Source organism: Phyllobates terribilis, unplaced genomic scaffold (assembly GCF_046119375.1).
Source record: "Phyllobates terribilis strain yellow unplaced genomic scaffold, ASM4611937v1 Scaffold_4__5_contigs__length_816908805, whole genome shotgun sequence".
Taxonomy (NCBI): Eukaryota; Metazoa; Chordata; class Amphibia; order Anura; family Dendrobatidae; genus Phyllobates; species Phyllobates terribilis.
The window spans coordinates 799,513,937-799,658,115 of record NW_027362764.1 but is presented as its reverse complement, the minus strand read 5'-3'; the positions used below and the strand labels follow the sequence as shown (position 1 = coordinate 799,658,115).

The 144,179-nt window shown below is 53.3% G+C and overlaps 1 protein-coding gene across 3 annotated transcripts; it reads left to right on the top strand.

The window, feature by feature from the left end:
* The first annotated feature begins 68,710 nt into the window (after positions 1 to 68,710).
* FAM83H (family with sequence similarity 83 member H) lies at positions 68,711 to 119,774 on the top strand. 3 transcript variants are annotated; one of them, XM_073680010.1, is made up of 5 exons: positions 68,711 to 68,866; positions 100,076 to 100,564; positions 102,831 to 102,995; positions 115,128 to 115,252; positions 115,367 to 119,774. In XM_073680010.1, the coding sequence occupies exons 2-5, from the start codon at positions 100,109 to 100,111 to the stop codon at positions 118,011 to 118,013; spliced, it is 3,393 nt and encodes a 1,130-aa protein (XP_073536111.1). In that variant the 5' UTR covers positions 68,711 to 68,866; positions 100,076 to 100,108; the 3' UTR covers positions 118,014 to 119,774. The 3 variants fall into 3 exon arrangements, with proteins under 3 accessions (XP_073536111.1, XP_073536112.1, XP_073536113.1); XM_073680011.1 differs by lacking the exon at positions 68,711 to 68,866 and adding an exon at positions 84,321 to 84,437; XM_073680012.1 differs by lacking the exon at positions 68,711 to 68,866 and adding an exon at positions 99,547 to 99,561.
* The last annotated feature ends 24,405 nt before the right edge of the window (positions 119,775 to 144,179 follow it).

Below are 144,179 nucleotides of genomic sequence, written 5' to 3'. Positions count from 1 at the left end.
AGACTCCCATCAGACCTCTACTATGGCCATACAGGTAGGTATAGAGTTACATTTCTATCACCTGTATGCCCATAGTAGAGGTCAGATATCTCCCAGGGGGGACAGATTCCCATCAGACCTCTACTATGGCCATACAGGTAGGTATAGAGTTACATTTCTATCACCTGTATGTCCATAGTAGAGGTCAGATATCTCCCAGGGGGGACAGACTCCCATCAGATCTCTACTATGGGCATACAGGTGGGTATAGAGTTACATTTCTATCACCTGTATGCCCATAGTAGAGGTCAGATATCTCCCAGGGAGGACAGACTCCCATCAGATCTCTACTATGGCCATACAGGTAGGTATAGAGTTACATTTCTATCACCTGTATGCCCATAGTAGAGGTCAGATATCTCCCAGGGGGGACAGACTCCCATCAGATCTCTACTATGGCCATACAGGTAGGTATAGAGTTACATTTCTATCACCTGTATGCCCATAGTAGAGGTCAGATATCTCCCAGGGAGGACAGACGCCCATCAGACCTCTACTATGGCCATACAGGTAGGTATAGAGTTACATTTCTATCACCTGTATGCCCATAGTAGAGGTCAGATATCTCCCAGGGGGGACAGACTCCCATCAGATCTCTACTATGGCCATACAGGTAGGTATAGAGTTACATTTCTATCACCTGTATGCCCATAGTAGAGGTCAGATATCTCCCAGGGGGGACAGACTCCCATCAGACCTCTACTATGAGCCATACAGGTAGGTATAGAGTTACATTTCTATCTCCTGTATGCCCATAGTAGAGGTCAGATATCTCCCAGGGGGGACAGACTCCCATCAGATCTCTACTATGGCCATACAGGTAGGTATAGAGTTACATTTCTATCACCTGTATGCCCATAGTAGAGGTCAGATATCTCCCAGGGGGGACAGACTCCCATCAGACCTCTACTATGAGCCATACAGGTAGGTATAGAGTTACATTTCTATCACCTGTATGCCCATAGTAGAGGTCAGATATCTCCCAGGGGGGACAGATTCCCATCAGACCTCTACTATGGCCATACAGGTAGGTATAGAGTTACATTTCTATCACCTGTATGCCCATAGTAGAGGTCAGATATCTCCCAGGGGGGACAGATTCCCATCAGACCTCTACTATGAGCCATACAGGTAGGTATAGAGTTACATTTCTATCTCCTGTATGCCCATAGTAGAGGTCAGATATCTCCCAGGGGGGACAGATTCCCATCAGACCTCTACTATGGCCATACAGGTAGGTATAGAGTTACATTTCTATCACCTGTATGTCCATAGTAGAGGTCAGATATCTCCCAGGGGGGACAGATTCCCATCAGACCTCTACTATGGCCATACAGGTAGGTATAGAGTTACATTTCTATCACCTGTATGGCCATAGTAGAGGTCAGATATCTCCCAGGGGGGACAGACTCCCATCAGACCTCTACTATGGCCATACAGGTAGGTATAGAGTTACATTTCTATCACCTGTATGGCCATAGTAGAGGTCAGATATCTCCCAGGGGGGACAGACTCCCATCAGACCTCTACTATGGGCCATACAGGTAGGTATAGAGTTACATTTCTATCACCTGTATGCCCATAGTAGAGGTCAGATATCTCCCAGGAGGGACAGATTCCCATCAGACCTCTACTATGGCCATACAGGTAGGTATAGGGTTACATTTCTATCACCTGTATGCCCATAGTAGAGGTCAGATATCTCCCAGGGGGGACAGATTCCCATCAGACCTCTACTATGGCCATACAGGTAGGTATAGAGTTACATTTCTATCACCTGTATGCCCATAGTAGAGGTCAGATATCTCCCAGGGGGGACAGATTCCCATCAGACCTCTACTATGGCCATACAGGTAGGTATAGAGTTACATTTCTATCACCTGTATGCCCATAGTAGAGGTCAGATATCTCCCAGGGGGGACAGATTCCCATCAGACCTCTACTATGGGCCATACAGGTTGGTATAGAGTTACATTTCTATCACCTGTATGCCCATAGTAGAGGTCAGATATCTCCCAGGGGGGACAGACTCCCATCAGACCTCTACTATGGCCATACAGGTAGGTATAGAGTTACATTTCTATCACCTGTATGCCCATAGTAGAGGTCAGATATCTCCCAGGGGGGACAGACTCCCATCAGACCTCTACTATGGCCATACAGGTAGGTATAGAGTTACATTTCTATCACCTGTATGCCCATAGTAGAGGTCAGATATCTCCCAGGGGGACAGATTCCCATCAGACCTCTACTATGGCCATACAGGTAGGTATAGAGTTACATTTCTATCACCTGTATGCCCATAGTAGAGGTCAGATATCTCCCAGGGGGGACAGATTCCCATCAGACCTCTACTATGGGCCATACAGGTTGGTATAGAGTTACATTTCTATCACCTGTATGTCCATAGTAGAGGTCAAATATCTCCCAGGGGGGACAGACTCCCATCAGACCTCTACTATGGCCATACAGGTAGGTATAGAGTTACATTTCTATCACCTGTATGTCCATAGTAGAGGTCAGATATCTCCCAGGGGGGACAGACTCCCATCAGACCTCTACTATGGGCCATACAGGTAGGTATAGAGTTACATTTCTATCACCTGTATGTCCATAGTAGAGGTCAGATATCCCCCAGGAGGTGACAGATTCCCATCAGACCTCTACTATGGCCATACAGGTAGGTATAGAGTTACATTTCTATCACCTGTATGCCCATAGTAGAGGTCAGATATCTCCCAGGGGGGACAGATTCCCATCAGACCTCTACTATGGCCATACAGGTAGGTATAGAGTTACATTTCTATCACCTGTATGCCCATAGTAGAGGTCTGATATCTCCCAGGGGGGACAGATTCCCATCAGACCTCTACTATGGGCCATACAGGTTGGTATAGAGTTACATTTCTATCACCTGTATGTCCATAATAGAGGTCAGATATCTCCCAGGGGGGACAGATTCCCATCAGACCTCTACTATGGCCATACAGGTAGGTATAGAGTTACATTTCTATCACCTGTATGTCCATAGTAGAGGTCAGATATCTCCCAGGGGGACAGATTCCCATCAGACCTCTACTATGGCCATACAGGTAGGTATAGAGTTACATTTCTATCACCTGTATGCCCATAGTAGAGGTCAGATATCTCCCAGGGGGGACAGACTCCCATCAGACCTCTACTATGGGCCATACAGGTAGGTATAGAGTTACATTTCTATCACCTGTATGCCCATAGTAGAGGTCAGATATCTCCCAGGAGGGACAGATTCCCATCAGACCTCTACTATGGCCATACAGGTAGGTATAGAGTTACATTTCTATCACCTGTATGTCCATAGTAGAGGTTAGATATCTCCCAGGGGGACAGATTCCCATCAGACCTCTACTATGGCCATACAGGTAGGTATAGAGTTACATTTCTATCACCTGTATGCCCATAGTAGAGGTCAGATATCTCCCAGGGGGACAGATTCCCATCAGACCTCTAATATGGCCATACAGGTAGGTATAGAGTTACATTTCTATCACCTGTATGCCCATAGTAGAGGTCAGATATCTCCCAGGGGGGACAGACTCCCATCAGACCTCTACTATGGCCATACAGCTAGGTATAGAGTTACATTTCTATAACCTGTATGTCCATAGTAGAGGTCAGATATCTCCCAGGAGGGACAGATTCCCATCAGACCTCTACTATGGCCATACAGGTAGGTATAGAGTTACATTTCTATCACCTGTATGTCCATAGTAGAGGTCAGATATCTCCCAGGGGGGACAGACTCCCAGCAGACCTCTACTATGGCCATACAGGTAGGTATAGAGTTACATTTCTATCACCTGTATGGCCATAGTAGAGGTCAGATATCTCCCAGGGGGGACAGACTCCCAGCAGACCTCTACTATGGCCATACAGGTAGGTATAGAGTTACATTTCTATCACCTGTATGCCCATAGTAGAGGTCAGATATCTCCCAGGGGGGACAGACTCCCATCAGACCTCTACTATGGCCATACAGGTAGGTATAGAGTTACATTTCTATCACCTGTATGCCCATAGTAGAGGTCAGATATCTCCCAGGAGGGACAGACTCCCATCAGACCTCTACTATGGGCCATACAGGTAGGTATAGAGTTACATTTCTATCACCTGTATGCCCATAGTAGAGGTCTGAGATCTCCCAGGGGGGACAGATTCCCATCAGACCTCTACTATGGCCATACAGGTAGGTATAGAGTTACATTTCTATCACCTGTATGCCCATAGTAGAGGTCTGAGATCTCCCAGGGGGGACAGATTCCCATCAGACCTCTACTATGGCCATACAGGTAGGTATAGAGTTACATTTCTATCACCTGTATGCCCATAGTAGAGATCAGATATCTCCCAGGGGGGACAGATTCCCATCAGACCTCTACTATGGCCATACAGGTAGGTATAGAGTTACATTTCTATCACCTGTATGCCCATAGTAGAGGTCAGATATCTCCCAGGGGGGACAGATTCCCATCAGACCTCTACTACGGCCATACAGGTAGGTATAGAGTTACATTTCTATCACCTGTATGCCCATAGTAGAGGTCAGATATCTCCCAGGGGGGACAGACTCCCATCAGACCTCTACTATGGCCATACAGGTAGGTATAGAGTTACATTTCTATCACCTGTATGCCCATAGTAGAGGTCAGATATCTCCCAGGGGGGACAGATTCCCATCAGACCTCTACTATGGCCATACAGGTAGGTATAGAGTTACATTTCTATCACCTGTATGCCCATAGTAGAGGTCAGATATCTCCCAGGGGGGACAGATTCCCATCAGACCTCTACTATGGCCATACAGGTAGGTATAGAGTTACATTTCTATCACTTGTATACCCATAGTAGAGGTCTGATATCTCCCAGGGGGGACAGATTCCCATCAGACCTCTACTATGGCCATACAGGTAGGTATAGAGTTACATTTCTATCACCTGTATGCCCATAGTAGAGGTCAGATATCTCCCAGGGGGGACAGACCCCCATCAGACCTCTACTACGGCCATACAGGTAGGTATAGAGTTACATTTCTATCACCTGTATGCCCATAGTAGAGGTCAGATATCTCCCAGGGGGGACAGACTGCCATCAGACCTCTACTATGGCCATACAGGTAGGTATAGAGTTACATTTCTATCACCTGTATGTCCATAGTAGAGGTCAGATATCTCCCAGGGGGGACAGATTCCCATCAGACCTCTACTATGGCCATACAGGTAGGTATAGAGTTACATTTCTATCACCTGTATGGCCATAGTAGAGGTCAGATATCTCCCAGGGGGGACAGATTCCCATCAGACCTCTACTATGGCCATACAGGTAGGTATAGAGTTACATTTCTATCACCTGTATGCCCATAGTAGAGGTCAGATATCTCCCAGGGGGGACAGATTCCCATCAGATCTCTACTATGGCCATACAGGTATTTATAGAGTTACATTTCTATCACCTGTATGTCCATAGTAGAGGTCAGATATCTCCCAGGGGGACAGACTCCCATCAGACCTCTACTATGGCCATACAGGTAGGTATAGAGTTACATTTCTATCACCTGTATGCCCATAGTAGAGGTCAGATATCTCCCAGGGGGGACAGATTCCCATCAGACCTCTACTATGGCCATACAGGTAGGTATAGAGTTACATTTCTATCACCTGTATGTCCATAGTAGAGGTCAGATATCTCCCAGGGGGACAGACTCCCATCAGACCTCTACTATGGCCATACAGGTAGGTATAGAGTTACATTTCTATCACCTGTATGTCCATAGTAGAGGTCAGATATCTCCCAGGGGGGACAGATTCCCATCAGACCTCTACTATGGCCATACAGGTAGGTATAGAGTTACATTTCTATCACCTGTATGTCCATAGTAGAGGTCAGATATCTCCAGGGGGGACAGACTCCCATCAGACCTCTACTATGGCCATACAGGTAGGTATAGAGTTACATTTCTATCACCTGTATGTCCATAGTAGAGGTCAGATATCTCCCAGGGGGGACAGACTCCCATCAGACCTCTACTATGGCCATACAGGTAGGTATAGAGTTACATTTCTATCACCTGTATGTCCATAGTAGAGGTCAGATATCTCCCAGGGGGGACAGATTCCCATCAGACCTCTACTATGGACATACAGGTAGGTATAGAGTTACATTTCTATCACCTGTATGCCCATAGTAGAGATCAGATATCTCCCAGGGGGGACAGATTCCCATCAGACCTCTACTATGGCCATACAGGTAGGTATAGAGTTACATTTCTATCACCTGTATGCCCATAGTAGAGGTCTGATATCTCCCAGGGGGGACAGATTCCCATCAGACCTCTACTATGGGCCATACAGGTTGGTATAGAGTTACATTTCTATCACCTGTGTGTCCATAGTAGAGGTCAGATATCTCCCAGGGGGGACAGATTCCCATCAGACCTCTACTATGGGCATACAGGTAGGTATAGAGTTACATTTCTATCACCTGTGTGTCCATAGTAGAGGTCAGATATCTCCCAGGGGGGACAGATTCCCATCAGACCTCTACTATGGCCATACAGGTAGGTATAGAGTTACATTTCTATCACCTGTATGCCCATAGTAGAGGTCTGATATCTCCCAGGGGGGACAGATTCCCATCAGACCTCTACTATGGGCCATACAGGTTGGTATAGAGTTACATTTCTATCACCTGTATGTCCATAATAGAGGTCAGATATCTCCCAGGGGGGACAGATTCCCATCAGACCTCTACTATGGCCATACAGGTAGGTATAGAGTTACATTTCTATCACCTGTATGTCCATAGTAGAGGTCAGATATCTCCCAGGGGGACAGATTCCCATCAGACCTCTACTATGGCCATACAGGTAGGTATAGAGTTACATTTCTATCACCTGTATGCCCATAGTAGAGGTCAGATATCTCCCAGGGGGGACAGACTCCCATCAGACCTCTACTATGGGCCATACAGGTAGGTATAGAGTTACATTTCTATCACCTGTATGCCCATAGTAGAGGTCAGATATCTCCCAGGAGGGACAGATTCCCATCAGACCTCTACTATGGCCATACAGGTAGGTATAGAGTTACATTTCTATCACCTGTATGTCCATAGTAGAGGTCAGATATCTCCCAGGGGGACAGATTCCCATCAGACCTCTACTATGGCCATACAGGTAGGTATAGAGTTACATTTCTATCACCTGTATGCCCATAGTAGAGGTCAGATATCTCCCAGGGGGACAGATTCCCATCAGACCTCTAATATGGCCATACAGGTAGGTATAGAGTTACATTTCTATCACCTGTATGCCCATAGTAGAGGTCAGATATCTCCCAGGGGGGACAGACTCCCATCAGACCTCTACTATGGCCATACAGCTAGGTATAGAGTTACATTTCTATAACCTGTATGTCCATAGTAGAGGTCAGATATCTCCCAGGAGGGACAGATTCCCATCAGACCTCTACTATGGCCATACAGGTAGGTATAGAGTTACATTTCTATCACCTGTATGTCCATAGTAGAGGTCAGATATCTCCCAGGGGGGACAGACTCCCAGCAGACCTCTACTATGGCCATACAGGTAGGTATAGAGTTACATTTCTATCACCTGTATGGCCATAGTAGAGGTCAGATATCTCCCAGGGGGGACAGACTCCCAGCAGACTCTACTATGGCCATACAGGTAGGTATAGAGTTACATTTCTATCACCTGTATGCCCATAGTAGAGGTCAGATATCTCCCAGGGGGGACAGACTCCCATCAGACCTCTACTATGGCCATACAGGTAGGTATAGAGTTACATTTCTATCACCTGTATGCCCATAGTAGAGGTCAGATATCTCCCAGGAGGGACAGACTCCCATCAGACCTCTACTATGGGCCATACAGGTAGGTATAGAGTTACATTTCTATCACCTGTATGTCCATAGTAGAGGTCAGATATCTCCCAGGGAGGACAGACTCCCATCAGACCTCTACTATGGGCCATACAGGTAGGTATAGAGTTACATTTCTATCACCTGTATGCCCATAGTAGAGGTCTGAGATCTCCCAGGGGGGACAGATTCCCATCAGACCTCTACTATGGCCATACAGGTAGGTATAGAGTTACATTTCTATCACCTGTATGCCCATAGTAGAGGTCTGAGATCTCCCAGGGGGGACAGATTCCCATCAGACCTCTACTATGGCCATACAGGTAGGTATAGAGTTACATTTCTATCACCTGTATGCCCATAGTAGAGATCAGATATCTCCCAGGGGGGACAGATTCCCATCAGACCTCTACTATGGCCATACAGGTAGGTATAGAGTTACATTTCTATCACCTGTATGCCCATAGTAGAGGTCAGATATCTCCCAGGGGGGACAGATTCCCATCAGACCTCTACTACGGCCATACAGGTAGGTATAGAGTTACATTTCTATCACCTGTATGCCCATAGTAGAGGTCAGATATCTCCCAGGGGGGACAGACTCCCATCAGACCTCTACTATGGCCATACAGGTAGGTATAGAGTTACATTTCTATCACCTGTATGCCCATAGTAGAGGTCAGATATCTCCCAGGGGGGACAGATTCCCATCAGACCTCTACTATGGCCATACAGGTAGGTATAGAGTTACATTTCTATCACCTGTATGCCCATAGTAGAGGTCAGATATCTCCCAGGGGGGACAGATTCCCATCAGACCTCTACTATGGCCATACAGGTAGGTATAGAGTTACATTTCTATCACTTGTATACCCATAGTAGAGGTCTGATATCTCCCAGGGGGGACAGATTCCCATCAGACCTCTACTACGGCCATACAGGTAGGTATAGAGTTACATTTCTATCACCTGTATGCCCATAGTAGAGGTCAGATATCTCCCAGGGGGGACAGATTCCCATCAGACCTCTACTATGGCCATACAGGTAGGTATAGAGTTACATTTCTATCACCTGTATGTCCATAGTAGAGGTCAGATATCTCCCAGGGGGGACAGATTCCCATCAGACCTCTACTATGGCCATACAGGTAGGTATAGAGTTACATTTCTATCACCTGTATGGCCATAGTAGAGGTCAGATATCTCCCAGGGGGGACAGATTCCCATCAGACCTCTACTATGGCCATACAGGTAGGTATAGAGTTACATTTCTATCACCTGTATGCCCATAGTAGAGGTCAGATATCTCCCAGGGGGGACAGATTCCCATCAGATCTCTACTATGGCCATACAGGTAGGTATAGAGTTACATTTCTATCACCTGTATGTCCATAGTAGAGGTCAGATATCTCCCAGGGGGACAGACTCCCATCAGACCTCTACTATGGCCATACAGGTAGGTATAGAGTTACATTTCTATCACCTGTATGTCCATAGTAGAGGTCAGATATCTCCCAGGGGGACAGACTCCCATCAGACCTCTACTATGGCCATACAGGTAGGTATAGAGTTACATTTCTATCACCTGTATGTCCATAGTAGAGGTCAGATATCTCCCAGGGGGGACAGATTCCCATCAGACCTCTACTATGGCCATACAGGTAGGTATAGAGTTACATTTCTATCACCTGTATGTCCATAGTAGAGGTCAGATATCTCCAGGGGGGACAGACTCCCATCAGACCTCTACTATGGCCATACAGGTAGGTATAGAGTTACATTTCTATCACCTGTATGCCCATAGTAGAGGTCAGATATCTCCCAGGGGGGACAGATTCCCATCAGACCTCTACTATGGCCATACAGGTAGGTATAGAGTTACATTTCTATCACCTGTATGCCCATAGTAGAGGTCAGATATCTCCCAGGAGGGACAGATTCCCATCAGACCTCTACTATGGGCCATACAGGTAGGTATAGAGTTACATTTCTATCACCTGTATGCCCATAGTAGAGGTCAGATATCTCCCAGGGGGGACAGACTCCCATCAGACCTCTACTATGGCCATACAGGTAGGTATAGAGTTACATTTCTATCACCTGTATGTCCATAGTAGAGGTCAGATATCTCCCAGGGGGGACAGACTCCCATCAGACCTCTACTATGGCCATACAGGTAGGTATAGAGTTACATTTCTATCACCTGTATGTCCATAGTAGAGGTCAGATATCTCCCAGGGGGGACAGATTCCCATCAGACCTCTACTATGGACATACAGGTAGGTATAGAGTTACATTTCTATCACCTGTATGTCCATAGTAGAGGTCAGATATCTCCCAGGGGGGACAGATTCCCATCAGACCTCTACTATGGCCATACAGGTAGGTATAGGGTTACATTTCTATCACCTGTATGCCCATAGTAGAGGTCAGATATCTCCCAGGGGGGACAGATTCCCATCAGACCTCTACTATGGCCATACAGGTAGGTATAGAGTTACATTTCTATCACCTGTATGCCCATAGTAGAGGTCAGATATCTCCCAGGGGGGACAGATTCCCATCAGACCTCTACTATGGCCATACAGGTAGGTATAGAGTTACATTTCTATCACCTGTATGTCCATAGTAGAGGTCAGATATCTCCCAGGGGGGACAGATTCCCATCAGACCTCTACTATGGCCATACAGGTAGGTATAGAGTTACATTTCTATCACCTGTATGGCCATAGTAGAGGTCAGATATCTCCCAGGAGGGACAGACTCCCATCAGACCTCTACTATGGCCATACAGGTAGGTATAGAGTTACATTTCTATAACCTGTATGCCCATAGTAGAGGTCAGATATCTCCAGGGGGGACAGACTCCCATCAGACCTCTACTATGGCCATACAGGTAGGTATAGAGTTACATTTCTATCACCTGTATGCCCATAGTAGAGGTCAGATATCTCCCAGGGAGGACAGATTCCCATCAGACCTCTACTAAGGCCATACAGGTAGGTATAGAGTTACATTTCTATCACCTGTATGCCCATAGTAGAGGTCAGATATCTCCAGGGGGGACAGATTCCCATCAGACCTCTACTATGGCCATACAGGTAGGTATAGAGTTACATTTCTATCACCTGTATGCCCATAGTAGAGGTCAGATATCTCCCAGGGGGGACAGATTCCCATCAGACCTCTACTATGGCCATACAGGTATGTATAGAGTTACATTTCTATCACTTGTATGCCCATAGTAGAGGTCAGATATCTCCCAGGGAGGACAGATTCCCATCAGACCTCTACTAAGGCCATACAGGTAGGTATAGAGTTACATTTCTATCACCTGTATGCCCATAGTAGAGGTCAGATATCTCCAGGGGGGACAGATTCCCATCAGACCTCTACTATGGCCATACAGGTATGTATAGAGTTACATTTCTATCACTTGTATGCCCATAGTAGAGGTCAGATATCTCCAGGGGGGACAGACTCCCATCAGACCTCTACTAAGGCCATACAGGTAGGTATAGAGTTACATTTCTATCACCTGTATGTCCATAGTAGAGGTCAGATATCTCCCAGGGGGGACAGATTCCCATCAGACCTCTACTATGGGCCATACAGGTAGGTATAGAGTTACATTTCTATCACCTGTATGTCCATAGTAGAGGTCAGATATCTCCCAGGAGGGACAGATTCCCATCAGACCTCTACTATGGCCATACAGGTAGGTATAGAGTTACATTTCTATCACCTGTATGTCCACAGTAGAGGTCAGATATCTCCCAGGAGGGACAGATTCCCATCAGACCTCTACTATGGCCATACAGGTAGGTATAGAGTTACATTTCTATCACCTGTATGTCCATAGTAGAGGTCAGATATCTCCCAGGGGGGACAGATTCCCATCAGACCTCTACTATGACCATACAGGTAGGTATAGAGTTACATTTCTATCACCTGTATGTCCATAGTAGAGGTCAGATATCTCCCAGGGGGGGACAGATTCCCATCACACCTCTACTATGACCATACAGGTAGGTATAGAGTTACATTTCTATCACCTGTATGTCCATAGTAGAGGTCAGATATCTCCCAGGGGGGGACAGATTCCCATCAGACCTCTACTATGGGCCATACAGGTAGGTATAGAGTTACATTTCTATCACCTGTATGTCCATAGTAGAGGTCAGATATCTCCCAGGGGGGACAGATTCCCATCAGACCTCTACTATGGGCCATACAGGTAGGTATAGAGTTACATTTCTATCACCTGTATGTCCATAGTAGAGGTCAGATATCTCCCAGGAGGGACAGATTCCCATCAGACCTCTACTATGGCCATACAGGTAGGTATAGAGTTACATTTCTATCACCTGTATGTCCATAGTAGAGGTCAGATATCTCCCAGGGGGGACAGATTCCCATCAGACCTCTACTATGACCATACAGGTAGGTATAGAGTTACATTTCTATCACCTGTATGTCCATAGTAGAGGTCAGATATCTCCCAGGGGGGGACAGATTCCCATCAGACCTCTACTATGGGCCATACAGGTAGGTATAGAGTTACATTTCTATCACCTGTATGTCCATAGTAGAGGTCTGATATCTCCCAGGGGGGACAGATTCCCATCAGACCTCTACTATGGCCATACAGGTAGGTATAGAGTTACATTTCTATCACCTGTATGCACATAGTAGAGGTCAGATATCTCCCAGGGGGGACAGACTCCCATCAGACCTCTACTATGGCCATACAGGTACGTATAGAGTTACATTTCTATCACCTGTATGTCCATAGTAGAGGTCAGATATCTCCCAGGGGGGACAGACTCCCATCAGACCTCTACTATGGCCATACAGGAAGGTATAGAGTTACATTTCTATCACCTGTATGTCCATAGTAGAGGTCAGATATCTCCCAGGGGGGACAGATTCCCATCAGACCTCTACTATGGCCATACAGGTAGGTATAGAGTTACATTTCTATCACCTGTATGGCCATAGTAGAGGTCAGATATCTCCCAGGGGGGACAGATTCCCATCAGACCTCTACTATGGCCATACAGGTAGGTATAGAGTTACATTTCTATCACCTGTATGTCCATAGTAGAGGTCAGATATCTCCCAGGGGGGACAGATTCCCATCAGACCTCTACTATGACCATACAGGTAGGTATAGAGTTACATTTCTATCACCTGTATGTCCATAGTAGAGGTCAGATATCTCCCAGGGGGGGACAGATTCCCATCAGACCTCTACTATGGGCCATACAGGTAGGTATAGAGTTACATTTCTATCACCTGTATGTCCATAGTAGAGGTCTGATATCTCCCAGGGGGGACAGATTCCCATCAGACCTCTACTATGGCCATACAGGTAGGTATAGAGTTACATTTCTATCACCTGTATGCACATAGTAGAGGTCAGATATCTCCCAGGGGGGACAGACTCCCATCAGACCTCTACTATGGCCATACAGGTACGTATAGAGTTACATTTCTATCACCTGTATGTCCATAGTAGAGGTCAGATATCTCCCAGGGGGGACAGATTCCCATCAGACCTCTACTATGGCCATACAGGTAGGTATAGAGTTACATTTCTAGCACCTGTATGCCCATAGTAGAGGTCAGATATCTCCCAGGGGGGACAGACTCCCATCAGACCTCTACTATGGCCATACAGGTAGGTATAGAGTTACATTTCTATCACTTGTATGCCCATAGTAGAGGTCAGATATCTCCCAGGGAGGACAGACTCCCATCAGACCTCTACTATGGCCATACAGGTAGGTATAGAGTTACATTTCTATCACCTGTATACCCATAGTAGAGGTCAGATATCTCCCAGGGGGGACAGACTGCCATCAGACCTCTACTATGGCCATACAGGTAGGTATAGAGTTACATTTCTATCACTTGTATGCCCATAGTAGAGGTCAGATATCTCCCAGGGAGGACAGACTCCCATCAGACCTCTACTATGGCCATACAGGTAGGTATAGAGTTACATTTCTATCACCTGTATGTCCATAGTAGAGGTCAGATATCTCCCAGGGGGGACAGATTCCCATCAGACCTCTACTATGGCCATACAGGTAGGTATAGAGTTACATTTCTATCACCTGTATGTCCATAGTAGAGGTCAGATATCTCCCAGGGGGACAGATTCCCATCAGACCTCTACTATGGGCATACAGGTAGGTATAGAGTTACATTTCTATCACCTGTATGCCCATAGTAGAGGTCAGATATCTCCCAGGGGGGACAGATTCCCATCAGACCTCTACTATGGCCATACAGGTAGGTATAGAGTTACATTTCTATCACCTGTATGCCCATAGTAGAGGTCAGATATCTCCCAGGGGGGACAGACTCCCATCAGACCTCTACTATGGCCATACAGGTAGGTATAGAGTTACATTTCTATCACCTGTATGTCCATAGTAGAGGTCAAATATCTCCCAGGGGGGACAGATTCCCATCAGACCTCTACTATGGCCATACAGGTAGGTATAGAGTTACATTTCTATCACCTGTATGTCCATAGTAGAGGTCAGATATCTCCCAGGGGGGACAGATTCCCATCACACCTCTACTATGGCCATACAGGTAGGTATAGAGTTACATTTCTATCACCTGTATGTCCATAGTAGAGGTCAGATATCTCCCAGGGGGGACAGACTCCCATCAGACCTCTACTATGGGCCATACAGGTAGGTATAGAGTTACATTTCTATCACCTGTATGCCCATAGTAGAGGTCAGATATCTCCCAGGGGGGACAGATTCCCATCACACCTCTACTATGGCCATACAGGTAGGTATAGAGTTACATTTCTATCACCTGTATGCCCATAGTAGAGGTCAGATATCTCCCAGGGGGGACAGACTCCCATCAGACCTCTACTATGGCCATACAGGTAGGTATAGAGTTACATTTCTATCACCTGTATGCCCATAGTAGAGGTCAGATATCTCCCAGGGGGGACAGACTCCCATCAGACCTCTACTATGGCCATACAGGTAGGTATAGAGTTACATTTCTATCACCTGTATGTCCATAGTAGAGGTCAGATATCTCCCAGGGGGGACAGACTCCCATCAGACCTCTACTATGGCCATACAGGTAGGTATAGAGTTACATTTCTATCACCTGTATGTCCATAGTAGAGGTCAGATATCTCCCAGGGGGGACAGACTCCCATCAGACCTCTACTATGGCCATACAGGTAGGTATAGAGTTACATTTCTATCACCTGTATGTCCATAGTAGAGGTCAGATATCTCCCAGGGGGGACAGACTCCCATCAGACCTCTACTATGGCCATACAGGTAGGTATAGAGTTACATTTCTATCACCTGTACGTCCATAGTAGAGGTCAGATATCTCCCAGGGGGGACAGATTCCCATCAGACCTCTACTATGGCCATACAGGAAGGTATAGAGTTACATTTCTATCACCTGTATGTCCATAGTAGAGGTCAGATATCTCCCAGGGGGGACAGATTCCCATCACACCTCTACTATGGCCATACAGGTAGGTATAGAGTTAAATTTTATCACCTGTATGGCCATAGTAGAGGTCAGATATCTCCCAGGGGGGACAGATTCCCATCAAACCTCTACTATGGCCATACAGGTAGGTATAGAGTTACATTTCTATCACCTGTATGCCCATAGTAGAGGTCAGATATCTCCCAGGGGGGACAGACTCCCATCAGACCTCTACTATGGCCATACAGGTAGGTATAGAGTTACATTTCTATCACCTGTATGGCCATAGTAGAGGTCAGATATCTCCCAGGGGGGACAGACTCCCATCAGACTTCTACTATGGCCATACAGGTAGGTATAGAGTTACATTTCTATCACCTGTATGCCCATAGTAGAGGTCAGATATCTCCCTGGGGGGACAGATTCCCATCAGACCTCTACTATGGACATACAGGTAGGTATAGAGTTACATTTCTATCACCTGTATGCCCATAGTAGAGGTCAGATATCTCCCAGGGGGGACAGACTCCCATCAGACCTCTACTTTGACCATACAGGTGGGTATAGAGTTACATTTCTATCACCTGTATGTCCATAGTAGAGGTCAGATATCTCCCAGGGGGGACAGACTCCCATCAGACCTCTACTATGGCCATACAGGTAGGTATAGAGTTACATTTCTATCACCTGTATGTCCATAGTAGAGGTCAGATATCTCCCAGGGGGGACAGACTCCCATCAGACCTCTACTATGGCCATACAGGTAGGTATAGAGTTACATTTCTATCACCTGTATGCCCATAGTAGAGGTCAGATATCTCCCAGGGGGGACAGATTCCCATCAGACCTCTACTATGACCATACAGGTGGGTATAGAGTTACATTTCTATCACCTGTATGTCCATAGTAGAGGTCAGATATCTCCCAGGGGGGACAGACTCCCATCAGATCTCTACTATGGCCATACAGGTAGGTATAGAGTTACATTTCTATCACCTGTATGCCCATAGTAGAGGTCAGATATCTTCCAGGGAGGACAGACTCCCATCAGACCTCTACTATGGCCATACAGGTAGGTATAGAGTTACATTTCTATCACCTGTATGTCCATAGTAGAGGTCAGATATCTCCCAGGGGGTACAGATTCCCATCAGACCTCTACTATGGCCATACAGGTAGGTATAGAGTTACATTTCTATCACCTGTATGTCCATAGTAGAGGTCAGATATCTCCCAGGAGGGACAGATTCCCATCAGACCTCTACTATGGCCATACAGGTAGGTATAGAGTTACATTTCTATCACCTGTATGTCCATAGTAGAGGTCAGATATCTCCCAGGAGGGACAGATTCCCATCAGACCTCTACTATGGCCATACAGGTAGGTATAGGGTTACATTTCTATCACCTGTATGCCCATAGTAGAGGTCAGATATCTCCCAGGGGGGACAGACTCCCATCAGACCTCTACTATGGCCATACAGGTAGGTATAGAGTTACATTTCTATCACCTGTATGCCCATAGTAGAGGTCAGATATCTTCCAGGGAGGACAGACTCCCATCAGACCTCTACTATGGCCATACAGGTAGGTATAGAGTTACATTTCTATCACCTGTATGTCCATAGTAGAGGTCAGATATCTCCCAGGAGGGACAGATTCCCATCAGACCTCTACTATGGCCATACAGGTAGGTATAGAGTTACATTTCTATCACCTGTATGCCCATAGTAGAGGTCAGATATCTCCCAGGGGGGACAGATTCCCATCAGACCTCTACTATGGCCATACAGGTAGGTATAGAGTTACATTTCTATCACCTGTATGTCCATAGTAGAGGTCAGATATCTCCCAGGGGGGACAGATTCCCATCACACCTCTACTATGGGCATACAGGTAGGTATAGAGTTACATTTCTATCACCTGTATGCCCATAGTAGAGGTCAGATATCTCCCAGGGGGGACAGACTCCCATCAGACCTCTACTATGGCCATACAGGTAGGTATAGAGTTACATTTCTATCACCTGTATGTCCATAGTAGAGGTCAGATATCTCCCAGGGGGTACAGATTCCCATCAGACCTCTACTATGGCCATACAGGTAGGTATAGAGTTACATTTCTATCACCTGTATGCCCATAGTAGAGGTCAGATATCTCCCAGGGAGGGACAGATTCCCATCAGACCTCTACTATGGCCATACAGGTAGGTATAGAGTTACATTTCTATCACCTGTATGTCCATAGTAGAGGTCAGATATCTCCCAGGGGGTACAGATTCCCATCAGACCTCTACTATGGCCATACAGGTAGGTATAGAGTTACATTTCTATCACCTGTATGCCCATAGTAGAGGTCAGATATCTCCCAGGGGGGACAGACTCCCATCAGACCTCTACTATGGCCATACAGGTAGGTATAGAGTTACATTTCTATCACCTGTATGCCCATAGTAGAGGTCAGATATCTCCCAGGGGGACAGACTCCCATCAGACCTCTACTATGGGCCATACAGGTAGGTATAGAGTTACATTTCTATCACCTGTATGGCCATAGTAGAGGTCAGATATCTCCCAGGGGGGACAGATTCCCATCAGACCTCTACTATGGCCATACAGGTAGGTATAGAGTTACATTTCTATCACCTGTATGCCCATAGTAGAGGTCAGATATCTCCCAGGGGGGACAGACTCCCATCAGACCTCTACTATGGCCATACAGGTAGGTATAGAGTTACATTTCTATCACCTGTATGGCCATAGTAGAGGTCAGATATCTCCCAGGGGGGACAGATTCCCATCAGACCTCTACTATGGGCCATACAGGTAGGTATAGAGTTACATTTCTATCTCCTGTATGCCCATAGTAGAGGTCAGATATCTCCCAGGGGGGACAGACTCCCATCAGACCTCTACTATGGCCATACAGGTAGGTATAGAGTTACATTTCTATCACCTTTATGCCCATAGTAGAGGTCAGATATCTCCCAGGGGGACAGACTCCCATCAGACCTCTACTATGGCCATACAGGTAGGTATAGAGTTACATTTCTATCACCTGTATGTCCATAGTAGAGGTCAGATATCTCCCAGGGGGGACAGACTCCCATCAGACCTCTACTATGGGCCATACAGGTAGGTATAGAGTTACATTTCTATCACCTGTATGGCCATAGTAGAGGTCAGATATCTCCCAGGGGGGACAGATTCCCATCAGACCTCTACTATGGGCATACAGGTAGGTATAGAGTTACATTTCTATCTCCTGTATGCCCATAGTAGAGGTCAGATATCTCCCAGGGGGGACAGACTCCCATCAGACCTCTACTATGGGCCATACAGGTAGGTATAGAGTTACATTTCTATCACCTGTATGTCCATAGTAGAGGTCAGATATCTCCCAGGGGGGACAGACTCCCATCAGACCTCTACTATGGCCATACAGGTAGGTATAGAGTTACATTTCTATCACCTTTATGCCCATAGTAGAGGTCAGATATCTCCCAGGGGGACAGACTCCCATCAGACCTCTACTATGGCCATACAGGTAGGTATAGAGTTACATTTCTATCACCTGTATGTCCATAGTAGAGGTCAGATATCTCCCAGGGGGGACAGACTCCCATCAGACCTCTACTATGGGCCATACAGGTAGGTATAGAGTTACATTTCTATCACCTGTATGGCCATAGTAGAGGTCAGATATCTCCCAGGGGGGACAGATTCCCATCAGACCTCTACTATGGGCATACAGGTAGGTATAGAGTTACATTTCTATCTCCTGTATGCCCATAGTAGAGGTCAGATATCTCCCAGGGGGGACAGACTCCCATCAGACCTCTACTATGGGCCATACAGGTAGGTATAGAGTTACATTTCTATCACCTGTATGGCCATAGTAGAGGTCAGATATCTCCCAGGGGGGACAGATTCCCATCAGACCTCTACTATGGCCATACAGGTAGGTATAGAGTTACATTTCTATCTCCTGTATGCCCATAGTAGAGGTCAGATATCTCCCAGGGGGGACAGACTCCCATCAGACCTCTACTATGGCCATACAGGTAGGTATAGAGTTACATTTCTATCACCTGTATGTCCATAGTAGAGGTCAGATATCTCCCAGGGGGGACAGACTCCCTTTAAAGTGCTATTGTAAAATGGAATCTGAGCTCTGATTGGTTGCTCAGCTCAGTTGAAAGCTGGACTCTAATTTGTTGCTATGGACCAGAAACACAATTTTACTATTACTGACTTTAGAGAAATGTGAACAGGAGAACAAAGTGAGAGGCAGAGACCTGACCCCGCCCTCTAATGATAATGAGTGGTGCTGACCCCGCCCTCTAATGATAATGAGTGGTGCTGACCCCGCCCTCTAATGGTAATGAGCGGTGCTGACCCCGCCCTATAATGCTAATGAGCGGTGCTGACCCCGCCCTCTAATGGTAATGAGTGGTGCTGACCCCGCCCTCTAATGGTAATGAGCGGTGCTGACCCCGCCCTATAATGCTAATGAGCGATGCTGACCCCGCCCTCTAATGATAATGAGCGGTGCTGACCCCACCCTCTAATGATAATGAGCGGTGCTGACCCCACCCTCTAATGATAATGAGCGGTGCTGACCCCTCCCTCTAATGATAATGAGCTGTGCTGACCCCGCCCTCTAATGATAATGAGCCGTGCTGACCCCGTCCTCTAATGATAATGAGCGGTGCTGACCCCGCCCTCTAATGATAATCAGTGGTGCTGATGACGCGCCCCTGGGCCTGCTGTGTCGCGCAGCGTCTCGCGCACGGGGGCTTACCCGGAACCGGATCAGATGAGGGTTGTAGTCTCCGAGTGGCGGGGACCCGGTCCGTGCCCAGGGAGTCAACTCAGTGTGTGGCAGTCTTGATAGATGTTATTTGAGTGTCGACTACGCCACCCGTTGATTTGCAGCTATGGAGCTGCCGCTGCAGGGCAGACCGCTGAGGCCGGTGTAGAATTGTGCAGCGTGATAGTATAACCCCCAACGGGAGGGGTATGGCCTCAGGGCAGCCGACGTGGAAGATGAGGGTAGCAGGAACCACTCAGAGACGGTGCGGTGTAATTCAGGGTCTTTACTGGTAACAACGATAGACCCTCCCGGAGTACTTGCTAGCGAACGGGGCCTGGTCAGTCCTTGAGCAGATGGGATCTCCCCTGGCCAGGCGGAGTTGTAGGCCTCCCAAACTGACTGTACTCTTCTGGCTACCTTGCTAGAAGCGGATATAAGTAGCCCACGTCCCTGAGTGTACCGTGTGGTGCTCACCCGTATGGCCGGTGACTCGGGGCCTTCTAATGGCTTCCGCTCCACGATGGCGGCGCTGGTCCCACGCGTGTGACCGTGCCTTCGGGTTTCTGGGCCTGAGGACCTGAAATCCCCTGCCGGTCGGCTTCTGCTGCTGGGTAAGAGTTAGTCCCCACAGCCTCGGACGCCGGGTCCGGTAAGAAAGCTTCTCAGTCAGGGCGAGCTCTGCAGCTGCCAGCCCCTGACTTGTAGTAGTATTGCTCCCACTGAGCTTCTGCTGTTTCTTCCTGTGACTGTTTCTTGTCTCTACTCTCCTTGACTGACTAACCCTGCTTCAGCCCCGGGTTTATATAGGGGAAGGTCTTCCCCTCCCAAGACTGGGCAGGAGGTGTGGCATGCACAGGATCCCTGACCAAAGGACCTCCCACCTGCTCTCAGACATAACATTACATTACTGTGGGAAACCAGACCCCTGGGGTGCCACATTCCCCCCTAGTGAAATTTAGTACTCCGGGACTAAACATATTTTAGAAAAACATAACAAGATATAACAACAATAATAGTACAATAAGAAGAAACACATAAAGGTGGTCACGGCATGTCCGTAACCGGGTGTAGTCTTTGAAGAAAAGCAAGGTGTCCATTTCACCAAAACAGGGAGACGTAACCAGGTAGGGGTTTGTCCTGCCCCGAGTCCTTAACAGTCTTTAGTCCGTCCTGGGTTACGCTCCAACTATGTACAAAGGATTCCCGGTAAATCCACCAAGGACTCCTACAAATAACTAGAAACACAAAATTATACACAAGCAACAATACACAGGTAAACATAAATAAAACAATTTATACACTTCAAATCCTCCAACATGCGGGTAACTGGCCTCTAGTGGCCTCTAGTGGCCCTAGTGGACCTACGGAGCTGACTGTCTAGCCCTGAACTACAGGGTGTAGGAGCTGTCAAGGGTAAACAGGGCAGCTGTCTACCGGCTCTTTGGCTCACTAGGGATATGGCAGGCTCACTGCAAGCAGAGGGTTGATCCTCCTCGTCTGCGGGTGTGGGGTCTTCTGCCTCCTGGACCGGCTGTTCTTCCAGCTCTACCTGTTGCTCCGTAGGTGCTTGGGATGCTGGTTGGAGGAAGGTGAGTACGGGTACCACAACTGCACCATTGACTTGAGTCCAAGACCGAGGGAAGTCCCCGAGCACAGTACTAACCATATCTTCCCTTTCCTCTACGGGTCGATGGTCTTCTTGTTCCTCTTCAGGGTTCCTCTGTTGTTCGGGACACTTCTTCAGGTGGTCCCGGGATACAATGGCTGTAGTTTCCCCTCCGTCTTTACTGATGGTACAAACCTTCGGGTTCTCGTGGCTTGAGGGCAGTACGGTGTACGGGTCCTTCTCCCACTGGTCGTCCAACTTGTGGAGCCGTCTCTTCCTCTTCAAGACCTGCTCTCCGGGTACCAGGGGAACAGCGGGAGCATACTGGTTGTAAGTTTTCTCTTGTCTTTCCCTAGCCTGACAGAGACTTCGCTCCACGCTCTCCTGTACTCTCCGGTACTGCTGCTGCCTCTCTGTGTCCCAGTCTGCTTCTGGTGAAGTGTCCTCGGGTGTCAGGACTCCCATTTCCAGGTCAACAGGTAACTTACCAGGTCTTGCCCTCATTAGGTAAGCCGGGGTACAGTTGGTGGAACCTACCGGGATGTGGTTGTATAGGTCCACCAGATCGGGCAGCTTCTCAGGCCACAGACTGCGTTCTTCCAGGGGCAACGTTTTCAGAAGATCCATTACCACCTGGTTCATTTTCTCACAAAGTCCATTAGTTTGCGGATGATAGGGTGTCGTCCTTATCTTCCGGCAGCCATACAGAGTGCAGAATTCTTGGAAGACCTCCGCTTCAAAGGCAGGTCCCTGGTCTGTCAACTTGGTCCGGGTACCCGTGTGGACGGCAGAAATGCTGCTGGAAGGCTCTCGCTGCTGTTCGAGCTGTTAAGTCCTTGACGGGGACGACAACCAAGAACCGGGAGTAGTGATCCACGATGGTTAGTGCGTAGACGTAGCCACTTCTGCTTGGGGTCAGTTTTACATGATCCAAGGCTACCAGTTCCAACGGCTGCTGGGTGACGATGGACTGCAGGGGAGTCTTCTGGCTGGCACGATCCTTCCTTCTTAGGTTGCACGGGCCACAGTCTCTGCACCACTTCTCAATGGTTCCCCTCATGCCTACCCAGTGGAATCGCTCGCGCAGCAGGAACTCCAGCTTCTTCCACCCGAAGTGTCCAGCTCCGTCGTGGTATGCCTCCATCACCATGGCTGCGTCTCTTCGTGGCACCACTACTTGCCAGAGTAGTTCATGCGTCCGGGAGTTAACCATTCTGCGGCACAACTTCCCCTTGTAAAGGAACAGTCGACTCCTCTCTGCCCATAGTTGTTTGGCTTCCTCCGGAGCGTCTGGTTCAAGGCAAGCCTCCGGGCGAGTCAGCATCTCCTTCACCAGTCGGACGGCAGGGTCGCTGTCTTGCGTTTCCGCCCAGTTGTAGTGAGGTAAGGGGTTCAACGTAGCAGCCTGCTTACTCCTTACCCGGTGGGAGTACTGGATAGTCCCATGACGGTGGAACGCAGGGAGTTCAACTTCTTCCAGTCCCTCCGGATCTTCTCCTTCGTCCGGCAGGTTGGGCATCCTGGACAGGGCGTCCGCGTTGGTATTGGAGCGTCCGGCCCGGTATTTGATTGTGAACTCGTAGTTGGACAGACGGGCCATCCACCTCTGCTCCAGGGCACCGAGTCTTGCCGTGTCCAGGTGTGTCAACGGGTTGTTATCCGTGTACACGGTGAACCGGGAAGAAGCGAGGTAATGCTTAAAGCGCTCGGTGACTGCCCATACTACGGCCAGGAACTCTAGCTTAAATGAGCTGTAATTCTCGGGATTCCTTTCGGTGGGTCGCAGCTTTCGGCTGGCGTAGGCGATTACTCGTTCCTTCCCCTGCTGGATCTGGGACAGTACGGCTACTAGCCCGATGTTACTGGCGTCGGTGTAGAGGATAAAGGGCTGGCTATAATCCGGGTACGCCAGGATTTCGTCCCCCGTGAGGGCCATCTTCAGCTGGCGGAAGGACTCTTCTTCCAGCTCCTCCCATTTGAAGGGCGGCTTCTGGTTCTTGGCCTTCCGGGACTGGCCTATCAGGAGGTCCTGCATAGGTGCTGCCTTTTTGGTGAAACCGGGAATAAACCTTCGGTAGTAGCCTACCAACCCGAGGAACTGCCGCACTTCTTTTACGCTGGAGGGGCTTGGCCATTCCTTAATTGCGGTGATCTTATCAGGGTCGGGAGCCACTCCGTCAGCGCTCACCACGTGTCCCAGGTACTGCACCTTTGGTTTCAGGAGGTGACACTTGGAGGGTTTCACCTTTAGGCCGTAACTCGCCAGAGCTTCGAACACTTCCGCCAGGTGTTTCAGGTGGTCCTCATACGTCTTGGAATATACGATGACATCGTCCAGGTACAACAGGACCGTCTCGAAGTTTCTGTGGCCCAGACAACACTCCATTAGTCGTTGGAAGGTTCCTGGTGCGTTGCAGAGTCCGAACGGCATGCAGGTGAACTCGCTAAGTCCCATCGGGGTGGTGAATGCGGTCTTCTCCCGGTCCGCCTCTGCTACAGGAACCTGCCAGTACCCGCTAGTGAGATCCAAGGTAGAGAAGAAGTTAGCAGATCTTAAAGCAGCCAATGACTCCTCTATCCTTGGTAAGGGGTACGCATCCTTGTGTGTGATACGGTTGATTTTCCGGTAATCTACACACATCCTCATGGTGTTGTCTTTTTTTCTGACTAAGACTAGTGGAGCTGCCCAGGGGCTACAGCTATCCCTGATCACCCCAGCCTCCTTCATGTCTCTAAGCATCCCCTTGGCGTGTTGGTAGTGTGCAGGGGGTACGGGTCGATATCTCTCTTTTATGGGAGGATGGTCTCCCGTGGGGATGTGGTGTTCTACCCCCTTGACTCGCCCGAAGTCTAACGGGTGTTTACTAAACACTCTCTCGTACTCTTGAACCACCCGATAGACTCCCTGTTTCTGATGTGAGGGAGTGGAGTCAGTACCCAAATGTAGTTGCTGACACCAGTCCTCCTTTGTTTTCTTAGAGCCGTTACCTTCCTCCGGGTGAGATGGAGGCAAGGGTTCCACAGATTGTATAGCATTTTGGTTAATGGTATATAATTTGGCTAGCGTGGCATACCGGGGCAGGTACACTTCCCTCTTCCCGATATTGATTATGCGAACGGGCACCCTCCCATGGCGTACATTAACCACCCCCCGTGCTGTCAAGATGGTGGGCCTACTGTCTGAGTAAACTGGTTCTACCATTGCCTGGTAATCTCTACCTCTCAGACCAATAGCTGCCCGGCACCAAATCATCATTTCACTTTTTGGGGGCATGGCAATAGGAAAAGGGTCACACATTCTTACGCTACCAATCTCACCACCGGAGAGTTCCACCTGTTGCCGTCGCATCAGTGCCCGGATCTCTTTCTGGAGCACCCGCTGCTCGCCGGAGCTGGCGTTCTTGGTAACCTGCTGTAAAAGGAAAATCACCTCTGCAAGACAATTTTCAATTACATTAGTTCCTAGAGTTATTTTTGGGTGACTCTCATGTTTGTCAATATCTACAATGATCAGTCCCTGTGCTGCCAGTTCGACTCTACCGATTTTAATGGTCACCTCTTTAAATCCGATCTGTGGCACAGGCTGGCCATTGCTGGCGATGATACTCAAGTCGTCGTCAGGGTAGCGGGTAATATCCGAGTCATTCCAGTACTGCTTAAAGAGCACGTATGGGATGGTGGTGACCTGTGACCCGGTGTCCAGTAGGGCACTCATGGGAATGCCATCCAGTACCACAGGCAAGACTGGACGTCCTCCCACATATCTGTCGCGCCAGTTCGATGGGCCTGGTGATCTTTTTCCTGGGGGTTGGCCCTCTACCCCAGGTTGTGCCCGTTTAAAGAACAGTACCTTGCCATATGTCCGGGTTGATTGCAGCGGCGGCAGATGGGTCGTCCGTCTTCGCTGTATCGGTCACTGGGTCTTCCTCTGGCCGGTGGGGTCCTCCTTGGTCGACGCCACGGGATGTCCTCCGGTCCGGATGCCAGCTGGATCTTCCCTGGGGTGGAAACCTGTAAAGACTGCACAGTTCGGGTTAGCGCAGCAACGCTCTTAGCTAGCTCTTGGACCTGATGGTGTAGGTCTGGAGCCGGGTCATTGTCCAAAGCCTGCGCATCAGCTCCCACAGGCCCTGCCGACAAGGGCGCCGCCTCCTGGTGGTAAGTGATAGCTGGGCGCCTGTGGGTCACAACGCCACCCGGTGCCGGTTCTCGGAGCACCCGGATGGCTCTGTCCTTGAACTGTGCAAAGCCCAGATGGGGATCCTGTAAGGCCATCGCCCGCAACTGGGTTCGGTGGGCATTACAATATAGTCCCTCTATAAATTGTTCGGTCAACAGCCTGTCCTCGTTTCCCACTCCATCAGGGTCGGTCTGCTTAATGGCCCTCAGGGCCTCTTGTAGGTTTAGTGCATAGTCCCTTATACTCTCATGCGCTCGCTGCTTGCACCCGTAGAATCTAAGCTTAATCTCGGCTGAGGTGCGGGTATCAAAGGTATCCTTCAGCCGGGTTAGTATCCCTGCGACAGTCTTCCTCCCAGGTGGCCAGGATTTTACTTCCCTTTTGGCTGCCCCGGTTAGTTGGGCCACCAGGATGCTCACTTTTTGCTCTTCTGTGAGGGGGTACACCTGGAAGAGGCTATCCAGCTTTTCTCTAAAGTCATGCAGGGTATGTGACTCCCCTGAGTACTGGGGTAGCCAAGCTGCTCCCGGGATATAGGGCATGGTGAAGGGCATAACTGCAGCAGCGGTGGCGCTGGCGGGGGTTGAGGCAATGAAGCTCTCCTCCGCATCCGACATCTTCCTCCCCCCTAGTGGACCGTGGCCTACCTTGCGATGATCCTGTTCCGTAGGCCGCGGCTCCGCAGTAGATCGTCAGGGTTGAGGACCTTCCGTCGCGCTCCGGTGACGTCGGCGTCTGCTGGGCTCCTTCCAGGACCTTACGCAACGTCCGGACGTGAGGCGGGGCTTCAGTTCTCGCGCGCTTTCGGAGTCCACGCCCCTCTTCTTCCCGCGCGGCGTCCTCAAGATGGCGTCCAACGGCGGGAAAACTCCACGGATGGCGGGAAAAAGGCTGAAGATGGCGCCGGATGGCGGGAATCTTCACAGATGGCGGGAAGAAGGCTGAAAATGGCGCCGGATGGCGGGAATCTTCACCGATGGCGGGAAAACTTCACGGATGGTAAGTTTTAAAAGTCTCTTTTTCAGGCACGCAGTACCCGGTGGTTGCGGGCACGAAATCCTGCCGACTACGCCAAAGTTGACGCGCCCCTGGGCCTGCTGTGTCGCGCAGCGTCTCGCGCACGGGGGCTTACCCGGAACCGGATCAGATGAGGGTTGTAGTCTCCGAGTGGCGGGGACCCGGTCCGTGCCCAGGGAGTCAACTCAGTGTGTGGCAGTCTTGATAGATGTTATTTGAGTGTCGACTACGCCACCCGTTGATTTGCAGCTATGGAGCTGCCGCTGCAGGGCAGACCGCTGAGGCCGGTGTAGAATTGTGCAGCGTGATAGTATAACCCCCAACGGGAGGGGTATGGCCTCAGGGCAGCCGACGTGGAAGATGAGGGTAGCAGGAACCACTCAGAGACGGTGCGGTGTAATTCAGGGTCTTTACTGGTAACAACGATAGACCCTCCCGGAGTACTTGCTAGCGAACGGGGCCTGGTCAGTCCTTGAGCAGATGGGATCTCCCCTGGCCAGGCGGAGTTGTAGGCCTCCCAAACTGACTGTACTCTTCTGGCTACCTTGCTAGAAGCGGATATAAGTAGCCCACGTCCCTGAGTGTACCGTGTGGTGCTCACCCGTATGGCCGGTGACTCGGGGCCTTCTAATGGCTTCCGCTCCACGATGGCGGCACTGGTCCCACGCGTGTGACCGTGCCTTCGGGTTTCTGGGCCTGAGGACCTGAAATCCCCTGCCGGTCGGCTTCTGCTGCTGGGTAAGAGTTAGTCCCCACAGCCTCGGACGCCGGGTCCGGTAAGAAAGCTTCTCAGTCAGGGCGAGCTCTGCAGCTGCCAGCCCCTGACTCGTAGTAGTATTGCTCCCACTGAGCTTCTGCTGTTTCTTCCTGTGACTGTTTCTTGTCTCTACTCTCCTTGACTGACTAACCCTGCTTCAGCCCCGGGTTTATATAGGGGAAGTTCTTCCCCTCCCAAGACTGGGCAGGAGGTGTGGCATGCACAGGATCCCTGACCAAAGGACCTCCCACCTGCTCTCAGACATAACATTACATTACTGTGGGAAACCAGATCCCTGGGGTGCCACATTGACCCCGCCCTCTAATGATAATGAGCGGTGCTGACCCCGCCCTCTAATGATAATGAGCCGTGCTGACCCCGTCCTCTAATGATAATGAGCGGTGCTGACCCCGTCCTCTAATGATAATGAGAGGTGCTGACCCCGCCCTCTAATGATAATGAGCCGTGCTGACCCCGCCCTCTAATGATAATGAGCGGTGCTGACCCCGCCCTCTAATGATAATGAGCCGTGCTGACCCCGTCCTCTAATGATAATGAGCGGTGCTGACCCCGTCCTCTAATGATAAAGAGCGGTGCTGACCCCGCCCTCTAATGATAATGAGCCGTGCTGACCCCGCCCTCTAATGATAATGAGCCGTGCTGACCCCGTCCTCTAATGATAATGAGCAGTGCTGACCCCGCCCTCTAATGATAAGGAACACTGCTGACCCAGCCTTCTAATGATAATGAGCTGTGCTCACCCCACCCTCTAATGATAATGAGCGGTCATGACTCCGCCCTCTAATGATAATGAGCGGTGCTGACCCCGTCCTCTAATGATAATGAACCGTGCTCACCCCGCCCTCTAATGATAATGAGCAGTGCTGACCCCGCCTTCTAATGATAATGAGCCATGCTCACCCCACCCTCTAATGATAATGAGCAGTGCTGACCCCGTCCTCTAATGATAATGAGCAGTGCTGAACCCACCCTCTAATGATAATGAGCAGTGCTGACCCCGTCCTCTAATGATAATGAGCAGTGCTGACCCCGCCCTCTAATGATAATGAGCAGTGCTGACCCCGCCCTCTAATGATAATGAGCGGTGCTGACCCCGTCCTCTAATGATAATGAACCGTGCTCACCCCGCCCTCTAATGATAATAAGCCATGCTGACCCCGCCTTCTAATGATAATGAGCCATGCTCACCCCACCCTCTAATGATAATGAGCAGTGCTGAACCCGCCCTCTAATGATAATGAGCAGTGCTGACCCCGCCCTCTGATGATAATGAGCAGTGCTGACCCCGCCCTCTAATGGTAATGAGCCGTGCTCACCCCAACCTCTAATGATAATTAGCCGTGCTGACCCCGCCCTCTAATGATAATGAAAAGTGCTGACCCCGCCCTCTGATGATAATGAGCCGTGCTCACCCCACCCTCTAATGATAATGAGCAGTGCTGACCCCGCCCTCTAATGGTAATGAGCCGTGCTCACCCCACCCTCTAATGATAATGAGCCGTGCTGACCCCGCCCTCTAATGGTAATGAGCCGTGCTCACCCCACCCTCTAATGATAATGAGCCGTGCTGACCCCCCCCTATAATGATAATGATCAGCGCTAACCCCGTCCTCTAATGATAATGAGCGGTCCTGACCCCGCCCTCTAATGGTAATGAGCAGTGCTGACCCCGCCCTCTAATGATAATGAGCAGTGCTGACCCCGCCCTCTAATGATAATGAAAAGTGCTGACCCCGCCCTCTGATGATAATGAGCCGTGCTCACCCCACCCTCTAATGATAATGAGCAGTGCTGACCCCCCCCTATAATGATAATGATCAGCGCTAACCCCGTCCTCTAATGATAATGAGCGGTCCTGACCCCGCCCTCTAATGGTAATGAGCAGTGCTGACCCCGCCCTCTAATGATAATGAGCAGTGCTGACCCCGCCCTCTAATGATAATGAGCCGTGCTCACCCCACCCTCTAATGATAATGAACAGTGCTAACCCCGCCTTCTAATGATAATGAGCCGTGCTCACCCCGCCCTCTAATGATAATGAGCAGTGCTGACCCCGCCCTCTAATGATAATAAGCCATGCTGACCCCGCTCTCTAATGATAATGAACAGTGCTGACCCCGCCTTCTAATGATAATGAGCCGTGCTGACCCCGCCCTCTAATGATAATAAGCCGTGCTGACCCCACCCTCTAATGATAATGAACAGTGCTGACCCCGCCCTCTGATGATAATGAGCCATGCTCACCCCACCCTCTAATGATAATAAGCCATGCTGACCCCGCCCTCTGATGATAATGAGCCGTGCTCACCCCACCCTCTAATGATAATGAGCAGTGCTGACCCCGCCCTCTAATGATAAGAAACAGTGCTGACCCCGCCTTCTAATGATAATGAGCCGTGCTCACTCCACCCTGTAATGATAATGAGTAGTGCTGACCCCGCCCTCTAATGATAAGGAACAGTGCTGACCCCACCCTCTAATGATAATGAGCGGTGCTGACCCCGTCCTCTAATGATAATGAGCTGACCCCGCCCTCTAATGATAAGGAACAGTGCTGACCCCACCCTCTAATGATAATGAGCAGTGCTGACCCCGCCCTCTAATGATAATGAACAGTGCTGACCCCGCCCTCTAATGACAATGAGCGGTGCTCACCCCGCCCTCTAATGATAATAAACAGTGCTGACCCCGCCTTCTAATGATAATGAGCCGTGCTCACCCCACCCTCTAATGATAATGAGTGGTCCTGACCCCGCCCTCTAATGATAATGAGCCATGCTCACCCCACCCTCTAATGATAATAAGACGTGCTGACCTCGCCCTCTAATGATAATGAACAGTGCTGACCCCGCCCTCTAATGATAATGAGTAGTGCTGACCCCGCCCTCTAATGATAATGAACAGTGCTGACCCCGCCCTCTAATGATAATGAGCCGTGATGACCCCGTCCTCTAATGATAATGAGCGGTGCTGACCCCGTCCTCTAATGATAATGAGCCGTGCTTACCCCGCCCTCTAATGATAAAGAGCAGTGCTGACCCCGCCTTCTAATGATAATGAGCCATGCTCACCCCGCCCTCTAATGATAATAAGCCAAGCTGACCCCGCTCTCTAATGATAATGAACAGTGCTGACCCCGCCTTCTAATGATAATGAGCCGTGCTGACCCTGTCCTCTAATGATAATAAGCCGTGCTGACCCCGCCCTCTAATGATAATGAGCAGTGCTGACCCTGTCCTCTAATGATAATAAGCCGTGCTGACCCCGCCCTCTAATGATAATGAACAGTGCTGACCCCGCCCTCTGATGATAATGAGCCATGCTCACCCCACCCTCTAATGATAATGAGCGGTCCTGACCCCGCCCTCTGATGATAATGAGCCGTGCTCACCCCACCCTCTAATGATAATGAGCAGTGCTGACCCCGCCCTCTAATGATAAGGAACAGTGCTGACCCCGCCTTCTAATGATAATGAGCCGTGCTCACCCCACCCTCTAATGAAAATGAGCCGTGCTCACCCCACCCTCTAATGATAATAAGCAGTGCTGACCCCGCCCTGTAATGATAAGGAACAGTGCTGACCCCACCCTCTAATGATAATGAGCGGTGCTGACCCCGTCCTCTAATCATAATGAGCTGACCCCGCCCTCTAATGATAATGAGCGGTGCTCACCCCGCCCTCTAATGATAATAAACAGTGCTGACCCCGCCTTCTAATGATAATGAGCCGTGCTCACCCCACCCTCTAATGATAATGAGTGGTCCTGACCCCGCCCTCTAATGATAATGAGCCATGCTCACCACACCCTCTAATGATAATAAGACATGCTGACCCCGCCCTCTAATGATAATGAGTGGTCCTGACGCCGTCCTCTAATGATAATGAGCCATGCTCACCCCACCCTCTAATGATAATAAGACATGCTGACCCCGCCCTCTAATGATAATAAGACATGCTGACCCCGCCCTCTAATGATAATGAGTAGTGCTGACCCCGCCCTCTAATGATAAAGAGCAGTGCTGACCCCGCCTTCTAATGATAATGAGCCGTGCTCACCCCACCCTCTAATGATAATGAGCGGTCCTGACCCCGCCCTCTAATGATAATGAGTAGTGCTGACCCCGCCCTCTAATGATAATGAGAGGTGCTGACCCCGCCCTCTAATGATAATGAGCCGTGCTGACCCCGCCCTCTAATGATAATGAGCGGTGCTGACCCCGCCCTCTAATGATAATGAGCCGTGCTGACCCCGTCCTCTAATGATAATGAGCGGTGCTGACCCCGTCCTCTAATGATAATGAGCGGTGCTGACCCCGCCCTCTAATGATAATGAGCCGTGCTGACCCCGCCCTCTAATGATAATGAGCCGTGCTGACCCCGTCCTCTAATGATAATGAGCAGTGCTGACCCCGCCCTCTAATGATAAGGAACACTGCTGACCCCGCCTTCTAATGATAATGAGCTGTGCTCACCCCACCCTCTAATGATAATGAGCGGTCATGACTCCGCCCTCTAATGATAATGAGCGGTGCTGACCCCGTCCTCTAATGATAATGAACCGTGCTCACCCCGCCCTCTAATGATAATGAGCAGTGCTGACCCCGCCTTCTAATGATAATGAGCCATGCTCACCCCACCCTCTAATGATAATGAGCAGTGCTGACCCCGTCCTCTAATGATAATGAGCAGTGCTGAACCCACCCTCTAATGATAATGAGCAGTGCTGACCCCGTCCTCTAATGATAATGAGCAGTGCTGACCCCGCCCTCTAATGATAATGAGCAGTGCTGACCCCGCCCTCTAATGATAATGAGCGGTGCTGACCCCGTCCTCTAATGATAATGAACCGTGCTCACCCTGCCCTCTAATGATAATAAGCCATGCTGACCCCGCCTTCTAATGATAATGAGTCATGCTCACCCCACCCTCTAATGATAATGAGCAGTGCTGACCCCGCCCTCTGATGATAATGAGCAGTGCTGACCCCGCCCTCTAATGGTAATGAGCCGTGCTCACCCCAACCTCTAATGATAATTAGCCGTGCTGACCCCGCCCTCTAATGATAATGAAAAGTGCTGACCCCGCCCTCTGATGATAATGAGCCGTGCTCACCCCACCCTCTAATGATAATGAGCCGTGCTGACCCCGCCCTCTAATGATAATGAGCCGTGCTGACCCCGTCCTCTAATGATAATGAGCAGTGCTGACCCCGCCCTCTAATGATAAGGAACACTGCTGACCCCGCCTTCTAATGATAATGAGCTGTGCTCACCCCACCCTCTAATGATAATGAGCGGTCATGACTCCGCCCTCTAATGATAATGAGCGGTGCTGACCCCGTCCTCTAATGATAATGAACCGTGCTCACCCCGCCCTCTAATGATAATGAGCAGTGCTGACCCCACCTTCTAATGATAATGAGCCATGCTCACCCCACCCTCTAATGATAATGAGCAGTGCTGACCCCGTCCTCTAATGATAATGAGCAGTGCTGAACCCACCCTCTAATGATAATGAGCAGTGCTGACCCCGTCCTCTAATGATAATGAGCAGTGCTGACCCCGCCCTCTAATGATAATGAGCAGTGCTGACCCCGCCCTCTAATGATAATGAGCGGTGCTGACCCCGTCCTCTAATGATAATGAACCGTGCTCACCCTGCCCTCTAATGATAATAAGCCATGCTGACCCCGCCTTCTAATGATAATGAGTCATGCTCACCCCACCCTCTAATGATAATGAGCAGTGCTGACCCCGCCCTCTGATGATAATGAGCAGTGCTGACCCCGCCCTCTAATGGTAATGAGCCGTGCTCACCCCAACCTCTAATGATAATTAGCCGTGCTGACCCCGCCCTCTAATGATAATGAAAAGTGCTGACCCCGCCCTCTGATGATAATGAGCCGTGCTCACCCCACCCTCTAATGATAATGAGCAGTGCTGACCCCGCCCTCTAATGGTAATGAGCCGTGCTCACCCCACCCTCTAATGATAATGAGCAGTGCTGACCCCGCCCTCTAATGGTAATGAGCCGTGCTCACCCCACCCTCTAATGATAATGAGCCGTGCTGACCCCCCCCTATAATGATAATGATCAGCGCTAACCCCGTCCTCTAATGATAATGAGCGGTCCTGACCCCGCCCTCTAATGGTAATGAGCAGTGCTGACCCCGCCCTCTAATGATAATGAGCAGTGCTGACCCCGCCCTCTAATGATAATGAAAAGTGCTGACCCCGCCCTCTGATGATAATGAGCCGTGCTCACCCCACCCTCTAATGATAATGAGCAGTGCTGACCCCCCCCTATAATGATAATGATCAGCGCTAACCCCGTCCTCTAATGATAATGAGCGGTCCTGACCCCGCCCTCTAATGGTAATGAGCAGTGCTGACCCCGCCCTCTAATGATAATGAGCAGTGCTGACCCCGCCCTCTAATGATAATGAGCCGTGCTCACCCCACCCTCTAATGATAATGAACAGTGCTAACCCCGCCTTCTAATGATAATGAGCCGTGCTCACCCCGCCCTCTAATGATAATGAAAAGTGCTGACCCCGCCCTCTGATGATAATGAGCCGTGCTCACCCCACCCTCTAATGATAATGAGCAGTGCTGACCCCCCCCTATAATGATAATGATCAGCGCTAACCCCGTCCTCTAATGATAATGAGCGGTCCTGACCCCGCCCTCTAATGGTAATGAGCAGTGCTGACCCCGCCCTCTAATGATAATGAGCAGTGCTGACCCCGCCCTCTAATGATAATGAGCCGTGCTCACCCCACCCTCTAATGATAATGAACAGTGCTAACCCCGCCTTCTAATGATAATGAGCCGTGCTCACCCCGCCCTCTAATGATAATGAGCAGTGCTGACCCCGCCCTCTAATGATAATAAGCCATGCTGACCCCGCTCTCTAATGATAATGAACAGTGCTGACCCCGCCTTCTAATGATAATGAGCCGTGCTGACCCCGCCCTCTAATGATAATAAGCAGTGCTGACCCCGCCTTCTAATGATAATGAACAGTGCTGACCCCGCCCTCTGATGATAATGAGCCATGCTCACCCCACCCTCTAATGATAATAAGCCATGCTGACCCCGCCCTCTGATGATAATGAGCCGTGCTCACCCCACCCTCTAATGATAATGAGCAGTGCTGACCCCGCCCTCTAATGATAAGGAACAGTGCTGACCCCGCCTTCTAATGATAATGAGCCGTGCTCACTCCACCCTGTAATGATAATGAGTAGTGCTGACCCCGCCCTCTAATCATAATGAGCTGACCCCGCCCTCTAATGATAATGAGCGGTGCTCACCCCGCCCTCTAATGATAATAAACAGTGCTGACCCCGCCTTCTAATGATAATAAGCCGTGCTCACCCCACCCTCTAATGATAATGAGTGGTCCTGACCCCGCCCTCTAATGATAATGAGCCATGCTCACCCCACCCTCTAATGATAATAAGACATGCTGACCCCGCCCTCTAATGATAATGAGTGGTCCTGACGCCGTCCTCTAATGATAATGAGCCATGCTCACCCCACCCTCTAATGATAATAAGACATGCTGACCCCGCCCTCTAATGATAATGAGTAGTGCTGACCCCGCCCTCTAATGATAATGAACAGTGCTGACCCCGCCCTCTAATGATAATGAGCAGTGCTGACCCCGTCCTCTAATGATAATGAGCCGTGCTTACCCCGCCCTCTAATGATAAAGAGCAGTGCTGACCCCGCCTTCTAATGATAATGAGCCGTGCTCACCCCACCCTCTAATGATAATGAGCGGTCCTGACCCCGCCCTCTAATGATAATGAGTAGTGCTGACCCCGCCCTCTAATGATAATGAGCAGTGCTGACCCCGCCCTCTAATGATAATGAGCAGTGCTGACCCCGCCCTCTAATGATAATAAGCCATGCTGACCCCGCTCTCTAATGATAATGAACAGTGCTGACCCTGTCCTCTAATGATAATAAGCCGTGCTGACCCCGCCCTCTAATGATAATGAACAGTGCTGACCCCGCCTTCTAATGATAATGAGCCGTGCTGACCCTGTCCTCTAATGATAATAAGCCGTGCTGACCCCGCCCTCTAATGATAATGAGCAGTGCTGACCCCGCCCTCTAATGATAAGGAACAGTGCTGACCCCGCCTTCTAATGATAATGAGCCGTGCTCACCCCACCCTCTAATGATAATGAGCCGTGCTCACCCCACCCTCTAATGATAATAAGCAGTGCTGACCCCGCCCTGTAATGATAAGGAACAGTGCTGACCCCACCCTCTAATGATAATGAGCGGTGCTGACCCCGTCCTCTAATCATAATGAGCTGACCCCGCCCTCTAATGATAATGAGCGGTGCTCACCCCGCCCTCTAATGATAATAAACAGTGCTGACCCCGCCTTCTAATGATAATGAGCCGTGCTCACCCCACCCTCTAATGATAATGAGTGGTCCTGACCCCGCCCTCTAATGATAATGAGTAGTGCTGACCCCGCCCTCTAATGATAATGAACAGTGCTGACCCCGCCCTCTAATGATAATGAGCCGTGCTGACCCCGTCCTCTAATGATAATGAGCCGTGCTTACCCCGCCCTCTAATGATAAAGAGCAGTGCTGACCCCGCCTTCTAATGATAATGAGCCGTGCTCACCCCACCCTCTAATGATAATGAGCGGTCCTGACCCCGCCCTCTAATGATAATGAGTAGTGCTGACCCCGCCCTCTAATGATAATGAGCAGTGCTGACCCCGCCCTCTAATGATAAGCCGTGCTGACCCCGCCCTCTAATGATAATGAACAGTGCTGACCCCGCCCTCTAATGATAATGAGCAGTGCTGACCCCACCCTCTAATGATAATGAACAGTGCTGACCCCACCCTCTAATGATAATGAGGCATGCTCACCCCACCCTCTAATGATAATGAGCGGTCCTGACCCCGCCCTCTGATGATAATGAGCCGTGCTCACCCCACCCTCTAATGATAATGAGCAGTGCTGACCCCGCCCTCTAATGGTAATGAGCCGTGCTGACCCCGCCCTCTAATGATAATGAGCGGTCCTGACCCCGCCCTCTAATGGTAATGAGCAGTGCTGACCCCGCCCTCTAATGGTATGAGCCGTGCTGACCCTGTCCTCTAACGATAATAAGCCATGCTGACCCCGCCCTCTAATGATAATGAACAGTGCTGACCCCGCCTTCTAATGATAATGAGCCGTGCTCACCCCGCCCTCTAATGATAATGAGCAGTGCTGACCCCGCCCTCTAATGATAATAAGCAGTGCTGACCCCGCCCTCTACTGATAATAAACAGTGCTGACCCCGCCTTCTAATGATAATGAGCCATGCTCACCCCACCCTCTAATGATAATGAACAGTGCTGACCCCGCCTTCTAATGATAAGGAGCGGTGCTGACCCCGCCCTCTAATGATAATAAGCCGTGCTGACCCCGCCCTCTAATGATAATAAGCCATGCTGACCCCGCTCTTTAATGATAATGAACAGAGCTGACCCCGCCTTCTAATGATAATGAGCAGTGCTGACCCTGCCCTCTGATGATAATGAGCCATGCTGACCCCGCCCTCTAATGATAATGAACAGTGCTGACCCCGCCTTCTAATGATAATGAGCAGTGCTGACAATGTCCTCTAATGATAATAAGCCGTGCTGACCCCGCCCTCTAATGATAATGAACAGTGCTGACCCCGCCCTCTGATGATAATGAGCAGTGCTGACCCCGTCCTCTAATGATAATAAACCGTGCTGACCCCGCCCTCTAATGATAATGAACTGTGCTGACCCCGCCCTCTAATGATAATGAACAGTGCTGACCCCGCCCTCTAATGATAATGAACAGTGCTCACCCCGCCCTCTAATGATAATGAGCAGTGCTGACTCCGTCCTCTAATGATAATGAACAGTGCTCACCCCGCCCTCTAATGATAATGAGCGGTCCTGACCCCGCCCTCTAATGGTAATGAGCAGTTCTGACCCCGCCCTCTAATGATAATGAGCGGTGCTGACCCCGTCCTCTAATGGTAATGAGCGGTCCTGACCCCGCCCTCTAATGGTAATGAGCAGTGCTGACCCCGCCCTCTAATGGTAATGAGCAGTGCTGACCCCGCCCTCTAATGATAATCAGCAGTGCTGACTCCGTCCTCTAATGATAATGAACAGTGCTCACCCCGCCCTCTAATGATAATGAGCGGTCCTGACCCCGCCCTCTAATGGTAATGAGCAGTGCTGACCCCGCCCGCTAATGATAATGAGCAGTGCTGACCCCGTCCTCTAATGATAATAAGCCGTGCTGACCCCGCCCTCTAATGATAATGAACAGTGCTGACCCCGCCCTCTAGTGATAATGAGCCGTGCTGACCCCGTCCTCTAATGATTATGAGCAGTGCTGACCCCGCCCTCTAGTGATAATGAGCCGTGCTGACCCCGCCCTCTAATGATAATGAACAGTGCTGACCCCGCCCTCTAGTGATAATGAGCCGTGCTGACCCTGCCCTCTGATGATAATGAGCAGTGCTGACCCCTCCCTCTAATGATAATGAGCAGTGCTGACCCCGCCCTCTGATGATAATGAGCAGTGCTGACCCTGCCCTCTAATGATAATGAGCGGTCCTGACCCCGCCCTCTGATGATAATGAACAGTGCTGACCCCGCCCTCTGATGATAATGAGCCATGCTCACCCCACCCTCTAATGATAATGAGCAGTGCTGACCCCGCCCTCTAATGATAATGAACAGTGCTGACCCCGCCCTCTGATGATAATGAGCCGTGCTCACCCCGCCCTCTAATGATAATGAGCCGTGCTGACCCCGCCTTCTAATGATAATGAGCCGTGCTCACCCCACCCTCTAATGATAATGAGCCGTGCTGACCCCGCCCTCTAATGATAAGGAACAGTGCTGACCCCGCCCTCTAATGATAAGGAACAGTGCTGACCCCGCCCTCTAATGATAATGAGCAGTGCTGACCCCGCCCTCTAATGATAATAAACAGTGCTCACCCCGCCCTCTAATGATAATAAACAGTGCTGACCCCGCCTTCTAATGATAATGAGCCATGCTCACCCCACCCTCTAATGATAATGAGCCGTGCTGACCCCGCCCTCTAATGATAATAAACAGTGCTCACCCCACCCTCTAATGATAATAAACAGTGCTGACCCCGCCTTCTAATGATAATGAGCCATGCTCACCCCACCCTCTAATGATAATGAGCCGTGCTGACCCCGCCTTCTAATGATAATGAACAGTGCTGACCCCGCCCTCTAAGGATAATGAGCCGTGCTTACCCCACCCTCTAATGATAATGAGCAGTGCTGACCCCGTCCTCTAATGATAATGAGCAGTGCTGACTCCGCCCTCTAATGATAATGAGCAGTGCTGACCCCGCCTTCTAATGATAATGAGCCGTGCTCACCCCACCCTCTAATGATAATGAGCAGTGCTGACCCCGCCCTCTAATGATAATGAACAGTGCTGACCCCGCCCTCTAATGATAATGAGCGGTGCTGACCCCGTCCTCTAATGATAATGAGCCGTGCTTACCCCGCCCTCTAATGATAATGAGCAGTGCTGACCCCGCCCTCTAAGGATAATGAGCCGTGCTTACCCCACCCTCTAATGATAATGAGCAGTGCTGACCCCGCCCTCTAATGATAATGAGCAGTGCTGACTCCGCCCTCTAATGATAATGAGCAGTGCTGACCCCGCCTTCTAATGATAATGAGCCGTGCTCACCCCACCCTCTAATGATAATGAGCAGTGCTGACCCCGCCCTCTAATGATAATGAGCGGTGCTGACCCCGCCCTCTAATGATAATGAGCCGTGCTCACCCCGCCCTCTTATGATAATGAGCGGTGCTAACCCCGCCCTCTACTGATAATAAGCCGTGCTGACCCCGTCCTCTAATGATAATAAGCCGTGCTGACCCCGCCCTCTAATGATAATGAGCGGTCCTGACCCTGCCCTCTAATGATAATGAGCCGTGCTGACCCCGCCCTCTAATGGTAATGAGCAGTGCTGACCCCGTTCTCTAATGATAATGAGCCGTGCTGACTCCGCCCTCTAATGATAATGAGCCGTGCTGACTCCGCCCTCTAATGATAATGAGCAGTGCTGACCCTGTCCTCTATTGGTAATGAACAGTGCTGACACCGTCCTCTATTGGTAATGAGCCGTGCTGACTCCGCCCTCTAATGGCAATGAGCCGTGCTGACCCCGCCCTCTAATGATAATGAGCAGTGTTGACCCCGCCCTCTAATGATAATAAGACGTGCTGATCCCGCCCTCTAATGATAATGAGCCGTGCTTACCCCGCCCTCTAATGATAATGAGCAGTGCTGACCCCGCCCTCTAAGGATAATGAGCCGTGCTTACCCCGCCCTCTAATGATAATGAGCAGTGCTGACCCCGCCCTCTAAGGATAATGAGCCGTGCTTACCCCGCCCTCTAATGATAATGAGCGGTCCTGACCCCGCCCTCTAATGGTAATGAGCAGTGCTGACCCCGCCCTCTAATGATAATGAGTAGTGCTGACCCCGCCCTCTAATGATAATGAACAGTGCTGACCCCGCCCTCTAATGATAATGAGCGGTGCTGACCCCGTCCTCTAATGATAATGAGCCGTGCTTACCCCACCCTCTAATGATAATGAACAGTGCTAACCCCGCCTTCTAATGATAATGAGCCGTGCTCACCCCACCCTCTAATGATAATGAGCCGTGCTGATCCCGCCCTCTAATGATAATGAGCGGTGCTGACCCCGCCCTCTAATGATAATGAACAGTGCTGAACCCGCCCTCTAATGATAATGAGCAGTGTTGACCCCGCCCTCTACTGATAATAAGCTGTGCTGATCCCGCCCTCTAATGATAATGAGCGGTCCTGACCCCGCCCTCTAATGGTAATGAGCAGTGCTGACCCCGCCCTCTAATGATAATGAGCGGTGCTGACCCCGCCCTCTAATGATAATGAACCGTGCTCACCCCACCCTCTAATGATAATGAGCAGTGCTGACCCCGTCCTCTAATGATAATAAGCCGTGCTCACCCCGCCCTCTAATGATAATAAACAGTGCTGACCCCGCCTTCTAATGATAATGAGCCATGCTCACCCCACCCTCTAATGATAATGAGACGTGCTGACCCCGCCGTCTAATGATAATGAACAGTGCTGACCCCGCCCTCAAATGATAATGAACAGTGCTGACCCCGCCCTCTAATGATAATGAGCGGTGCTGACCCCGTCCTCTAATGATAATGAGCCGTGCTTACCCCGCCCTCTAATGATAATGAGCAGTGCTGACCCCGCCCTCTAAGGATAATGAGCCGTGCTTACCCCGCCCTCTAATGATAATGAGCAGTGCTGACCCCGCCTTCTAATGATAATGAGCCGTGCTCACCCCACCCTCTAATGATAATGAGCAGTGCTGACCCCGCCCTCTAATGATAATGAGCGGTGCTGACCCCGCCCTCTAATGATAATGAGCCGTGCTCACCCCGCCCTCTTATGATAATGAGCGGTGCTGACCCCGCCCTCTACTGATAATAAGCCGCGCTGACCCCTTCCTCTAATGATAATAAGCCGTGCTGACCCCGCCCTCTAATGATAATGAGCGGTCCTGACCCTGCCCTCTAATGATAATGAGCCGTGCTGACCCCGCCCTCTAATGGTAATGAGCAGTGCTGACCCCGTTCTCTAATGATAATGAGCCGTGCTGACTCCGCCCTCTAATGATAATGAGCCGTGCTGACTCCGCCCTCTAATGATAATGAGCAGTGCTGACCCTGTCCTCTATTGGTAATGAACAGTGCTGACCCCGTCCTCTATTGGTAATGAGCCGTGCTGACCCCGCCCTCTAAAGATAATAAGACGTGCTGATCCCGCCGTCTAATGATAATGAGCAGTGTTGACCCCGCCCTCTAATGATAATAAGACGTGCTGATCCCGCCCTCTAATGATAATGAGCCGTGCTTACCCCGCCCTCTAATGATAATGAGCAGTGCTGACCCCGCCCTCTAAGGATAATGAGCCGTGCTTACCCCGCCCTCTAATGATAATGAACAGTGCTGACCCCGCCCTCTAATGATAATGAGCGGTGCTGACCCCGTCCTCTAATGATAATGAGCCGTGCTTACCCCGCCCTCTAATGATAATGAGCAGTGCTGACCCCGCCCTCTAAGGATAATGAGCCGTGCTTACCCCGCCCTCTAATGATAATGAGCGGTCCTGACCCCGCCCTCTAATGGTAATGAGCAGTGATGACCCCGCCCTCTAATGATAATGAGTAGTGCTGACCCCGCCCTCTAATGATAATGAACAGTGCTGACCCCGCCCTCTAATGATAATGAGCGGTGCTGACCCCGTCCTCTAATGATAATGAGCCGTGCTTACCCCACCCTCTAATGATAATGAACAGTGCTAACCCCGCCTTCTAATGATAATGAGCCGTGCTCACCCCACCCTCTAATGATAATGAGCCGTGCTGATCCCGCCCTCTAATGATAATGAGCGGTGCTGACCCCGCCCTCTAATGATAATGAACAGTGCTGAACCCGCCCTCTAATGATAATGAGCAGTGCTGACCCCGCCCTCTACTGATAATAAGCTGTGCTGATCCCGCCCTCTAATGATAATGAGCGGTCCTGACCCCGCCCTCTAATGGTAATGAGCAGTGCTGACCCCGCCCTCTAATGATAATGAGCGGTGCTGACCCCGCCCTCTAATGATAATGAACCGTGCTCACCCCACCCTCTACTGATAATAAGCCGTGCTGACCCTGTCCTCTAATGATAATAAGCCGTGCTGACCCCGCCTTCTAATGATAATGAGTGGTCCTGACCCTGCCCTCTAATGTTAATGAGCAGTGCTGACCCCGCCCTCTAATGGTAATGAGCAGTGCTGACCCCGTTCTCTAATGATAATGAGCCGTGCTGACCCCGCCCTCTAATGGTAATGAGCAGTGCTGACCCCGTTCTCTAATGATAATGAGCCGTGCTGACCCCGCCCTCTAATGATAATAAGCCGTGCTGACCCCGCCCTCTAATGATAATGAGCGGTCCTGACCCCGCCCTCTGATGATAATGAGCCATGCTCACCCCACCCTCTAATGACAATGAGCAGTGCTGACCCCGCCTTCTAATGGTAATGAGCCGTGCTCACCCCACCCTCTAATGATAATAAGCCGTGCTGACCCCGCCCTCTAATGATAATGATCAGTGCTGACCCCGTCCTCTAATGATAATGAGCGGTCCTGACCCCGCCCTCTAATGGTAATGAGCAGTGCTGACCCCGCCCTCTAATGGTATGAGCCGTGCTGACCCTGTCCTCTAATGATAATAAGCCGTGCTGACCCCGCTCTTTAATGATAATGAACAGTGCTGACCCCGCCTTCTAATGATAATGAGCAGTGCTGACCCCGCCCTCTGATGATAATGAGCCATGCTGACCCCGCCCTCTAATGATAATGAACAGTGCTGACCCCGCCTTCTAATGATAATGAGCAGTGCTGACCCTGTCCTCTAATGATAATAAGCCGTGCTCACTCCGCCCTCTAATGATAATGAACAGTGCTGACCCCGCCCTCTGATGATAATGAGCCGTGCTGACCCTGTCCTCTAATGATAATAAGCCGTGCTCACTCCGCCCTCTAATGATAATGAGCCGTGCTGACCCCGCCCTCTAATGATAATGAACAGTGCTGACCCCGCCCTCTAATGATAATGAGCAGTGCTGACCCTGTCCTCTAATGATAATAAGCCGTGCTCACTCCGCCCTCTAATGATAATGAGCCGTGCTGACCCCGCCCTCTAATGATAATAAGCCGTGCTGACTCCGCCCTCTAATGATAATGAACAGTGCTGACCCCGCCCTCTGATGATAATGAGCAGTGCTGACCCCGTCCTCTAATGATAATAAGCCGTGCTGTCCCCGCCCTCTAATGATAATGAACGGTGCTGACCCCGCCCTCTGATGATAATGAGCAGTGCTGACCCCGTCCTCTAATGATAATAAGCCATGCTGACCCCGCCCTCTAATGATAATGAACAGTGCTGACCCCGTCCTCTAATGATAATAAGCCGTGCTGACCCCGTCCTCTAATGATAATGAACGGTGCTGACCCCGCCCTCTAATGATAATGAACAGTGCTGACCCCGTCCTCTAATGATAATGAACAGTGCTCACCCCGCCCTCTAATGATAATGAGCAGTGCTGACCCCACCCTCTAATGATAATGAACGGTGCTGACCCCGCCCTCTAATGATAATGAACAGTGCTGACCCCGCCCTCTAATGATAATGAACAGTGCTGACCCCGCCCTCTAATGATAATGAGCAGTGCTCACCCCGCCCTCTAATGATAATGAGCAGTGCTGACCCCACCCTCTAATGATAATGAGCGGTCCTGACCCCGCCCTCTAATGGTAATGAGCAGTGCTGACCCCGCCCTCTAATGATAATGAACAGTGCTCACTCCGCCCTCTAATGATAATGAGCAGTGCTGACCCCGCCCTCTAATGATAATGAGCAGTGCTGACCCCGTCCTCTAATGATAATAAGCCGTGCTGACCCCGCCCTCTAATGATAATGAGCGGTCCTGACCCCGCCCTCTAATGGTAATGAGCAGTGCTGACCCCGCCCTCTAATGATAATGAGCAGTGCTGACCCCACCCTCTAATGATAATGAGCGGTCCTGACCCCGCCCTCTAATGGTAATGAGCAGTGCTGACCCCGCCCTCTAATGATAATGAACAGTGCTGACCCCGCCCTCTAATGATAATGAGCAGTGCTGACCCCGTCCTCTAATGATAATAAGCCGTGCTGACCCCGCCCTCTAATGATAATGAGCAGTGCTGACCCCGCCCTCTAATGATAATGAGCAGTGCTGACCCCGTCCTCTAATGATAATGAGCGGTGCTGACCCCGCCCTCTAATGATAATAAGCAGTGCTGACCCCGCCCTCTACTGATAATAAACAGTGCTGACCCCGCCTTCTAATGATAATGAGCCATGCTCACCCCACCCTCTAATGATAATGAACAGTGCTGACCCCGCCTTCTAATGATAATGAGCGGTCCTGACCCCGCCCTCTAATGATAATGAGCAGTGCTGACCCCGTCCTCTAATGATAATAAGCCGTGCTGACCCCGCCCTCTAATGATAATGAGCAGTGCTGACCCCGCCCTCTAATGATAATGAGCAGTGCTGACCCCGCCCTCTAATGATAATGAGCCGTGCTGACCCCGCCCTCTAATGATAATGAGCAGTGCTGACCCCGCCCTCTACTGATAATAAGCAGTGCTGACCCCGCCCTCTACTGATAATAAACAGTGCTGACCCCGCCTTCTAATGATAATGAGCCATGCTCACCCCACCCTCTAATGATAATGAACAGTGCTGACCCCGCCTTCTAATGATAATGAGCGGTCCTGACCCCGCCCTCTAATGATAATGAGCAGTGCTGACCCCGTCCTCTAATGATAATAAGCCGTGCTGACCCCGCCCTCTAATGATAATGAGCAGTGCTGACCCCGCCCTCTAATGATAATGAGCAGTGCTGACCCCGCCCTCTAATGATAATGAGCCGTGCTGACCCCGCCCTCTAATGATAATGAGCAGTGCTGACCCCGTCCCCTAATGATAATAAGCAGTGCTGACCCCGCCCTCTAATGATAATGAGCCGTGCTGACCCCGCCCTCTAATGATAATGAGCCATGCTCACCCCGCCCTCTAATGATAATAAGACGTGCTGATCCCGCCCTCTAATGATAATGAACAGTGCTTACCCCGCCCTCTAATGATAATGAGCAGTGCTGACCCCGCCCTCTAAGGATAATGAGCAGTGCTTACCCCGCCCTCTAATGATAATGAGCAGTTCTGACCCCGCCTTCTAATGATAATGAGCCATGCTCACCCCACCCTCTAATGATAATGAGCAGTGCTGACCCCGCCTTCTAATGATAATGAGCCGTGCTCACCCCATCCTCTAATGATAATGAGCAGTGCTGACCCCGTCCTCTAATGATAATAAGCCGTGCTGACCCCGCCCTCTAATGATAATGAACAGTGCTGATCCCGCCCTCTGATGATAATGAGCCGTGCTCACCCCACCCTCTAATGATAATGAGCCGTGCTGACCCCGCCCTCTAATGGTAATGAGCAGTGCTGACCCCGTTCTCTAATGATAATGAGCCATGCTGACCCCGCCATCTAATGGTAATGAGCAGTGCTGACCCCGTCCTCTAATGATAATGAGCAGTGCTGACCCCGCCCTCTAATGATAATGAGCGGTCCTGACCCCGTCCTCTGATGATAATGAGCCATGCTCACCCCGCCCTCTAATGATAATGAGCCATGCTCACCCCGCCCTCTAATGATAATAAGACGTGCTGATCCCGCCCTCTAATGATAATGAACAGTGCTGACCCCGCCCTCTAATGATAATGAGCCATGCTCACCCCGCCCTCTAATGATAATAAGACGTGCTGATCCCGCCCTCTAATGATAATGAACAGTGCTTACCCCGCCCTCTAATGATAATGAGCAGTGCTGACCCCGCCCTCTAAGGATAATGAGCAGTGCTTACCCCGCCCTCTAATGATAATGAGCAGTTCTGACCCCGCCTTCTAATGATAATGAGCCATGCTCACCCCACCCTCTAATGATAATGAGCAGTGCTGACCCCGCCTTCTAATGATAATGAGCCGTGCTCACCCCATCCTCTAATGATAATGAGCAGTGCTGACCCCGTCCTCTAATGATAATAAGCCGTGCTGACCCCGCCCTCTAATGATAATGAACAGTGCTGATCCCGCCCTCTGATGATAATGAGCCGTGCTCACCCCACCCTCTAATGATAATGAGCCGTGCTGACCCCGCCCTCTAATGGTAATGAGCAGTGCTGACCCCGTTCTCTAATGATAATGAGCCATGCTGACCCCGCCATCTAATGGTAATGAGCAGTGCTGACCCCGTCCTCTAATGATAATGAGCAGTGCTGACCCCGCCCTCTAATGATAATGAGCGGTCCTGACCCCGTCCTCTGATGATAATGAGCCATGCTCACCCCACCCTCTAATGATAATGAGCAGTGCTGACCCCGCCCTCTAATGATAAGGAACAGTGCTGACCCCACCCTCTAATGATAATGAGCCGTGCTGACCCCGCCCTCTAATGATAATGAGCCATGCTCACCCCGCCCTCTAATGATAATAAGACGTGCTGATCCCGCCCTCTAATGATAATGAACAGTGCTGACCCCGCCCTCTAATGGTAATGAGCAGTGCTGACCCCGTTCTCTAATGATAATGAGCCGTGCTGACCCCGTCCTCTAATGATAATGAGCCGTGCTGACTCCGCCCTCTAATGATAATGAGCAGTGCTGACCCCGTCCTCTATTGGTAATGAACAGTGCTGACTCCGCCCTCTAATGGCAATGAGCCGTGCTGACTCCGCCCTCTAATGGCAATGAGCCGTGCTGACCCCGCCCTCTAATGATAATGAGCAGACTGGTTGCGCACAGGTGAGGGGACGGTCATTCTGGTTGCGCACAGGTGAGGGGACGTTGATTCCTGTTGCGCACAGGTGAGGGGACTGTGATTCTTGTTGCACACAGGTGAGGGGATGGTGATTCTGATTGCACACAGATGAGGGTACGGTCATTCTGGTTGTGCAGAGGTGAGGGGATGTTGATTCTTGCTGCTCAAAGGTGAAGGGATGGTGATTCTGGGTGCACACACGTGAGGGGACGTTGATTCCGGGTGCGCACACGTGAGGGGACGTTGATTCTGGGTGCGCACACGTGAAGGGACGTCGATTCTGGGTGCGCACATGTGAGGGGATGTCGATTCTGGTTGCGCACAGGTGAGGGGACGTCGAATCTGGTTGCGCACAGGTGAGGGGACGTCGATTCTGGTTGCGCACAGGTGAGGGGATGTCGATTTTGGTTGCGCACAGGTAAAGGGACAGTGATTCTGGCTGCGCACAGGTGAGGGGATGGTGATTTTGGTTGCACACAGGTGAGGGGACCTCGATTCTGGTTGCGCACAGGTGAGGGGACATCGATTCTGGTTGCGCACAAGTGAGGGAATGTTGATTCTGGCTACGCACAGGTGAGGGGACGGTGATTCTGGTTGCGCACAGGTGAGGGGATCTCGATTCTGGTTGCGCACAGGTTGAGGCGACGTCGATTTTGTTTGCACACAGGTGAGGGGACAGTGATTGTGGTTGCACACAGGTGAGGGGACAGTGATTGTGGTTGCACACAGGTGAGGGGACAGTGATTGTGGTTGCACACAGGTGAGGGGACAGTGATTGTGGTTGCACACAAGTGAGGGGGCAGTGATTGTGGTTGCACACAGGTGAGGGGACAGTGATTGTGGTTGCACACAGGTGAGGGGACAGTCATTGTGGTTGCACACAAGTGAGGGGGCAGTGATTGTGGTTGCACACAGGTGAGGGGACAGTGATTCTGTTTGCGCACAGGTGAGGGGACGGTGATTCTGTTTGCGCACAGGTGAGGGGATGGTGATTCTGTTTGCGCACAGGTGAGGGGACGGCGATTCTGTTTGCGCACAGGTGAGGGGATGGTGATTGTGGTTGCACACAGGTGAGGGGACGGTGATTGTGGTTGCACACAGGTGAGGGGACGGTGATTCTGGTTGCGCACAGGTGAGGGAATGTTGATTCTGGTTGCACACAGGTGAGGGGACGTCGATTCTGGTTGCGCACAGGTGAGGGGACGTCGATTCTATTTGCGCACAGTTGAGGGGACGGTGATTCTGGTTGCACACAGGTGAGGGGACGGCGATTCTAGTTGCGCACAGGTGAGGGGACGTCGATTCTGGTTGCGCACAGGTGAGGGGACGTCGATTCTGGTTGAGCACAGGTGAGGGGACCGTGATTCTGTTTGCGCACAGGTGAAGGGATGTTGATTCTGTTTGCGCACAGGTGAGGGGACGGCCATTCTGGTTGCGCACAGGTGAGGGGACAGCGATTGTGGTTGCGCACAGGTGAGGGGACAGCGATTGTGGTTGCGCACAGGTGAGGGGACAGCGATTGTGGTTGCGCACAGGTGAGGGGACAGTGATTGTGGTTGCACACAGGTGAGGGGATAGTGATTCTGGCTACGCACAGGTGAGGGGACGACATTTTGGTTGCACACAGGTGAGGGGACGACGATTTTGGTTGCACACAGGTGAGGGAATGTTGATTCTGGTTGCACACAGGTGAGGGGACGTTAATTCTGTTTGCGCACAGGTGAGGGGACGTTGATTCTGGTTGCACACAGGTGAGGGGACGTCGATTCTGGTTGCGCAAAGGTGATGGGACGATGATTTTTGTTGTGCATGGGTGAGGTGATGGTGATTCTGGGTGCGCACAGGTGAGGGGACGTCGAATCTGGTTGCGCACAGGTGAGGGGACTTCGATTCTGGTTGTGCACAGGTGAGGGGACGTCGATTTTGGTTGCACACAGGTGAGAGGACCGTGATTCTGGCTACGCACAGGTGAGGGGGCAGTGATTGTGGTTGCACACAGGTGAGGGGACAGTGATTCTGGTTGCGCAAAGGTGATGGGACGATGATTTTTGTTGTGCATGGGTGAGGGGACTGTGATTCTGGGTGCACACATGTGAGGGGATGTCGATTCTGGTTGCGCACAGGTGAGGGGACGTCGATTCTGGTTGCGCACAGGTGAGGGGACGTCGAATCTGGTTGCGCACAGGTGAGTGGACGTCGATTCTGGTTGTGCACAGTTGAGGGGACGTCGATTTTGGTTGCGCACAGGTGAGGGGATGGTGATTCTGGCTGCGCACAGGTGAGGGGATGGTGATTTTGGTTGCACACAGGTGAGGGGACTTCGATTCTGGTTGCGCACAAGTGAGGGGATGGTGATTCTGGTTGCACACAGGTGAGGGGATGTCGATTCTGGTTGCGCACAGGTGAGGGGACGGCGATTCTGGTTGCACACAGGTGAGGGGACGGCGATTGTGGGTGCACACAGGTGAGGGGACGGTGATTGTGGTTGCACACAGGTGAGGGGACGGTGATTGTGGTTGCACACAGGTGAGGGGACGGTCATTGTGGTTGCACACAGGTGAGGGGACTGTGATTCTAGGTACGCACACATGAGGGGACGTCGATTCTGGCTACGCACAGGTGAGGGGACGGTGATTCTGGTTGCGCACAGGTGAGGGGACGGTGATTCTGGTTGCGCACAGGTGAGAGGACCTCGATTCTGGTTGCGCACAGGTGAGGGGACGGTGATTCTGGTCGCGCACAGGTGAGGGGACATCGATTCTGGTTGCGCACAGGTGAGGGGACAGCGATTGTGGTTGTGCACAGGTGAAGGGATGTTGATTGTGGTTGCACACAGGTGAGGGGACAGTGATTGTGGTTGCACACAGGTGAGGGGACGGTGATTCTGTTTGCGCACAGGTGAGGGGACGGTGATTCTGTTTGCGCACAGGTGAGGGGACGGCGATTCTGTTTGCGCACAGGTGAGGGGGCAGTGATTCTGGCTGCGCACAGGTGAGGGGACGGCGATTGTGGTTGCACACAGGTGAGGGGACGTCGATTCTGGTTGTGCACAGGTGAGGGGGCAGTGATTGTGGTTGCACACACTTGAGGGGACGTCGATTCTGGTTGTGCACAGGTGAGGGGGCAGTGATTGTGGTTGCACACAGGTGAGGGGACGGCGATTCTGGTTGCACACAGGTGAGGGGGCAGCGATTGTGGTTGCGCACAGGTGAGGGGACTGCGATTCTGGTTGCGCACAGGTGAGGGGACGGTGATTCTGGTTGCACACAGGTGAGGGGATAGTGATTCTGGCTGCGCACAGGTGAGGGGACGGCGATTCTGGTTGCACACAGGTGAGGGGACGGCGATTGTGGGTGCACACAGGTGAGGGGACGGTGATTGTGGTTGCACACAGGTGAGGGGACGGTGATTGTGGTTGCACACAGGTGAGGGGACGGTCATTGTGGTTGCACACAGGTGAGGGGACTGTGATTCTAGGTACGCACACATGAGGGGACGTCGATTCTGGCTACGCACAGGTGAGGGGACGGTGATTCTGGTTGCGCACAGGTGAGGGGACGGTGATTCTGGTTGCGCACAGGTGAGAGGACCTCGATTCTGGTTGCGCACAGGTGAGGGGACGGTGATTCTGGTCGCGCACAGGTGAGAGGACCTCGATTCTGGTTGCGCACAGGTGAGGGGACGGCGATTCTGGTTGCACACAGGTGAGGGGGCAGCGATTGTGGTTTTGCACAGGTGAGGGGACTGCGATTCTGGTTGCGCACAGGTGAGGGGACGGTGATTCTGTTTGCGCACAGGTGAGGGGACGGTGATTCTGTTTGCGCACAGGTGAGGGGACAGTGATTGTGGTTGCACACAGGTGAGGGGATAGTGATTCTGGCTGCGCACAGGTGAGGGGACGGCGATTCTGTTTGCACACAGGTGAGGGGACGTCGATTCTGGTTGCGCAAAGGTGATGGGACGATGATTTTTGTTGTGCATGGGTGAGGGGACTGATTCTGGGTGCGCACATGTGAGGGGATGTCGATTCTAGGTGCGCACATGTGAGGGGATGTCGATTTTGGTTGCGCACAGGTGAGGGGACAGTGATTGTGGTTGCGCACAGGTGAGGGGACGGCGATTTTGGTTGCGCACAGGTGAGGGGGCAGTGATTCTGGTTGCGCACAGGTGAGGGGGCAGTGATTCTGGTTGCGCACAGGTGAGGGGACTGCGATTGTGGTTGCACACAGGTGAGGGGACGGTGATTGTGGTTGCACACAGGTGAGGGGACTGCGATTGTGGTTGCACACAGGTGAGGGGACGGTGATTGTGGTTGCACACAGGTGAGGGGACGGTGATTGTGGTTGCACACAGGTGAGGGGACGGTGATTGTGGTTGTGCACACGTGAGGGGACGTCGATTCTGGCTACGCACAGGTGAGGGGACGGTGATTGTGGTTGCGCACAGGTGAGGGGACGGTGATTGTGGTTGCACACAGGTGAGGGGACGGCGATTGTGGGTGCACACAGGTGAGGGAATGTTGATTCTGGTTGCACACAGGTGAGGGGACTTCGATTCTGGTTGCACACAGGTGAGGGGACTTCGATTCTGTTTGCACACAGGTGAGGGGGCAGTGATTGTGGTTGCACACAGGTGAGGGAATGTTGATTCTGGTTGCGCACAGGTGAGGGGGCAGTGATTCTGCTTGTGCACAGGTGAGGGGGCAGTGATTGTGGTTGCACACAGGTGAGGGGACTTCGATTCTGTTTGTGCACAGGTGAGGGGATGGTGATTCTGGTTGTGCACAGGTGAGGGGGCAGTGATTGTGGTTGCACACAGGTGAGGGAATGTTGATTCTGGTTGCGCACAGGTGAGGGGGCAGTGATTGTGGTTGCACACAGGTGAGGGGACGGTGATTGTGGTTGCACACAGGTGAGGGGACGGTCATTGTGGTTGTGCACTGGTGAGGGGGCAGTGATTGTGGTTGCACACAGGTGAGGGAATGTTGATTGTGGTTGCGCACAGGTGAGGGGGCAGTGATTGTGGTTGCACACAGGTGAGGGGACTTCGATTCTGTTTGTGCACAGGTGAGGGGATGGTGATTCTGGTTGTGCACAGGTGAGGGGGCAGTGATTGTGGTTGCACACAGGTGAGGGGACGGTGATTGTGGTTGCACACAGGTGAGGGAATGTTGATTCTGGTTGCGCACAGGTGAGGGGGCAGTGATTGTGGTTGCACACAGGTGAGGGGACGGTGATTGTGGTTGCACACAGGTGAGGGGACGGTCATTGTGGTTGTGCACTGGTGAGGGGACTGTGATTCTAGGTACGCACACATGAGGGGACGTCGATTCTGGCTACGCACAGGTGAGGGGACGGTGATTCTGGTTGCGCACAGGTGAGAGGACCTCGATTCTGGTTGCGCACAGGTGAGGGGACGGTGATTCTGGTTGCGCACAGGTGAGGGGACATCGATTCTGGTTGCGCACAGGTGAGGGGACGGTCATTCTGGTTGCGCACAGGTGAGGGGACGTTGATTCCTGTTGCGCACAGGTGAGGGGACTGTGATTCTTGTTGCACACAGGTGAGGGGACGTCGATTCTGGTTGCGCACAGGTGAGGGGACGTCGATTTTGGTTGCGCACAGGTAAAGGGACAGTGATTCTGGCTGCGCACAGGTGAGGGGATGGTGATTTTGGTTGCACACAGGTGAGGGGACCTCGATTCTGGTTGCGCACAGGTGAGGGGACATCGATTCTGGTTGCGCACAAGTGAGGGGATCTCGATTCTGGTTGCGCACAGGTTGAGGCGACGTCGATTTTGTTTGCACACAGGTGAGGGGACAGTGATTGTGGTTGCACACAGGTGAGGGGACAGTGATTGTGGTTGCACACAGGTGAGGGGACAGTGATTGTGGTTGCACACAGGTGAGGGGACAGTGATTGTGGTTGCACACAAGTGAGGGGGCAGTGATTGTGGTTGCACACAGGTGAGGGGACAGTGATTCTGTTTGCGCACAGGTGAGGGGACGGTGATTCTGTTTGCGCACAGGTGAGGGGATGGTGATTCTGTTTGCGCACAGGTGAGGGGACGGCGATTCTGTTTGCGCACAGGTGAGGGGATGGTGATTGTGGTTGCACACAGGTGAGGGGACGGTGATTGTGGTTGCACACAGGTGAGGGGACGGTGATTCTGGTTGCGCACAGGTGAGGGAATGTTGATTCTGGTTGCACACAGGTGAGGGGACGTCGATTCTGGTTGCGCACAGGTGAGGGGACGTCGATTCTATTTGCGCACAGTTGAGGGGACGGTGATTCTGGTTGCACACAGGTGAGGGGACGTCGATTCTGGTTGCGCACAGGTGAGGGGACGTCAATTCTGGTTGAGCACAGGTGAGGGGACCGTGATTCTGTTTGCGCACAGGTGAAGGGATGTTGATTCTGTTTGCGCACAGGTGAGGGGACGGCCATTCTGGTTGCGCACAGGTGAGGGGACAGCGATTGTGGTTGCGCACAGGTGAGGGGACAGCGATTGTGGTTGCGCACAGGTGAGGGGACAGCGATTGTGGTTGCGCACAGGTGAGGGGACAGTGATTGTGGTTGCACACAGGTGAGGGGATAGTGATTCTGGCTACGCACAGGTGAGGGGACGACGATTTTGGTTGCACACAGGTGAGGGAATGTTGATTCTGGTTGCACACAGGTGAGGGGACGTTAATTCTGTTTGCACACAGGTGAGGGGACGTCGATTCTGGTTGCGCAAAGGTGATGGGACGATGATTTTTGTTGTGCATGGGTGAGGTGATGGTGATTCTGGGTGCGCACAGGTGAGGGGACGTCGAATCTGGTTGCGCACAGGTGAGGGGACTTCGATTCTGGTTGTGCACAGGTGAGGGGACGTCGATTTTGGTTGCACACAGGTGAGAGGACCGTGATTCTGGCTACGCACAGGTGAGGGGGCAGTGATTGTGGTTGCACACAGGTGAGGGGACAGTGATTCTGGTTGCGCAAAGGTGATGGGACGATGATTTTTGTTGTGCATGGGTGAGGGGACTGTGATTCTGGGTGCACACATGTGAGGGGATGTCGATTCTGGTTGCGCACAGGTGAGTGGACGTCGATTCTGGTTGTGCACAGTTGAGGGGACTTCGATTCTGGTTGCACACAGGTGAGGGGATGTCGATTCTGGTTGCGCACAGGTGAGGGGACGGCGATTCTGGTTGCACACAGGTGAGGGGACGGCGATTGTGGGTGCACACAGGTGAGGGGACGGTGATTGTGGTTGCACACAGGTGAGGGGACGGTGATTGTGGTTGCACACAGGTGAGGGGACTGTCATTGTGGTTGCACACAGGTGAGGGGACTGTGATTCTAGGTACGCACACATGAGGGGACGTCGATTCTGGCTACGCACAGGTGAGGGGACGTCGATTCTGGCTACGCACAGGTGAGGGGACGGTGATTCTGGTTGCGCACAGGTGAGGGGACGGTGATTCTGGTTGCGCACAGGTGAGAGGACCTCGATTCTGGTTGCGCACAGGTGAGGGGACGGTGATTCTGGTCGCGCACAGGTGAGGGGACATCGATTCTGGTTGCGCACAGGTGAGGGGACAGCGATTGTGGTTGTGCACAGGTGAAGGGATGTTGATTGTGGTTGCACACAGGTGAGGGGACAGTGATTGTGGTTGCACACAGGTGAGGGGACGGTGATTCTGTTTGCGCACAGGTGAGGGGGCAGTGATTCTGGCTGCGCACAGGTGAGGGGACGGCGATTCTGGTTGTGCACAGGTGAGGGGGCAGTGATTGTGGTTGCACACACTTGAGGGGACGTCGATTCTGGTTGTGCACAGGTGAGGGGGCAGCGATTGTGGTTGCGCACAGGTGAGGGGACTGCGATTCTGGTTGCGCACAGGTGAGGGGACGGTGATTCTGGTTGCACACAGGTGAGGGGATAGTGATTCTGGCTGCGCACAGGTGAGGGGACGACGATTTTGGTTGCACACAGGTGAGGGGACGGCGATTCTGGTTGCACACAGGTGAGGGGACGGCGATTGTGGGTGCACACAGGTGAGGGGACGGTGATTGTGGTTGCACACAGGTGAGGGGACGGTGATTGTGGTTGCACACAGGTGAGGGGACGGTCATTGTGGTTGCACACAGGTGAGGGGACTGTGATTCTAGGTACGCACACATGAGGGGACGTCGATTCTGGCTACGCACAGGTGAGGGGACGGTGATTCTGGTTGCGCACAGGTGAGGGGACGGTGATTCTGGTTGCGCACAGGTGAGAGGACCTCGATTCTGGTTGCGCACAGGTGAGGGGACGGTGATTCTGGTCGCGCACAGGTGAGAGGACCTCGATTCTGGTTGCGCACAGGTGAGGGGACGGTGATTCTGGTTGCGCACAGGTGAGAGGACCTCGATTCTGGTTGCGCACAGGTGAGGGGACGGTGATTCTGGTCGCGCACAGGTGAGGGGACATCGATTCTGGTTGCGCACAGGTGAGGGGACAGCGATTGTGGTTGTGCACAGGTGAAGGGATGTTGATTGTGGTTGCACACAGGTGAGGGGACGGTGATTCTGGTTGCGCACAGGTGAGGGGACGGTGATTCTGGTTGCGCACAGGTGAGAGGACCTCGATTCTGGTTGCGCACAGGTGAGGGGACGGTGATTCTGGTCGCGCACAGGTGAGAGGACCTCGATTCTGGTCGCGCACAGGTGAGGGGACGGCGATTCTGGTTGCACACAGGTGAGGGGGCAGCGATTGTGGTTTTGCACAGGTGAGGGGACTGCGATTCTGGTTGCGCACAGGTTAGGGGACGGTGATTCTGTTTGCGCACAGGTGAGGGGACGGTGATTCTGTTTGCGCACAGGTGAGGGGACAGTGATTGTGGTTGCACACAGGTGAGGGGATAGTGATTCTGGCTGCGCACAGGTGAGGGGACGGCGATTCTGTTTGCACACAGGTGAGGGGACGTCGATTCTGGTTGCGCAAAGGTGATGGGACGATGATTTTTGTTGTGCATGGGTGAGGGGACTGATTCTGGGTGCGCACATGTGAGGGGATGTCGATTCTAGGTGCGCACATGTGAGGGGATGTCGATTTTGGTTGCGCACAGGTGAGGGGACAGTGATTGTGGTTGCGCACAGGTGAGGGGACGGCGATTTTGGTTGCGCACAGGTGAGGGGGCAGTGATTCTGGCTGCGCACAGGTGAGGGGACGTCGATTCTATTTGCGCACAGTTGAGGGGACGGTGATTCTGGTTGCACACAGGTGAGGGGACGTCGATTCTGGTTGCGCACAGGTGAGGGGACGTCGATTCTGGTTGAGCACAGGTGAGGGGACCGTGATTCTGTTTGCGCACAGGTGAAGGGATGTTGATTCTGTTTGCGCACAGGTGAGGGGACGGCGATTGTGGTTGCGCACAGGTGAGGGGGCAGTGATTCTGGTTGCGCACAGGTGAGGGAATGTTGATTCTGGTTGCACACAGGTGAGGGGACGTCGATTCTGGTTGCACACAGGTGAGGGGACGTCGATTCTGGTTGCGCACAGGTGAGGGGACGTCAATTCTGGTTGAGCACAGGTGAGGGGACCGTGATTCTGTTTGCGCACAGGTGAGGGGACGGCCATTCTGGTTGCGCACAGGTGAGGGGACAGCGATTGTGGTTGCGCACAGGTGAGGGGACAGCGATTGTGGTTGCGCACAGGTGAGGGGACAGTGATTGTGGTTGCACACAGGTGAGGGGATAGTGATTCTGGCTACGCACAGGTGAGGGGACGACATTTTGGTTGCACACAGGTGAGGGGACGACGATTTTGGTTGCACACAGGTGAGGGAATGTTGATTCTGGTTGCACACAGGTGAGGGGACGTTAATTCTGTTTGCACACAGGTGAGGGGACAGTGATTCTGGCTGCGCACAGGTGAGGGGACGTTGATTCTGGTTGCACACAGGTGAGGGGACGTCGATTCTGGTTGCGCAAAGGTGATGGGACGATGATTTTTGTTGTGCATGGGTGAGGTGATGGTGATTCTGGGTGCGCACAGGTGAGGGGACGTCGAATCTGGTTGCGCACAGGTGAGGGGACGTCGATTTTGGTTGCACACAGGTGAGAGGACCGTGATTCTGGCTACGCACAGGTGAGGGGGCAGTGATTGTGGTTGCACACAGGTGAGGGGACAGTGATTCTGGTTGCGCAAAGGTGATGGGACGATGATTTTTGTTGTGCATGGGTGAGGGGACTGTGATTCTGGGTGCACACATGTGAGGGGATGTCGATTCTGGTTGCGCACAGGTGAGGGGACGTCGATTCTGGTTGCGCACAGGTGAGGGGACGTCGAATCTGGTTGCGCACAGGTGAGTGGACGTCGATTCTGGTTGTGCACAGTTGAGGGGACTTCGATTCTGGTTGCGCACAAGTGAGGGGATGTCGATTCTGGTTGCGCACAGGTGAGGGGACGGCGATTCTGGTTGCACACAGGTGAGGGGACGGCGATTGTGGGTGCACACAGGTGAGGGGACGGTGATTGTGGTTGCACACAGGTGAGGGGACGGTGATTGTGGTTGCACACAGGTGAGGGGACGGTCATTGTGGTTGCACACAGGTGAGGGGACTGTGATTCTAGGTACGCACACATGAGGGGACGTCGATTCTGGCTACGCACAGGTGAGGGGACGTCGATTCTGGCTACGCACAGGTGAGGGGACGGTGATTCTGGTTGCGCACAGGTGAGGGGACGGTGATTCTGGTTGCGCACAGGTGAGAGGACCTCGATTCTGGTTGCGCACAGGTGAGGGGACGGTGATTCTGGTCGCGCACAGGTGAGGGGACATCGATTCTGGTTGCGCACAGGTGAGGGGACAGCGATTGTGGTTGTGCACAGGTGAAGGGATGTTGATTGTGGTTGCACACAGGTGAGGGGACAGTGATTGTGGTTGCACACAGGTGAGGGGACGGTGATTCTGTTTGCGCACAGGTGAGGGGGCAGTGATTCTGGCTGCGCACAGGTGAGGGGACGGCGATTCTGGTTGTGCACAGGTGAGGGGGCAGTGATTGTGGTTGCACACACTTGAGGGGACGTCGATTCTGGTTGTGCACAGGTGAGGGGGCAGTGATTGTGGTTGCACACAGGTGAGGGGACGGCGATTCTGGTTGCACACAGGTGAGGGGGCAGCGATTGTGGTTGCGCACAGGTGAGGGGACGGTGATTCTGGTTGCACACAGGTGAGGGGATAGTGATTCTGGCTGCGCACAGGTGAGGGGACGACGATTTTGGTTGCACACAGGTGAGGGAATGTTGATTCTGGTTGCACACAGGTGAGGGGACGGCGATTCTGGTTGCACACAGGTGAGGGGACGGCGATTGTGGGTGCACACAGGTGAGGGGACGGTGATTGTGGTTGCACACAGGTGAGGGGACGGTGATTGTGGTTGCACACAGGTGAGGGGACGGTCATTGTGGTTGCACACAGGTGAGGGGACTGTGATTCTAGGTACGCACACATGAGGGGACGTCGATTCTGGCTACGCACAGGTGAGGGGACGGTGATTCTGGTTGCGCACAGGTGAGGGGACGGTGATTCTGGTTGCGCACAGGTGAGAGGACCTCGATTCTGGTTGCGCACAGGTGAGGGGACGGTGATTCTGGTCGCGCACAGGTGAGAGGACCTCGATTCTGGTTGCGCACAGGTGAGGGGACGGTGATTCTGGTTGCGCACAGGTGAGAGGACCTCGATTCTGGTTGCGCACAGGTGAGGGGACGGTGATTCTGGTTGCGCACAGGTGAGGGGACAGCGATTGTGGTTGTGCACAGGTGAAGGGATGTTGATTGTGGTTGCACACAGGTGAGGGGACAGTGATTGTGGTTGCACACAGGTGAGGGGACGGTGATTCTGGTTGCGCACAGGTGAGGGGACGGTGATTCTGGTTGCGCACAGGTGAGAGGACCTCGATTCTGGTTGCGCACAGGTGAGGGGACGGTGATTCTGGTCGCGCACAGGTGAGAGGACCTCGATTCTGGTTGCGCACAGGTGAGGGGACGGCGATTCTGGTTGCACACAGGTGAGGGGGCAGCGATTGTGGTTTTGCACAGGTGAGGGGACTGCGATTCTGGTTGCGCACAGGTGAGGGGACGGTGATTCTGTTTGCGCACAGGTGAGGGGATAGTGATTCTGGCTGCGCACAGGTGAGGGGACGGCGATTCTGTTTGCACACAGGTGAGGGGACGTCGATTCTGGTTGCGCAAAGGTGATGGGACGATGATTTTTGTTGTGCATGGGTGAGGGGACTGATTCTGGGTGCGCACATGTGAGGGGATGTCGATTCTAGGTGCGCACATGTGAGGGGATGTCGATTTTGGTTGCGCACAGGTGAGGGGACAGTGATTGTGGTTGCGCACAGGTGAGGGGACGGCGATTTTGGTTGCGCACAGGTGAGGGGGCAGTGATTCTGGTTGCGCACAGGTGAGGGGGCAGTGATTCTGGTTGCGCACAGGTGAGGGGACTGCGATTGTGGTTGCACACAGGTGAGGGGACGGCGATTGTGGTTGCACACAGGTGAGGGGACGGTGATTGTGGTTGCACACAGGTGAGGGGACGGTGATTGTGGTTGTGCACTTGTGAGGGGACTGTGATTCTAGGTACGCACACGTGAGGGGACGTCGATTCTGGCTACGCACAGGTGAGGGGACGGTGATTGTGGTTGCGCACAGGTGAGGGGACGGTGATTGTGGTTGCACACAGGTGAGGGGACGGCGATTGTGGGTGCACACAGGTGAGGGGACTTCGATTCTGGTTGCACACAGGTGAGGGGACTTCGATTCTGGTTGCACACAGGTGAGGGGACTTCGATTCTGTTTGCACACAGGTGAGGGGGCAGTGATTGTGGTTGCACACAGGTGAGGGAATGTTGATTCTGGTTGCGCACAGGTGAGGGGGCAGTGATTGTGGTTGCACACAGGTGAGGGGACTTCGATTCTGTTTGCACACAGGTGAGGGGATGGTGATTCTGCTTGTGCACAGGTGAGGGGGCAGTGATTGTGGTTGCACACAGGTGAGGGGACTTCGATTCTGTTTGCGCACAGGTGAGGGGATGGTGATTCTGGTTGTGCACAGGTGAGGGGGCAGTGATTGTGGTTGCACACAGGTGAGGGGACGGTGATTGTGGTTGCACACAGGTGAGGGAATGTTGATTCTGGTTGCGCACAGGTGAGGGGGCAGTGATTGTGGTTGCGCACAGGTGAGGGGGCAGTGATTGTGGTTGCACACAGGTGAGGGAATGTTGATTCTGGTTGCGCACAGGTGAGGGGGCAGTGATTGTGGTTGCACACAGGTGAGGGGACGGTGATTGTGGTTGCACACAGGTGAGGGGACGGTCATTGCGGTTGTGCACTGGTGAGGGGACTGTGATTCTAGGTACGCACACATGAGGGGACGTCGATTCTGGCTACGCACAGGTGAGGGGACGGTGATTCTGGTTGCGCACAGGTGAGAGGACCTCGATTCTGGTTGCGCACAGGTGAGGGGACGGTGATTCTGGTTGCGCACAGGTGAGGGGACATCGATTCTGGTTGCGCACAGGTGAGGGGACAGCGATTGTGGTTGCACACAGGTGAGGGGACGGTGATTCTGGTTGTGCACAGGTGAGGGGATGGTGATTGTGGTTGCGCACAGGTGAGGGAATGTTGATTCTGGTTGCACACAGGTGAGGGGACTTCGATTCTGGTTGCACACAGGTGAGGGGATGTTGATTGTGGTTGCACACAGGTGAGGGGACGGTGATTCTGGTTGTGCACAGGTGAGGGGACGGTGATTGTGGTTGCGCACAGGTGAGAGGACCTCGATTCTGGTTGCGCACAGGTGAGGGGACGGTGATTCTGGTTGCGCAAAGGTGAGGGGACGTCGATTCTGGTTGCGCAAAGGTGATGGGACGATGATTTTTGTTGTGCATGGGTGAGGGGACTGATTCTGGTTGTGCACAAGTGAGGGGATGTCGATTTTGGTTGCGCACAGGTGAGGGAATGTTGATTCTGGTTGTGCACAGGTGAGGGGACGGTGATTGTGGTTGCGCACAGGTGAGGGGACGGTGATTGTGGTTGCACACAGGTGAGGGGACTTCGATTCTGGTTGCACACAGGTGAGGGGACTTCGATTCTGTTTGCACACAGGTGAGGGGATGGTGATTCTGGTTGTGCACAGGTGAGGGGGCAGTGATTGTGGTTGCACACAGGTGAGGGGACTTCGATTCTGTTTGTGCACAGGTGAGGGGATGGTGATTCTGGTTGTGCACAGGTGAGGGGACGGTGATTGTGGTTGCACACAGGTGAGGGGATGGTGATTCTGGTTGCGCACAGGTGAGGGGACGGTGATTGTGGTTGCGCACAGGTGAGGGGGCAGTGATTGTGGTTGCGCACATGTGAGGGGGCAGTGATTCTGGTTGCACACAGGTGAGGGGACTTCGATTCTGGTTGCGCACAGGTGAGGGGACGTCGATTTTGGTTGCGCACAGGTAAAGGGACAGTGATTCTGACTGCGCACAGGTGAGGGGATGGTGATTTTGGTTGCACACAGGTGAGGGGACCTCGATTCTGGTTGCGCACAAGTGAGGGAATGTTGATTCTGGCTACGCACAGGTGAGGGGATCTCGATTCTGGTTGCGCACAGGTTGAGGCGACGTCGATTTTGTTTGCACACAGGTGAAGGGATGTTGATTGTGGTTGCACACAGGTGAGGGGACAGTGATTGTGGTTGCACACAAGTGAGGGGGCAGTCATTGTGGTTGCACACAGGTGAGGGGACAGTGATTCTGTTTGCGCACAGGTGAGGGAATGTTGATTCTGTTTGCGCACAGGTGAGGGGATGGTGATTGTGGTTGCACACAGGTGAGGGGACGGTGATTGTGGTTGCACACAGGTGAGGGGACGGTGATTCTGGTTGCGCACAGGTGAGGGGACGGTGATTGTGGTTGCACACAGGTGAGGGGACGTCGATTCTGTTTGCGCACAGTTGAGGGGACGGTGATTCTGGTTGCGCACAGGTGAGGGGACGTCGATTCTGGTTGAGCACAGGTGAGGGGACGTCGATTCTGGTTGAGCACAGGTGAGGGGACCGTGATTCTGTTTGCGCACAGGTGAGGGGACAGTGATTGTGGTTGCACACAGGTGAGGGGATAGTGATTCTGGCTACGCACAGGTGAGGGGACGACGATTTTGGTTGCACACAGGTGAGGGGACGTTAATTCTGTTTGCGCACAGGTGAGGGGACGACGATTTTGGTTGCACACAGGTGAAGGGATGTTGATTCTGGTTGCACACAGGTGAGGGGACGTTAATTCTGGTTGCGCAAAGGTGATGGGACGATGATTTTTGTTGTGCATGGGTGAGGTGATGGTGATTCTGGGTGCGCACAGGTGAGGGGACGTCGAATCTGGTTGCGCACAGGTGAGGGGACGTCGATTCTGGTTGCGCACAGGTGAGGGGACGTCGATTCTGGTTGCGCACAGGTGAGGGGACGTCGATTTTGGTTGCACACAGGTGAGGGGACGGCGATTCTGTTTGCACACAGGTGAGGGGGCAATGATTCTGGTTGCGCACAGGTGAGGGGACGTCGAATCTGGTTGCGCACAGGTGAGTGGACGTCGATTCTGGTTGTGCACAGTTGAGGGGACGTCGATTTTGGTTGCGCACAGGTGAGGGGATGGTGATTTTGGTTGCGCACAGGTGAGGGGACAGTGATTCTGGTTGCACACAGGTGAGGGGACGGCGATTGTGGTTGCACACAGGTGAGGGGACGGTGATTCTGGTTGCGCACAGGTGAGGGGACAGCGATTGTGGGTGCACACAGGTGAGGGGACGGTGATTGTGGTTGCACACAGGTGAGGGGATGTCGATTCTGGTTGCACACAGGTGAGGAGACGGCGATTCTGGTTGCACACAGGTGAGGGGGCAGCGATTGTGGTTGTGCACAGGTGAGGGGACTGCGATTCTGGTTGCGCACAGGTGAGGGGATAGTGATTCTGGCTGCGCACAGGTGAGGGGACGGCGATTCTGTTTGCACACAGGTGAGGGGGCAGTGATTGTGGTTGCGCAAAGGTGATGGGACGATGATTTTTGTTGTGCATGGGTGAGGGGACTGATTCTGGGTGCGCACATGTGAGGGGATGTCGATTCTAGGTGCGCACATGTGAGGGGATGTCGATTCTAGGTGCGCACATGTGAGGGGATGTCGATTCTGGTTGCGCACATGTGAGGGGACAGTGATTGTGGTTGCGCACAGGTGAGGGGACAGTGATTGTGGTTGCACACAGGTGAGGGGACTTCGATTCTGGTTGTGCACAGGTGAGGGAATGTTGATTCTGGTTGCGCACAGGTGAGGGGACTGCGATTCTGGTTGCACACAGGTGAGGGGACGTCGATTCTGGCTACGCACAGGTGAGGGGACGGTGATTCTGGTTGCGCACAGGTGAGGGGACGGCGATTGCGGTTGCACACAGGTGAGGGGACTTCGATTCTGTTTGTGCACAGGTGAGGGGATGGTGATTCTGGTTGTGCACAGGTGAGGGGACGTCGATTCTGGTTGCGCAAAGGTGATGGGACGATGATTTTTGTTGTGCATGGGTGAGGGGACTGATTCTGGTTGTGCACAGGTGAGGGGACAGTGATTGTGGTTGCACACAGGTGAGGGGACTTCGATTCTGGTTGCACACAGGTGAGGGGATGTTGATTCTGGTTGTGCACAGGTGAGGGGGCAGTGATTGTGGTTGCACACAGGTGAGGGAATGTTGATTCTGGTTGCACACAGGTGAGGGGACGTCGATTCTGGTTGTGCACAAGTGAGGGAATGTTGATTCTGGTTGCGCACAGGTGAGGGGACTGCGATTCTGGTTGCACACAGGTGAGGGGACGGCGATTGTAGTTGCACACAGGTGAGGGGACGGCGATTGTGGTTGCACACAGGTGAGGGGACGGTGATTCTGGTTGCGCACAGGTGAGGGGACGGTCATTGTGGTTGTGCACTGGTGAGGGGACTGTGATTCTAGGTACGCACACGTGAGGGGACGTCGATTCTGGCTACGCACAGGTGAGGGGACGGCGATTGCGGTTGCACACAGGTGAGGGGACGGTGATTCTGTTTGCGCACACGTGAAGGGATGTTGATTCTGGTTGTGCACAGGTGAGGGGACGGTGATTGTGGTTGCGCACAGGTGAGGGGGCAGTGATTGTGGTTGCGCACAGGTGAGGGGGCAGTGATTGTGGTTGCACACAGGTGAGGGAATGTTGATTCTGGTTGCACACAGGTGAGGGGACTTCAATTCTGGTTGCACACAGGTGAGGGGATGGTGATTCTGGTTGTGCACAGGTGAGGGGACGGTGATTGTGGTTGCGCACAGGTGAGGGGGCAGTGATTGTGGTTGCACACAGGTGAGGGGACTTCGATTCTGTTTGTGCACAGGTGAGGGGACGGTGATTCTGGTTGTGCACAGGTGAGGGGACGGTGATTGTTGTTGCGCACAGGTGAGGGGGCAGTGATTGTGGTTGCACACAGGTGAGGGGACTTCGATTCTGTTTGTGCACAGGTGAGGGGATGGTGATTCTGGTTGTGCACAGGTGAGGGGATGGTGATTCTGGTTGTGCACAGGTGAGGGGACGGTGATTCTGGTTGTGCACAGGTGAGGGGACGGTGATTGTGGTTGCGCACAGGTGAGGGGGCAGTGATTGTGGTTGCACACAGGTGAGGGGACTTCGATTCTGGTTGCACACAGGTGAGGGGATGTTGATTCTGGTTGTGCACAGGTGAGGGGGCAGTGATTGTGGTTGCACACAGGTGAGGGGACTTCGATTCTGTTTGCATACAGGTGAGGGGATGGTGATTGTGGTTGCGCACAGGTGAGGGGGCAGTGATTGTGGTTGCACACAGGTGAGGGGATGTTGATTCTGGTTGTACACAGGTGAGGGGGCAGTGATTGTGGTTGCACACAGGTGAGGGAATGTTGATTCTGGTTGCACACAGGTGAGGGGACTTCAATTCTGGTTGCACACAGGTGAGGGGATGGTGATTCTGGTTGTGCACAGGTGAGGGGGCAGTGATTGTGGTTGCACACAGGTGAGGGGACGGTGATTCTGGTTGCGCACAGGTGAGGGGACGGCGATTGCGGTTGCACACAGGTGAGGGGACGGTGATTCTGTTTGCGCACACGTGAAGGGATGTTGATTCTGGTTGTGCACAGGTGAGGGGACGGTGATTGTGGTTGCGCACAGGTGAGGGGGCTGTGATTGTGGTTGCACACAGGTGAGGGGACTTCGATTCTGTTTGTGCACAGGTGAGGGGACGGTGATTCTGGTTGTGCACAGGTGAGGGGACGGTGATTCTGGTTGTGCACAGGTGAGGGGACGGTGATTGTTGTTGCGCACAGGTGAGGGGGCAGTGATTGTGGTTGCACACAGGTGAGGGGACTTTGATTCTGTTTGTGCACAGGTGAGGGGACGGTGATTTTGGTTGTGCACAGGTGAGGGGATGGTGATTCTGGTTGTGCACAGGTGAGGGGACGGTGATTCTGGTTGTGCACAGGTGAGGGGACGGTGATTGTGGTTGCGCACAGGTGAGGGGGCAGTGATTCTGGTTGCACACAGGTGAGGGGACTTCGATTCTGGTTGCACACAGGTGAGGGGATGTTGATTCTGGTTGTGCACAGGTGAGGGGGCAGTGATTGTGGTTGCACACAGGTGAGGGGACTTCGATTCTGTTTGCACACAGGTGAGGGGACGGTGATTGTGGTTGCGCACAGGTGAGGGGGCAGTGATTGTGGTTGCACACAGGTGAGGGGACTTCGATTCTGTTTGCATACAGGTGAGGGGATGGTGATTCTGGTTGTGCACAGGTGAGGGGGCAGTGATTGTGGTTGCACACAGGTGAGGGGATGGTGATTCTGGTTGTGCACAGGTGAGGGGACTTCGATTCTGTTTGCATACAGGTGAGGGGATGGTGATTGTGGTTGCGCACAGGTGAGGGGACTTCGATTCTGGTTGCGCACAGGTGAGGGGACGGCGATTGCGGTTGCACACAGGTGAGGGGACGGTGATTCTGTTTGCGCACACGTGAAGGGATGTTGATTCTGGTTGTGCACAGGTGAGGGGACGGTGATTGTGGTTGCGCACAGGTGAGGGGGCAGTGATTGTGGTTGCGCACAGGTGAGGGGGCAGTGATTGTGGTTGCACACAGGTGAGGGAATGTTGATTCTGGTTGCACACAGGTGAGGGGACTTCAATTCTGGTTGCACACAGGTGAGGGGATGGTGATTCTGGTTGTGCACAGGTGAGGGGACGGTGATTGTGGTTGCGCACAGGTGAGGGGGCAGTGATTGTGGTTGCACACAGGTGAGGGGACTTCGATTCTGTTTGTGCACAGGTGAGGGGACGGTGATTCTGGTTGTGCACAGGTGAGGGGACGGTGATTGTTGTTGCGCACAGGTGAGGGGGCAGTGATTGTGGTTGCACACAGGTGAGGGGACTTCGATTCTGTTTGTGCACAGGTGAGGGGATGGTGATTCTGGTTGTGCACAGGTGAGGGGATGGTGATTCTGGTTGTGCACAGGTGAGGGGACGGTGATTCTGGTTGTGCACAGGTGAGGGGACGGTGATTGTGGTTGCGCACAGGTGAGGGGGCAGTGATTGTGGTTGCACACAGGTGAGGGAATGTTGATTCTGGTTGCACACAGGTGAGGGGACTTCGATTCTGGTTGCACACAGGTGAGGGGATGTTGATTCTGGTTGTGCACAGGTGAGGGGGCAGTGATTGTGGTTGCACACAGGTGAGGGGACTTCGATTCTGTTTGCATACAGGTGAGGGGATGGTGATTGTGGTTGCGCACAGGTGAGGGGGCAGTGATTGTGGTTGCACACAGGTGAGGGGGCAGTGATTGTGGTTGCACACAGGTGAGGGAATGTTGATTCTGGTTGCACACAGGTGAGGGGACTTCAATTCTGGTTGCACACAGGTGAGGGGATGGTGATTCTGGTTGTGCACAGGTGAGGGGGCAGTGATTGTGGTTGCACACAGGTGAGGGGACGGTGATTCTGGTTGCGCACAGGTGAGGGGACGGCGATTGCGGTTGCACACAGGTGAGGGGACGGTGATTCTGTTTGCGCACACGTGAAGGGATGTTGATTCTGGTTGTGCACAGGTGAGGGGACGGTGATTGTGGTTGCGCACAGGTGAGGGGGCTGTGATTGTGGTTGCACACAGGTGAGGGGACTTCGATTCTGTTTGTGCACAGGTGAGGGGACGGTGATTCTGGTTGTGCACAGGTGAGGGGACGGTGATTCTGGTTGTGCACAGGTGAGGGGACGGTGATTGTTGTTGCGCACAGGTGAGGGGGCAGTGATTGTGGTTGCACACAGGTGAGGGGACTTTGATTCTGTTTGTGCACAGGTGAGGGGACGGTGATTTTGGTTGTGCACAGGTGAGGGGATGGTGATTCTGGTTGTGCACAGGTGAGGGGACGGTGATTCTGGTTGTGCACAGGTGAGGGGACGGTGATTGTGGTTGCGCACAGGTGAGGGGGCAGTGATTCTGGTTGCACACAGGTGAGGGGACTTCGATTCTGGTTGCACACAGGTGAGGGGATGTTGATTCTGGTTGTGCACAGGTGAGGGGGCAGTGATTGTGGTTGCACACAGGTGAGGGGACTTCGATTCTGTTTGCACACAGGTGAGGGGACGGTGATTGTGGTTGCGCACAGGTGAGGGGGCAGTGATTGTGGTTGCACACAGGTGAGGGGACTTCGATTCTGTTTGCATACAGGTGAGGGGATGGTGATTCTGGTTGTGCACAGGTGAGGGGGCAGTGATTGTGGTTGCACACAGGTGAGGGGATGGTGATTCTGGTTGTGCACAGGTGAGGGGACTTCGATTCTGTTTGCATACAGGTGAGGGGATGGTGATTGTGGTTGCGCACAGGTGAGGGGACTTCGATTCTGGTTGCGCACAGGTGAGGGGACGGTGATTGTGGTTGCGCACAGGTGAGGGGACGGTGATTGTGGTTGCGCACAGGTGAGGGGGCAGTGATTGTGGTTGCACACAGGTGAGGGGACTTCGATTCTGGTTGCGCACAGGTGAGGGGACGGTGATTGTGGTTGCACACAGGTGAGGGGGCAGTGATTGTGGTTGCACACAGGTGAGGGGATGTTGATTCTGGTTGCGCACAGGTGAGGGGACGGTGATTGTGGTTGCACACAGGTGAGGGGGCAGTGATTGTGGTTGCACACAGGTGAGGGGACGGTGATTCTGGTTGTGCACAGGTGAGGGGGCAGTGATTGTGGTTGCACACAGACACTGCCGGCTGGGCAGAGGGTGCAGCGAGGAGGAGGAGGAGGAGGTGCAGCAGTGAGGAATGTCCCTCTGCCCCCGGGTGGAGCTTTCATGTTTTCTCTTCCTGAAGTTCAGAAACTTCACAGAAGGAAAAAGACGGAGAAGGATCCGCGGCCGAGATAGAAGGTAGGAGCCGGGGGGCCCGGGGACTGCGGGGGGCTCCGGAGAGTGCGGGGGGCTCAGGGGGTGATTCTGATCCGCAGCCGCTGCCGCTCTGGATGCCGGGAGTCGTGCAGTGTCGGGGGGCTCAGTGCCGGGCGGGGGCTCCTGATTGCGCCTCCTGACCCTTCCTCCAGGGCTGAAGGTTTGTTACATTGTATCAGATTTGTGCCGCAGTCACTCTGGGGGGTCCTGGTCACAGCGAAATCAGCACTGACCTGGCACACAGGGGGGGACCCCAGAGCGGAGCGGACCCGGCACACGAGGGGGGGACCCCAGAGCGGAGCGGGCCCGGCGCACGAGGGGACGACGACCCCAGAGCGGACCCGGCGCACGAGGGGACGACGACCCCAGAGCGGACCCGGCGCACGAGGGGACGACGACCCCAGAGCGGACCCGGCGCACGAGGGGACGACGACCCCAGAGCGGACCCGGCACACGAGGGGACGGGGACCCCAGAGCGGACCCGGCACACGGGGGGGGGGTTCCCTACCCCCAGAACGGACCCCGCACATAGGGAAAGCACATCTGGGATTAGTCCTACCCACTGCGCATGTACATATGGCGGCCGTGACTCTGATAAAAGTGCCGAAGTACAATTCCACATCGTGGGGCCCCCTTATATCTGGGGGGCCCCTTCTTATATCTGGGGCCCCCAATAACCCAAGAGCACACAATAATGGAGACTAAGGCTATGTGCCCACGATGCAAAAATGAAGCAGACATTTTCCTGAGCATTTCTGCATCTCCTTGGCAGAAAAACGCACAAGAATTGGTCATGTCTGTATTTTTTCTGCGAGTAAAATCCTGACCATGTGCACAGAACTTGCAGAATGTCATAGGACGTCATGGAATAAGGTATGCAATGCGTTTCTGGAGCATATAAGCACCAAAAACGCATTGTGGGCACACAGCCTTAATGGTGGAGATTCCTGATCCCGGCTGTCACACCCAGACAGGAATGGGTTACTGGTGCAACCAGACTGGGGTCACGTCATCCTCCATGACTGATGCTGATCCCTGGACTCTCATTGTATGCAGATATCAGGGCTGGGAGAGGCTGACTATGAGATGGGAGAAACCCAAGCTATTGCTCCCTGTTATCAGACATTTATGTCCTATATTTCCAGTGCAGTTGCTCCTTGTATAACACCTTTGGAATTTCAGTTTGCTGCCCCTTTAAAAGTGTCACCATGTTTTCCCAGTCAGAACAAGCAGGGTTTGAAGTGACGGCCCCCGAGGTGCCGACCATACCATGTGATGGGGGAGGAGCTGACCATACCATGTGATGGGGAGGAGCCAGGGTTGCAGAGATCCAAAACATGGGGATTCAGTTGGTGCAAGGGGGTAAAATGTCTGATGGGGATTGAAAAATCTTTAGATCTGATAGTCCTCAATGTTTGATGCCTTCTAATGGATAACTGAAAAGATGGTAAGAAATCTGAGCTTTGGAGCCTCCTCCGAGAGTGCGATATTTATACCCCGCAGGGCGCAGGAATACTGCAATAGATGAGAGCAGTGACGTGAAGCTGAACCATCATCATGGGAGAGGGACACATAGCTGTGGCCGTGAATATTGGAGCAGTTCACAGATCAGGAGTGTGACCGCTCTATTGTCCTGTGATTGAAGTCTGGTGCGGGGCTGCGGCGCCCCCTCAGGTTTGATGTAGAATGACATATTCCATGCGGCGCCTCCTTCCTGCACTCGGTGTCCGCCGTCCTCATTAGTTTGTATCCCGGACCCTCCTGTCTCTCCGGGATCTGAAGTTTCCTTCTAATTGAGATTCTGCTTTGTCTTTATCCTAAGTCCTATTGCATGACTCGTTAAAGGGACGACGGTGACTTGTAGGATGGCTGCTTCCCATAGGTGGCGCTGTGGAGTTGCCGTCCTCTTCCCCTGTGAAGAGTTAATTCTCACTGTTAATAGCTGGACTCTGGTGTCCGTGACGCTGGATCAGGAGGTGCTCGGCCACAGCTACATCTTTTACCGGGTGATGATGATGATTCACCCTTGGCCTAAGTTTTTGTCCCGTCTCCCCCACATACAGACCCCCAGCTGGATATTTGGTGCATATAACTAAGTCCACCCCATTAGATGTGATGCAGCTGAAGGTCCCTGGGATCTTGTGGTCCTGACGGTGATGGGGCGTCTGGGGGGATGGGTCGGGGGTCTTGCCGGGTTTATTAATGTTTTTTCCATGAATGGACCTGAGGGCCTAAAAATTCAGTCCTAAAGTAATATTTCACCCAGCTGCAGGTTTGTTACAATGTATCAATGTAGACTCATCAAGGCTGACCTCTCTCCTGTCCCCATAGATTGTATCAGTCTGAACACAATTGTAACAAACCCCCAGCTGTGTTGTTGGAAATTTCCACATCTGACAGCAAGCGGAGCTCTTGATCGTGTTGAGCAATAGACGATCCGTGCGCCTCCATGTTGTGACACCAACCCCACAGTCCGCAGTGCTGGGCAGCGTCACAGTGTGCCTGGTGTCACCCCCGGCCTCCGGAGGCTCCCCCCGGCCCGGCCTCCGGAGGCTCCCCCTGGCCCGGCCTCCGGAGGCTCCCCCCGACCCGGCCTCCGGAGGCTCCCCCATTGTTACTGTCCCTTTAACACTCGGGAAGGGTGTTATAGCCGCCCATGCGGACCTCACCTATCAGTGTCACATGTATTGTATGTATGGGGGGGCGTCCCCGTGGGGTTGGAGGGGCCTCATTGTCCATCTGCCCCCTCTGTACTATAGTTCGTCAAGTTGCCTTTATTTGGTGGGGGTGTACGGGATATACACAGTGGGGGCATACATGAAGGAGGGTGTGTACTGGGGGTGGACATGGTGGAAGTGTATGGGGATACGTACAGTGGGGGATACGTGGGGTGGGGGATACTTACGGCAGGGGTGGTGTATCCTGGCATTGAGCCTCTTGGTGTCACCCGGATGAGAATTATACCCCAGTCCTGGAGGAAGTAGTAGGATGTCGGCTCCTGGGGGTCTTCCTGTGTTCATCCTGAGCCTCCTGGTTCATGGACAGACTGTCAGAGATAGGGCCTGCGGCTGCTGGGCATGCTGGGAGTTGTGGTCCTTGTCGCTGTGAGGACGGCTGCCCTTCCCTGCGATTCTTTGTTTATTCCCGCGGTTATTTCTGGACGCCGCGGTCTGTGATCTGGGACGGATTTAGCTGGGGCTTTGTGGGGAGGTTTTGGCCGCTCGCCCGGAGGTAATATCTCTGCGAGCGCTCCGTGTTCTGCCCGCCACCGTCTGAGCGGGATGGGGGGACTGCTGCGCTCATCCTGAGCCTCCTGCTTCATGAACAGGCAGCAGAGCAGGTCTGGTCACCGCTGCGCCGATCCTCCCTGGTGATTTATGACGCTGTATGATGAGACTTCGCCTTTATTGACTTCTCTCCTCCATTTTATGATGTCGCCCCCCCTGTGACGTCCTCAGGTCACGTCATTAGCTGAGAACTTCCAGTAACACGATGAGAGTTATACTCCTGCTAGGAAGCTGGGTGACTACCACCTCCATCGTGCAGGATGTGATGAGATGATGATGGTATGTCTGTCATGTCAGTAATTAGATAATGAATCCACGTGGTAATGAAACGTGAGTGGAGGATTCCCAGGGCCTCTGTGGCCCCTGAGCCGTATACTGGGCTCCTGGGTCCGGATGCCATTATGACACCACAGGAGCTGACGCTCTGATTCCTGGGCCTCTGTGGCCCCTGAGCCGTATACTGGGCTCCTGGGTCCGGATGCCATTATGACACCACAGGAGCTGACGCTCTGATTCCTGGGCCTCTGTGGCCCCTGAGCCGTATATTGGGCTCCTGGGTCCGGCCGCCATTATGACACCACAGGAGCTGACGCTCTGATTCCTGGGCCTCTGTGGCCCCTGAGCCGTATACTGGGCTCCTGGGTCCGGATGCCATTATGACACCACAGGAGCTGACGCTCTGATTCCTGGGCCTCTGTGGCCCCTGAGCCGTATACTGGGCTCCTGGGTCCGGATGCCATTATGACACCACAGGAGCTGACGCTCTGATTCCTGGGCCTCTGTGGCCCCTGAGCCGTATATTGGGCTCCTGGGTCCGGCCGCCATTATGACACCACAGGAGCTGACGCTCTGATTCCTGGGCCTCTGTGGCCCCTGAGCCGTATACTGGGCTCCTGGGTCCGGATGCCATTATGACACCACAGGAGCTGACGCTCTGATTCCTGGGCCTCTGTGGCCCCTGAGCCGTATACTGGGCTCCTGGGTCCGGCCGCCATTATGACACCACAGGAGCTGACGCTCTGATTCCTGGGCCTCTGTGGCCCCTGAGCCGTATACTGGGCTCCTGAGTCCGGCTGCCATTATGACACCACAGGAGCTGACGCTCTGATTCTCGGGCCCCTGTGGCCCCTGAGCCGTATACTGGGCTCCTCGGTCCGGCTGCCATTACTTTGTATGACACCACAGGAGCTGACGCTCTGATTCCCGGGCCTCTGTGGCCCCTGAGCCGTATACTGGGCTCCTGAGTCCGGCTGCCATTATGACACCACAGGAGCTGACGCTCTGATTCTCGGGCCCCTGTGGCCCCTGAGCCGTATACTGGGCTCCTTGGTCCGGCTGCCATTACTTTGTATGACACCACAGGAGCTGACGCTCTGATTCCCGGGCCTCTGTGGCCCCTGAGCCGTATACTGGGCTCCTGGGTCCGGCCGCCATTATGACACCACAGGAGCTGACGCTCTGATTCCCGGGCCCCTGAGCCATATACTGGGCTCCTGGGTCCGGCCGACATTATGACACCACAGGAGCTGATGCTCTGATTCCCGGGCCTCTGTGGCCCTTGAGCCGTATACTGGGCTCCTGGGTCCGGCTGCCATTATGACACCACAGGAGCTGACGCTCTGATTCCCGGGCCTCTGTGGCCCCTGAGCCGTATACTGGGCTCCTGGGTCCGGCCGACATTATGACACCACAGGAGCTGATGCTCTGATTCCCGGGCCTCTGTGGCCCTTGAGCCGTATACTGGGCTCCTGGGTCCGGCCGACATTATGACACCACAGGAGCTGATGCTCTGATTCCCGGGCCTCTGTGGCCCTTGAGCCGTATACTGGGCTCCTGGGTCCGGCTGCCATTATGACACCACAGGAGCTGACGCTCTGATTCCCGGGCCCCTGAGCCATATACTGGGCTCCTGGGTCCGGCCGACATTATGACACCACAGGAGCTGATGCTCTGATTCCCGGGCCTCTGTGGCCCTTGAGCCGTATACTGGGCTCCTGGGTCCGGCTGCCATTATGACACCACAGGAGCTGATGCTCTGATTCCCGGGCCTCTGTGGCCCTTGAGCCGTATACTGGGCTCCTGGGTCCGGCTGCCATTATGACACCACAGGAGCTGACGCTCTGATTCCCGGGCCTCTGTGGCCCTTGAGCCGTATACTGGGCTCCTGGGTCCGGCCGACATTATGACACCACAGGAGCTGATGCTCTGATTCCCGGGCCTCTGTGGCCCTTGAGCCGTATACTGGGCTCCTGGGTCCGGCTGCCATTATGACACCACAGGAGCTGACGCTCTGATTCCCGGGCCTCTGTGGCCCCTGAGCCGTATACTGGGCTCCTGGGTCCGGCCGCCATTATGACACCACAGGAGCTGACGCTCAGGTTTCTGCTTCATCTCCGTTTCTTGACCTCGTTCTAATAGACTTTCCGCCATTTTCCACATCTCTGCTGCCAGTGACACAGCTTACCCACTAATCCTGTAGGCTGCTGTCCTGCTCTCAGCTGAGGGTTTGTTACACTTGTATCCAGTCTATACAATCCTCTGTGAGAGGAGGCCTGAACTGATACATTGTAACAAAGCAGCACAGCTGTGTTCAGCTCCCAGATCAACTGTAACAAAGCCTCAGCTGTGAGCAGCACTGGCCTGCGCAGGGTTCACCAGCCCTGAATACCAGTATCTTCTCATTCACTGACACCAAGCCGAGGTCCTGACGGCCGTGACCCCCGGGCGTGAGAGAGTTGTGGACGTTTTCTTCTCATCAGACTGGAGACCCCCTTTTAAGGTTCTGTCGGCTCCCTCTGCCGCCTCCGGGGGCTGTGCCCACACCGGGCCCAGATGCATCAGGATATGGATTGCTCCACTGTGCAGCATTTTTGGCAGACGACGGGCACCGCACCCACAATGCATTGCTGAGGCGTCCAGCAGGGGAGAGGTTAAGCGACATTTACTCTCTCCTGGAGCATCCGGGTACATGAGGGGCGCAGCGGCCGTGGGAAGAGATTTCGGGGCGCACAGTCCAGGCAAGCCCATCCCTGATGGAGACTTCACCATTGTTCACTTTGCTATTGGCAGAGGGTCGCCACGGCTACACGGGGGCAGCTGAGGGTCGCCACGGGCACACGGGGGCAGCTGAGGGTCGCCACGGGCACACGGGGGCAGCTGAGGGTCGCCACGGGCACACGGGGGCAGCTGAGGGTCGCCACGGGCACACGGGGGCAGCTGAGGGTCGCCACGGGCACACGGGGGCAGCTGAGGGTCGCCACGGGTACACGGGGGCAGCTGAGGGTTGTCAAAAGGGCTGCTGAGGGTCGCCATGGGTACACGAGGGCAGTGGAGGGTCTCCATGGGTACACGAGGGCAGTGGAGGGTCGCCATGGGTACACGAGGGCAGTGGAGGGTCTCCATGGGTACACGAGGGCAGTGGAGGGTCTCCATGGGTACACGAGGGCAGTGGAGGGTCTCCATGGGTACACGAGGGCAGTGGAGGGTCTCCATGGGTACACGAGGGCAGCGGTGCTCACACGGACACTGGTGGAGCAGTTTTTCTCACTAGATGTCTGTTTTCCTCTTTCTCTTCACCGTCCAGAGATGATGGGGGCTGTAGTGGTTTATGAATGGCGCCAGGTGTGCGGTTGTTTGTCTGTGGGACGAGGCGGTGAGTGAGATCGCTGTCAGCGGTTATCGTTAGGAGTGCAGATGTGCAGGCAGTGAGGGGTTAACCTCAGCGCAGACCTGTCAGTCATGTGAGACTCGCCGCCATCTTGATTGTCAACATCCGGCGCCCTCCCCTCTGTGTGTGATGGTCTGACCACAGCTGAAGGTTTGTTACAGTGTGTCAGGCCGTCCTCTGTGACCTAGCTCCTGCACTGACACACTGTGACGTCTCCGCTGCTGTGTCAGCAGGACCAGGTCAGAATGTTTCCACTCACTGACAACAAGCAGCACAGTAAGAGGCGTTTCATTCTGGTGTGACTCCGGTTTACTCTCTGGATGACTCCTCGCTCCCAGCATCCTCCGGGGCTGCGCTGCAACGTGTTGGGGCTGATAAACCGGTATCTGGAGTGTTATTAATGATGGCCGGGAATTCTAATCGTGACGCCATTACTGCTGCTGAGAGCACAACATGGCCGACCTGACGACCGTCACCAGGGACCTGAGGAGCAGCATTGGCCTGCAGGGGCAGCCATACTGGAGCAGGCGGCGACTCCTGGGATAATCCTCGGCCGTGACTCAGCCCAGAGACATCTTCATACTCTGTCTAATAATTGGGTGGGAGCAGAGCGGAGGCAGGAATGAGGCCGGCGGTAATGAGGAGGCAGGAATGAGGCCAGAGGCCTCTGCGCCTCCTACTTGGAGTGAGTCAGTCTCTGGGATCTTCACTGCTCAGAGCTGTGTCATCGCTCCTTCATCATCGCCTCGCCCCGCCATGGTGCCCGCCCTAGGAGGGGGTGTCTCGTATGCAGCACCCCGGGCGCAGACAACATGGCCGCCCTCATGTCCTATCAGTCATACAGTGCTATCCTCTTACTCCGGCAGGGTCCTGCCATTTTCTATTGTTATGTCCGGTGCGAGTCAGTGAGTGGTCTTCACTCGGGTCCGTGATATCGTGGGTCTCCATTAGGCCTCATAAGCAACCGAGAAGCTGCCCTTAGCAACCAATCACAGCGCAGATTTCATATTCCCAGAGCAGCCTGTGAAATGTAAGCTGTTCTCTGATTCGTTGCTATGGACAAGGACAGTATTTGAGTCGGCCATTTCTGATAATTGGGGCCCAGTGGATCCGCCGTCTGTTTCACTCCTGATGGATCTGTTAGGAAATCTCCAGTAAACGTGGGATTCTTCGTGGGATTATTTCTCTTTCTGTGGGTGAATGGAACAAGAATAGGGGTAGTAGTGCATCCGAGTCCTCACTCTCCATCTAGGTCACCTGGTCGCCATGTTTCTGGATGAGTCTCCAGTCGTCTAGATCTTGTTTTCCATTTACATAGAGCGATCTTCATAGTGAATCTTCTCCACACAGGTGGAGCAGGTTTTGTTTTTTCCAGTCAGTCAGACGTCTCCCCGCTCTGCGGCATGTATATATAATGTAATAGTGCTGCTCACCAGGGAGCGATTCGCGGTATCACCGGAACCGCCTGTGTTTAAAGTCCAGCTGGTTATTGCAGTACTTGTAAACCACATCACAGGAAACTCAAATACAGCCCTTGTCCGGCAAAAGCCCATACAATAGTGCTGGTCAGTCCGCCTGGCTTAGAGTCCAGCTTCCATGTCCTTTAGCAAACACATTCAATCCAGGAGATCTGCACACCTCCATACACAGACATGTGTGAGAAAAATAGGCTTCATTTTACCCAGTGAATCCCACCCAGGAGTTGAAATATGGTGAGCAGCTGCTCCTAATCAATCTGTCATGTCCGATTAACCCCTTTTAGTCCTATATATACTAAAGCATTACTCCAGGTTTATCTCTCATCCACTAGGTGTCCGACAGCCACCTTACATACCTCCCCCCTCTGCCTAAAGCCGTGTGCTTGGCACCTTCTACCACTAGTCACAGGATTCTCGAGAGCGCATCAGTTTTACCACGTAACTCCCGCCTCTATGTTCTACAGGACAGAAACCAGCGGGTAACACAAGCATTTTTCCCCCTTTCCTGCCTCATCCACTTGAGTGGGCCGTGGTCTGACATTAATTTAAATTTTCTCCCTAATTGATAATATTGCAATGTGTCCACCGCCCACTTTATGGTCAAGCATTTCTTTTCTACAACGGAATAATTTTTCTTACATGCTGACAGTTTCCTACTCGGGTAGAGAACAGGATGCTCCCCTTCATGTATCTCCTGAGAAGACCACTCCTAATCCGACTTCTGAGGTGTTCGTTTGGAGAACAAATTCCTTCTTAAAGTCGGGGGCTATCAGGACTGACTGCTTACACAGAGCCACTTTCAGTTCTTGAAAGGCCCTCTCCGCCTCTGAAGTCCATTTGGCCATGACTGATTTTGTCCTTTTAAGGAGGCAAAGCAGGGGTGCTGCCACCATGGCAAAGTTTGGGAGGAACCTCCTGTAGTTCCCAACAATTCCCAGAAAGGCCTGGATTGCATCCACTTTACTGATTTGGGGTTGATTTCGCCACTACTGACTACATAACCCAGGTATTTGGCCTCCTCTTTCCCCATGGCACATTTTTTTTTTATTTATAAAGAACCCTGCCTTCCTGAGTGCATCAAACACCACCTGGATCTGTCCCAGATGATTTCCCCAATCTGGGCTGAAGATTACGATATTGTCCAAGTATGCCGCAGTGTAATTCTTATGGGGTGCAGGGATCCGGTCCATGGTCCTCTGGAAGGTGGCCGCAGCTCCCTGCAGTCTGAACGGCATTCTGACATATTGGAAGCACCCATCGGTCGTAGAGAAAGCCGTCTTCTACTTTTGGCTTCTTGTGACATGATTTGCCAGTATCCCTATGTTAGATTCAAGATGGTTATGTGCCTTGCCAGGCAAAGTCTCTCTATCAACTCAGCGACACGTACTATCGGATGTGCAACTTGGAGACTTCGTTCGGCTTCCGATAATCATTACATTATCTCAATTTTTGTATCTGGTTTTGGAACAAGGACCATTGGCCTAGACCACCCTCTCTTAGATTCCTCAATGACTCCGAGATTCAGCATAAGCTTCGTCCCTTGGAGCTCAGTTCTCGTCAGTCCTTGGGAATTTGGTAGGGCTTCCGTCAGAACCTTGTATTCTATGACATCGGTACACCCCGGCAAATCTGAGAACAAGTCTCGGTTCTGCTGCAGCAATTCCCGACATTGCTGTTTTTGGGCCTTTGACAGAGTCTTGGCTATTGTGACGTCTTCAATGTCCCCTTCTGGCTTAACCCGCAAACATGGAGTTTTAACAAGGTCCCTGTCTTGCCATGTCTTGATGGGTAGCTGTACAAGGGGATTTCTCAGAACTGAGAGTTGGAAGCGGTTGACTGGCAGGTGGGACAGGACTTGCAATACCTTAGGATTTCTTGATGACATTCGGGCCAATAGAACCTTCACATGACCCGTTCTTGGACTTTGGATGCCCCACCCCCTTTTTAGCCTCAGCCCCCTGATGGGATCCCCAGTATGGAGTGGGATGCCTCCCTAAGGAACCGTCGACCCCCTGATACCTTTCGACCAGTCCAACCAAGTCTTTGGCGTTCCGAGGATATCCCTGGGCAACCCAAGTCTGCGTCGGGCTTGGAAGGGAATGCATGAACCGGTCCATTACATCTGCGCTGGTGTAGAGGACTCTGGCTGCAACTACTTTTGGGCGAGGTGCAGCAGATCAAACATTTGGTAGTGAGGGAGTTTGTCACAGTGATATGCCCAGCAGTGAACCCCCTGTGCCCTGAAAGACATTGTCACCCCCAAGCGCGCCAAAATTTCTGCTTTCATTGTTGCATACTTTCTTAGTCCTGTAACGCTAAATCATAGTAGGCCTTTTCTGGCTGCCCCAATAAGTATGGCGCCAGGACTTCCGCCCACTGCTCTGGCAGGAGCTTCTCCCTATCGGTGACCCTTTCAAAAACTGTTAAAAAGGCCTCTATGGTCACCCGGGATAATTTTCTGAAAGCCTCTCCTCACCGCCTTCCATATAGAAAAATCATCAGCTGACCTTGGAGTCGGAGCTATCTGCATGCCACAAACCACCTCTGTGAGTAATTCAATCCGCTACTACTGTTGTCGGTGCTGCTTTTGCTGCTGTTGGAGCTGTTGCATAACCAGCTTACTTGTCTCCGGTTGTGCCAGCTGTTGCTGGTCTTGCACCCAGTGTTTAATCAGGTCCTCCATGCTGTCTGACGTTGCTCCCTGGCCTATAGCCGCCTTCACCCATGACATGCAGCACTCCTGGAGCAGTCGCACGTGTTCCCTTGGAACGCTGCCTGAACTTCTAACACTAAATCTAACAATACTACTCACTTGGGAGAGATCCGAGGTATCACAGGAACCGTTTCTATTTAAAGTCTTGCAGGTTTAGTTGAGTCCTCCTAAACCACATCGCAGGAAACTCAAATACAGCCCTTGTCCAGCTTTAAATAAAACAAGTCCATACAATAGTGCTGGTTAGCCCGCCTGGCTTAGAGTCCAGCGTCTTAGTCCTTTAGCAAAGATATTCAATCCAGGAGATCTGCACACCTCCATACACACAGACATGTATGAGACAAACAGGCCTCATTTTACCAATTGCAGGGGTGGAGATATGGTGAACAGCCCTCTCTCCCAACTCTTCAGCTGCTCATAATCAACCTGTCATGGTCGATTAACCCCTTTTAGTCCTATATGTACTAAAGCATTACTCCAGGTTTATTTTCCATCCACTGTGTCTTAACAGCCACATTACAGGTAGGATTACTTCTCTTGGGTTCTCTTGTTCCACGGTGGGATGGGATTAATTCTCTTGGGCTCTTTTGCACTGCGGTGGGGGGGATTTACTTCTCTTTGAGTTCTTTTGTTCTGCTGTGGGGGGATTACTTCTCTTGGGCCCTTTTGCCCCACGGTGGGGTGGGATTTCTTCTTTTGATTCTTTTGACTCCCCACCCCCGGTGGGGTGGGATTACTTTTCTTGGGTTATTTTGTCCTGCAATGAGGTGGGATTACTTCTCTTGGGTTCTCTTGTTCCACGGTGGGATGGGATTAATTCTCTTGGGCTCTTTTGCACTGCGGTGGGGGGGATTACTTCTCTTGGGTTCTTTTACCCCATGTTGGGGTGAAATTGCTTCTCTTGGGCTCTTTTGCCCTTCGGTGGGGTGGGATTACTTCTCTTTGGGTTCTTTTGTTCTCCTGTGGGGGGATTACTTCTCTTGGGTTCTTTTGCCCCTCGGTGGGGTGGGATTACTTCTCATGAAGTTTCTCAAGCATCTTTTAGTTGTCTTCAGAAGCCGGAGGACTCAGCACAAACGATTGAAGTTTTTAATGAGAGTTTGGTCCCAGTGAAGGATTAAGTGACACATGCCGGCAGCGAGTCGACCGGTCCCTGAAGTGCGATCCCTCCCTGTGTGTCACACCATTATCCAGTCCTTGACCTAGCTCACACTCGCCTATGGGCCTCGCAGTCCGCACGCTGTGACCGAGGAAGGGAGCGAGGATGTCTTATCCCGTGTGCAAACATCACAGCCGGACAATGCAACCCCGGTGGCCGGCAACATGGAGTCTGTACCTGCCTCTGGTCCAGGAGGCAAAAGCCTGGGGGAGAGAGGTGTGGATGGCAGTGACGCCGCCGCCCCTCCTACTGCATGGCAACCTGCAGGAGTCGCTCTGCTCCTCGGATGGCTCCTGGCGGCAGTCTTCGGTAGGTGCCATCATTTCAAAGCCTTCTGTATGGGGCAGAGAAGGGAGGGGGGGTATATGCTCTATGGACCCTCCATATTACCGGCTGTATATATATAAATTCCAGTGGATGTATGGTGCTTGGACTGTGAACTCTCACTGTAATGATGGGGGTTTTACTACCGATGTGGTTAATTAGTGACTAATCGTCGAGCACCTCTGTAGAGAATCCGGGGAGCTGAGTTGATGGAGCGGGTGCTGCACCATATGGTCTGTACGCCACTGCCACGCAATGATGAGAGGTGTAGTGCGACGGCTACCCTGCCGCCATATACACCCATCATGTTTTCAGTAGGTGAGATTGATGTTGTGGAAGTCGGAAATATGGAGACAATAAGACATAAATATAAAAAAGTCAATTGGCTCCATAGATACAAAATAGGACAATCGCCTGAAGACCTCATCTGCCCCCTGATGACGACCACAGGAAACCCAAAGTATCCATGCCCAAAAGAAGTCTCCAAATAATGAGAAATAATGAGCAGATCTCTACTGTTCCCAAATAAACAGATAATTGCAGCAGAACACGACCAGGGGGCGATTGTCCTAGTTTCTATCTATGGAGCTCATTGGCTTTTTAATATTTGTCTTGATTTGTCTCTATATTTGCAGTAACGTTTCCATTGTGCGGTGACCGCAGTGTATCGCATACTTTTTTTCTCTTGTTTCTGGCGCATTACGTTTTTGTTTGGCTGATCCCAATGGATCTGGTAGTGTCCACCGTATTCTCGCTCTCACAAGGAAATATGGGGACACACAACGACCTAAGCGACTGACGAGGCAGGAATGTCTGGACGGCTAGGTCAGAGTATAGAGTGAGGGGTCTCATAGGGTGTCCACCAGTGTGCGGCGGTGGCTCTGGGGCAGTGTCTTCACCCCCCCCGGCTTGTGGCGGCTCTGGGGCAGTGTCTAGCCCCCCCCCTTCCTCTGGCGTCCAGCGACTCTGGGGCAGTGTCTTCCCCCTGGCGTGCGGCTGCTCTGGGGCGGTGTCTTCCCCCTGGCGTGCGGCTGCTCTGGGGCGGTGTCTTCCCCCTGGCGTGCGGCTGCTCTGGGGCGGTGTCTTCCCCCTGGCGTGCGGCTGCTCTGGGGCGGTGTCTTCCCCCTGGCGTGCGGCTGCTCTGGGGCGGTGTCTTCCCCCTGGCGTGCGGCTGCTCTGGGGCGGTGTCTTCCCCCTGGCGTGCGGCTGCTCTGGGGCGGTGTCTTCTCCCTGGCGTGCGGCTGCTCTGGGGCGGTGTCTTTCCCCCTGGCGTGCGGCTGCTCTGGGGCGGTGTCTTTCCCCCTGGCGTGCGGCTGCTCTGGGGCGGTGTCTTTCCCCCTGGCGTGCGGCTGCTCTGGGGCGGTGTCTTCCCCCCTGGCGTGCGGCTGCTCTGGGGCGGTGTCTTTCCCCCTGGCGTGTGGCTGCTCTGGGGCGGTGTCTTTCCCCCTGGCGTGCGGCTGCTCTGGGGCGGTGTCTTTCCCCCTGGCGTGCGGCTGCTCTGGGGCGGTGTCTTTCCCCCTGGCGTGCGGCTGCTCTGGGGCGGTGTCTTTCCCCCTGGCGTGCGGCGGCTCTGGGGCGGTGTCTGCCCCCCCTCCCCCCCCGGCGGCTCTGGGGCGGTGTCTGCCCCCCCTCCCCCCCGGCGTGCGGCGGCTCTGGGGCAGTGTCTTCCTCCCGGCGTGCGGCGGCGCTGGGGCCGTGTCTGCCCCCCCCCCCCCCCCCGGCGTGCGGCGGCTCTGGGGCAGTGTCTTCCTCCCGGCGTGCGGCGGCGCTGGGGCAGTGTCTGCCCCCCCTCCCCCCGGCGTGCGGCGGCTCTGGGGCAGTGTCTTCCTCCCGGCGTGCGGCGGCGCTGGGGCCGTGTCTGCCCCCCCCCCCCGGCGTGCGGCGGCTCTGGGGCAGTGTCTTCCTCCCGGCGTGCGGCGGCGCTGGGCCGTGTCTGCCCTCCCCCCCGGCGTGCGGCGGCGCTGGGGCAGTGTCTTCCTCCCGTCGTGCGGCGGCGCTGGGGCAGTGTCTGCCCCCCCTGGCGTGCATCATATGGATGTAACTTGTCATCGGTCTCGCGTTGTACAGCGCCCCTCCATGGCAGTGTCTCCATCGGCAGATGATGGTCGGAGGATTCAGGTGATGACTCCAGATCTGTCCTCCTCGGAGGCCGCGCTGAGTTGTGCACAAATCTTCTTTCCGACACCCCAGGACCCCTGCAGAGGGGGATGCCTGCGATCGGACAAGTGGGTATCGGGCCGCGTTCACACGATGAGGTTTTGGGGAGTTTTTGATGCTGCAGATTTTCGGCAGTATTTCTGCACCTATTGGGTAAAGTAAGTTATTTGCGGTTTTTTTTTGCACATTCTTTATTAAATAAACCTTTAAAATGTGTCTTAAAATGAACAAAAAACATAATTTACTCCTAAGAAAAATCCCCAAATTCCGTTATTACCAAATATTATTAATCGGATTGTTTCTGGCGCCTCCTGGTATTGTGCAGATTACGTGCGGCTTTTACCTGCGGATTTCTAGGAGGAGAATCCGCAGCAGAGACAAGAGGCTGATCGGGATCTGGCACCGCAGGGCAGATTATGCTGCGGATCCCTATAAATCCACTTTGCTGCAAGTGACACAGCGAAAATCTGCACCAAAAACTCCTGGTGGGCACAGCCCCAATGCTCTGGCTGCATGTACGCAGCACCACCTGCTCTCCAATACGCCTCCGTCGTCAAGTGTCAGCAGTGAAGGGGTTACCGGCCGGGGGTAATTACACATGACTGTCCCCGCTGGGAGACGCGCTCAGGTAGAGACAGGTTGTCAGAGAGGTATGCGGGAGGACAGGCAGAGACAGGTAGGCAGAGACAGGTACGCAGCACATGGGGAGGAGGAGGAGGAGGCTGCTAGACACACATATGGTGGGGACCCCGGCACTGACGACGTCTGGTGAGTACAGGACCCCCGGAAACCGTCCAATCACCTGCAGCCTCCAGCTGAGATCATCCGCGGGGGGTGATGTGTGGTGGGAGAAACAGGACGGCTCCGTGCCTTGTATTGTCCAAGGACAGGGAGCCGAGAGGCAGCGGACAGCCCCGGGATGGGGGAGTGGGATGTGGTAGCTGCAGTCCCATGTAACACCACAGTGATAACTCTCCGAGTACAGATAATGTAGTAGATGTCACCTGCAGTCCTATGTAGCACCACAGATAACACAGTGATAACTCTCTGAGTACAGATAATGTAGTAGATGTCACCTGCAGTCCTATGTAACACCACAGATAACACAGTGATAACTCTCCGAGTACAGATAATGTAGTAGATGTCACCTGCAGTCCCATGTAACATCACAGATAACACAGTGATAACTCTCTGAGTACAGATAATGTAGTAGATGTCACCTGCAGTCCTATGTAACACCACAGATAACACAGTGATAACTCTGAGTACAGATAATGTAGTAGATGTCACCTGCAGTCCCATGTAACATCACAGATAACACAGTGATAACTCTCTGAGTACAGATAATGTAGTAGATGTCACCTGCAGTCCTATGTAACACCACAGATAACACAGTGATAACTCTGAGTACAGATAATGTAGTAGATGTCACCTGCAGTCCCATGTAACATCACAGATAACACAGTGATAACTCTCTGAGTACAGATAATGTAGTAGATGTCACCTGCAGTCCTATGTAACATCACAGATAGCACAGTGATAACTCTCTGAGTACAGATAATGTAGTAGATGTCACCTGCAGTCCTATTAACACCACAGATAACACAGTGATAACTGAGTACAGATAATGTAGTAGATGTCACCTGCAGTCCTATGTAACATCACAGATAACACAGTGATAACTCTCTGAGTACAGATAATGTAGTAGATGTAACCTGCAGTCCTATTAACACCACAGATAGCACAGTGATAACTCTCTGAGTACAGATAATGTAGTAGATGTCACCTGCAGTCCTATGTAACACCACAGATAACACAGTGATAACTCTCTGAGTACAGATAATGTAGTGGATGTCACCTGCAGTCCTATGTAACATCACAGATAACACAGTGATAACTCTCTGAGTACAGATAATGCAGTAGATGTCACCTGCAGTCCTATGTAACACCACAGATAACACAGTGATATCTCTCTGAGTACAGACAATGTAGTAGATGTCACCTGCAGTCCTATGTAACACCACAGATAACACAGTGATAACTCTCTGAGTACAGATAATGTAGTGGATGTCACCTGCAGTCCTATGTAACATCACAGATAACACAGTGATAACTCTCTGAGTACAGATAATGCAGTAGATGTCACCTGCAGTCCTATGTAACACCGCAGATAACACAGTGATAACTCTCTGAGTACAGATAATGTAGTAGATGTCACCTGCAGTCCTATGTAACATCACAGATAACACAGTGATATCTCTCTGAGTACAGATAATGTAGTAGATGTCACCTGCAGTCCTATGTAACATCACAGATAACACAGTGATATCCCTCTGAGTACAGATAATGTAGTAGATATCACCTGCAGTCCTATGTAACACCACAGATAACACAGTGATCACTCTCTGAGTACAGATAATGCAGTAGATGTCACCTGCAGTCCTATGTAACACCACAGATAGCACAGTGATAACTCCCTGAGTACAGATAATGTAGTAGATGTCACCTGCAGTCCTATGTAACACCACAGATAACACAGTGATAACTCTCTGAGTACAGATAATGGAGTAGATGTCACCTGCAGTCCTATGTAACACCACAGATAACACAGTGATAACTCTCTGAGTACAGATAATGTAGTAGATATCACCTGCAGTCCTATGTAACACCACAGATAACAGTGATAACTCTCTGAGTACAGATAATGCAGTAGATGTCACCTGCAGTCCTATGTAACACCACAGATAACACAGTGATATCTCTGAGTACAGATAATGTAGTAGATGTCACCTGCAGTCCTATGTAACATCACAGATAACACAGTGATAACTCTCTGAGTACAGATAATATAGTAGATGTCACCTGCAGTCCTATGTAACACCACAGATAACACAGTGATAACTCTCTGAGTACAGATAATGCAGTAGATGTCACCTGCAGTCCTATGTAACACCACAGATAGCACAGTGATAACTCTGAGTACAGATAATGTAGTAGATGTCACCTGCAGTCCTATGTAACACCACAGATAGCACAGTGATAACTCTCTGAGTACAGATAATGTAGGAGATGTCACCTGCAGTCCTATGTAACACCACAGATAACACAGTGATAACTCTGAGTACAGACAATGTAGTAGATGTCACCTGCAGTCCTATGTAACACCACAGATAACACAGTGCTAACTCTCTGAGTACAGATAATGTAGTAGATGTCATCTGCAGTCCTATGTAACACCACAGATAACACAGTGATAACTCTCTGAGTACAGATAATGTAGTAGATGTCACCTGCAGTCCTATGTAACACCACAGATAACACAGTGATAACTCTCTGAGTACAGATAATGTAGTAGATGTCACCTGCAGTCCTATGTAACACCACAGATAACACAGTGCTAACTCTCTGAGTACAGATAATGTAGTAGATGTCATCTGCAGTCCTATGTAACACCACAGATAACACAGTGCTAACTCTCTGAGTACAGATAATGTAGTAGATGTCATCTGCAGTCCTATGTAACACCACAGATAACACAGTGATAACTACCTGAGTACAGATAATGTAGTAGATGTCACCTGCAGTCCTATGTAACACCACAGATAACACAGTGATAACTACCTGAGTACAGATAATGTAGTAGATGTCACCTGCAGTCCTATGTAACACCACAGATAACACAGTGATAACTCTCTGAGTACAGATAATGTAGTAGATGTCACCTGCAGTCCTATGTAACACCACAGAAAACAGTGATAACTACCTGAGTACAGATAATGTAGTAGATGTCACCTGCAGTCCTATGTAACACCACAGATAACACAGTGATAACTCTCTGAGTACAGATAATGTAGTAGATGTCACCTGCAGTCCTATGTAACACCACAGAAAACACAGTGATAACTACCTGAGTACAGATAATGTAGTAGATGTCACCTGCAGTCCTATGTAACACCACAGATAACACAGTGATAACTCTCTGAGTACAGATAATGTAGTAGATTTCTCCTGCAGTCCTATGTAACAGATAGTAAATGGGGTATCCTGACTGTTTTTCTCCCTGATGAGTGAGTGTTTACAACGTGTCGGTGACTCCATTGCATTGTATCCCCCCGTCCGGTGACTGATCCCCTCCCCCGAGGCTCGGCTGATGTGGACACTTCTGGATATTAGAAGTGATTGTAAGGAATAAATCTTCCCATAATGCACCTGATGAGACAGGATGTGTCGTGGTGGGGGGGGGGGGACGGTGGTTGGAGCCCCCTAGTTAGAGGTGGCCCCCACATCCAGGACCTCCTGAATCTTTCAGATCTGAGGAGGGGGACAGGTCAGGAGTCTCCTCTTGGAGGGGGCTTGTGATCAGCCGTGTCCTTCCGTAGACGTTATCATGTCCGTATTCCGGCGTTTATCCGCAGTAACCGCCGCCATTATGTCTGGGAATACAGCACTGTGCAGGAGTCGTAGGCAGAGTGAGGAGCTCCAGACACAGAGGGGTTAATGGACTATTCTGAAGACGTCTCCACTCTGTAGATAGTGTCGCTGCTTGTTCGCTGGTCGCTGCTTGTTCGCTGGTCCACTGGTGGTCGCCGCTGGTCCACTGGTGGTCGCCGCTGGTCCACTGGTCGTTGCTGGTCCACTGGTGGTCGTTGCTGGTCCACTGGTGGTCGTTGCTGGTCCACTGGTGGTCGTTGCTGGTCCACTGGTCGTCGTTGCTGGTCCACTGGTCGTTGCTGGTCCACTGGTCGTTGCTGGTCCACTGGTGGTCGCCGCTGGTCCTCTGGTGGTCGCCGCTGGTCCACTGGTGGTCGCCGCTGGTCCTCTGGTCGTTGCTGGTCCACTGGTGGTCGCCGCTGGTCCACTGGTCGTTGCTGGTCCACTGGTGGTCGCCGCTGGTCCACTGGTCGTTGCTGGTCCACTGGTGGTCGCCGCTGGTCCTCTGGTGGTCGCTGGTGGTCGCCACTGGTCCACTGGTGGTCGCCGCTGGTCCACTGGTGGTCGCCGCTGGTCCTCTGGTCGTTGCTGGTCCACTGGTGGTCGCCGCTGGTCCACTGGTGGTCGCCGCTGGTCCACTGGTGGTCGCCGCTGGTCGTTGCTGGTCCACTGGTGGTTTGACACAATCTCCTGTTGAGATCCTCCATAAACGTCATTCACTCTAATGAACCATTAAGGCCTCATTCACACGTGGGTTTTCTGGAGCGACTTGTAGCTGCAGTTCTTGTGGATGGAGCGCTCACCATTGCAGTCTATGTCGCCGTTCACATGTCCGTCCGCAGAGCGCGGAGACGGCCGGCTCTGATCCGATAATCTCCTCTCCGGCACTCGGACGCCGGCAGCTCTTCAGACTGAGAAGCCGGAGAAACTCATCAGTTTTTTTTTGTTTTTTTATCCCTAAAAAACTATTGGGACTGATTAAAAAAAAACCAACAAAACCAAGAATGAAGCTTGGGCCATTTTTTGCATATGAGAATAATCAGTGATGTGTGAATGATCCCTTATACTTCTCACCCGGCAGCATCTATACCAGCCTAACACTTATGCACAGCGCTGTATGTCTACGTGCTGGGGGGAGGGGCAGATACCTGGCAGCCCCCCGGCCTCGGCAGCCCCCCGGCCTCGGCAGCTCTTCTGGAGGTTTCCTGGAGGCCACACGTGTCCTTTCCTAATTCTGCCGGTCCAGTGATTGTTCCCCTGTCGCTCCACAATCTCCGAGCGGCTGCTGAATCCTAAGGAAGACCGAGCATTGTTCACCTCCTTCCTGTGGATGAAGTCACTGATGTGCAGGTTTTGACTTAGGACCCCCCCCCCATTTTATGTGTCTCCCACCCTGGCTGCAGTCTATGAAATCATCGAGTGTCCAGGCTGCAAGAAACGTGTATACAACCTCTCACCCTGCGATGGCTGATAACAGATAACAATGGTGTAGGTAAGACAAGTGATAAGTTTCAGCAGTTGCAAAAGTCATGTCAGCCAGCAGAATAGTGAGTGCAGCTCTGGAGGTGACTGGAGGATAAGACACGATGTAACAGCAGAATAGTGACTACGGCTCTGGAGGTGACTGGAGGATAAGACATGATGTAACAGCAGAATAGTGAGTGCAGCTCTGGAGGTGACTGGAGGATAAGACACGATGTAACAGCAGAATAGTGAGTGCAGCGCTGGCGGTGACTGGACGATAAGACACGATGTAACAGCAGAATAGTGACTACAGCTCTGGAGGTGACTGGAGGATAAGACATGATGTAACAGCAGAGTAGTGAGTGCAGCTCTGGAGGTGACTGGAGGATAAGACACGATGTAGCAGCAGAATAGTGACTGCGGCTCTGGAGGTGACTGGAGGATAAGACACGATGTAACAGCAGAGTAGTGACTGCAGCTCTGGAGGTGACAGGAGGATAAGACATGATGTAACAGCAGAGTAGTGAGTGCAGCTCTGGAGGTGTCTGGAGGATAAGACACGATGTAGCAGCAGAATAGTGACTGCAGCTCTGGAGGTGACTGGAGGATAAGACATGATGTAACAGCAGAGTAGTGAGTGCAGCTCTGGAGGATAAGACACGATGTAACAGCAGAGTAGTGAGTGCAGCTCTGGAGGTGACTGGAGGATAAGACATAATGTAACAGCAGAATAGTGACTGCAGCTCTGGAGGTGACTGGAGGATAAGACATGATGTAACAGCAGAATAGTGACTGCAGCTCTGGAGGATAAGACACGATGTAGCAGCAGAATAGTGAGTGCAGCTCTGGAGGTGCCTGGTGTATCTGAGGAGCGGCACTGCAGGTATTTCTCCTGATCTGTCGGGTAGGCCGTGACTCAGCACCTGACGTGCAGTTTCGTTGGATTCGGCGCTCACTGATAACTCTCTGGAGTAAAGTTGAAGGTGTCTCCGGCCGCATCCTTGATCTGGACACCGGCTCTTGTAGACACCTCCCCGGCTCTAGGAGATGCTGCTCTCTGTCGTGTCACCTTGTGCTGGTGGTTATGGCCGCTCTCACTCCTGCCGGTGATCCTGGCAGACATGGTTGTGTTCCCCTCTTTCACAGTTGGGGGTCTTCGTTGTGGCAATATTTCCAGCTTCCAACAAAGTTCAAAATTTATTGAAGAAAATAGAATAAAAACGTGGTATCAATACAATGGTGTTCATGAAGCAGCGCACAGACAGCGCCGCAAGGTGTTTTTTGAGGAGTCTTTGGAGCAGATCCGCTTCAAGAATCGCCTGAAAAATCTCTCCCAAAAAGACTTTTCCTCTTCATTTCTATTGTAATGGGAAGAAGAGAGAGCAGCTCCCTCCTGGTGGGAAACGCTCCGACCTTGGCACTGCCAATCAAATGTCTGCCAAAAACGCTCCAGTGAAAATACTCCAAAAACTCCTTGAAGAAGAAACGTTTCCACTAGAAAAGTCGCTGTATTTGGCTGCTTCAATGTAACGGTGTGTGTACACAGCCTTACCCTCATGCCTAACATAGCCCGACCCCATAGATGCACCCAGGCATACATATTCTATTAGTGAAGTCCATTACTGTTCCCACACAGTATGGTACCACTTTCAAGGCCCCCACAGTGCCCCCTACACAGTATGATGCCCCCACACTGCTCCCCACACAGTATGATGCCCCCGGCCCACAGTGCTCCCCACACAGTATGATGCCCCCGGCCCACAGTGCTCCCCACACAGTATGATGCCCCCAGCCCACAGTGCTCCCCACACAGTATGATGCCCCCGGCCCACAATGCTCCCCACACAGTATGGTACCACTTTCAAGGCCCACACAGTACCCCCCCACACAGTATGATGGCCCACACAGTGCCCCCCACACAGTATGATGCCACGACAGTGCCCCCCACACTGCTCCCCACACAGTATGATGCCTCCACAGTTCCCCCACACAGTATGATGCCCCCAGCCCACAGTGCGCCCCACACAGTATGATGCGAGCATGGTGCCCCACACAGTATGATGCCCCCACAGTTTCCCCACACAGTATGATGCCCCCACAGTTTCCCCACACAGTATGATGCCCCCACAGTTTCTCCACACAGTATGATGCCCCCACAGTTTCCCCACACAGTATGATGCCCCCACAGTTTCCCCACACAGTATGATGCCCCCACAGTTTCTCCACAGTATGATGTCCCCACAGTTTCTCCACACAGTATGATGCCGCCACAGTTTCTCCACACAGTATGATGCCCCCACAGTTTCCCCACACAGTATGATGCCCCCACAGTTTCCCCACACAGTATGATGCCCCCACAGTTTCTCCACAGTATGATGTCCCCACAGTTTCTCCACACAATATGATGCCCCCACAGTTTCCCCACACAGTATGATGCCCCCACAGTTTCCCCACACAGTATGATGCCCCCACAGTTTCTCCACACAGTATGATGCCCCCACAGTTTCTCCACACAGTATGATGCCCCCACAGTTTCCCCACACAGTATGATGTCCCCACAGTTTCTCCACACAATATGATGCCCCCACAGTTTCCCCACACAGTATGATGCCCCCACAGTTTCTCCACACAGTATGATGTCCCCACAGTTTCTCCACACAATATGATGCCCCCACAGTTTCTCCACACAGTATGATGCCCCCACAGTTTCTCCACACAGTATGATGCCCCCACAGTTTCCCCACACAGTATGATGCCCCCACAGTTTCTCCACACAGTATGATGCCCCCACAGTTTCTCCACACAGTATGATGCCCCCACAGTTTCTCCACACAGTATGATGCCCCCACAGTTTCTCCACACAGTATGATGCCGCCACAGTTTCTCCACACAGTATGATGCCCCCACAGTTTCTCCACACAGTATGATGCCCCCACAGTTTCTCCACACAGTATGATGCCGCCACAGTTTCTCCACACAGTATGATGCCGCCACAGTTTCTCCACACAGTATGATGCCGCCACAGTTTCTCCACACAGTATGATGCCCCCACAGTTTCTCCACACAGTATGATGCCCCCACAGTTTCTCCACACAGTATGATGCCCCCACAGTTTCTCCACACAGTATGATGCCCCCACAGTTTCTCCACACAGTATGATGCCTCTTTACACAGCTTCCCACTTTCTTGTGTGTAGTGAGCCGGTCTCTGCTGCCAGTCATATGTGACCTGAGGGTTTTTTCCACCAGCGAAACCTGGTGGAGCCGGAGCCGAAGTTCCGGCCTATACAGTAAGGCGCACACTACATGCTGGAGGTCTCCATGTCTGCACCCGCTCCTCCTGGCATCGGTCATCGGAGGCAGCTTTGTTGTCGGGTGCAGCAATGGTTGTCGCCACTGAGGCTGGGCTGCTCCGGCGACTACGAGCCTCGCGCTCCGACTGATCTGTAATAGCTATAAATAGATGGAGACGTTTTATGATTATAAAATCTGCCAGCAAAATGGCGGCCGGTGGCGAGGATAATACTGTAGGCTCTCATTATCAAGCCGCTTATCGGTGCATGCTGGGATTTGTAGTTGTCCGGAAATTGTTCTAACATCTTACTCTACTACAACCCTCCGGGGGTGAGTTTGGCGAATGGTGCGCATCCACAGCAGTGATGACCCCTCCATAAGGGAGATAAACCCAGGACAGACGGAAACGCCGCATATGCCTAATGTGGCCCCTACTACAACCCCCACAGGGTTCACCACCCAGCTGTGCTGGAGCCCTGACGGGCAGAACTAGTTACACAGCGTGGAGGGGATTGTGTGCGGGGGGAGTCGTATTTGGGGGAGAGTCATGTTGGGAGGATGCTGGGGGGGAGTTGTGTGTTGGGGGAGGGTCATTTCTTGGGGTGCTGGGGGAGCTGTGTGTTGGGGGAGAGTCATGCATTGGGATGCTGGGGGGAGTTGTGTGTTGGGGTGCTGCAGGGGGAGTTATGAGTTGGGGAAGGTCATGCATTGGGGGTTGTGTGTTGGAGGAGAGTCTTGTTGGGGTGCTGGAGGAGTTGTCTTGGGGAGGGTCATGTGTTAGGGGTTGTGTGTTGGGGTAGAGTCTTGTGTTGGTGTGCTGGGGAGGGTCATGTGTTGGGGAGGGTCATGTGTTGGGGAGGGTCATGTGTTGGGGAGGGTCATGTGTTAGGGGTTGTGTGTTGAGGGAGTCATGTGTTGGGGGAAGAGTCATGTGTTGGGGATTGTGCGTTGGGGTAGAGTCTTGTGTTGGCGTGCTGGGGGGAGTTGTGTGTTGGGGAGGGTCGTGTGTTGGGGAGGGTCGTGTGTTGGGGAGGGTCGTGTGTTGGGGAGGGTCGTGTGTTGGGGAGGGTCATGTGTTGGGTCATGGGTCATGTGTTGGGTCATGGGTCATGTGTTGGGTCATGGGTCATGTGTTGGGGAGGGTCATGTGTTAGGGGTTGTGTGTTAAGGGAGTCATGTGTTGGGGGAAGAGTCATGTGTTGGGGATTGTGTGTTGGGGTAGAGTCTTGTGTTGGGGTAGAGTCTTGTGTTGGGGTAGAGTCTTGTGTTGGGTCATGGGTCATGTGTTGGGTCATGGGTCATGTGTTGGGTCATGGGTCATGTGTTGGGTCATGGGTCATGTGTTGGGGAGGGTCATGTGTTGGGGAGGGTCATGTGTTTGTGTTTGGGAGGGTCATGTGTTGGGGGTTGTGTGTTAAGGGAGAGTCATGCTTTGGGGCGCTGGGGGGATTTGTGTTTTGGGGGAGAGTCATGCGTTGGGGTGCTGGTGGGAGTTTGTTGGGGAGAGTCATGTGTTGGGGTGCTGGGGGAGTTGTGTGTTCAGGGGGATTTGTGTGTTGGGGTGCTAGGGGGGAGTTTTGTGTTGGGGAGGGTCATGTGTTGGGGGTTGTGTGTTGGAGGAGAGTCATGTGTTGAGGGGGATTTGTGTGTTGGGGGGGTCATGAGTTGGGGGTTGTGTGTTGGGGGAGAGTCATGCGTTGGGGTGATTGGGGGAGTTGTGTTTTGGGGGAGAGTCGTGTGTTGGGGAGAGTCATGCGTTGGGGTGCTGAGGGGGGAGTTGTGTGTTAGGGAGGGTCATGTGTTGGGGTTCTGGGTGGGGGAGTCATGTGTTTGGGTGCTGGGGGAGTTGTGTGTTGGGGAGGGTCATGTGTTGGGGTGCTGGGGGAGTCGTGTGTTGGGGGAGAGTCATGCGTTGGGGTGCTGGGGGGAGTTGTGTGTTGGGGTGCTGCAGGGGGAGTTGTGTGTTGGGAAGGATCATGTGTTGGGGTGCTGGGGGGAGTTGTGTGTTGAGGGGGATTTGTGTGTTGGGCTGCTGGGTGGGGGGAGTCGTGTTTGAGTGCTAGGGGGAGTTGTGTTCGGGGGAGGGTCATTCCTTGGGGTGCTGGGGAGCAGTCGCGTGGTGGGGGATGGGCAGTTCATTCACAAAAGTTTTTTGCTGCATTTGTACCGGTTTTGTGATTTAGAACAAAAATGTGGTTTTACAATTTCCAAATTCTCGGGCTCATTCCTGGCATTCTGTGGTGAGTGTCACCATTATGAGGCCGGATCTGGACTGGTGGGTGGGGGACAGTGGGGAGGGGACCGAGATGTCAATCAGCCATCATTGCACATCCAAACACCTCAGTGAAGGGCTCAGGCCGATGAACCTCAGATACTGAGGACACCGTGTACACAACATGCCGCTGCTCCTGCGCTGGTGATTTGGTCCTTAAAGATTTTGTGTTCCTCCAGGATGTTGGCTTCTATCTTCTCGGGGTCTATGGTTTCTCTTGTGGTTGTGTCCATCTTGCTAATAGTTGTCTCTGCTTCAATAAAGCTTGCGGGTCATGTAGACGTTTGGGGGTGATCTGGCCCCGGACCCTCTTGTTTGTCATCAGTGTTGTCCTTGTGTTTTCTGATTTTCCTCTTCCCGTGGTCATTGAGCTTCACTAGGTTGGCAGTCGTATCTTGAACCAAGAAGGTTCCTCTCTGTAAAGTCATTGACCCTATAGAGATCTGATGAGTGCCCACTGGCCATCAGCAAGAGGTCCCAGACGTCCAGGGGTATTTACCAACCATAAGGGTTCTGCATGTTTGGGGCGTGGACGTTCCCCAGGTCTCTGCTCCTCATTCGGGTCAATGACTTCATGAAGATGAAAATTCCTGGTAAATGCAACGGCCCGGAGTGCCCACCGCCTGATACTGGAGCTGGTGATAGGCCACCGGGGCCCTGATGATCATTGTAAGAACCTAAATGACCCCCAAGACCAAAAATTGTGGACCCGTGTGACCTAGTGGTGGATCTCAGTCCTCCATTATGAACAGATTCCCATTGACGCATCGTCATCATCGAGACGCACCTCAGTGATTAGGTGTTTGGTGCTATGAATGGAGAATGACTAATCTCCAACCCCTGCAGTCTGCTTGAGGATTGCTGGGAGTTACAGTACCACAACTACTGGAGAGTTATCAGGCTGTTCCGAGCAGTGAGGAAGTGACGTAGGACCAAAGTGTCTCCTCACACGTGGTGGCCGGGACGGTGGAGACTTTACTCTACGTTTGTCTCCCCTCCCATCAGCCGTTGCCTCTTCTGGGTTTTTTTCTGTAATCACCTAGTTGTGAAGGCGGCTATCATTCCTGACATAGCGATAGTGCAGGGTGGGCTCCGCTGGCGGTCAGCCTCTGACGGTGAGACACCTGGTTGTGCGAGACACTGATTCTGGGCCCTCATGTGCCTCGGGGCATCTGAGCTGCCGCCAGCAGAGGCCTCTGACTGTGCTGCAATATTCCACATGAGGGGCTGCTAGATCCCACGCTCGGCCCCTGCAGGACGCCCAGGACATCTGCTCCGTGTCCATAGTGGAAAGGTTATTGCTTTGGGTGGAGTCGCTGTGGCTGTATATATATTTATACAAGTTATGTGTCAGCAGTGGAGCCAGCAATCTGCAAATCCTCTTCAATTCCATTCATAAATGCTCTCCTTGTAAATCCTGGTCACACCCAGAGCTGCTGAAAGAGGCCTCAGCGCCCAGCGGGCGTCACTCCAGCACCCTGCCATCTCACTCGGCGTCCCTGACTCCAGCACCCTGCCATATCCCCCCCTCCTCGTCCCACTCCAACACCCTGCCAAAACCCCCCCTCGTCCCTCTCCAGCACCCTGCCATACCCCCCCTCGTCCCTCTCCAGCACCCTGCCATACCCCCCCTCGTCCCTCTCCAGCACCCTGCCATACCCCCCCTCGTCCCTCTCCAGCGCCCTGCCGTCTGGCCCCGCTCTTCCCTCTCCAGCGCCCTGCCGTCTGGCCCCGCTCTTCCCTCTCCAGCGCCCTGCCGTCTGGCCCCGCTCTTCCCTCTCCAGCGCTCTGCCGTCTGGCCCCGCTCTTCCCTCTCCAGCGCTCTGCCGTCTGGCCCCGCTCTTCCCTCTCCAGCGCCCTGCCGTCTGGCCCCGCTCTTCCCTCTCCAGCGCCCTGCCGTCTGGCCCCGCTCTTCCCTCTCCAGCGCCCTGCCGCCTGGCCCCTCTCCAGCGCCCTGCCGCCTGGCCCCTCTCCAGCGCCCTGCCGCCTGGCCCCTCTCCAGCGCCCTGCCGTCTGGCCCCGCTCTTCCCTCTCCAGTGCCCTGCCGTCTGGCCCCTCTCCGGCGCCCTGCCGTCTGGCCCCTCTCCGGCGCCCTGCCGTCTGGCCCCGCTCGCCCCTCTCCGGCGCCCTGCCGTCTGGCCCCGCTCGCCCCTCTCCGGCGCCCTGCCGTCTGGCCCCGCTCGCCCCTCTCCGGCGCCCTGCCGTCTGGCCCCTCTCGCCCCTCTCCGGCGCCTTGCCCTCTCGCCCCTCTCCGACGCCCTGCCGTCTGGCCCCTCTCGCCCTTCTCCGACGCCCTGCTGTCTGGCACCGCTCGCCCCTCTCCAGTGCCCTGCTGTCTTGCCCTGCTCGCCCCTCTCCGGCGCCCTGCCGTCTGGCCCCGCTCGCCCCTCTCCGGCGCCCTGCCGTCTGGCCCCGCTCGCCCCTCTCCGGCGCCCTGCCGTCTGGCCCCGCTCGCCCCTCTCCGGCGCCCTGCCGTCTGGCCCCGCTCGCCCCTCTCCGGCGCCCTGCCGTCTGGCCCCGCTCGCCCCTCTCCGACGCCCTGCCGTCTGGCCCCGCTCGCCCCTCTCCGGCGCCCTGCCGTCTGGCCCCGCTCGCCCCTCTCCGGCGCCCTGCCGTCTGGCCCCTCTCGCCCCTCTCCGGCGCCTTGCCCTCTCGCCCCTCTCCGACGCCCTACCGTCTGGCCCCTCTCGCCCTTCTCCGACGCCCTGCCGTCTGGCCCCGCTCGCCCCTCTCCGGCGCCCTGCCGTCTGGCCCCTCTCGCCCCTCTCCGGCGCCCTGCCGTCTGGCCCCTCTCGCCCCTCTCCGGCGCCTTGCCGTCTGGCCCCTCTCCGACGCCCTGCCGTCTGACCCCTCTCGCCCCTCTCCGGCGCCCTGCCGTCTGACCCCTCTCGCCCCTCTCCGGCGCCCTGCCGTCTGGCCCCGCTCGCCCCTCTCCGGCGCCCTGCCGTCTGGCCCCGCTCGCCCCTTTCCGGCGCCCTGCCGTCTGGCCCCGCTCGCCCCTTTCCGGCGCCCTGCCGTCTGGCCCCGCTCGCCCCTTTCCGGCGCCCTGCCGTCTGGCCCCGCTCGCCCCTTTCCGGCGCCCTGCCGTCTGGCCCCGCTCGCCCCTCTCCGGCGCCCTGCCGTCTGGCCCCGCTCGCCCCTCTCCGGCGCCCTGCCGTCTGGCCCCGCTCGCCCCTCTCCGGCGCCCTGCCGTCTGGCCCCGCTCGCCCCTCTCCGGCGCCCTGCCGTCTGGCCCCGCTCGCCCCTCTCCGGCGCCCTGCCGTCTGGCCCCTCTCGCCCCTCTCCGGCGCCTTGCCGTCTGGCCCCTCTCCGACGCCCTGCCGTCTGACCCCTCTCGCCCCTCTCCGGCGCCCTGCCGTCTGGCCCCGCTCGCCCCTCTCCGGCGCCCTGCCGTCTGGCCCCGCTCGCCCCTCTCCGGCGCCCTGCCGTCTGGCCCCCCTCGCCCCTCTCCGGCGCCCTGCCGTCTGGCCCCGCTCGCCCCTCTCCGGCGCCCTGCCGTCTGGCCCCGCTCGCCCCTCTCCGGCGCCCTGCCGTCTGGCCCCGCTCGCCCCTCTCCGGCGCCCTGCCGTCTGGCCCCGCTCGCCCCTCTCCGGCGCCCTGCCGTCTGGCCCCTCTCCGGCGCCCTGCCGTCTGGCCCCTCTCCGGCGCCCTGCCGTCTGGCCCCTCTCCGGCGCCCTGCCGTCTGGCCCCTCTCCGGCGCCCTGCCGTCTGGCCCCGCTCGCCCCTCTCCGGCGCCCTGCCGTCTGGCCCCGCTCGCCCTTCTCCGGCGCCCTGCCGTCTGGCCCCGCTCGCCCCTCTCCGGCGCCCTGCCGTCTGGCCCCGCTCGCCCCTCTCCGGCGCCCTGCCGTCTGGCCCCGCTCGCCCCTCTCCGGCGCCCTGCCGTCTGGCCCCGCTCGCCCCTCTCCGGCGCCCTGCCTTCTGGCCCCGCTCGCCCCTCTCCGGCGCCCTGCCGTCTGGCCCCGCTCGCCCCTCTCCGGCGCCCTGCCGTCTGGCCCCGCTCGCCCCTCTCCGGCGCCCTGCCGTCTGGCCCCCCTCGCCCCTCTCCGGCGCCCTGCCGTCTGGCCCCGCTCGCCCCTCTCCGGCAATCTCTCCTTTTCCCTGGCATGTTGCACTGTTACCCAGAATGCATGAAATGACGAGCATTACCCAGCATGCCTTGCCTTTTTACATTTTTGCCATTTACAGTACAGACCAAAAGTTTGGACACACCTTCTGATTTAAAGATTTTTCTGTATTTTCATGACTATGAAAATTGTACATTCACACTGAAGGCATCAAAACTATGAATTACCACATGTGGAATTATATACTTAACAAAAAAGTGTGAAACAACTGAAAATATGTCTTATATTCTAGGGTCTTCACAGTAACCACCTTTTGCTTTGATGACGGCTTTGCACACTCTTGGCATTCCCTTGATGAGCTTCAAGAGGTAGTAAAGAAAAATGAGTGGCCAAACTTTTGCTCTGTACTGTATGTGTCAGCATGCTTTAGCATATTGGCTTGGCAGCTAACAGAGAGTAGTAGCATGGGTCTCCGTAGCGCACAGGTTTCTCCAGCATAGCAGAAAGTGAGAGTTCGGTGTGAAGCCGAATGGTGGGAGTCTCTCCCAGTATGGTCGGGAGGGTCTCCCCCCAGTAATGGTGGGGTGTCTCTCCCCAGTAATGATGGGGGGGTCTCTCCGCAGTAATGGTGGGGGTCCCTCCCCCCAGTAATGGTGGGGGTCCCTCCCCCCAGTAATGGTGGGGGTCTCTCTCCCCAGTAAAGGTGGGGGTCTCTCCTAATAATGGTAGGGGTCTCCCCCCCTCTCCCAGTAATGGTGGGAGTCTCTCCCAGTAATGGTGGGGAGGGTCTCTCCCAGTAATGTTGGGGGGGTCTCTCCCAGTAATGGTGGGGGTCTCTCCCAGTATGGTGCCATGGTGTAATGGTTTTATGCTTCTTCCTAGGTCTCTTCCCTCCCCTCTCTCTGGTGTAGACCCATGGCACGTCGGTCCCAGAGTTCTTCCCAGGGGGATAATCCTCTGGACCCCAATTACCTGCCCCCACACTACAAGGAGTATTACCGCATTGCTATTGATGTCCTAGCGGAGGATGGGGTGGAGGCGTACGATCGGTTCCTGTCCGAGGAGGGGGCTCCGGACTTCTTGTGTCATTCTGAAATTGACCATATCTCAAAGTACCTGCAAAGACCCCCAGAGCCCACCCAGGAAAGCCTGTACCCGGACCATAGCTACACTGGACAAGAGGAGGACGAGGGCTCGTCGGGGACCTACTGGCCCATGCACTCGGACACCGCCGCCCCAGAGCTGGACCTCGGGTGGCCCACCATTTTCGGCTTTCAAGGGACGGAGGTGACGACTCTGATTCATCCGCCCCCTCCTGAGAGTCCCAGTATAAAGGAGGAGGTGCGGAGGATGATCCGCTCCGCACAGCAGGTGAGAGGCCCTCATATACCTGTATGGTCTATATACCCTCATATACCTGTATGGTCTATATACCCTCATATACCTGTATGGTCCTATATACCCTCATATACCTGTATGGTCCTATATACCCTCATATACCTGTATGGTCCTATATACCCTCATATACCTGTATGGTCTATATACCCTCATATACCTGTATGGTCTATATACCCTCATATACCTGTATGGTCCTATATACCCTCATATACCTGTATGGTCCTATATACCCTCATATACCTGTATGGTCCTATATACCCTCATATACCTGTATGGTCCTATATACCCTCATATACCTGTATGGTCCTATATACCCTCATATACCTGTATGGTCCTATATACCCTCATATACCTGTATGGTCCTATATACCCTCATATACCTGTATGGTCCTATATACCCTCATATACCTGTATGGTCTATATACCCTCACTATCACTAGGCATACCATGTTCACACGATATAATATCCGGCCACAATATCCTCTGTCCCCCCTATAGTTTTCCGTTCTCTCCAGACGCCTTTGTGCCATCAATCTCTAGATTCTTATTCTGGACTCCCCCGTCCTCCTCCATTCCCTTTTTTTTGGTTAATACTTCTCTGTTCTCCTCCTCCTCCTTCCACACTCCTCTGTTCTCCTCCTCCTCCTTCCACACTCCTCTGTTCTCCTCCTCCTCCTTCCACACTCCTCTGTTCTCCTCCTCCTCCTTCCACACTCCTCTGTTCTCCTCCTCCTCCTTCCACACTCCTCTGTTCTCCTCCTCCTCCTTCCACACTCCTCCTCCTCCTTCCACACTCCTCTGTTCTCCTCCTCCTCCTTCCACACTCCTCTGTTCTCCTCCTCCTCCTTCCACACTCCTCTGTTCTCCTCCTCCTCCTTCCACACTCCTCTGTTCTCCTCCTCCTCCTTCCACACTCCTCTGTTCTCCTCCTCCTCCTCCTTCCACACTCCTCTGTTCTCCTCCTCCTCCTCCTTCCACACTCCTCTGTTCTCCTCCTCCTCCTCCTTCCACACTCCTCTGTTCTCCTCCTCCTCCTCCTTCCACACTCCTCTGTTCTCCTCCTCCTCCTCCTTCCACACTCCTCTGTTCTCCTCCTCCTCCTTCCACACTCCTCTGTTCTCCTCCTCCTCCTTCCACACTCCTCTGTTCTCCTCCTCCTCCTCCTTCCACACTCCTCTGTTCTCCTCCTCCTCCTCCTTCCACACTCCTCTGTTCTCCTCCTCCTCCTTCCACACTCCACTGTTCTCCTCCTCCTCCTTCCACACTCCTCTGTTCTCCTCCTGCTTGCAGCGATTTGGACTCAGCACAAGTATAAAGTATCCCCCCTTCCGGGCGCCTCGGTCTCTGCCCTCCCTTCCGGGCGCCTCGGTCTCTGCCCTCCCTTCCGGGCGCCTCGGTCTCTGCCCTCCCTTCCGGGCGCCTCGGTCTCTGCCCTCCCTTCCGGGCGCCTCGGTCTCTGCCCTCCCTTCCGGGCGCCTCGGTCTCTGCCCTCCCTTCCGGGCGCCTCGGTCTCTGCCCTCCCTTCCGGGCGCCTCGGTCTCTGCCCTCCCTTCCGGGCGCCTCGGTCTCTGCCCTCCCTTCCGGGCGCCTCGGTCTCTGCCCTCCCTTCCGGGCGCCTCGGTCTCTGCCCTCCCTTCCGGGCGCCTCGGTCTCTGCCCTCCCTTCCGGGCGCCTCGGTCTCTGCCCTCCCTTCCGGGCGCCTCGGTCTCTGCCCTCCCTTCCGGGCGCCTCGGTCTCTGCCCTCCCTTCCGGGCGCCTCGGTCTCTGCCCTCCCTTCCGGGCGCCTCGGTCTCTGCCCTCCCTTCCGGGCGCCTCGGTCTCTGCCCTCCCTTCCGGGCGCCTCGGTCTCTGCCCTCCCTTCCGGGCGCCTCGGTCTCTGCCCTCCCTTCCGGGCGCCTCGGTCTCTGCCCTCCCTTCCGGGCGCCTCGGTCTCTGCCCCCCTTCCGGGCGCCTCGCTCTCTGCCCCCCTTCCGGGCGCCTCGCTCTCTGCCCTCCCTTCTGGGCGCCTCGCTCTCTGCCCCCCTTCCGGGCGCCTCGCTCTCTGCCCCCCTTCCGGGCGCCTCGCTCTCTGCCCCCCTTCCGGGCGCCTCGCTCTCTGCCCCCCTTCCGGGCGCCTCGCTCTCTGCCCCCCTTCCGGGCGCCTCGCTCTCTGTCCTCCTTCCTCCATTGCTCCATGTCTCTGCAGAGCTCCTCGTGGGTGTAACGATCTCTCATTATTTGTGTTGTCTCCACATTTCAGGTCATCGGGATTGTCATGGACATCTTCACCGACGTGGACATCCTCTCTGACCTCCTGGATGCTGCCGCTCGCCGGGTTCCTGTCTACATCATCCTGGATGAGATGAACTCTCAGCACTTTCTTGACATGGCATCCAAGTGCCGAGTCAACCTGAACTTTGTGGAGGTGAGACCCCGGAGAAAGCCGCAGCTCAGAGCTGCAGTCGGTGTAGACGGGCGCAGCTGCAGGGGGTGCAGAGGTCTCTGTCCCTCCGAGGGCCCCACATCAGCCCCCAGTTCAGGGCGCACAGTTGTTGCAGAGTCTGTTGGGCCCCGGATTTCCTCTTCCTGCAGAGCTGTCTGCTCTGGAGACTTCCCGGGATATTGTTATTTTTCCTCCCATCGTTGATCTCCATGAATAAGCTCAGCGTTCTCTTGGGACTGTTCTCTGACTTCGGCCTCTCTGCAGAGGATCATGAATTTGGGGGGATATTTTCTGTTATTTCCGTACAGCTGCTGATCCCCTCCGGGTGTAGTTACTGTCCGGTGGGCGATGCTCTTCTCTCCACCATTGGTAAACACTGCGCGGTGCAGCAGGGAGCGACCGACGGTGCGGCAGCTGCTGAGCGTCACGTCATGGTGCAAAGGTTGGCAATACCTGACGGTGATCTGTCAATCATGTTCAGACTAAGGACTCTGCATGCAATGGTTTATACTGCTCATGTATCCTCCTAATGCAGGGTCTGAGGAGCAGGTGCTCTCCTGTGTCCCGCTGCCCTCGTCCTCTCCGTTCACCGGGTGGCCTTTGGCTTATCTGGCTCCTTCACTCGTGGTGAATTTATCAATGTGTTTTCCACTGAACCAGAATCTCTTAAATTCTGTCCACAAGCTTCGAACGAGCCACTTAGCTCGTGCCCCCCCCTATCCCCACTCCCCCCCTCTCCCCTCAAACCCCCCTCTCCCCTCAAACCCCCCTCTCCCCTCAAACCCCCCTCTCCCCTCAACCCCCTCTTCCCGCGCTGCTCCCCGCCCCCCCCTTTCCCTGCGCCCCCCGCCCTCCCCTCTCCCTCTCTGCCTGCCTCTGGCTCCTCCCCCTCTGCCTGCTTGCAGCTCCTCTGCCTCCTTGCAGCTCCTCTGCCTCTAGCTCCTCCCCCACTGTGCCTGGAGCTAGAGGCAGGCACAGAAATAGGGGAGGAGCTAGAGGCAGGCACAGACATAGGGGAGGAGCTAGGGGCAGGCACAGACTTTCTTCTGAAACATCAGGTACAATTCCGCATAGAGCTTTATGGGCACCAGCCGTCACCTCCGATCTCAGTAATGTAATGATCTGCCTGCACTGAATACAAATGTTCCAGTGAATTGAGAATTCTGAGCCGATCAGTCCTGGTGGAGAAAGAAGAGGATTTGTCTGATCAGATCTGTTGCAGTTTCTTATTTTCTTGTGTTCTATTGATGTATAAAAGGTAAATTACACTTGGCCACCAGCCCCGGGCTCTCGGCCACCAGCCCCGGGCTCTCGGCCACCGGCCCCGGGCTCTCGGCCACCGGCCCCGGGCTCTCGGCCACCAAGCCCTTTGCTTCTTCCTGTGTCAGTGTGGGCAGTCATGGGCAGACTCTGAGCACCGACCCTCTGGCCTCGTCTTCCAGATGGCCTCCCTTCTGGGGCTTCCATCTTCTTGCCTGTTTCTGTCTCCAGCTTGGACTTCTCTGGCACTGTCACCACCTTCTCCTTCTTTTCTGAGGTGGTCCTTCAGGCCTTCTCTTGGGTTTCTCCTCCTGGTCTTTGCACAATGGCTGATCTGAGGCCGAGCACATGCTTGTACTAGCGTTACTGAAGGGCTCGGCGTCTCCTTCCCTCCACCATCACTTCCCATAGACCGTCCATGTTCTGGGACAATGTCTCTTCCTCCTCCGTAGCCTGGCCTCAGCGGTCTGCCGGGCTCCTGCTGCTCGCTGTGCCGCTCCAACTCTGAGGGCCACTTCTGCCTGTACATGAGGGACCACCGTACAGTTGGCTGCCGCCTAGAGTCCTCAGTCCCCTAACCACTAGGTGGATCCATTGAACTCTGGTAGATGATTCATCTGCTGGGGATGATGATGATGATGATGAAGCTCCACTTATTGTCATATTTGCTTACTTCATTACAGGTGTACTCTGGTTTTCAGATGAGAAACTTAATGGACGTCTGCAGGGTTCTTATACTACGTCCCAATCATGTTTGATGACCTTTTATTGCCACGCTGTTGATTCTTCTCGGAGCATCAAGAGTGGTCTTGGTTCACCAGCTGCTCATGTGGGTGACAGACTACAGTTCCCATCATGCACTGCTGTTCTCCTCCGCCATTAGTCTTGGCACTATTGCGCATTTTATATTGCACTCCCTCCCTCTCGATGTCTCCCTTTACCTCTCGATGTCTCCCTTTACCTCTCGATGTCTCCCTTTACCTCTCGATGTCTCCCTTTACCTCTCGATGTCTCCCTTTACCTCTCGATGTCTTCCGTAACTTGCCTGTTCTTTATCCCTCCTTTAATATTTTTATAATATCATGTGGGTTCAGCTCCTTGAAGATTTGTCCCATCAGATTAGAGGAGCTTCCAGAGTCTTCCCTGCAGGTGTCAGTAATGGAGACTTTTTCTTGGCAGATTTGTGTTTTTACTAAAGTTTAGACAAATAAGACAGTTAACCAAGGAACAAAAATGAAGGAGCGTAAAGACCCGACTAAGAGTCACAAAGTGAATCTCACACCCTGTTTATCATAGAATACAAAACTTTATTGAAAAAAAGGCATAAAAACAGGTGTCAATGAATCATAAAGTATAGTATGGACAGGCAGGCAACAATACAACCATGGGGCAGACACATGAGCAGGGTATACAGGCTAAATAAGGCTTAAATTCACCAGTGCAAAATTGTATGCATTTGTACTATATATTATTGTAAAAGGATGACCCACAGTAAAAAGATGGGAAGAAAACAGAGATTCCACCTCCAAACTACAATATAATGGCAAAAAGTTAAATCAAGTTGCCTCAAAATAATTGTGGCAATAAAGTTTTGTATTCTATGATAAACAGGGTGTGAGGTTCACTTTGTGACTCTTAGTCGGGTCTTTATGCTCCTTTTTCTTTGTTCTTTGGTTAAATGATTTCAGGAGTGCCCCGCATTTAGGACCATGGTCCTCTATTCAGTCCACATTTCTAGCTATCTTCATATAAATAAGACAGTTGTTCTTCAAATCATTGTGATCACATAGAACACGACCGGGGCAAGACGATGACCACAGAGTGAGAATGATCAGGGCAAGACGATGACCACAGAGTGAGAATGATCAGGGCAAGACGATGACCACAGAGTGAGACTGATCAGGGCAAGACGATGACCACAGAGTGAGAATGATCAGGGCAAGACGATGACCACAGAGTGAGAATGATCAAGGCAAGACGATGACCAGTGCGTGAGAATGATCGGGGCAAGACGATGACCAGTGCGTGAGAATGATCGGGGCAAGACGATGACCACAGAGTGAGAATGATCAAGGCAAGACGATGACCACAGAGTGAGAATGATCAAGGCAAGACGATGACCAGTGCGTGAGAATGATCGGGGCAAGAAGATGACCGGTGCGTGAGAATGATCAGGGCAAGACGATGACCACAGAGTGAGAATGATCAAGGCAAGACGATGACCACAGAGTGAGAATGATCAAGGCAAGACGATGACCAGTGCGTGAGAATGATCGGGGCAAGACGATGACCAGTGCGTGAGAATGATCGGGGCAAGACGATGACCACAGAGTGAGAATGATCGGGGCAAGACGATGACCACAGAGTGAGAATGATCGGGGCAAGACGATGACCACAGAGTGAGAATGATCGGGGCAAGACGATGACCACAGAGTGAGAATGATCAAGGCAAGACGATGACCAGTGCGTGAGAATGATCGGGGCAAGACGATGACCAGTGCGTGAGAATGATCGGGGCAAGACGATGACCACAGAGTGAGAATGATCGGGGCAAGACGATGACCACAGAGTGAGAATGATCGGGGCAAGACGATGACCACAGAGTGGGAATGATCGGGGCAAGACGATGACCACAGAGTGAGAATGATCGGGGCAAGACGATGACCACAGAGTGAGAATGATCGGGGCAAGACGATGACCACAGAGTGAGAATGATCGGGGCAAGACGATGACCACAGAGTGAGAATGATCGGGGCAAGACGATGACCAGTGCGTGAGAATGATCGGGGCAAGACGATGACCAGTGCGTGAGAATGATCGGGGCAAGACGATGACCACAGAGTGAGAATGATCGGGGCAAGACGATGACCACAGAGTGAGAATGATCGGGGCAAGACGATGACCACAGAGTGAGAATGATCGGGGCAAGACGATGACCACAGAGTGAGAATGATCGGGGCAAGACGATGACCACAGAGTGAGAATGATCGGGGCAAGACGATGACCACAGAGTGAGAATGATCGGGGCAAGACGATGACCACAGAGTGAGAATGATCGGGGCAAGACGATGACCACAGAGTGAGAATGATCGGGGCAAGACGATGACCACAGAGTGAGAATGATCGGGGCAAGACGATGACCACAGAGTGAGAATGATCGGGGCAAGACGATGACCACAGAGTGAGAATGATCGGGGCAAGACGATGACCACAGAGTGAGAATGATCGGGGCAAGACGATGACCACAGAGTGAGAATGATCGGGGCAAGACGGTGACCACAGAGTGGGAATGATCGGGGCAAGACGGTGACCACAGAGTGAGAATGATCGGGGCAAGACGGTGACCACAGAGTGAGAATGATCGGGGCAAGACGGTGACCACAGAGTGAGAATGATCGGGGCAAGACGGTGACCACAGAGTGAGAATGATCGGGGCAAGACGGTGACCACAGAGTGAGAATGATGAGGGCAAGACGATGACCGGTACGTGAGAATGATCAGGGCAAGACGATGACCGGTGCGTGAGAATGATCAGGGCAAGACGATGACCACAGAGTGAGAAAGATCAAGGCAAGACGATGACCACAGAGTGAGAATGATCAAGGCAAGACGATGACCACAGAGTGAGAATGATCAAGGCAAGACGATGACCAGTGCGTGAGAATGATCGGGGCAAGACGATGACCAGTGCGTGAGAATGATCGGGGCAAGACGATGACCACAGAGTGAGAATGATCGGGGCAAGACGATGACCACAGAGTGAGAATGATCGGGGCAAGACGATGACCACAGAGTGAGAATGATCGGGGCAAGACGGTGACCACAGAGTGAGACTGATCGGGGCAAGACGATGACCGGTGCGTGAGAATGATCGGGGCAAGACGATGACCACAGAGTGAGAATGATCAAGGCAAGACGATGACCACAGAGTGAGAATGATCAAGGCAAGACGATGACCACAGAGTGAGAATGATGAAGGCAAGACGATGACCACAGAGTGAGAATGATGAAGGCAAGACGATGACCACAGAGTGAGAATGATCAAGGCAAGACGATGACCAGTGCGTGAGAATGATCGGGGCAAGACGATGACCACAGAGTGAGAATGATCGGGGCAAGACGATGACCACAGAGTGAGAATGATCGGGGCAAGACGATGACCACAGAGTGAGAATGATCGGGGCAAGACGATGACCACAGAGTGAGAATGATGAAGGCAAGACGATGACCACAGAGTGAGAATGATCAAGGCAAGACGATGACCAGTGCGTGAGTATGATCGGGGCAAGACGATGACCACAGAGTGAGAATGATCGGGGCAAGACGATGACCACAGAGTGAGAATGATCGGGGCAAGACGATGACCACAGAGTGAGAATGATCGGGGCAAGACGATGACCACAGAGTGAGAATGATCGGGGCAAGACGATGACCACAGAGTGAGAATGATCGGGGCAAGACGATGACCACAGAGTGAGAATGATCGGGGCAAGACGATGACCACAGAATGAGAATGATCGGGGCAAAACGATGACCACAGAGTGAGAATGATCGGGGCAAGACGATGACCACAGAGTGGGAATGATCGGGGCAAGACGGTGACCACAGAGTGGGAATGATCGGGGCAAGACGGTGACCACAGAGTGGGAATGATCGGGGCAAGACGGTGATCACAGAGTGAGAGTGATCGGGGCAAGACGGTGACCACAGAGTGAGAGTGATCGGGGCAAGACGGTGACCACAGAGTGAGAGTGATCGGGGCAAGACGGTGACCACAGAGTGAGAATGATCGGGGCAAGACGGTGACCACAGAGTGAGAATGATAGGGGCAAGACGGTGACCACAGAGTGAGAATGATAGGGGCAAGACGGTGACCACAGAGTGAGAATGATCGGGGCAAGACGGTGACCACAGAGTGAGAATGATCGGGGCAAGACGGTGACCACAGAGTGGGAATGATCGGGGCAAGACGGTGACCACAGAGTGAGAATGATCGGGGCAAGACGGTGACCACAGAGTGAGAATGATCGGGGCAAGACGGTGACCACAGAGTGAGAATGATCGGGGCAAGACGGTGACCACAGAGTGAGAGTGATCGGGGCAAGACGGTGACCACAGAGTGAGAGTGATCGGGGCAAGACGGTGACCACAGAGTGAGAGTGATCGGGGCAAGACGGTGACCACAGAGTGAGAATGATCGGGGCAAGACGGTGACCACAGAGTGAGAATGATCGGGGCAAGACGGTGACCACAGAGTGAGAATGATCGGGGCAAGACGGTGACCACAGAGTGAGAATGATCGGGGCAAGACGGTGACCACAGAGTGAGAATGATCGGGGCAAGACGGTGACCACAGAGTGAGAATGATCGGGGCAAGACGGTGACCACAGAGTGAGAATGATCGGGGCAAGACGGTGACCACAGAGTGAGAATGATCGGGGCAAGACGGTGACCACAGAGTGAGAATGATCGGGGCAAGACGGTGACCACAGAGTGAGAATGATCGGGGCAAGACGGTGACCACAGAGTGAGAATGATCGGGGCAAGACGGTGACCACAGAGTGAGAATGATCGGGGCAAGACGGTGACCACAGAGTGAGAATGATCGGGGCAAGACGGTGACCACAGAGTGAGAATGATCGGGGCAAGACGGTGACCACAGAGTGAGAATGATCGGGGCAAGACGGTGACCACAGAGTGAGAATGATCGGGGCAAGACGGTGACCACAGAGTGAGAATGATCGGGGCAAGACGGTGACCACAGAGTGAGAATGATCGGGGCAAGACGGTGACCACAGAGTGAGAATGATCGGGGCAAGACGGTGACCACAGAGTGAGAATGATGGGGGCAAGACGGTGACCACAGAGTGAGAATGATCGGGGCAAGACGGTGACCACAGAGTGAGAATGATCGGGGCAAGACGGTGACCACAGAGTGAGAATGATCGGGGCAAGACGGTGACCACAGAGTGAGAATGATCGGGGCAAGACGGTGACCACAGAGTGAGAATGATCGGGGCAAGACGGTGACCACAGAGTGAGAATGATCGGGGCATGTCTGCAAGATTATGACCACAATGTGAGTGACCCGGGCAAGAGGATGAGCAGAGCTTGAGAATGACTGGTGCAGGACAGTGACCACAGCGTGGGAATGACCGATGCAGGACAATGACCACAGCGTGGGAATGACCGGTGCAGGACAATGACCACAGCGTGGGAATGACCGGTGCAGGACAATGACCACAGCGTGGGAATGACCGGGGAAGATGATAACCAGAGCTTGACAATGATTGGGGCAGGACGATGATCACATCGTGAGAATGATCGGGGAAGATGATAACCACAGCCTTACAATGATTGGGGCAGGACGATGACCACATCGTGAGAATGACCGGGGAAGATAATAACCACAGCCTCACAATGATTGGGGCAGGACGATGACCACATCGTGAGAATGACCGGGGAAGATAATAACCACAGCCTCACAATGATTGGGGCAGGACGATGACAACATCGTGAGAATGACCGGGGAAGATAATAACCACAGCCTGACAATGATTGGGGCAGGATGATGACCATATCGTGAGAATGACCGGGGAAGATAATAACCACAGCCTGACAATGATTGGGGCAGGATGATGACCACAGCGTGAGAATGACCGGGGAAGATAATAACCACAGCCTGACAATGATTGGGGCAGGATGATGACCACAGTGTGAGAATGACCGGGAAAGTTAATAACCACAGCCTGACAATGATTGGGGCAGGACGATGACCACAGCGTGAGAATGACAGGGGAAGATAATAACCACAGCCTGACCATGATTGGGGCAGGACGATGACCACAGCGTGAGAATGACCGGGGAAGATAATAACCACAGCCTGACAATGATTGGGGCAGGACGATGACCACATCGTGAGAATGTCCGGGAAAGATAATAACCAGAGCCTGACAATGATTGGGGCAGGACGATGACCACAGCGTGAGAATGAGCGGGGAAGATAATAACCAGAGCCTGACAATGATTGGGGCAGGACGATGACCACATCGTGAGAATGACCGGGGAAGATAATAACCCGAGCCTGACAATGATTGGGGCAAGACGGTGACCACAGCGTGAGAATGATCGGGGCAAGACGGTGACCACAGCGTGAGAATGATCGGGGCAAGACGGTGACCACAGAGTGAGAATGATCGGGGCAAGACGGTGACCACAGAGTGAGAATGACTGGGGCATGTCTGCAAGATTATGACCACAATGTGAGTGACCCGGGCAAGAGGATGAGCAGAGCGTGAGAATGACTGAGGCAAGACAATAACCACAACTGTAGAATGACCAGGCCAGGATGATTACCAGAGCCTGAGAATGACTGGTGCAGGACAGTGACCACAGCGTGGGAATGACTGGTGCAGGACAGTGACCACAGCGTGGGAATGACTGGTGCAGGACAGTGACCACAGCGTGGGAATGACTGGTGCAGCACAGTGACCACAGCGTGGGAATGACTGGTGCAGGACAGTGACCACAGCGTAGGAGTGACTGGTGCAGGACAGTGACCACAGCGTGGGAGTGACTGGTGCAGGACAGTGACCACAGCGTGGGAATGACTGGTGCAGGACAGTGACCACAGCGTGGGAATGACCGATTAGGACAATGACCACAGCGTGGGAATGACCAGTGCAGGACAATGACCACAGCGTGGGAATGACCGGGGAAGATGATAACCAGAGCTTGACAATGATTGGGGCAGGACTATGATCACATCGTGAGAATGACCGGGGAAGATAATAACCACAGCCTGACAATGATTGGGGCAGGATGATGACCACATCGTGAGAATGACCGGGGAAGATAATAACCACAGCCTCACAATGATTGGGGCAGGACGATGACCACATCGTGAGAATGACCGGGGAAGATAATAACCACAGCCTCACAATGATTGGGGCAGGACGATGACCACATCGTGTGAATGACCGGGGAAGATAATAACCAGAGCCTGACAATGATTGGGGCAGGACGATGACCACAGCGTGAGAATGAGCGGGGAAGATAATAACCAGAGCCTGACAATGATTGGGGCAGGACGATGACCACAGCGTGAGAATGACCGGGGAAGATAATAACCAGAGCCTGACAATGATTGGGGCAGGACGATGACCACAGCGTGAGAATGACTGGGGAAGATAATAACCAGAGCCTGACAATGATTGGGGCAGGACGATGACCACATCGTGAGAATGACCGGGGAAGATAATAACCAAAGCATGACAATGATTGGGGCAGGACGATGACCACATCGTGAGAATGACCGGGGAAGATACTGTAATAACCAGAGCCTGACAATGATTGGGGCAGGATGATGACCACAGCGTGGGAATGACTGGGGAAGATAATAACCAGAGCCTGACAATGATTGGGGCAGGACGATGACCACATCGTGAGAATGACCGGGGAAGATACTGTAATAACCAGAGCCTGACAATGATTGGGGCAGGATGATGACCACAGCGTGGGAATGACTGGGGAAGATAATAACCAGAGCCTGACAATGATTGGGGCAGGATGATGACCACAGCGTGGGAATGACTGGGGAAGATAATAACCAGAGCCTGACAATGATTGGGGCAGGACGATGACCGGGGAAGATAATAACCACAGCCTGACAATGATTGGGGCAGGATGATGACCACAGCGTGGGAATGACTGGGGAAGATAATAACCAGAGCCTGACAATGATTGGGGCAGGACGATGACCACATCGTGAGAATGACCGGGGAAGATACTGTAATAACCAGAGCCTGACAATGATTGGGGCAGGATGATGACCACAGCGTGGGAATGACTGGGGAAGATAATAACCACAGCCTCACAATGATTGGGGCAGGACGATGACCACATCGTGAGAATGACCGGGGAAGATACTGTAATAACCAGAGCCTGACAATGACTGGGGCAGGATGATGACCACAGCGTGGGAATGACCGGGGAAGATAATAACCAAAGCCTGACAATGATTGGGGCAGGACGATGACCGGGGAAGATAATAACCACAGCCTCACAATGATTGGGGCAGGACGATGACCACATCGTGAGAATGACCGGGGAAGATACTGTAATAACCAGAGCTTGACAATGATTGGGGCAGGACGATGACCACAGCGTGAGAATGACTGGGGAAGATAATAACCAGAGCCTGACAATGATTGGGGCAGGACGATGACCACATCGTGAGAATGACTGGGAAAGATAATAACCAGAGCATGACAATGATTGGGGCAGGACGATGACCACATCGTGAGAATGACCGGGGAAGATACTGTAATGACCAGAGCCTGACAATGACTGGGGCAGGATGATGACCACAGCGTGGGAATGACTGGGGAAGATAATAACCAGAGCCTGACAATGATTGGGGCAGGACGATGACCACATCGTGAGAATGACCGGGAAAGATAATAACCAGAGCATGACAATGATTGGGGCAGGACGATGACCACATCGTGAGAATGACCGGGGAAGATACTGTAATAACCAGAGCCTGACAATGATTGGGGCAGGATGATGACCACAGCGTGAGAATGACTGGGGAAGATAATAACCAGAGCCTGACAATGATTGGGGCAGGACGATGACCACATCGTGAGAATGACCGGGAAAGATAATAACCAGAGCATGACAATGATTGGGGCAGGACGATGACCACATCGTGAGAATGACCGGGGAAGATACTGTAATAACCAGAGCCTGACAATGATTGGGGCAGGATGATGACCACAGCGTGGGAATGACTGGGGAAGATAACCAGAGCCTGACAATGATTGGGGCAGGACGATGACCACATCGTGAGAATGACCGGGGAAGATAATAACCAGAGCCTGACAATGATTGGGGCAGGACGATGACCACATCGTGAGAATGAGCGGGGAAGATAATAACCACAGCCTGACAATGATTGGGGCAGGACGATGACCGGAGAAGATAATAACCACAGCCTGACAATGATTGGGGCAGGACGATGACCACATCGTGAGAATGACCGGGAAAGATACTGTAATAACCAGAGCCTGACAATGATTGGGGCAGGATGATGACCACAGCGTGGGAATGACCGGGGAAGATACTGTAATAACCAGAGCCTGACAATGATTGGGGCAGGATGATGACCACAGCGTGGGAATGACCGGGGAAGATAATAACCAGAGCCTGACAATGATTGGGGCAGGACGATGACCACAGTGTAGGAGTAGGGCATCAGGACACACCGCTTTATCGTCTGTTTGCAGGTGGCACTTTCTGGCCATGGTAGACTTACCCTCTCACTGTATTTACCTGTAAATATCCGGACTAACTCTTCTGCCATCACGGTGTGACTCTTTCTTCCTGTAACGACAGCGCAGTGTGACCTTGTCTCTCAGATGCCGCCTGTCCTTCTGTCTGTCCTTCCGTCTGTCGTCTGCTCTATTTCACTGTATCCCTGCAGATAAAGCCGATCAGCTTTTGGGCTGAAACAGGTGTAAGTATCGGGGTGCACTGCTGTCACCCGCTCCCTCTGCTGCTGGAGGGGCCACCATGAACTGTATATGTGGACACCAGTCATCAGACTATGTACGATGTGGCGGCACACTCTGCCCTGCTGTCTACGCAGATGTAACTTGCATCCAATGACATTTCCAATGAGGACTGCCCTGGATTGACAGGTGTCGACTTAATGAATTCTTGGATTCTCTTGAAAATTAGCCATGGAAACGTTTGTAAAAGTTTTTATATTAAGAGTGATATTGATATTTGGAAGCCTACAAGGTTCTTGGCCTCTGACATGGTCCTGCTGCCTCTTTTTTTCTCTCACAGTTCCTGAGGGTGCGGACCATCTCTGGCCCCACATATTTCTGCAGGACAGGAACTACTTTCAAAGGGAACCTCCTGGAGAAGTTCATGCTGGTGGACTGTACGGTGGTGTTGAGTGGTACATACAGGTGAGCTGCACGTGAGACTCTTTATCTACCTGACTGATGTGTGACAAGTTGGATCCGGTGTATGTTTTTGCATCTTTTTGTTGAGACCTTTGCCGTGTTTTTCTGTTTTCACAGCTTTATGTGGTCATTTGAGAAGATCCATCGCAGCATCGCTCACATCTTCCAGGGAGAACTGGTTTCCAGCTTTGATGAAGAGTTCCGGATTCTGTTTGCACAGTCGGACCCTCTTATCCCCCCTGAGAATGCTTTGATCAAGATGGAAAAACCTTACATGGGGATGGTCCCCTTTGCCGGCGCTCGTCCTTTCTATGATCGAAAGCTTCACTTCATGTACTCCAGAGATGACAGCTCCCAGAACTCTTTCAATTCCTTCGGTGTAGATCCTGATCGACATTTTCTGCAGTCATTCCGCAGAGAAGACATGATGAGACACACAATGGAAAATGCTGGCATGAGATTCCATGGGCCAAAATTTCCTGACCAAACGCAGATGCAAATGGATAAAATGCAGTTGTCCTTCATGCAAAACAAGCACTTGGACATTGACGCCTATAAGAGGCACAGCTTTGCAGAAGGCACCTTTGAGAACTACTCAGCATCCAAGCAGTACTCAAGGCAGATGTTTATGAACACCGACAATAACGAGTACCGCTTCCAGTCAAGCCAGTTCCAGAAAAGTCAGTTTGTACAAATGGATCGCACAGCGAGGACTCAAGGACTGTTCGAGAAGATTCGAGGCAACCGACAGGGTTTCCAAGACTCAGATGACATGGATTCAAGGTTTCCCCCTTACAAAGCTCTGCAGGGAGAAGGTAATTATGCTATTGAGGGTCCACACACCAGACTAGGCTACAACCCCTCCAACTCCTCCCGAGAAGTTAAACATGGCTCAGACCAAGTGGTGCTGGGAAATGAAGGAAGATTTGGACAAAGATCTCAAGGACGTCAGAAGTTTATGTGTCAAATGTCTCCCACACAAAAGCAGAGCACTGAGCAAAAGCAATTTTTCCAAGACCAAGATGCTGATAAAAAAGTTCAAGATAACAAGCAAGGTTTGCGCAGCTGGCGCATCTCTTCATACTTGAGTGGAATTCAGCCAGACCAGGATGAAGAAGGAATGATCATGACTTTAGATTCTGAACCTTTCGAAGAAGCCCCAGTTGTGGTGGAAAAACCAATATCTACAAGTGAGACATTAGCAAAGTATTCCATTGATCCCATCCCCCCATATAAACCCATATTAGCTGTTAGTGAAGCCCCTATGCAAGTAGATGCAGGCAAAGAGATGGCCTTGATAGAGAAGGAGAAAGAAGACACCTTCCTATCACGACATGATTCTTTCCGATCACGGACTAACCCCTTAATTCAAAGAAGTTCTCGCCTACGATCATCACTGATATTTAGTAATTCGAAACTGGAGCAGCACAGCTCCACCGCTGAGGCCGTACAGGTGATTCAGAAGGAGCAGAGCACGAGTGAGGTGGTCAAAGACAATGAGATCATCAAGACATCATCAAAAGTAGCCGAGATCCTGGAGAAGTACAGGGGAGGCAGCAAAGACAATGAAGTGACCTCTGTAATGCAAGCCAAAGCGGCCACAAAAGTCATCCAGGAGGAGACAGAAGATGGGCAGAAGAAGAGCACTACTGAAACTGTGGCTTACAAATCTCTAGAATCCAAACTTCTAGACAAGGATTCTTTCAGCCGAACACTTCTCGAGTCCCAATATCGCTCTTCAGTCACTTCTCAGTTCCAAGATCTTTTCAGCAAAGATAGACAGACGAGCACAATGACCAAGGTGGAACAAAGGGTTTCAAGTATCCAGACAGTAGATAACAACATGGCTGCTCTCCCAGAGCCGAAAGAAAGTGGACCTATTATTACTGAAATTATAGACCCACCAAAATCTCAAGAGGTTGAAGTGCCAAAGTCCACAAGCAAAATGAACCCTGGTCTTCTGTTTGGAAATGCTCTAGAAAGTATGTCCCAAAATCCAACACCTATCATAACGTCCCCCACCACAACCAAACCAGAGGAGGAAGTGTCAAAAATAGAGCCAACACCAATGGAGTTTATTCGGAGAGGCTCCATGAGACTCAAGCAATTTCTCCAGTCAAAAACAGAGAAGAAGGCAGAAGAAGAGGCTGTTTCTGATGCGGCTAAAGTAGAGAAACAGAATAATGCCCTCAGACGTTTCTCGAAAACCGAGGTCTCAGAGCCAACATCAGTGGTGGAGACTGAAGACAAGACCACTAAGATAATATCTACTTCTCCACCCAAAGCAACGTCTACTCAGTCCAGGTTGTCCTCTTCAACCTCAAATGTCATCTTCAGTAGTAATCTACGTGATGACACGAAAGTGATATTAGAGCAAATATCGGCTAACAGCCAGAAGAATCGGGCAGAGATGGCCAAACAGTCTCAGGCTTTGAGCACCAATGATTCGGACATCGCCACCGCCACCGCCAACTCCACCTCAACAGAGACCAAAGCAGAAGATGCCAGCACTTCAGACTCAACTTCTGTCACCAGGACGGGAAGTTTCCTAAGTCGAAGTCGATTCTCACGACCTTCTCCGACCTCTCCCGAGGACAGAGATAACCTGCTGAAGCGAATGGAGAGTATCCGGAAGGAGAAACGAGTTTATAGCAGGTTTGAAGTGTTCTGCAAAAAGGAAGAAGTGGAGGAGAACGACGACGACTCTAAGGATAAGAAAGTGGGGAAGCTGCTGGGGAAATTAGGAACTTTTATTAAGAAATGACCATAGACCGGATCCAAGTGTTTCCAACTGGTGCCAATAACGTTCTTTGTGTCATAACCCCCCGCAGAGGTCGTACATCTTTGGCTTCTCTGGACACTTGTGTCATGGAAACTTCCATATAACTAGAAAGAAATCTCTGCACGAACTGAACCTTCAGAAACGGTACTGACCTTCGACCTGGCTTTTGTCTTGGCCATGAGTACTGCCTCTTCCATAGCTACAAGACTCATTGTGCTTGTGTCTTGGTGGGACTTCGAGCTCCAGAAATTCCTGACTCAGACTCCCAATATTAATTTATTCAATGGAGGGGAAAAAACATGACCGGTATTGAATGACAAACTTCGGGTAGAGGCCTCATGGGGTCATTGCAGCTCCCCCTGCAGGTCGAAGCACTGAATGATTCCGGATTTTTCTACCATTTGTATATAGCTGTGTATATTTCTTAGCAGTATGTAAAACCTGTGAATGATGGTTTCCTGGCACTAAATCTGGGGTGGCCTCCGATCCTGAAGGATCCTGTCCTGCACGTGCTGGGGGGAAGCCATTACTAATAGGTGCAGGAGGCTGCCCCCATGGTTGCTCCTCCTGGCAGCCCCGATGGTTGCTCCTCCTGGCAGCAGAAGTATTGTAGGATTCTAGTGGAAAGATACAGCAATACAATAGGATTCATTCCAACTACGCAGTATATAGGAAGGCTGAAAATTTAAAGGGACGGTCTTTGTGGAATTAAGGGTTCTGGAACTTTCTAATAGACTTTGATTTTTTTTTTCCATTCCTCGCAATTTGCAAAATCTCTGCCTTCTGTCAATGAATGCAAACAGTCCGAGGCTGAAAACCCAACACCGACCTGGTTCTGCTGCTTAGATGTGAGCAAGTCCAATCTGCGGCGAATTTTACAAAAAAATGAATCCACAGTTTTTGCCATTCGCTTTGGTTGAATCCAGCCGGCCACGATTCTGCTGCCTTATAAAAAGCTGGGAAGGGTTAAAAAAATTAAATAAAAAAAAAAAAAGGCACAGCGCAGCCCCACTTTGGGCGTCTTCACGTGGCCCATCATCCGCCGCCCGTCGCTTCTTGCGCTGACTAGGCTCCACAACGGGGCAGGAGGCGCTGGAGATGGCGGGCGGCTGAAGAGCGAGGATGGCCCGCTGCAAAGCCGATCACAGAAGACCACAGGCTGCGTGGCCGCTGGAGGGTTTTTTTCACCTATGCACAGTCCTGAGAGCAGAACAGCGCACATTCGGGTGAAATAAATTCTCTGCAATTCTAATTTGCTTCACAAATTTGATCGAATTTAGGAATATTAATTTTTGTAACTTCTCTCATCTTTCCTGAGAAATAAGTTCTGCGCACTGACACATTGTGACGCATCCGCAGCTCCGGGGGCGGGACCAGATCACTGTATGTTTTCATCCTCTGCTTGCTGTCAAGGAAGAATGGCAATGCTCATAGTTTACATTCAGATATTTTATAAAGTGTGAGGAATGGAAATGAAAGTATTTTTTGCTGCCATGATGCGAATATTGGAGTGGATGTGTGATGGACCCGGCCGTAAATCCTGCGCTCCGTATCGCATCGGAGGAGCACTGATTATATACTACTGACATGGATCCCGCTGGTCTGCAGAGCTGACGCTCGGTGACTACTACGTGTAATGAGTGTGGGGACCTCGTCTGCGGTGACTGCAGCAATGTCTGCGGAGATTTCACTGTACGTGTCCTTCCCTCCTGGCCCCCGTATAAATAAAGCCGTTCTCCTCCAGCCGTGTCCTCATTGTGTGTACAGTACTGATAACGTAAATCCACTAACAGCCCCGAATATCCACAGACTCCAGACGGGTGGGCTCCTCTCACCGGATATACTCACCTGGTCACGTGCCTGTCCCTCAGTTCGCTCATGTGATCCCTGAGTCATGTGCTCCACCCTTGGGGTTCGGGTCGTGTGTTATCCCTCGGGGGTGGGGTTACGCGCTCCACACTCAGGGGTGGGGTCGTATGCTCCACCCTTGAGGATTGGGTCGTTTGTGGGATCCCTTGGGGGTGGGGTCGGGCACTCCACACTCCGGGGTGGGGTCGGGCACTCCACACTCCGGGGTGAGGTCGGGCACTCCACACTCTGGGGTGGGGTCGGGCACTCCACACTCCGGGGTGAGGTCGGGCACTCCACACTCCGGGATGGGGTCGGGCACTCCACACTCCGGGGTGGGGTCGGGCACTCCACCTTGGAGTTTGGGTCGTTTGTGTGATCCATCGGGGGTGGGGTTGTGTGTCTGATCCATCGGGGGTGGGGTTATGTGCTCCACACTCCGGGGTGGGGTCAGGCACTCCACACTCCGGGGTGGGGTTATGCGCTCCACACTCCGGGGTGGGGTCGGGCACTCCACACTCCGGGGTGGGGTCGGGCACTCCACCTTGGAGTTTGGGTCGTTTGTGTGATCCATCGGGGGTGGGGTTGTGTGTCTGATCCCTCGGGGGTGGGGTCGGGCACTCCACACTCCGGGTTGGGGTCGGGCACTCCACACTCCGGGGTGGGGTCGGGCACTCCACACTCCGGGGTGGGGTCGGGCACTCCACCTTGGAGTTTGGGTCGTTTGTGTGATCCATCGGGGGTGGGGTTGTGTGTCTGATCCATCGGGGGTGGGGTTATGTGCTCCACACTCCGGGGTGGGGTCAGGCACTCCACACTCCGGGGTGGGGTTATGCGCTCCACACTCCGGGGTGGGGTCGGGCACTCCACACTCCGGGGTGGGGTCGGGCACTCCACCTTGGAGTTTGGGTCGTTTGTGTGATCCATCGGGGGTAGGGTTGTGTGTCTGATCCCTCGGGGGTGGGGTCGGGCACTCCACACTCCGGGTTGGGGTCGGGCACTCCACACTCTGGGGTGGGGTCGGGCACTCCACACTCCGGGGTGGGGTCGGGCACTCCACCTTGGAGTTTGGGTCGTTTGTGTGATCCATCGGGGGTGGGGTTGTGTGTCTGATCCCTCGGGGGTGGGGTCGGGCACTCCACACTCCGGGTTGGGGTCGGGCACTCCACACTCCGGGGTGGGGTCGGGCACTCCACCTTGGAGTTTGGGTCGTTTGTGTGATCCATCGGGGGTGGGGTTGTGTGTGTGATCCATCGGGGGTGGGGTTATGTGCTCCACACTCCGGGGTGGGGTCGGGCACTCCACCTTGGAGTTTGGGTCGTTTGTGTGATCCCTCGGGGGTGGGGTTATGCGCTCCACTCTCCGGGGTGGGGTCGTATGCTCCACCCTTGAGGATTGGGTCGTTTGTGGGATCCCTTGGGGGTGGGGTCGGGCACTCCACACTCCGGGGTGAGGTCGGGCACTCCACACTCCGGGGTGGGGTCGGGCACTCCACACTCCGGGGTGGGGTCGGGCACTCCACACTCCGGGGTGGGGTCGGGCACTCCACACTCCGGGGTGGGGTCGGGCACTCCACCTTGGAGTTTGGGTCGTTTGTGTGATCCATCGGGGGTGGGGTTGTGTGTCTGATCCATCCGGGGTGGGGTTATGTGCTCCACACTCCGGGGTGGGGTCAGGCACTCCACACTCCGGGGTGGGGTTATGCGCTCCACACTCCGGGGTGGGGTCGGGCACTCCACCTTGGAGTTTGGGTCGTTTGTGTGATCCATCGGGGGTGGGGTTGTGTGTCTGATCCCTCGGGGGTGGGGTCGGGCACTCCACACTCCGGGGTGGGGTCGGGCACTCCACCTTGGAGTTTGGGTCGTTTGTGTGATCCATCGGGGGTGGGGTTGTGTGTGTGATCCATCGGGGGTGGGGTTATGTGCTCCACACTCCGGGGTGGGGTCGGGCACTCCACCTTGGAGTTTGGGTCGTTTGTGTGATCCCTCGGGGGTGGGGTTATGCGCTCCACACTCCGGGGTGGGGTGGGGTCGGGCGCTCCTCTGTAGTAGCCATTCTGAGAAGAAGAGCTCCTGCCATACTCAGATATTCCTGTCATCATCACCTCAGTCATTTTGAAGAATGAATAACAAGGAGCATTGTCCTCCAACAAGAGGAGATATTTCCAGTAAGTCTTAAAACTGTCCCCATCGGGGCTCGTCTTAAAACTGTCCCCATCGGGGCTCACAATCTACATTTCCTATCAGTCTTTGGAGTGTGGGAGGAAACAGGAGAACCCGGAGGAAACCCAACAAACACAGGGAGAACATACAAATTCCTTGCAGATGTTGTCCTTGCTGGGATTTGAACCCAGGACCCCAGTGCTGCAAGGCTGAGCCGCTGTGCCGCCCATGCCCATAATGTCTGTACAATTGTCTGAATTGTAAAGCGCTGCGGAATATGTTGGCGCTATATAAATAAAAAGATTATTATTATTATTAAATGGTTTGTTATTAGGGCCACCTGAGATGATGAGAGAGGAGGAAGATGGGGGGTTTACATTCTTAGTTGAGCATATTAACCTGGATCAGCCATGTGATGGCGCCCTGATGATCACAAAAGGCGGTTGTGCATAGTTCATTAACCCTATATATGAAGGAAAAATACTGGTTGCATGTGGATGATCCCAAACGGGTCACCCCTCTATGATGTCTGTAAGATAAGTACATGGATAATTAATAAGAGGACCCCCATATGTGACCCATTTATCCTTCTAAGAAATGTGAGGTGTCATCAGGTCTGGGGAGGCTTCAAGGGCAGAATCAAGAGTTCAGCTCTGGGGCACACCTGCCTCCATCATAGCCTGGTGCCAATCAGCAGCTGTGAGGATGGGGATTTATGGGGGTAATACCCTCAATGAATAAAGCTAGGAGACAGCGGACGATCCATATACAGTCCCCGTGGCATAACTAGAGTCCATTGGGCCCACGTGTAAAAATTTGGACTTGGGCCCCCAACTCACATACGTGTTAGTCTCTCATGTAATAATGTCTCCCGTCCTGGCTCCTTGTAATAATCTCTCCCACCATGAGCTTCATCCTGGTATAATGTCCCCCATCCTGGTATAATGTCCCCATCTTGGTATAATGTTCCCCCTCCAATCCTGGTATAATACCCCTCTCCCATCCTGGTATAATGCCCCTCTCTCATCCTGTTATAATGTCATCGTCCCCCATCCTGGTATAATGTCCCCCCTCCCATTCTGGTATAATGTCCCCCCTCCCATTCTGGTATAATGTCCCCCCTCCCATTCTGGTATAATGCCCCTCTCCCATTCTGGTATAATGCCCCTCTCCCATCCTGGTATAATGTCGTCGTCCCCCATCCTGGTATAATGTCCCCCTCCCATTCTGGTATAATGTTCCCCCTCCCATTCTGGTATAATGTTCCCCCTCCCATTCTGGTATAATGTCCCCCCTCCCATTCTGGTATAATGTCCTCCCTCCCATTCTGGTATAATGCCCCTCTCCCATCCTGGTATAATGTCCCCCCCCCCATCCTGGTATGATGCCCCTCTCCCATCCTGTTATAATGTCATCGTCCCCCATCCTGGTATAATGTCCCCCTCCCATCCTGGTATAATGTTCCCCCTCCCATCCTGGTATAATGTTCCCCCTCCCATCCTGGTATAATGTTCCCCCTCCCATCCTGGTATAATGTCCCCCTCCCATCCTGGTATAATGTTCCCCATCCTGGTATAATGTCCCCCCTCCAATCCTGGTATAATGCCCCTCTCTCATCCTGTTATAATGTCATCGTCCCCCATCCTGGTATAATGTCCCCCCTCCCATTCTGGTATAATGTCCCCCCTCCCATTCTGGTATAATGTCCCCCCTCCCATTCTGGTATAATGTCCCCCCTCCCATTCTGGTATAATGCCCCTCTCCCATCCTGGTATAATGTCCCCCCCCCCATCCTGGTATGATGTCCCTCTCCCATCCTGTTATAATGTCGTCCCCCATCCTGGTATAATGTCCCCCCTCCAATCCTGGTATAATGCCCCTCTCTCATCCTGTTATAATGTCATCGTCCCCCATCCTGGTATAATGTCCCCCCTCCCATTCTGGTATAATGTCCCCCCTCCCATTCTGGTATAATGTCCCCCCTCCCATTCTGGTATAATGTCCCCCCTCCCATTCTGGTATAATGCCCCTCTCCCATCCTGGTATAATGTCCCCCCCCCCATCCTGGTATGATGCCCCTCTCCCATCCTGTTATAATGTCATCGTCCCCCATCCTGGTATAATGTCCCCCTCCCATCCTGGTATAATGTTCCCCCTCCCATCCTGGTATAATGTTCCCCCTCCCATCCTGGTATAATGTCCCCCCTCCCATTCTGGTATAATGTCCCCCCTCCCATTCTGGTATAATGCCCCTCTCCCATCCTGGTATAATGTCCCCCCCCCCATCCTGGTATGATGTCCCTCTCCCATCCTGTTATAATGTCGTCCCCCATCCTGGTATAATGTCCCCCCTCCAATCCTGGTATAATGCCCCTCTCTCATCCTGTTATAATGTCATCGTCCCCCATCCTGGTATAATGTCCCCCCTCCCATTCTGGTATAATGTCCCCCCTCCCATTCTGGTATAATGTCCCCCCTCCCATTCTGGTATAATGTCCCCCCTCCCATTCTGGTATAATGCCCCTCTCCCATCCTGGTATAATGTCCCCCCCCCCATCCTGGTATGATGCCCCTCTCCCATCCTGTTATAATGTCATCGTCCCCCATCCTGGTATAATGTCCCCCTCCCATCCTGGTATAATGTTCCCCCTCCCATCCTGGTATAATGTTCCCCCTCCCATCCTGGTATAATGTCCCCCCTCCCATTCTGGTATAATGTCCCCCCTCCCATTCTGGTATAATGTCCCCCCTCCCATTCTGGTATAATGCCCCTCTCCCATCCTGGTATAATGTCCCCCCCCCCCATCCTGGTATGATGTCCCTCTCCCATCCTGTTATAATGTCGTCCCCCATCCTGGTATAATGTCCCCCTCCCATCCTGGTATAATGTTCCCCCTCCCATCCTGGTATAATGTCCCCCTCCCATCCTGGTATAATGTTCCTGTCCCGCCCAATCCTGGCAGAATTTTTTGCTGCTGCATCACATTGTTGACTCATGTTCAGTCTATGATCTATTAGTATACCTAAGTCTTTTTCACATGTACTGTTGCTTAGCTCTATTCCTCCCATTCTGTATATGCTTTTTTCATTTTTATTGCCCAGATGTAGTACTTTGCATTTCTCTCTGTTAGAAACCATTCTGTTAGTTGCTGCCCACTGCTCCAGTTTATTTAGATCCTTCTGGATCCTCTCTCTTCTCTAGTATTAGGCTATGTGCCCACGATGCAGAAATGCTCCGGATTTTATCCTGAGCGTTTCTGCATCTCCCTGGCAGAAAAAAACACATGCGGATTGTACATGCGGATTGTACATGCGGATTGCGCATGCGTTTTTCCTGCCAGGGACATGCGGATGTGGAGCGTTCTTCACTTGCATTTCTGCATGCGGGTTGTGATTTTAGCATCACTTGGAAAGTGCTTGACAACTTGGTCACACTATATAAATCCATGCAACCGGCAACCGGCATATATAGTGTGACCGTAAAGAATGGTAAAAAATAAATATACACTTACCTTCTGATGGTCCCCGGAGTCTTTATTTGATGCGTCTCGGCCTGCCGGCAGCTCGCGGTAGACTCAAGGACCTGCCGACATCAGCAGTCGCGTGACCCGTCACATGACTAAATGACATCATGGCAGGTCCTTTAATCTACCGAGAGCTGCCAGCAAGCAGAGACAAGCACACCGGGGGCCAGCAGAAGGTAAGGACAATGTATATTTTTTTATTTTATTCTTTTTTTTTACAGGTTCTGTGGTACCCGGGTCTGGAGGAGAGTCTCCTGTCCTCCACACCCGGGTACCATCCGCACACTGAACCGCATTTATCCGCCTGTACAGATCCAGTGATGCGGAACCATTTATGACCACTCCTTGGGGTCCGATCACTGAGCCAGTTATGAATCCAATTAACAGTTGCCTTGTCCATTCCATAGTTGGTAAGTTTTTCAATAAGGATGGTGTGAGATACTTCATCAAATGCTTTGCTGAAGTCATGATGTACACTGCTCAAAAAACTAAAGGGACCCCTGAAATCCCCCCTCCTAGATGTCAATGAATGAAATCTTCTCATTGAATACTTTGTTCTGTAGAAGCTGAATGTGCCGACAACAAAACCACACAAAAATCATCAATGGAAATCACATTTATTAACCCTCCATGTGCTCGCCAGAGGTAGCCTGACTGCCATTAGGTATCAAGATGAGACCCTCAGACCCCTTGTGAGACCATATGCTGGTGCGGTTGGCGTTGGGTTCCTCCTAATGCAGGACAATGCCAGACCTCATGTGGCTGGAGTGTGTCAGCAGTTCCTGCAAGATGAAGACATTGAAGCTATGGACTGGCCCGCCCGTTCCCCAGACCTGAATCCGATTGAGAACATCTGGGACATCATGTCTCGCTCCATCCACCAACGTCACGTTGCACCACAGACTGTCCAGGAGTTGGCGGATGCTTTAGTCCAGGTCTGGGAGGAGATCCCACAGGAGACCATCCGCAACCTCATCAGGAGCATGTCCAGGCGTTGTAGGGAGGCCAAACAGGCACGTGGAGGCCACACACAATACTCAGCCTCATCAGGAGCATGCCCAGGCGTTGTAGGGAGGTCATACAGGCACGTGGAGGCCACACACAATACTCAGCCTCATCAGGAGCATGCCCAGGCGTTGTAGGGAGGTCATACAGGCACGTGGAGGCCACACACAATACTGAGCCTCATCAGGAGCATGCCCAGGCGTTGTAGGGAAGTCATACAGGCACGTGGAGGCCACACACAATACTCAGCCTCATCAGGAGCATGCCCAGGCGTTGTAGGGAGGTCATACAGGCTCGTGGAGGCCACACACAATACTCAGCCTCATCAGGAGCATGCCCAGGCGTTGTAGGGAGGTCATACAGGCACGTGGAGGCCACACACAATACTGAGCCTCATCAGGAGCATGCCCAGGCGTTGTAGGGAGGTCATACAGGCACGTGGAGGCCACACACAATACTCAGCCTCATCAGGAGCATGCCCAGGCATTGTAGGGAGGTCATACAGGCACGTGGAGGCCACACACAATACTCAGCCTCATCAGGAGCATGCCCAGGCGTTGTAGGGAAGTCATACAGGCACGTGGAGGCCACACACAATACTCAGCCTCATCAGGAGCATGCCCAGGCGTTGTAGGGAGGTCATACAGGCACGTGGAGGCCACACACAGAACTCAGCCTCATCAGGAGCATGTCCAGGCGTTGTAGGGAGGTCATACAGGCACGTGGAGGCCACACACAATACTCGGCCTCATCAGGAGCATGCCCAGGCGTTGTAAGGAGGTCATACAGGCACGTGGAGGCCACACACAATACTCGGCCTCATCAGGAGCATGCCCAGGCGTTGTAGGGAGGTCATACAGGCTTGTGGAGGCCACACACAATGCTGAGCCTCATCAGGAGCATGCCCAGGCGTTGTAGGGAGGTCATACAGGCACGTGGAGGCCACACACAATGCTGAGCCTCATCAGGAGCATGCCCAGGCGTTGTAGGGAGGTCATACAGGCACGTGGAGGCCACACACAATACTCAGCCTCATCAGGAGCATGCCCAGGCGTTGTAGGGAAGTCATACAGGCACGTGGAGGCCACACACAATACTCAGCCTCATCAGGAGCATGCCCAGGCGTTGTAGGGAGGTCATACAGGCACGTGGAGGCCACACACAGAACTCAGAATCATCAGGAGCATGTCCAGGCGTTGTAGGGAGGTCATACAGGCACGTGGAGGCCACACACAATGCTGAGCCTCATCAGGAGCATGCCCAGGCATTGTAGGGAGGTCATACAGGCACGTGGAGGCCACACACAATACTCAGCCTCATCAGGAGCATGCCCAGGCGTTGTAGGGAGGTCATACAGGCACGTGGAGGCCACACACAATACTCAGCCTCATCAGGAGCATGCCCAGGCGTTGTAGGGAGGTCATACAGGCACGTGGAGGCCACACACAATGCTGAGCCTCATCAGGAGCATGCCCAGGCGTTGTAGGGAGGTCATACAGGCACGTGGAGGCCACACACAATACTCAGCCTCATCAGGAGCATGCCCAGGCGTTGTAGGGAAGTCATACAGGCACGTGGAGGCCACACACAATACTCAGCCTCATCAGGAGCATGCCCAGGCGTTGTAGGGAGGTCATACAGGCACGTGGAGGCCACACACAGAACTCAGCCTCATCAGGAGCATGTCCAGGCGTTGTAGGGAGGTCATACAGGCACGTGGAGGCCACACACAATACTCGGCCTCATCAGGAGCATGCCCAGGCGTTGTAGGGAGGTCATACAGGCTTGTGGAGGCCACACACAATACTCGGCCTCATCAGGAGCATGCCCAGGCGTTGTAGAGAGGTCATACAGGCACGTGGAGGCCACACACAATACTCAGCCTCATCAGGAGCATGCCCAGGCGTTGTAGAGAGGTCATACAGGCACGTGGAGGCCACACACAATACTCAGCCTCATCAGGAGCATGCCCAGGCGTTGTAGGGAGGTCATACAGGCACGTGGAGGCCACACACAGAACTCAGCCTCATCAGGAGCATGTCCAGGCGTTGTAGGGAGGTCATACAGGCACGTGGAGGCCACACACAATACTCGGCCTCATCAGGAGCATGACCAGGCGTTGTAAGGAGGTCATACAGGCACGTGGAGGCCACACACAATACTCGGCCTCATTAGGAGCATGCCCAGGCGTTGTAGGGAGGTCATAAAGGCTTGTGGAGGCCACACACAATGCTGAGCCTCATCAGGAGCATGCCCAGGCGTTGTAGGGAGGTCATACAGGCACGTGGAGGCCACACACAATGCTGAGCCTCATCAGGAGCATGCCCAGGCGTTGTAGGGAGGTCATACAGGCACGTGGAGGCCACACACAATACTCAGCCTCATCAGGAGCATGCCCAGGCATTGTAGGGAAGTCATACAGGCACGTGGAGGCCACACACAATACTCAGCCTCATCAGGAGCATGCCCAGGCGTTGTAGGGAGGTCATACAGGCACGTGGAGGCCACACACAGAACTCAGCCTCATCAGGAGCATGCCAAGGCGTTGTATGGAGGTCATACAGGCACGTGGAGGCCACACACAATACTCAGCCTCATCAGGAGCATGCCCAGGCGTTGTAGGGAGGTCATACAGGCACGTGGAGGCCACACACAATGCTGAGCCTCATCAGGAGCATGCCCAGGCGTTGTAGGGAGGTCATACAGGCACGTGGAGGCCACACACAATACTCAGCCTCATCAGGAGCATGCCCAGGCGTTGTAGGGAGGTCATACAGGCACGTGGAGGCCACACACAATACTCAGCCTCATCAGGAGCATGCCCAGGCGTTGTAGGGAGGTCATACAGGCACGTGGAGGCCACACACAATGCTGAGCCTCATCAGGAGCATGCCCAGGCGTTGTAGGGAGGTCATACAGGCACGTGGAGGCCACACACAATACTCAGCCTCATCAGGAGCATGCCCAGGCGTTGTAGGGAAGTCATACAGGCACGTGGAGGCCACACACAATACTCAGCCTCATCAGGAGCATGCCCAGGCGTTGTAGGGAGGTCATACAGGCACGTGGAGGCCACACACAGAACTCAGCCTCATCAGGAGCATGTCCAGGCGTTGTAGGGAGGTCATACAGGCACGTGGAGGCCACACACAATACTCAGCCTCATCAGGAGCATGCCCAGGCGTTGTAGGGAGGTCATACAGGCACGTGGAGGCCACACACAATGCTGAGCCTCATCAGGAGCATGCCCAGGCGTTGTAGGGAGGTCATACCGGCACGTGGAGGCCACACACAATACTCGGCCTCATCAGGAGCATGCCCAGGCGTTGTAGAGAGGTCATACAGGCACGTGGAGGCCACACACAATACTCAGCCTCATCAGGAGCATGCCCAAGCGTTGTAGGGAGGTCATACAGGCACGTGGAGGCCACACACAGTACTCAGCCTCATCAGGAGCATGCCCAGGCGTTGTAGAGAGGTCATACAGGCACGTGGAGGCCACACACAATACTCAGCCTCATCAGGAGCATGCCCAGGCGTTGTAGAGAGGTCATACAGGCACGTGGAGGCCACACACAATACTCAGCCTCATCAGGAGCATGCCCAGGCGTTGTAGGGAGGTCACACAGGCACGTGGAGGCCACACACAATACTCAGCCTCATCAGGAGCATGCCTAGGCGTTGTAGGGAGGTCATACAGGCACGTGGAGGCCACACACAATACTCAGCCTCATCAGGAGCATGCCCAGGCGTTGTAGAGAGGTCATACAGGCACGTGGAGGCCACACACAATACTGAGCCTCATCAGGAGCATGCTCAGACGTTGTAGGGAGGTCATACAGGCACGTGGAGGCCACACACAATACTCAGCCTCATCAGGAGCATGCCCAGGCGTTGTAGGGAGGTCATACAGGCACGTGGAGGCCACACACAATACTCAGCCTCATCAGGAGCATGCCCAGGCGTTGTAGGGAGGTCATACAGGCACGTGGAGGCCACACACAATGCTGAGCCTCATCAGGAGCATGCCCAGGCGTTGTAGGGAGGTCATACCGGCACGTGGAGGCCACACACAATACTCGGCCTCATCAGGAGCATGCCCAGGCGTTGTAGAGAGGTCATACAGGCACGTGGAGGCCACACACAATACTCAGCCTCATCAGGAGCATGCCCAAGCGTTGTAGGGAGGTCATACAGGCACGTGGAGGCCACACACAGTACTCAGCCTCATCAGGAGCATGCCCAGGCGTTGTAGAGAGGTCATACAGGCACGTGGAGGCCACACACAATACTCAGCCTCATCAGGAGCATGCCCAGGCGTTGTAGAGAGGTCATACAGGCACATGGAGGCCACACACAATACTCAGCCTCATCAGGAGCATGCCCAGGCGTTGTAGGGAGGTCATACAGGCACGTGGAGGCCACACACAATACTCAGCCTCATCAGGAGCATGCCTAGGCGTTGTAGGGAGGTCATACAGGCACGTGGAGGCCACACACAATACTCAGCCTCATCAGGAGCATGCCCAGGCGTTGTAGGGAGGTCATACAGGCACGTGGAGGCCACACACAACACTGAGCCTCATCAGGAGCATGCTCAGACGTTGTAGGGAGGTCATACAGACACGTGGAGGCCACACACAATACTGAGCCTCATCAGGAGCATGTCCAGGCGTTGTAGGGAGGTCATACAGGCACGTGGAGGCCACACACAATACTCAGCCTCATCAGGAGCATGTCCAGGTGTTGTAGGGAGGTCATACAGGCACGTTGGAGGCCACACACAATACTCAGCCTCATCAGGAGCATGCCCAGGCGTTGTAGGGAGGTCATACAGGCACGTGGAGGCCACACACAATACTCAGCCTCATCAGGAGCATGCCCAGGCGTTGTAGGGAGGTCATACAGGCACGTGGAGATCACACACAATACTCACCCTCATCAGGAGCATGCCCAGGCGTTGTAGGGAGGTCATACAGGCACGTGGAGGCCACACACAATACTCAGCCTCATCAGGAGCAGGTCCAGGCGTTGTAGGGAGGTCATACAGGCACGTGGAGGCCACACACAATACTGAGCCTTATCAGGAGCATGCCCAGGCGTTGTAGGGAGGTCATACCGGCACGTGGAGGCCACACACAATACTCAGCCTCATCAGGAGCATGCCCAGGCGTTGTAGGGAGGTCATACAGGTACATGGAGGCCACACACAATACTCAGCCTCATCAGGAGCATGCCCAGGCGTTGTAGGGAGGTCATACAGGCACGTGGAGGCCACACACAATACTCAGCCTCATCAGGAGCAGGTCCAGGCGTTGTAGGGAGGTCATACAGGCACGTGGAGGCCACACACAATACTGAGCCTTATCAGGAGCATGGCCAGGCGTTGTAGGGAGGTCATACCGGCACGTGGAGGCCACACACAATACTCAGCCTCATCAGGAGCATGCCCAGGCGTTGTAGGGAGGTCATACAGGCACGTGGAGGCCACACACAATACTCAGCCTCATCAGGAGCATGCCCAGGCGTTGTAGGGAGGTCATACAGGTACATGGAGGCCACACACAATACTCAGCCTCATCAGGAGCATGCCCAGGCGTTGTAGGGAGGTCAAACAGGTACATGGAGGCCACACACAATACTCAGCCTCATCAGGAGCATGCCCAGGCGTTGTAGGGAGGTCATACAGGCACGTGGAGATCACACACAATACTCAGCCTCATCAGGAGCATGCCCAGGCGTTGTAGGGAGGTCATACAGGCACGTGGAGATCACACACAATACTCAGCCTCATCAGGAGCATGCCCAGGCGTTGTAGGGAGGTCATACAGGCACGTGGAGGCCACACACAATACTCAGCCTCATCAGGAGCATGTCCAGGCGTTGTAGGGAGGTCATACAGGCACGTGGAGATCACACACAATACTCAGCCTCATCAGGAGCATGCCCAGGCGTTGTAGGGAGGTCATACAGGCACGTGGAGGCCACACACAATACTCAGCCTCATCAGGAGCAGGTCCAGGCGTTGTAGGGAGGTCATACAGGCACGTGGAGGCCACACACAATACTGAGCCTTATCAGGAGCATGCCCAGGCGTTGTAGGGAGGTCATACCGGCACGTGGAGGCCACACACAATACTCAGCCTCATCAGGAGCATGCCCAGGCGTTGTAGGGAGGTCATACAGGTACATGGAGGCCACACACAATACTCAGCCTCATCAGGAGCATGCCCAGGCGTTGTAGGGAGGTCATACAGGCACGTGGAGGCCACACACAATACTCAGCCTCATCAGGAGCAGGTCCAGGCGTTGTAGGGAGGTCATACAGGCACGTGGAGGCCACACACAATACTGAGCCTCATCAGGAGCACGCCCAGGCGTTGTAGGGAGGTCATACAGGCACGTGGAGGCCACACACAATACTCAGCCTCATCAGGAGCATGCCCAGGCGTTGTAGGGAGGTCATACAGGCACGTGGAGGCCACACACAATACTCAGCCTCATCAGGAGCATGCCCAGGCGTTGTAGGGAGGTCATACAGGCACGTGGAGGCCACACACAATACTCAGCCTCATCAGGAGCATGCCCAGGCGTTGTAGGGCGGTCATACAGGCACGTGGAGGCCACACACAATACTCAGCCTCATCAGGAGCATGCCCAGGCGTTGTAGGGAGGTCATACAGGCACGTGGAGGCCACACACAATACTCAGCCTCATCAGGAGCACGCCCAGGCGTTGTAGGGAGGTCATACAGGCACGTGGAGGCCACACACAATACTCAGCCTCATCAGGAGCACGCCCAGGCGTTGTAGGGAGGTCATACAGGCACGTGGAGGCCACACACAATACTCAGCCTCATCAGGAGCATGTCCAGGCGTTGTAGGGAGGTCATACAGGCACGTGGAGGCCACACACAATACTCAGCCTCATCAGGAGCATGCCCAGGCGTTGTAGGGAGGTCATACAGGCACGTGGAGGCCACACACAATACTCAGCCTCATCAGGAGCATGCCCAGGCATTGTAGGGAGGTCATACAGGCACGTGGAGGCCACACACAATACTCAGCCTCATCAGGAGCATGTCCAGGCGTTGTAGGGAGGTCATACAGGCACGTGGAGGCCACACACAATACTCAGCCTCATCAGGAGCACGCTCAGGCGTTGTAGGGAAGTCATACAGGCACGTGGAGGCCACACACAATACTCAGCCTCATCAGGAGCACGCTCAGGCGTTGTAGGGAGGTCATACAGGCACGTGGAGGCCACACACAATACTCAGCCTCATCAGGAGCATGCCCAGGCGTTGTAGGGAGGTCATACAGGCACGTGGAGGCCACACACAATACTCAGCCTCATCAGGAGCATGCCCAGGCATTGTAGGGAGGTCATACAGGCACGTGGAGGCCACACACAATACTCAGCCTCATCAGGAGCATGCCCAGGCGTTGTAGGGAGGTCATATAGGCACGTGGAGGCCACACACAATACTCAGCCTCATCAGGAGCATGCCCAGTCGTTGTAGGGAGGTCATATAGGCACGTGGAGGCCACACAAAATACTCAGCCTCATCAGGAGCATGCCCAGGCGTTGTAGGGAGGTCATACAGGCACGTGGAGGCCACACACAATACTCAGCCTCATCAGGAGCATGCCCAGGCGTTGTAAGGAGGCCATACAGGCACGTGGAGGTCACACACAATACTCAGCCTCATCAGGAGCATGCCCAGTCGTTGTAGGGAGGTCATATAGGCACGTGGAGGCCACACACAATACTCAGCCTCATCAGGAGCATGCCCAGTCGTTGTAGGGAGGTCATATAGGCACGTGGAGGCCACACAAAATACTCAGCCTCATCAGGAGCATGCCCAGGCGTTGTAGGGAGGTCATACAGGCACGTGGAGGCCACACACAATACTCAGCCTCATCAGGAGCATGCCCAGGCGTTGTAAGGAGGCCATACAGGCACGTGGGGGCCACACACAATACTCAGCCTCATCAGGAGCATGCCCAGGCGTTGTACGGAGGTCATACAGGCACGTGGAGGCCACACACAATACTCAGCCTCATCAGGAGCATGCCCAGGCGTTGTACGGAGGTCATACAGGCACGTGGAGGTCACACACAATACTCAGCCTCATCAGGAGCATGCCCAGGCGTTGTAGGGAGGTCATACAGGCACGTGGAGGCCACACATGTAATGCAGGTGCCGGAATGCAACGCACAGAGACACAAGGCGAGAACAGTCAGAGATGTTTGTAAACAGTTTTATACAACAGGTATACTGAAACAAGGGATTAGCAACAAGGGTAATGAACAGTGGTTTGAAATATCAGAAAAATACGAAATTTCTCAAAATAAGGCGCAGTCTCTTAAAATAAGGCGCAGTCTCTTAAAGTAAGGTGATGCCCTCAAGCATGAGAAGCACCACACAAGTTCTTTAACCGTGAATTTGGCCCTAGCGGGGGTCACCGGTTATTCCCGCTAGGCCGTGAGTCTCTTTCCGGATGAATTCAATTAAATCACGTTGTGCTACTTTAGCCCCAACCGTCCCCCTCCCAACCTGAGTACTTAAACCCAATTGTCCCCGGTACCGTGGGTGAGCAGTGGAAGTGACGGCCCTGCTCACGTATGCAGCTCCTCTCTGCTTGGCTGTTGGGGGCAGTCTCTCGAGCCTTGGATAGGGGGGTCCAGGCCTCGTCTGTCGGCGGCCGACGTCGGGTTCCGCGAACTCACTCAGCACAGCGATCAGGTTCCTAGTATCCTCAGCAGGCACAGCACTCGAGTCACAACTGTGAGGGATCCGGAGCTCTTTTACCGGTGCCCGGCTGGAGCACCTCTCAGGCCTCTGGATTTGGCCTGTCACACGGGGTTTCTCAGGACGCAGGGAGCACGTCTGCTCCTCTCTGCTGCTTGGCGCCAAAGACCCCTCAGGTTTGGCGCACTGGCCTCTTATCTCTCTGAACTCCTTCCTGGAAGTCACCTGATCGGGTCCAGCCTCTGAATCTGCCCTGCCTGCAACTTCCTTTGTGTATTTTGGTTCCGCTTGACTGTCTCTGGCCAGTAGATGGCAGTCTCGCTCCATCCTTGAAACGTCATGTTGAAGTTCTGTTACAAGCTTTTTAGCTCGTTCTACATTCCTCCCTCCTTTTTGCTCGCCAGTCCTCGGGCGAGTGGACTCCTTGCAGAATTGATGTCTCCTTCCAGGCAGTGCAAGCTCAGACAGGAGTTGGGCACACTACTGCGTTTTCTGTTGGATTCGAGACCAGATAAACTCTTCCTGAGCATACCGGTTAGGAGGAATTCCGGCATTAGCCCGCTCAGTTCTGCGGGGCTCTTCTTGCGGAGGAGACTCCGGGAGATCCGAGGAATCAACTATTGGGGATTGCAAATCATTTCCTGACTCATTCTGACTTCCACTCGGGAGTGGCACCAACGGTTCTGACGGGCCCAACTGCATTGTGGCCCACCCTTCTTCATCCCCCAAGGTTCCTGTATGTGGCACTTCAGCCAACACGTCTGAGGGCCCAGCCCTGTTACAGACTTCTGCTTCAGAGGAGCAAGGTCGCAACATATTACGGTGCAACACCCTGGATGTCGTGGTGTCATCCCCTTCGGGCCTAACCTCGTAGACGGGGTTGTCTGGGTGAACCTTCTTCACCACCCGATATGGTATTGTCTCCCAACGATGGTCCAGCTTACTCCCAAATCGTTTAGCCCTCACCAGCACTCGGTCTCCTGGCTGAAGCGATCCACCTGTGGTCGGGGGCCGAACTGCATGCTCTACTTCCTGAAACTTCTGAGCAACCAGTCTTCTCACGGTATGGAGTTGACGCTGGTGTTCTCGAATCCAGGTACTTGGGCTACTGCCCGGACCGGGGTCTTCTGAGTCTAGCTCCAGTTCGGTGATTTCTCGGCCACTTCTTCCAAACAGCAACATGTAGGGGGTGTAGCCGGTGGTTGCATGAACTCGATTATTATACACCCACACCAGCTCGGACACGAATTCGGGCCACTTCATCTTTTTGTCCGCTTCCAGTGTTCGCAACATTTGCAACAGGGCTCGGTTAAAGCGCTCGCAAGCCCCGTTCCCTTGCGGGTGGTAGGGCGTTGTCCGGGAACGGTCGATCCCATAGATGCGGTATAGCTCATCCATCACTCGTCCTTGGAAGCAGGCCCCCTGGTCAGAATGTATTCGCTTCGGGCACCCATAAATCCGGATGAAATCTTGACAGATGGCCTTGGCTGCGGCTTCTGCCGTCTGATCTTTAGTGGGCGTCACTACTGCAAACTTGGTGAAGTGATCAGTCATGACTAAACACTGTCCATAACCGTTGTATGAAGTTCCTACCATCAAGTAGTCAATCATCAAGTTCGGATGGTCTGAATGGGAGCTCTTTGCTCCGGGGGCTTGTTCAACTCACACTGGCGACATGTTCGGCAGACCCCCTCGACTTCTTGTCGCAGTTGAGGCCAATACAACAGCCGTTGCAACCACCGGAAGGTCTTTTCTACTCCGAAGTGAGCACCTCTTCTATGAGCTTCTTGGGCTAGCTGTGTTACTAGTGCTCCTGGAACTACCACTTGCCAGGTAACATCAAACTCTCGAGGCAGCTGGATTCTTCGGCATAGCAAGCCATCCTTCAGGAGGAGCCTCTCCCACTGGCCTAGGATTTGTAGGGTAGTTGGAAGTGAAGCGGCTCTGGTTTCCTGGTCGGGTCTCTGATTAAGGGCGACCCATTCTCTCAACTTTGCTAGCTCCGGGTCGGATTGCTGCAGATGTATCCATTCGTCTCTTGAACGTCCCAGAATCTGAGTGGGCCTCGGCTCCCCTCTGGTCTCTTGAGCGTCGACCACAGCAGCGGCGAACTGGCTGAAATTGGGGATCTCGTCGCCTTCGAGCTCCTCATCTCTGTCCTTCTTCGGCCCCGCCTGAGTGACCCGGGACAGGGCATCTGCATGTGTGTTCAGGGCCTTGGACCGATAGGCGATTTTATACTGGAATTTGGACATCCTTGCGACCCACCGCTGTTCTAACGCGCCCAGTTTGGCGTTCTCCAAGTGGGCCAAAGGGTTGTTATCTGTCCGCACTTGCACTTCTGACCCTGACAGGTACTCAGCAAACTTCTCGGTCATGGCCCACACCAGTGCCAGTAGCTCCAGCTTAAACGAACTGTAGTTGTCCGGATTCTTCTCCGTATCTCGGAGTGACCTGCTGGCATACGCGATCACTCGCTCTTTCCCTCCTTGTACTTGAGCCAGCACTGCTCCCAGCCCATGCAAGCTTCCATCAGTGTACAACATGAACGGCTGCGAAAAGTCAGCGTAGGCCAGAATCCTGGCATCTGTTAGCGCCATTTTCAATGCTCGGAATGCCTCTTCTTGTCGTGGGCCCCACTGAATGGGCTGCCGCTTGGCTCCCCCGGCTGTTCCTCTCAGCAATTCATTGAGCGGGTTCGCAATCTTAGCGAAGTCTTTAATGAATCTGCGGTAGTATCCAGCGAGCCCCAGGAATGCCCTTAGTTCCCTTAGATTGGCGGGCGTGGGCCACTTCTGCACGGCAGCTACTTTCTCCGCAGTGGGGTGCACCCCTGCACTGGACACAATGTGCCCCAGATATTCAATTTCTCGTTTGAAGAGACGACACTTACGAGGCTTAATTTTCAGGCCGTGCCTTTGTAGCCGTTCTAACACTTGTTCCAATCGGCGGAGATGATCCTCAAACGTTGCGGAATAGATAATTATATCGTCCAGATATATTAAAGTGGCTTCAAAGTTGAGGTCCCCCAAGCATCTCTCCATCAGCCGTTGGAAGGTTCCTGGCGCATTTGTTAGTCCGAACGGCATTCGATTGAACTCAAACAGGCCCATAGGGAGAACAAAAGCTGTCTTCGGACGATCCTTCTCAGCTACTGGGACCTGCCAATAGCCACTGGCCAGGTCGAGGGAGGAGAAGAATTTGTCGCTCCCTAGTGCAGATAGAGACTCTTCGATTCGGGGGAGTGGATAGGAGTCCCGTACTGTACAGGCATTCAGCTTCCGATAGTCTACGCAGAATCTCAGGGTACCGTCCTTCTTTCGGACCAGCACGATCGGAGCCGCCCAGGGGCTCTGGCTTTCATGGATCACACCGTTCCGCAACATGTGGGCCAATAGCTCTTTCACCTCCTGGTACATTTGAGGCGGGATCTGCCGATATCTCTCTCGGATGGGAGCAGTATTTCCGGTGGGTATTTCGTGCTGAATGTCCCGAGTGCACCCGAAATCATCTTCATGCTGTGCAAACACTCCCTGATATCGCTGTAGAAGTTGTTCGATCTGCCTCACTTGTCCAGCAGAAAACTCAGTCAGGTTAGCTTCCATTTCTTCCAGGAGGTGGCGTCCAGCCAACGGTTCTCTTCCATGTTACTGGCTATTGAGGGACACCTCTAGGGTCCATGGTTTTCCTTCCACAGGTGCCAGCCCTATAGCGTCAGCTCTAGTAAGGGCCTCCGGCATTACGCACACTCGCGCCACCTCTTGTCGGGGCAACAACTGTAAACTGGTGCCACTTAAATTGATGCAGCGCACGGGTACTCGACCGTGCCGCACGGTGGCCAGAGTTCGAGCAATCAGGAGTCCAGAGGGCGCTTCTTCTCCCTCCATTGGTTCAACTTGAATGTCCACGCCCTCTAAGGACACATGTGCCAGCACCGGCAAAGTGAGTACAGTCTGTCCCACCGGCAGTGTTATTGTGGCTTCGGGCGGTATCGATACCTTACCAAGGTACTGGGAGGTAGTGGGCAACTTTTGAATCTGACTGACCCGCACGAGGTGCTGGAACACTCTCTTGTTAGCTGGGTCTCGAGTGGCGCGGGTCCAGTTGTTTTTGCTACAGCCCTCAGCCAGGAACTGTCCGACTTCTTTCAGCACATTCATGCCCAGGGTTACAATGGGCCCATCGCCTCCGGGTCCGGTGGTCAGTACAATCCCTTTTCGACCGAGGTCCTTTCCACATGCCCGCACAGACATCCATACTACTCCCGCTACTGGGATAGGTAGTTGATTAGCCGCCACCAGTTTGACAGTGGGTTCCCGGCAAGAACGAGCGACTTCAGGAAAGTGACTTTGGAAGTACGTCTCAGGCATAGTGGTCACTTGAGACCCGGTGTCCATCAAACAACGGATCCGCTGCCCATTGAATTCAGCCCAGATAATGGGCCTCTCGGAGACAATGTCTTCAGAGCTCCCTCTTCTACTCTCTGAAGCTCGAGACCCCACGGTATGCTCCACAACCGTGGGGCATTTTAGTTTAACGGCTGTCCCCTCCTCCTCCTTTCTCGGTTGGGACAGTCTTTGGAGATATGCCCCCTACCTCCGCAGGTCCAGCACTCCGGTCCTCGTTCTGCCGATAGGTCGGGTACATGTCGTGCTGGGGCCGGATAGGAACGTCTTTCTCGTTCTGGTCTCCGTCCGCGTTGAGCAGTACGGTCAGTCGGCAAGGGGGCAGTAGGAGTCTTCCTAATAGAATTCAGCTCACCCCGAATGTCTCGAATTTCCTGACGTATTTCCCGTACCCAATCAGGCTCTTGTTTGGTGAATCCAGGAGCAATTGCCTCATGACTTCTAACTGTGGCTTTGAGAACAGGAACTTCTCTCTCCAGGACTCTAGCTTCAGCCCCTACCTCCAGGAAGCCCATATCAGGGCTCAATCGCAGCCGCTCCTTCAGGATCTGCCTCAGGGAAGGGTCTTTCAAGCCAGCAATCAGTTGGTCACGCAACACCTCATCCAATGGTCCCAGTCCTCGGTTCCCATCTCGAGTTTTCTTAGTGATATGGGCCGTCACTTCCTGTAATGCATTAACATACTGATTTACTGTCTCATTTTCCCCTTGGACCCGCTGAAACAACCGTAAGCGCAAGTGTCCCAAATCTGTAATGTCACCGTGCATGTCCTCTAGAATTTTTATCACTTTATCCACGGTGTCACGGTCCCCAGGTGGGCGGTACATCACAGTCTGTCGGGCCTCTCCATCAAGGGTTAGGAGGGCCAACTCCGCCTGGGCTAGAGGGTCAAGGGGATACATACGTAGCATACTTCTCAGTCTTTCTGCCCAGTCCCAAAGTGACATGCCATCCCCTGTAAACTTGGGAAGATGGCTGAGCATAGCCCCCAGGGGTATATGGCTCCGGCCGGACCCAGCCATAGACTGATCCGCCATCTCTGCGTCTGAATGTTGCATCCTGCCGACTACGCCAAATGTAATGCAGGTGCCGGAATGCAACGCACAGAGACACAAGGCGAGAACAGTCAGAGATGTTTGTAAACAGTTTTATACAACAGGTATACTGAAACAAGGGATTAGCAACAAGGGTAATGAACAGTGGTTTGAAATATCAGAAAAATACGAAATTTCTCAAAATAAGGCGCAGTCTCTTAAAATAAGGCGCAGTCTCTTAAAGTAAGGCGCAGTCTCTTAAAGTAAGGCGCAGTCTCTTAAAGTAAGGTGATGCCCTCAAGCATGAGAAGCACCACACAAGTTCTTTAACCGTGAATTTGGCCCTAGCGGGGGTCACCGGTTATTCCCGCTAGGCCGTGAGTCTCTTTCCGGATGAATTCAATTAAATCACGTTGTGCTACTTTAGCCCCAACCGTCCCCCTCCCAACCTGAGTACTTAAACCCAATTGTCCCCGGTACCGTGGGTGAGCAGTGGAAGTGACGGCCCTGCTCACGTATGCAGCTCCTCTCTGCTTGGCTGTTGGGGGCAGTCTCTCGAGCCTTGGATAGGGGGGTCCAGGCCTCGTCTGTCGGCGGCCGACGTCGGGTTCCGCGAACTCACTCAGCACAGCGATCAGGTTCCTAGTATCCTCAGCAGGCACAGCACTCGAGTCACAACTGTGAGGGATCCGGAGCTCTTTTACCGGTGCCCGGCTGGAGCACCTCTCAGGCCTCTGGATTTGGCCTGTCACACGGGGTTTCTCAGGACGCAGGGAGCACGTCTGCTCCTCTCTGCTGCTTGGCGCCAAAGACCCCTCAGGTTTGGCGCGCTGGCCTCTTATCTCTCTGAACTCCTTCCTGGAAGTCACCTGATCGGGTCCAGCCTCTGAATCTGCCCTGCCTGCAACTTCCTTTGTGTATTTTGGTTCCGCTTGACTGTCTCTGGCCAGTAGATGGCAGTCTCGCTCCATCCTTGAAACGTCATGTTGAAGTTCTGTTACAAGCTTTTTAGCTCGTTCTACACACACAATACTCAGCCTCATCAGGAGCATGCCCAGGCGTTGTAGGGAGGTCATACAGGCACGTGGAGGCCACACACAATACTCAGCCTCATCAGGAGCATGCCCAGGCGTTGTAGGGAGGTCATACAGGCAATTGGAGGCCACACACAATACTCAGACTCATTGTGACTTGTTTTAAGGACATTACATCAAAGTTGGATCAGCTTGTAGTGTGTTTTTCCACTTTAATTTTGGTGGTGACTCCACATCCAGGCCTCCATTGGTTAATAAATGTGATTTCCATTGATGATTTTTGGGTGATTTTGTTGTCAGCACATTCAGCTTTGTACAGAACAAAGTATTCAATGAGAAGATTTCATTCATTCAAATCTAGGATGGGGTATTTCAGTGTTCCCTTTATTTTTTTTGAGCAGTGTACTATATCTGCAGCATTTCCCTGATCCACCCAGTCAGTGATTCTGTCATAGAAGGAAATTAAGTTAGTCTGACATGACTTGTTAGTTACAAACCCATGCTGACTCTGGTTAATCACTTTATTCCTATCCAGGTACTTACATACATGTAGTTTAATAATTTGTTCAAAGATCTTTCTTGGTATAGAAGTCAGACTCACCGGCCTACAGCTCCCTGGGTCCACCTTCTTCCCCCTTTTTGAAGTTACTGACATTTCCTCTTCACCAGTCTTCTGGGACTTCTCCTGTTCTCCAAGAATTTTCAATTTTCAAAGATTATTGAGAGTGGTTCAATAATTTCCTCTGCTATCTCCTTTAGTACCCTAGGATGTAATTCATCTGGACCTGGAGACTTGAATTCATTTTAGTTAGCTAAATATTCCCTCACCACCTCTCTGGACAGGGGATCTTGGGGGGGGGTGGAGAAGAGCTGGTCACTGGGAGGCAGGAGATCTTGGATTGTATAAGAGCGGGATACTGGGTGGCAGAGGATCTTGGAGGGGAGAAGAGCGGGACACTGGGTGGCAGGGTATCGTGGAGGGGAGAAGAGCGGGACACTGTGTGGCAGGAAATCTTGGAGGGGAGAAGAGCTGGACACTGGGTGGCAGGGTATCGTGGAGCGGAGAAGAGCAGGAAACCATGTGGCAGGAGTTCTTGGAGGGGAGAAGAGCGGGACACTGCGTGGCAGGAGATCTTGGAGGGGAGAAGAGCTGGACACTGGGTAGCAGAGGATCTTGGAGGGGAGAAGAGCGGGACATTGGGTGGCAGGGGATCTTGGAGTTCATAAGAGCGGGACACTGTGTGGCAGGGGATCTTGAAGGGAAGAAGAGCGGGACACTGGGTGACAAGGGGTCTTGGAGGGGAGAATAGAGGGACACTGGGTGGCAGTGTATCTTGGAAGGGAGAAGAGCGGGTCATCTTGCGGCAGGAGATCTTGGAGGGGAGAAGAGCGGAACACTGGGTGGCAGAGGATCTTGGAGGGGAGAAGAGCGGGACGCTGGGTGGCAGGGGATCTTGGAGGGGAGAGGAGAGGGACACTGGGTGGCAGAGGATCTTGGAGTGGAGAAGAGCGGGACACGGGGTGCCAGGAGATCGGGGATCTTGGAGTGCATAAGAGTGGGACACTGGGTGGCAGGAAATCTTGGAGGGGAGAAGAGCGGGTCATCGTGTGGCAGGTGATCTTGGAGGGGAGAAGAGCGGGACACTGGGTGACACGGGATCTTGGTGGGGAGAAGAGTGGGTCTTTGTGTGGCAGGGTATCTTGGAAGGGAGAAGAGATGAACACTAGAAGGCAGGAGATCTTGGGAGGGGAGAAGAGCGGGACACTGGGAGGCAGGAGATCTTGGAGGGCAGAAGAGCGGGACACTGGGTGGCAGAGGATCTTGGAGGGGAGAAGAGCGGGACACTGGGTGGCAGAGGATCTTGGAGGGGAGAAGAGCGGGACACTTGGTGGCAGAGGATCTTGGAGGGGAGAAGATCGGGATACTGGGTGGCAGAGGATCTTGGAGGGGAAAAGAGAGGGACATTGGGTGGTAGGGTATCTTGGAGGGGAGAAGAGCGGTACACTGGGAGGCAGGAGATCTTGGACGGGAGAAGAGCCGGACACTGCATGGCAGGGAATCGGGGATCTTGGAGTGCATAAGAGCGGGACATTGGGTGGCCGGATATCTCGAAGGGGAGAAGATCGGGACATTGGGTGGCAGGGGATCTTGAAGGGGAGCAGAGTGGGACACTGGGTGGCAGAGGATCTTGGAGGGGAGAAGAGCGGGACACTGGGTGGCAGGGGATCTTGGAGGGGAGAAGATCGGGACACTGGGTGGCAGAGGATCTTGAAGGTGAGAAGATCGGGACACTGGGTGGCAGAGGATCTTGAAGGGGAGAAGAGCAGGACAATGGGTGGCAGGAAATCTTGGAGGGGAGAAGAGCTGGACACTGGGTGGC

Bases quoted from the DNA above. Each gene is read 5' to 3' on its own strand.
- FAM83H (XM_073680010.1), top strand. From the start codon at position 100,109: ATGGCACGTCGGTCCCAGAGTTCTTCCCAGGGGGATAATCCTCTGGAC. The intron at 100,565-102,830 runs GTGAGAGGCCCT...TCCACATTTCAG, and splicing joins TGATCCGCTCCGCACAGCAG to GTCATCGGGATTGTCATGGA. The intron at 115,253-115,366 runs GTGAGCTGCACG...CTGTTTTCACAG, and splicing joins GTGTTGAGTGGTACATACAG to CTTTATGTGGTCATTTGAGA.